We start from the raw sequence: 144,179 nt of genomic DNA, 5'->3' as shown, positions 1-144,179 counted from the left end.
TTCTTTCACCAATTCCAGAGCCAGCTTCAGGAACTGAAAGAATCCAAGGGGCAATGGTGCATCAGGCAATAAAAGTATTCCCCAACCAATCACAAATATTTCAACTTTAGACTCCTTCATACTTTGCAAGTCCCCAAGGAGCCTTTTGAATGCTTGCCCTTTCCTTACCACAGTGTTTCACTTGCTGTGTCCAAGGCAGGAGGTGAACTAACCTCTCTGAAGGATCTGGACAGCATGATGAATAATAGCTTGGCTCCAGCTTTATCGAAAGCTCCTTTCCGATGGCGAGGGTATGCATGAGTGCTTTGCCTGCAAGCTCCTGACGCAGGGATCAGGGCCTGCCTGAGCTGGTACACTTCCACATCTTCCTCCAGTGCAGGGGGAAGGCTCTGTGCAGCCTCTTACTGAAACAGCTTCTTCGCGATTTATCATTGTACGGGAATGGGGAAGTCTTAGGTACACTGCTGAACCTCCCAACTATTCATTATAGAAACACCACAGGAGAGACAGTCCCAACCTCAAAGACACACGGAAGACAAAAAATCCTGTTGTTTCTAGCACTGAGTGAAGTCTATTTAAAGTCTGGGGAACCTGGCAAGCAGTTCTGCGCGTAGACATTTCAGCAATGAGTCCCTAAAAGTTATGTGGGGAGCCAGCCACTGCCATTGCCCTGGCTCTTTCCTCAGCTCATCCTACCCCACAGGTGTGCCCTCTGTGCAAGGCCCAGACCCTCGGAAGGGAAGCCAGCAAAGTCCTACCGTCTCCGACTGAGACAAATTGTATTTTAGTGCTCTGGTAAATACAAACTGTGGGTGTACCTTCCTCAAGGAAGAGTTGAGCTCTCCAGTGCTCCTAATCTCTAAATTGTTTGGGTAATTTCATTTGACTTTACTGATAAATCAGGAATGCATTTTGTTGAATCATTTACTGATTGCCCATTTCATTCCTTTTGAAGTATTCCCAGAAAGGTGAGGGAAGGACAGGGACGTTTTCTTCTATATTGTCTTTCCCCCACCTGCAACCATTAAGATTATTTGATTTTAGGTCTTGTTCAAGTTCCCTCTCCCAGTGAGGGAGGGTAATTGCTCACTCTCAGTCTCCTGCTGCCCACCACCTCCTTTTCTACTCCTCCCAGCAGCTGCTTAAGGAGGGCATGCAGGAGCAGCTGCCGTAAGAGCATTTGGGGGAGCAGTGGCCCTGGCAGGTATCTCACACCAGAGGCACACAAAACACCTCTCACACCATCACCCTTTCAAAACTCCCGCCACAACACAGCTCTGAGCTTCTCTGGTCACCTGCACAAATTACTTCCCGAGTTTTTACCAGTTCTGGGAGGTGCCTCACCAGGCCCACCTACATTTAAAACAAAAGAAAACAAACAAACAAAAAAAGCTATACAGGATCCTGCCAAGGTCTCAGATGTACATTACTGCCCAGACAGCAACACGTTCAGGTGGGGAGCTCCTATCGTAACCCTAGCCAGTGGGATTCAACAGCATGTCCTGCCTGCCCATCAGGTGCTAGAGCCCTCCTAGCAGAAGAGAACCAGGAGCACATAGCTGAGCACAACGTGGGCGTGCAGGGAGAGCAGAGCCCTGGGCACGGCTCAGCAGCTGGCAGCACCTGAAACCAGGTGAAGCAGGTGGGGGTGGGATCCTGCAATTCCACCACCAGCACCAAGCTGCACTCAGCCCTTCTGCACGCTGCAGGGCCTGGGCAAGTCTGGCAGTCCACTGGAAGCACCTGGCAGCCCATGGGCAAGCGGCCTGGCTGGAGAAGTGCAAGGATTTACAGCAGCCCTGGGGCTGGCCAGGCCCCACACTCATCAGAGAGCACCAGCTGGCGGAGAGAGACCGCAGCACTGCCTGAGCTTAAATCAAACATCCCACTTGAGCCCAGCTCAGGTTTTTACTTCTTCCCAGGCTCTCGGCGTGCCCAGCCTGGCTGCAGCACTGGGGCAGGAACAGGGGAACTCCAACACACGTGCAGCCTGGCCCTGTGGTGAGCATCACAGGGCCCGGCTCAGGAGGACATCCCCAGGTCCTGTGCATGTGTTTAAAATTGCCAAGTACCAATGGACTGTATTAGTAGTGCCCCCAAAGGATGTGTTAAACATGCATCCCTGAACTGGCCCTAGACAATCTCAGCTTTGTAGCAAAGGAAATTTGAGTAAATCAAATTTTTAAAAATTACAAAATCTTTTAAATAGACATGAAATGAAATTCTGCTGTTGAACCTTTTGATACATACTAAAAGCAACACTTTTTTTTTTTTTTTTTTTTTTTTTTTTTTTTTTTAAGACAATTTTGCTAGTTTAATTTAAACCAGCCAGGAAAACAAAGGATTTAGCTGGAGTGCAGTTAATGATTCCAATAAAAAGAACTAGCTGTTTACATGATTGACACTCAGACTTTTCCTGGCCCCTTTCAGCTGTCCCTACAACACATTGTTAAGTTAACACTTAATAACACCAGATTAATATATAACAGAGAGATGTGTACAGCAGCCTCATTTGCTCTATTTAGCAAGTTTATTAAATTCTGTTTTTCTCCCTTAGAGAACTGTAAATAAGCCAATGTTCACCTTTGAGAATGAAAGTCTAAAGTGCAACTTAATATGAGCAAATCACCTGGCAAGTCATTTGTGACCCACAATTTTAAGTCACATTAAAAGTACCTGTTCTGCTAAATGGGGGGTCTGAGGCCCAGCGCAGCATGAAGCTGAGGGGCATGGTTGTTGCCCACTCCCCCCACCTCTCCGGGTCTGTGAACCTGACCAGGAGCAGGGCTGGTCCCTCACAAAGTGTCCATGAACTGAAGAAAACAGTACCTGCAAGCCTTGGCTTCCCAATAAATTTGGCTGTGTGAGCTGGCACTTGGGGCAACCTCTCTACAGGCAGCTTGTGGTGATGTCTGGTGGACACAACATGCCACGGAGCACTTGGATGTAGTGAAATGGCTATGACTTGCTAAGTGCTACAGTACAGGCATCCCAATGGATGCATACATCCCCATGGACAATGGGCAACTATAAACTATGATAATGCTAATTAGACTAATAATAAGACTAATAAAATAACAACCTCCTCTTTCTCTGCAGAGGATGTGGGTAGCAGAAAATTCTAAAAGAGTCTGAAGCAGGGATTTTGTAAAAGATTCCTAAAGGAGACCACAGCTCAGTCTTCACAGAATTGAAGGGGTTGGAAGGGACCTCAAACATCATCAGGTCCAGCCCCCTGCCAAAGCAGGTTCCTTAGAGCAGGCTGCCCAGGTAGGCGTCCAGGCGGGCCTTGAATATCTCCAGAGAAGGAGACTCCACAACCTCCCTGGGCAGCCTCTCCCAGTGCTCCATCACCCTCACCATGAAGAAATTCTTTCCCATGTTGGTGTGGAACTGCCTGGGCTCTATCTTGTGGCCATTGCCCCTTGTCCTGTCCTTGCAAACCACTGAAAAGAGGTTGGCCAAATTCCTCTGTCTCCCACACCTCAGGTATTTATACACATTGATGAGATCCCCGCTCAGTCTTCTTTTCTCCAGCCTGAACAGCCCCAGGTCTCTCAGCCTTTCCTCATAGGGAAGATGCTCCAGGCCCCGTATCATCTTTGTGGCTCTCTGCTGGACTCTTTCCAGGAGATCCCCGTCTTTTTTGTACCGGGGAGCCCACAACTGGACACAGGACTCCAGGTGAGACCTGAGCAGGGCAGAGCAGAGGGAGAGGATCACCTCCCCTGACCTGCTGGCCACGCTCCTTTTAATGCATGCCAGGATCCCACTGGCCCTCTTGGCCACCAGGGCACACTGCTGGCTCACGGCCAATCTGTCGTCCACCAGGACCCCCAGGTCCTTCTCCTCAGAGCTCCTCTCCAGCAGGTCATCCCCCCGCCTGTACTGATACATGCGGTTGTTCCTTCCCAGGGGCAGGACTCTACACTTGCTCTTGTTAAACCTCACTTGGTTTCTTCCTGCCCATCTCTCCAGCCTGTCCAGGTCTCACTGAATGGCAGCACAGCCTTCTGGCGTGTCAGCCACTCCTCCCAGCTTTGTGTCATCAGCGTACTTGCTGAAGGCAGACACTATTCCCTCATCAAGGTCATCAATGAAGATGTTGAACAAGACCGGACCCAGCACCAACCCCTGGGGAACACTGCTAGTCACAGGTCTCCAGCCAGACTCTGCACCGCCAATCACCACCCTCTGAGCTTGGCCAGTCAGCCAGTTCTCAACCCACCTTACTGTCCACTCCTCTATCCCACACTTTCTCAGCTTTGCTAGCAGGATGTCATGGGAGACAGCATCAAAAGCCTTGCTAAAGTCAAGGTAGATGACATTCACTGCTCTCCCCCATCTACCCAGCTGGTGATGCCTTCTAGGGATGCACTAGGACCCTTGACACAGGAAGGAGGACTTGCCTTCATAACTGGAACATCTTAGCTCACCAGCAGGGCCCACATAGGCAGCCAGCACCCAGCAGGAGGATTCACAGCACAACCCTGGAGTCCTTGTGCTGGAGGGAGCACTGGGGTAGATCTGTCATCCAGGGCTAGACCGTATCAGCATGCCAGACAGAGTTGTAGATGAGACCTCACCAAACGCCCTTCTGTTTGTTACTAGACTTTCATCCATCTCCTCAAGCTGTGCTGACTTCCCACATGTTCTCCCCAAAGCAGGCAGGCTGCAGGAGTTGGGTGCTGCTGCACCTGAGCTGCAGATGTGGCCCCCAGCCAACGTGCCTGCCTGTTAAACATGCTGCAGCCAATGGGGAGCATCCTGCTCTGAGGAAGGGCAGCTGCTTCCCTTGCTCAGTGGAAGCTTTTTGTTAAACTAACTAGGGAACAGCTATGACTTTAGATTCACAGCTTAATATGGGTCTTCAGGGGTAAAAGTAAGATTACAGTTTAGTACAATCTGCACATTAGTTTTTCTCCTGGTAAGTTTCCCATGTGCTCTGTCCCTAAGATTTAAGCCTATGTTAAAAGAACAGGAAAAAATCAAATCCCCAAACAAGCATAGAAGGAGGGAATTCATTCTGGCTAGTACTTCAGCAGAGATACAGTTCTTTTATTAACAGCAGGTGAAATACCTTTGAATGTATGAAAGAACTATGAACAAAGCTACAAAAAGTCTAGGTGTGAGTAGCAGTGAGAAAGCAGAACTCCTGCCAGCACACTTCTGACAGTGTTGACTTACAAGTGCTGGGATGAATGTCTCAGCTCCTCTGCTTGGGTCCAAATTCTTTGAAAGGAGCTTTTGATTCCAAAGCATTTAAATGCCAAAAGCAGAGCTCAGATTTGTACCTTGACTCCTGCAGAACACAGGCACCTTCAGACATGAAGTTTAGTCCAGGTCCAGCTGTACTAAGCACGCACTTGAACCAGTAGTTCAAAGTATAATGTAACAAATTACAGCAATTCAACAGCAATTGAGCATGTATTTTTTACACAATTTTCTAATAAACACAAATGAAGATATAATTTCTAGACACATCTTTTCTTTCTACATCAGTAACATATTTGCACTACATTCTAAATTAGGTGAATTGATACAGCTGCAACATTACTGGAGCTCTCCTGTCTTGTCCTGAGGTTTGGCCAGAAGAACCTGAAACTTTCCTGTGGAAGGAAGGGCACAGAAAGCTGCCGTGCATTTTACTTACAGGTGACTGTCTTACAAATGGCAAGTGCAGCTGAGCACCCCCTGACATGCAACTACCCACATCACAGGAATACAGAACACTTCTAGGCCTGATTCTCCACCGCCAAGTTGCAGTTGGCAAAGACAGGGAATGTCTACAACAGGCAATTCAGCTTAGGGCGGATACCCAGGGTCACTGGGGATCTGAAGCAGCACTGCCACACCAGCAGGGCTCTCTGCCCAGGCTAATTAGTTGGTCTACACAGAACTAAGACAGCTCAGCTGTTCCCAGGGCTAGTGCCTGCTTGCAGCTAGCTCCAGCTAGCTGCCCTGGGCTTCTGTTCAAATGCCAGGCTCCCAGCTTGGCCACAGGTCACTTGTACTGCACCTAGCATGCAGGAAGAAAAAGCATAGAGAAGCCAAGCTTTTCACAACCGTGTACTCTCCCATCAGAGAGCTCCACCAGCACAACAGGTCAGCAAACAGGCTGCTGTGCCAAAGCTGAGCACTGGTACCAACAGAAAGCACCAGTCACTCCAGGAAACTCACCTCTGCTGTATCCATCTTCCCAGGGGATGCCAGTGCCAGCTTGCAGGAGCAGGGGGCTCTGCAGTCCCCCAACTCCCAGATGCCAAGGGGGCCCAGGTGGTCCCACTCTGCCAAGCCCCAGCAGCTTGGCTGCCAGCAGGGCATGCAAGAGTGGCAGTGGAGGGCACAGCAGTGACCCCAGGGCTGATGGTATGGTGAGGGGCTGTGCCAGAGGGACAGGGAGGCAGCCACAGCAAAGCTCATCTGTGAAAAGGAGGAGCTGCCTCTGCAGGCTTACAGCATGCACCTCAGTGGGGAGCTCAGAGAGGAAGATGAGTCTGAATGGCATTAAAAGAGCATTGTTAAAGATAAATAGGTAATCACAGTGCTGTTTCCAAAGCAGGCTTTTTTAAACTTATTATTAATTCCCTTGAAAGACATTGGTATGTAGCTACGGTATCTATGGATAAATCTGACAGAGCCTCATCACCTATTCAAGAATTCGTGCATGTAAACTAAACAATCTCAATTAGACTGTGGAAATCATTGCCACAGGATATTGCAAAACCAAAGAGTCTTTAAAAGTACTGAAGCAAACTTATGAATATTAGTTCCCTTTGTAGGCACTAGACACAACACTCTTCATATAAACTTCGGTTCACGTCCTTCAAGGTCTGGACACACCAGGGAAAGGACTTCAGCAGCAACAGACTAGTTAGATTTACAGCTTATGTACCCTGTACTCCTCTATGCCAAATTTTGTCTCAGTGTCATCACTGACACAGTCTCATTGTGGTCATGGTTTCTCCTCTTAGGAATTTTTAATAGGATTTTGTTTTTCCAATTTCTTCAATATGACTTTTTTTTTTTTTTGCCATTTACAAAAGGGAAATGTTTAAGGTTTGTTGGGAAAAAACAAACAAACAAACAAAAACAAACAAAAAACACCAAGGGGAGAGGAAGTTTAACAGTTTTGAAAGTTTTTAAAATGACTATTTTGGAAGACATAAAGCACCAACTTCTATAATAAAGGAAAAATCCCAAACATACATTTCTTTTTTTTTTATTACCGAAGAATTTTAATTTTATATCTCAAATAATCTTTAATAGAATAAGATGTACATATACTTCAAATACCAAACAATTATGCCACCTGTAACACTTACAAAAGCCTGCCTGGCACGTGGGCTTTGCAGCACATGAGGGGCAGCACCTGGCTCTGGGTGCACACTTGCCTCATCTAGCACAGCCCCCATCTTACAGCACCCACAATGTCCCTGCCTACTCACCCCTCCTCGGTATAGGCCTGCTGTAGCTGAGCTGTCCCAGGTGGAGCATCTCAAGGGGCCTGGCAGCCCCCAGAAGCATCCCCAGAGGGGGTTCGGTTTAGCCATTCCTTCCCTTTGCTGGGGCTAACACTGAAAGTTGCCTCCGCTTCTCTACACACAGCACTTACATTGAGATTCAGCTCTCTAGAAACCATTACACACAGCACATAATTTAACAGGGATGCTGTAGATTTAATAAGACACTGATTATATACAATTTCAAAAGACATCCAACTACAACACTGATATGGGGTGGATCACAGGGCTGCAAAGTTGCAGAGACATTCATTCCCTAATCAATTGGCATTTAGCATTACAGCTCGCTGGCCTACAGGATCTCCGTCAAGTGCATAATTGGTAGCTTTAATTAAAGGGCTACCCACAGCTTCATAAAGAGCTAGAGACCAAGGGCCTGCAGCAACTGAGAAGAGATGAGGTTGGTCACGTTCTTATTACCCTGCGATCTACCACCAGCGGCGGTCACATGCTAATTACAGAGCTCTTGCAACAGCACACCGGGCAGTTTTCCAGACTGATATCTCCACTGCAATCAGAGCCAAACTGCAGTTTATCAGGCTCTGACTATTAACTTTGTCCTTGCTGGAGAGGTTTCTACACCTCACCCCCAGCTCTCAGAAATGGTATTTTATTGTATTTCAGGGACTTAATACGTCCAATATTGATGAAGTTGTTGCTCCTCCTAGATCCCCACATTAAGGAACAACATCGAGGGCAATTATCATCATGTCCAGGCAAGATGAGCGAGGACACCCATCCTGGCAGTATTAGCACACCACAGATAGTCATGATGTCCACAGCACCTGAATTCAGGGTGTTGGAGCTGAGACCAAAAAAGAAAATAGTGAAAATTATATATAACAGCTGCTGATACACAAATATAGATGAATATCTAGGTCTGAAGTTTCTCCCCATTCTTGGTTTTCAGCTCTGATCCACACAACTGTAGGTACTTGTGAGCTGCTTCTAAAAGGAACCACTAAGGATCCTCTCAGGAAAGGAAAACATGCCAAATTTCAGTTGGGAGCCACAGCTCTGCAGAAAGAGGATAAAAGCCACTACTCTGTATTAATAATGAAGGGAGCTGAGTCTGGATAATCAGGGGTCACATCGAACATTACTATTTCTAAAACTAGTGCTTTTATGGCAGATGTACTAAGAGCCTGTAGTTCTGAGCACTGTACATTTGGAGACATATGGGTTTAGATTTTAAGCAGTTGTTGAACAAAGTTAATCTCATTCTGGACCTAAGAAATGAATATAAGCAAGACTCTTTCATATCAGAAATCCTTCACATGTTTGTTATTACACGAGTCCTCCAAAATATTTTCTAGCAGAAATACTTGGCACAGCAAGAAAAGTTCTAATGCAGTTGTTCAGTTAAAAGAAAAATCGAGTTAAGGCCAAAGGGCTAGTGATGCAGTCATATCCCAGAATATAACCCGAGACTCAGACAAACAAGTAGTGGGAGGACCATTTATACTTAGCGACTAGGTTGTCAGCGTGAAAACCTCAAGTGGGTTGTAAGTGTAGGGTTGTCTGTCTTTGTTTTTTTATATTTGCTGATTCAGCTATGACAATCAAGGGATGGTGTTGTTCAATTTAACTAAGCAGACTAAATCGTATTTATTCTTCAGTTGTTTTGCTTTATCTCAATCCATTTGGCTGATAACTAGGCCTTGTAAGAAGCACTGGCGTTTTCTTTAACAATCATTGTCTCCGAATATGATCTTGTTCATCTTCAACACCCTTGAAACCAGAAGTGCCTAACCAAAAGAGAATCCAACTATGACCATTAAAGCTACAAATCCACTGCATGCCATGCAAAGCCAGCACTAGAGGCATTTGCTCTGCAGGACGGGCTGGAATGCTAGTGTCAGTTGGCAAATGCATTTCCAAACAGTTCAGTAATTATTTTCTCTTCCTTTATTTATTTTAAAGTGTCCATTAAAGGACAAAACACTTTGCACCATGTTTTCCTTCCAACCCTGCTGCAGGTTACATGTTGACCTTGCCCACAGTTATTGGTCACTCCTTATCAGAAGCAGCTCCTCTTCCTTCTTCCCCTTCCTTCAGAAAACCTCGCCCTCAAGTGGTTTTGGTGCCATTTTCAGAGGGCTAGTTCAAGAAAGTAAGAGGTAGATTCATTTATTTAAAAAGAGGTCTAATGCTATTTTGAAGGTTCAAAGAATATCCCAAGTTGGAAGGGACCCACAAGGATCCCTGAGTCCAACTCCCAGGTCCCCAAAGTTCATACGGAGTCAGAAGCAACATCGTTTTTCTAACATATGCTCCTAACCATTAGTGGTGGGAATTTCAAAGCACACTTAGCCTTGGATTTTCTTCTTTTCCCACTGATTCAGCAGTGAGAATTCCCTTGACTTTAATGGGAATTGAGTTTGGTAAGTCCCGTGAAAGCCTCACTCAAAGTAGAGCAATTAAGGAGTTAAAGGGAACCCAAGTAGTCTCCTGGATCTCAAGATTAAAAGCAGTATGTGTCTCTTCATCTTGCTCTTCCCCCTGTTTGCCCGGTTTATGACCAGCACTGCCTAGGCATCTCAGACAGAGTTGGCTTCTCCACAGCACACAGACACAGTTAGGGCCGACAGAAGTCGGTTTCTCTGCCTCAGCCCTCCTGCTCTCCAAAAGTCTCTCTCACCTTCCTACACAGTATGAAGAAATAATAATAACAAGGCTCTGTTTTGATAGAGACAAAATGGTTGTTCAAATAGTTCTGCTCATTTCACAAAGATGCGTGATAATGTTTCACATATGGCTCCGTGCCTTTTAATAACAGAAATTGAACACACATTTCGAGACACAAGTTTTGTTGATAGGGTGCTGATAGTCCAGAGTAACTGTTTGCCTTTTGGTTTTAATTATTCTAAAGACAGCCCAGGGATTATTTACCCAGAGCTAATGGGTTTATGGGCTCTTTAAGGAGCAAGATAAGCCTACAGATGTGACAGTGAATGACATGGGGGTCAGAGCTACCACAGGGGCCTGTGCTCTGGAGGATGAGAAGGTGGTAGGGAAGGGCTTGTGCTGCAGCCTCAGGCCTCTGAACAATTAGCACATTGCCGTTAAGATAGTCTTGCTCTGTGTAAACATCCCTGTTTTCCCTGGAGGGGACTCTGATCTCCAGAGCACAGTCCATAGCCCCACAGCTTGGTCCAGGCTTCCCAGAAACATACATGAGGATGGGGCTGGACCACTCGCACTAGAAAGCTCACCTGAGGATCCAACTAACTGCTTCTGCATGGAAGGGCATCCCTCAGGGCCTGGTGTTTGTGCACTGCCCACCTGTGCTGGCCAGGTCTGCCACACAGCCATCAGCATCCCACAGCTGTCCTGCTGTCCCCATTGCAGCACCGGCCCTGCCTCACGCCAGCCCCGGGCCTGGTTGGGCTGGGATGGATGCAGAGCAGCCAGAACAGGACAGGCTGTGACTGCTTGCACCAGCCATAATGACAACACCTGGGCTGTGAAGCAAGGTTTGGGTTGTCCAGACCAAGATGGTGCCAATGCTGTGGCACCAACTGCAGTAGGAGCCATGGAGAGGAGGGCCTGTAGTACAGGGGAACATGGCTGGGCCTCCCCACAGCATGGGGACCATCCATCCCTTGGGATGGCTGGGACCATCCCAACCTTCCCAGTTGTAGTGTTCTTGCTCTTTTACCTGGATAACAAATTTGGAGTACTTTAAGCTATTTTAGGATGTTTCAGGTCCAACTCTCACTGCACACTGGTGTAGCACAAAGTCACTGAAGTTATTCCTGGATAACACCACTAAAAGGTGGGTAGGAATCTGTCCCCTTTAATACAGGCTGTGTTATACAGTGTCAAGTATTATCTGTTTTAGAACACTACCTGCTACTTATTCTAGCCAATGACTCATATTTTAGGGATTAAACATAACCAAGTTACTGTATAAACTCTGGAAACATCTTGAAGGCAAAGATAATTTTATCCAGAACATCAAAAGTACAGGGGAAAAAACAAACAAACAAACAAACAAAAAAAAAAAAAAAAAAAAAACAATGGAAGCTCTAAGAGGTAGAAGCCGAGATTATCTTAGATTTCAGAGTTAATTGCAGATTTGAAGTGCCTAAAAATGCAACAGGTTGATCCTTCCTGCACTTGGAGAAAGCAGGAGACCAGTAGCTTCATAGACCAACACAAGCACCCCTCCCATCAGGGGCAGAAGGAGCTGCAAAGAAATCCTTTCAGCTCATATGGACCTTGAGGAAGAATGAGTCAGGCCTGCCACATCAGAAGTTTCTCCTTCCTTCAAGAGACTCTATCAATTTTGCAGAGGTTTTCAGCCCATTATCACATTACAGGTAGACAGTTGTCATAAAGCATTAGATCTAAGCGAGGCTGACAGCATAACTGCAGGCTAGCTCCAGGCTTGGCAGTCTGCACAGCACCTGCAGGCGCAGAACCAGAGTGTGCTCCATCAAGAGACAGGCTGGTGTAATCTGCTGTGAATCACTTTGAATTGCTGCCCTTAATTGACAGTGCACTCAAGACCCGGTCTGTTATACAGACAAAAACCTCCAAGTACATGCATGTACACACACACTCTTGCCAGGAACCTGCTTGCCCTCAGATGAGCAATTGTTTGAGACCTAGTGGCCTTTTTTTAATTATTATTATTTTATTTTTAAAAAAGTTACACATTTTGCTCTGCTCCTTCATTACTGCAGGCTCACCATCCTCACAGGAATAAGCAAGAGCAATGTTTCTCCTGAGAACTGTTCAGGTTTCAGGTCTGGGGGCAACCAATGTTCTGCTACCCTGGGGAAAGGGAGGGGGCACACACACTTCAGATAGGATGACAAAAGCCAAAACCGTGGAGAATTACTATGGGACAGCAACCAACTCCCATGGGACTTACAGGGCTAAGTGGTGGACCCTTTCCCTCACCAGGTATACCAGCATCCTGATATGTCATGCAGATTTCAGAGCACCTCTTCTTAAATAGTACCTGAGAGAAAACGCATCTAGATGACACAGACAACAGAAGTCATGACTGACAACTTCACGCTCTACCATGAGCCTAATCCTGCTCCCTCCAAGCCAGTTAGCATTTACTAGGGATGCAAATAGGCAGGTGTCCGAACCTCCTTTGTCAGGTGATGAGGATCCCTCCTTTACTACTGCTGCCTCAGATCACCTCCTAAGCAAGCTCCCATCTCTCTATACCCCAAACTAAGCTTCAAGCTTTCCTTTGGCTTCAAGGTTTGTTGTTCTGATTGATGACCAAATTTTAAAGAACGTTTAGGCCCAAGTTCTTATTTATGTTGTGCAGAAACGAAGCATTGAGAAACTGAAACTGAAAGTGCTTAAATGCCTAGCCCCTGTGCTGACAGCAGAGGCTGTAGAGAAGCCAGAAAACAAAGGAAATTCAGAAAATTCAGAAAACAAAGGAAATGGCATTCTCAGGTTTTTAATTCAAGTTTCAAAAAAAGTTTGCTGACAAGATTAAGGGTCAACATTGAGAGCATGCTTGGGGAGTATTCTGGCTGTTGAGACAAGTCCCTTCCCTGCCACAGATGCAGTTGTTTGCTTCCTGGTGAGAGGAAAAGCCAGAAAGAGATCACGGGGCCGAAGAAGTGGTTTCCATGACCAGACAAACCCTTCTCTTTATTCTATTAAAGTCTGCAGGGCCCAGACTACAGTACCTGACCAGACTGACAGCAGCCAGCTCAGAGTCACGGGATCCACCCAGGGCTGGATGCTGCACTCCAATTGGCTCTGCCTTTCTAAGCAGCCCCTGGGACCAGCCCAACCTCTTTGGCATTTGTCTAGCCCCACAGGATCATTTCAAGGGCTGATTTGTAAGGGGGACCACCAGCAACAAACGTCAAATCTGGTTTAGGACTTGGTTTAAAAGCATTTAGATAGAAGAATAATTGCACAGGGATGTGGTTTACTCTGGAGAAATAAAGGCTATGTTTAAATGTTTGAAATTCCTGGTGACTAATAATTGCAATCTCTGCCTCAATAAAATGCACAAATAATGTTATTGAAACATTTCCAATCAAAAGGTATTATTTTTGGTTTAAAACAGATGCAGTAGTCAGTATTTAAAAGGAAGACGTCTGGGCAGGCTTACCTCTATTTCAAGGGAAGAGAAAACTACTGGAACTTTGGTTTAGTCCCTTTTTCTCTGTTTTTACAGCCTTTGTACTACAACATTACAACCTTCATGCAGTTCCTCTGTTGCTTTTTGTAACCAAGTGGAGAGTAGCTCTGTGATCATGCACTGAAGAAGTTTCATTGCATGAAAGTGTGTTTAAAAGCCTGGCCCGGTAAGCCATCACATCCCTGGAGAAGCACTACTGCTGCAGGAGCTGAGCCTCCTCAGCACCACACTGAGTCATCCCAACTGGCACCAGCATTGCTCCAAGCATGGTTACTGCACCAGTCTAGCAGGCACCAAACAGATTTACAAACCTAAGAGTCCCCTGCCAATTTTGACTTAGAGGTTCGCAGGGCTATGTGAAATGGACCACAGGCTTGTAGCTTAGCTGCTGTATTTTCAGTGGCATCTTGATACTTAAAGATGCATTCAGGCACCTACTAGTAACTGTGGAAAGATATGAAGCTGCAGGTGGGCACTTTACTAGCTTAAGTGCTTAAATACCAAGCGCTTAGTACTATCACTTCTGAAAACAGAACTCAGGATCCCCAGCACTATCTGAATTTTGCCTTTTGCTCTCTGCTGACCTGCATTGCTCACATGAGTAAAGTCAGATGTACCTCACAGAAGCTGGCAGAAATTGGGCCAGTGATTCATGATTCATGTGCCTATAGGATTAATTATAATTTGTGTCTTCAAGTAAGACAATAACTTTATCATGCTATCACACTCCATGGATGCAATATCAGCACATATGGAAAACATTTATTACTATAAATATTCGGGCACTTGATAGTTATCCAAAAATATAAAATCAGGTTAATCATTCTATCCTACAATCCCTGGCAAGAGATTTGAACTCAGGTTTTTCTGGCTCAGCTTAAGGTTTTACATATATGATCATTTCCGCCAGCTGGCACCACTAAAATCTTAGGCTGAAGTAGTTTTCCAGCAGCCAAATCTATCTGCACAGTAACGTTACAGAGCTTAGCTTTTTGCAAGCCATACATTACCTAAAGATATCCTCCTATTGCACAGGGCTATGAATGTTTACGTAGTACAGGTAGAAGAATTACTTTTCTTTTCAGAGTTAATCATTAACATCTCTCAGAGAAATAAACAACTGAAGCTATTGTGTTATTTCCAAAGGTTGCCCAGGGCAAATGAAATACTAATTTCATTAGCTGTCATACATAATTCAAGGGCGGTTATACTGTCCCTGCATGCATGTAAAATGGTTTCCAAAACTAAGCTGAAAGAGGAAATCTCTAAAGAATGCATAGCTACCCATCACAGTGAAGGCATGGGAGAACAAGCTAACAAACTTTTCTTAAAAAAAAAAAAACACTCAGGAACATCAGCACTAGTGCTTGCTCAACTTCCAGTAACATGGGACTCCATCCTGGGACTCATCAGCTCTCCTATAATTCAATGGAACACTAGTGTCTGGCCACATAGCTATCTCCTGCTAGGTGTCACAGAAGTGAAAAGGTTTAAACCTCCAGTTTTGTCTCTTTTTACCAGGAGCTTTTTGCAGACACAAGACCCTGACTGGTGAAGTTACAGCAAACACAGGCCTGCCCTGCCCTCCTGTCAGCCCACCCACATCACCATCCACGTGCATAGAATGAGGACACTGCTGCCAAACACCCAGAGGCTGGCCAGACCAGCCAGGCTGGGGCTCCAAAGCCTTGTCCCAGCTCTTTGTAATGCACAGGTCTGGGGACAGGACAGATACTTGCCAAGAAACAGAGTCAGAGCCAAAAAAGCACTGATGGACCAGCACCAGTGCAGAAGCAGCTCAGGCACCCCTGCAGCAAGCTCCTGGAATTGGGAGGCTGATGTGGGTCAGTCCATGGCTGCTGCCCTGCGTGCAGCTAAAACCTCCAGCGGGAGGCTCTCTGCAGAGGTTCTGCAACACATCTGTGCCCCAGCCTTCAGCACATCCCACAGTGGATGTACTTCCCAGGGTACTGTATCACCCATTAGCTTATGGCCAACTGCCTAGAAGCAGAAAAGCTAGGGGGATCTTGTTATAAAAGGGGATTACAAAGAAGGGCAGCAACTATAAGTGAACACTCATTGCAGGTGTTTCTCTGGGATGGGAATCACCCCAATCACATAGAACTGCTCAAGTGTTTGGCGCTAAAACAAAGTGAATTTTTTTTTTTTGGAGTGTTTTTGACCCAACATCCCTGGATGCCCCATCTCTGAGTCACGTGCAAGGCTCAAGTAGGTGGAGCACATGCAAGGTTTCTACAACATCTGATGTAGGGCCTTACATTATCACCTTTCCTGAGAAGCCTCAGTAACTCAGATAACCTGTGCAAGGAGGTTCAGGTTCTCCCCTCCCAGCCTTCACCTCCTTCACAGCTTACACTCTCATCATCATCATTATTATTATTACCACCACCACCACCTCCCACACTTGACCAGGAAGCACCCAGGCTCCTCCTCCTACATCTGGATGTTTTCAGGACGAACCCACTGACCTGCTCCTCTCCTGTAGCTGTTATCCTCCACCAGGCCATCAGAAGGCTTTGCACAGCCCATCTCCCTGGCAGGTTTCACTAGGCCAGCACGTGTTCAAAAGCTGTGCAACTCCTGGCCTGGGAGGCCACTGGAACACAGCTCTTTCTCTTGTCTTGCAGAGAACATACTCCTTGTCTCCAAAGCGCTTCATTACCTGTTAATTAACAGAGAGCCTTCTTAATCCCTGGCAGCACAGCAGTGTGACAGCCTCAGATGGGCTGGCTCGTCCTGACCCATCACATCACCCCCTCCCCAAGACACCTTGGGACATTTAAGCAAGCGATCCCATCCTGCACACCCACCTGGGTCAGGCTGCACAGCTGAGTGAACCCCTCTCAGGGCTGCTGGCAGCTGCCCCAGCCCTCCTGCTAGGTTCTGCTTCCACAAAACACTTCCACCCCATGGTTCAAGCAACTTGCCTTTCCCTGGGCATCTTATGGCTGTGCTTTGAGCAACAGGGACAAAATCACCATAGCGGTGTATTGCGAGTTCCTTGGCTCAGGTGGGAAGGCTGGAGCACCAACAGGATGTTGCAGTGGTTGATACATTCATTTACATGGCCACATGCAGCATATACTGCATTTCACTCCATGCATCTATTTGCAAGACAATATGCTCTACTTATCCACAGAACCTTAACAAACATTGCATCGGGGGGGAAAAATAAAAAAATAAAAAAATAAAAAAACAATTTGCAGAGGGTGAGTGCCTGTTAATCATAAGCTAAAGGGGAAAGGAAAAATTTTAAGTGAGATATAAAGGGAGGAAGTGACTCAGTGGGTGGGAGGGAGGGGACAAGCGTTCCAGACAGATGGGACATGAATAACTTTTCCATCTCCCCCTCTCTTCTCTCCCAAGTCTTGAAGAAACTGCTGTGTTGAAATAGTCAGTCATTAACTATTTGATGAGGTTTTAAAATCTGAACTGAATTCTCTGGATGTAACCAACTATTATTACAGGGTCTGCATCACAGCAATGCAAGTGTTGGAGCCCTTTGGCAAGCCATAGCGGTGAAGGCAGGACCAAGCATTTGGCAGGAAAAGCCACTAAATGGCGTCAGCTGCTCCGCTCCACTCAGCCCTGGTAATGCTGAAGGTATCAGAGCCATAGCACTGGGAGAGCCTGCAGGCTGCCCACGACCAGCACCAGGCGTCCATCAGTGCTGCCAGAACAGCCAGGCAGCTCAGCCCGTCGTGTGCTCAGCCCACGGAGACACAGGCCCCCAGTGAAGATCACTCAGGAGGAAACGTCTGTTGTCCTCCAAAACCCCTCTCATTCTGACTGTCTTCCTGTGGTCCAGGTCCTGGGGCAGATTCTTCCGCCAAACAGCATCCACCTCTTCAGAGGGCAGGGGCACGGGCAAAAATGCCCTCTGGTGCCAGGGCAAGGGCAGGGGGAGGCTGAGAGCACTCCTCAGTTCCTGCACTGCCAAGCCCACCTTATGCTACAGAAACAGGCTCTGAGAAAACCTGAATGAAGCATTTCCTTTCCTGAATGCCAAAGGCTAATTGACCAGCATGAGACCTGCTGAACTTGGTGGAACCAGGGCAGATATAATCACTCAGGAGAGCCAAAAACCAATTAACTGAATGGCTTCATCTGCTTTGATGTCTGCTTCTTTATTCAAAAGCAAAACTAAGATCAATTTCTTAATATGCTCTGTAATATCTGCTATTCCTTCCCTCTCATTATTATTATTAGCATTGCATCAGTGTTTTGTGCATGTAATGAAAGAGTACAACAAGGGCTGGCGTGGCCTGTCTGGTAGAGATAGTGGGCAAAGTCTCAAGCCAAACAGTGAGCTATATGTATAGGTATATAAAACAGGAAGGCTGGACAAACCCTCCTTAGCACAGACCTGAGGGGATTCTTAATGCAAGGTAAGAGCCCACCCCTGCTGATCACTTTTACCTCTTGCTTGCACAAGAAAAAGACAAAAAAAAATCCTGCTTTACACTCACCCGGCATGGCTGTGGCAAGGCTTGGCCTGCCCAGCACAACCACAAGGGCCTCCCACAGGCTCCCCCCAGCCCTGAGAGCTCTGATGGTTGCTGCTGGCAGGCAGAGGCCAGTGGGCACCTCAAATCCCATTGAATTGCCCAGCAGTTCCCCAGTGTGTTTTGCTTTTGAAATTGCAGGTTCCTTCTCCCTCTGCAGCTACATCACTAACTGAAACAATGTTCCCTTTGTCAGAAAGACATCAGCACTCTCTGCAGTCTTCTCTCCTACAGCCTAGCAAGAAATAGTACAGCATCGTACAAATCCTTCCCCTCCTCCCAATTCCTCCTTTTCTCCTCCCCTGAAATTAGGGCCACTTGGAGATACTGATCTCACCCGTGAAGATACAAACAGCAGCATCTACATTTTTCAGCATCTCCCACGTATACCATCACGTGTTAACAGACAGCCTTCTGGTGAATGTGCAGGCTTCCCTTTTGGATGCGTGACTCTGTACGGCCCTGAGAAAGACTCCTCCAAAACAGCAGCAGCAAGACCACGTTCATTTCTCTCATTATGCATTTTAGCTGAGAGTGTTTTACCAGACTACAAAATAAGCAAATCATTGCAGAATAGGTCCTTGAAGAAGAAACTGAGAACTACAAGGACAGGGATGATGCTGGAAGCCTTTTTTTTTAAGGAGCTGTAGATGGGTAATTGTCCAAGACAGACTGGCTTGTTGACTTTCTCACAGCAAAAGGCAGAGGGATGTTTAATTGATTTTAGCCTGTAACTAAACATATACTTCTTTCAATATAATGAACAGCAATGATACAATACTGCTCTCCTAATGTAAATTGATCCATTACAGATGACTGTTTAGATCAATGTGTGATGTCTTCATTGGAAATAAAACTGTTTGCTCAAGATCGCTATAAAGACAATGGGCACTGATAGATGATATTTATATGACAAGGAATGGTGCTTAAAAAGGATATTGCCAAGACCGTGTCCATCAATTATGAAGCCAACATCCACCCAACAGCCATGCACACATTTTTAGAGGCAACATGACAGCAAGAAAGATCCCAATGCCTTTGAGATTAAACACAAAAGGAACTAGAACAGCCAAGGGTCTCTTCAAAGCCAAAGACATGTCTGTAACTGTACACAGTGACAGAAGTCAGCCAAAGAAACAAAAACACCCACTAAAATTTCACATGCCAAATCCCCGTGAGTCTTGCAAGGTTATGAGAGCAGGTACTCCCCAAGTGCTTTTTTTGAGCACTCCCAAGCGGCCCAGGTGCATCAAGGTGGGTAAGGGATGATTAAAGGGACAACATTTAAGGCACGAGGCCTATTTATTGTCCTTCCCTCTGTGGCATGACACTTTGGTGGCAAATGTCCCCAAGCCAGGGCAAAACTGAGGGCTGTGCAGGTTGTCACAGGTGTGCTTATTGCTGCCAGTGCTGTAATCCTGCTCGTTTTCCAGCATGGAAACTGCTGGAAAAGAAACTACTTCCAGCCTCAGACAGAGAGGTGTGAGCAGCCACAGTCCCTGGCCAGGGTAAGCAGCGCCAATGCTCAGGTAGGGCTGAACGATGTCATTTGCCCAGCCACACTATACTACAGATACACACAGCCTGCGTTTTGTCATCTCCGTGCGTTGAGGGAGAAGTTACTCCCACTACCTTCCACATCAGTTGTGATTAACACAATTCCCCTGCTAGTAGATATTATCATGGCCTTTCATTACTTCACTCACACAGGGCATTTTGTTTTCTCCCTCGTGTGCAAAAGAGGTTTTCTAAGAGCCAGAGACAGGCTTGCCTTCCTGCTGGATCTCGTCCCAGCCATTCACTACTGGGGCAGCTGCAAGCACTTCTAGGGATGGGCTCTGCCTTTGAAGCATGCTGCCAGGGCCCATCGGAGCGCTCGGTAGGACAGGGCCAGGGTACGCCATCGCCCTGCCCAGGGGCAGCATAGGGCACCATGACGACCTAAAATGGCCACCAGGGGTGACAAAATGGCTGCCACAGCGCCTACCTCCCCCCCCCCCCAACTCCCGTGGCTCCTCGATGGAGAGTGCAGCAGCAGGGCAGGGTGGCGTGAGGGGCCAAAGGCGCTGCCAAGGCACCGGCTGTGCCTGGCCTTGCCTTGGCTGTGAGCGATCCCGACATGAGTGACAGCTCTGCAGCTGGGTGACTCTCCAGGAGTGCTGGGCGAAGGTGCCAACTGGCTGGGCACAGCCGTAGCGCGGCAGGGCTCGCAGGAGTTGCGGCTGCTGTCTATGAATGTGATGGGTGGCCAGAGGTCAGGAGGGGACACTGGGTGTGGAAAAGTAAATGAAAGGACAATGTTGACACAGAACAAATAATGCTAAATAACTTGTGAAAATAGCGCCATTAAGGGAGTGATATTCCGCAACAGCCTTTAAATACAAATAGAGGAGAAAAATAGCCTTTAAATACAAACAGAGGAGACTCCTTCAGCTTGTGAAACTGATGGCTGAAGCCAGTGGCAGAGGACTGTGTTTGCTGGCCCCATTCTACTCCCCTTTACTTGCAAGAGTTCCCTTCGTGTCAGTGAGACCAATCGGCTCCATCTTGTTCTTCCCTGGAGGGGAAGCACATGCTGGACACTTCTGGGCATCCCTGGTGAGAAGTAGCTGAGATGGTGATAAGCATTGCATGTACTTTCACCTCATGGTAAAGAAATCCTAACCCACTCTCATATCTCATTTGGTGAGAATTTGCTACTGAGTGCAACAAATGTTGATTAAAGGTTGGTCACAAAAGTAAAGTTCCTTTCTGAGAACTTTTCATCAGAGTTCTTGACCCCATCATGTTGTCTCTCAGACTTACTGAGATGAAATGCTACACATATGTAGCATACTTGCAGAGTGAAACTAAGTGAAACTATAACGAACAGTGATAGGTGATGTCTCAGTAGCAGCAAGTAGCCTTTTCATCAAAAGAACCCCCTCCTCCTGTTAAAAGGAATAGAAGGGTGAACTCTGTCATTAGCAGAAGCAGATTTTTCCTTGAAATAGTCACAGCTAGCTTCAGTTGAGCACTAAGGCCTCAAGTCAGAAAAAAAAAAAAACACCCTTCAATACCTGGGACTTTTACACAGAAGATAAAAGCCTAACCAAAAAAAATAAAGACTGGAAGGGAAAGCCAGACAAATTCCCATTAGAATATGGTACAGATTTAGCAGGGAGGAAAACCACCATTCAAACTGACTACTGAGGGCAGCAGTAGATTTTCTAGCTCTTGAGGTCTTCAAATCAAGACCAGACCCCCTACTGAAGAGTAAGTTATGCCACTCCTCTTAGGAGGAAGTAAATGTAGTGCCTGAGCAACCAACATGGGACAGAGGAGATGTGCTGTGCCTTGCCTTGCGGACAGGGCTGGGGACCAGTACCCAACAGAGGTAAGCTGCTCAGCAGTGGAGCAGCCTTCCACACTCTGGCATAGCAGTGAGTCTTTATCCTTTCCCCACTGCCTTATTTCTTCTGGCTCCAGTGAACCACACCTACTAGTCAAGCAAGTCCAGCATTTGGCCATCAGTAATCACCGTTTTTGGGAGGGGGGGAAGTCAGCACAAATCTGTTTGAACTGCTGCTGTCACTACCTCACCCAGATCATCTTTTTGACTGAGGTAGGGCTGACTCACCCACAGCACACTCTCTGGTTGGCAAGCTCCCCGCTGTCTGCACTGCAGCCAAGGCATGAGCATGCAGGTTTCCTGCTATTGCAGTGAGATGGGGCTTTCACACTTCTGAGCTGTCTGTATATGAGCAAAAAGATGGACATGTGACAGGGGCACCAGAGCCACCCTTTCCAGCCTTCTTTGAACTTGATCAAAGGTTTCAAGGGTGGCCTGCATTTGCTGCTCCCTGTTGGCTTTGTCACATTGCCTGCTCTCCAACTCTCAGGCTGCCAGCATCTCTCCCCTGGATGACTTGGCTTGTGTTATTTTGTGTTAAAACTGGTATGTTTTTTTAATGGCTATAAATAAGTTAAAACTGCATCTTTAATTAATCACTGCATTTCATAGTGTAAGTGGAGTTTTTTTGTAATGACTCGTTTATGATTTTAAGATGCCATTTGCTCACTGTCAAATATATCTAGCTTTTATCCCTGCATGTTTAACAGGTTGGGGATAGAAACAAAATTTCATCAATGGAGGATTCTAATCCGTTTAATCTAGTGCAAATAATTGGTTACTAAGTGGGAAGAGATTGAATAGCTACTTTTATCTAAGCAACAATGAACTTCAGGCAATAGACAGCATGTTCATAATCTTAAAAACATTTTAAACTAATCTTAAAATGTTTATTTTTCACTCACACAGGTTTGAAATTGGAAATACATATGTCCGGATGACTAAAACATGAAAAACAGATAGGAGCAGCAGCATGTAAAGTATAGAGAAGTAGAAGCATTAATAGAAATATTTCTGCTATAGTAGCTATTAAATGATTTTTTTTACGGTTTCGAAGAAGAACCCATATGTTTAAAGGATTTTTCCCCCCAATTAAAATAATATTTAGAGAAAGACACACACACACACAGAGTGCATGAATAAAATTGTCTATCAGCAAAGTGAGAGTTGCTAATCCTTTTGTTTCTTGCCCCACTGGAAAGCAGAAAAGGGCACCTAATCCAACACCATTGACATCTTCACAGTGCCTGCCTGGGGCACGGGCATTTTCAAAGGCTGGTTCATTCTCTCTGCCACCTCCCACACCCACTGAGGCCTGTGGAAACCCACCCTAACCTTCCTGCCTCACACACTGGGACTTTGCCAGCAGTTCAGAACAAAAAGTAGCTCACCAGTGCCAGGCTCCTGGTGTTCTGCAGTATGGACATTAGCTGGTACAAACAGGCCGCATCTCTGGCAAGGAGATGTTTTGTTAAATCTGCCTTTTCCTGCTTAGTAGACCCTTTCAGATGTAGGGAGAACAGCTGTGCATTCCAGCACGCTGCACGTGGCCAAATGCAGTTGTGCACAGCTTCTGAGTGCTGAGCCATTCCCTGAGCAGACAGACATTTGATTTTATTTGGTCTCAAATTTAATTCAAGTGATGAGCAGGTGGCTAGATACCAAAAGATGTGGTTATTAACACCTTCCTCCCCCCATTATTTTTTTCTCAATGGAGCAAATAGATACTTCATATAGGATGTAAATGTGCCTTAAGAAGAACTGCATATCAACTATAGCAAAATATATAATACTTTTTAAAATTGCTTTACCTCAATTCCTAGACAACTCAACTCTGATGTGCAGTGTATGCTCTGCTAGGATTGAATCCATGCAGTCACCACTTTGTTAGCTTAAGAATTTTGAGCAGTTTTTTCCGTTTATCTGTATTCTTCCCAAAATCATTTCACACATTTCTCAGATACATCAATCCTTCCGGCATTCCTCTAGACACTCAGTAGGATGCCTTGCTATAAATATAATAAAGCCTTTTATTATGTCCATTAACCATGGACATGTGTGCTCCAAGAGTTTCCTGACACGCAGTCATTTGTGGCTTTTTAATTATAAACAGAAAATTTCTACCAGCAAGAGACAGCAGACTGGAAGTGGATCTTTATGGGTGTTTTTTGAGCGTGTTCTTCAACAGGCTGACAGCACCCACACCCTCTTTGAGATCCCATAGGAGACTCTCTGCGTGTGTATATACATGTACATAAGAATCAAGTAACACGGCTGGTTGACCTTGCGTGATAGGAATTTGTCAACTGTGCTGACCCACGTGGGCTCATGGAGGTCTTTCAAATGCCAATAATAGCACTTTTTCCAATATGCAAATGTTTCTTCCCTCCCATTTTGCAGACCTCATTCCTCTTGAACTCAGGAAAAAAAAAAAAAAAAAGCCCCGTAAATTACTTGACAAATTAAGTCATTTATTGAATGCGTTTTATTTCAACAACCAAAAAATTCTAACAGCCTAACAATGCACATAAGTTAAAAATTAATTATCACTTAGTGATAACAAAGATAAAGTTGATTTACATGGAAAAAAAGAACATTTACAATATGTTAATCCTTATTCACATTGTTGATACCGCAATAAAACACAATCCATTTTTTTTTTATTTCACAAAAAAAAAGGCGGAAAATTGTGCTTTGTTAAGAGGCACTACAAGAAAAGTTTCTTTCTCCAAATAGATATTATATGATGGATATTGAATAAATAGACATATATGCATTGTAATTCGCAAAGTTCTGGCAAGACCACAGGCTAAAATGCCCACAGATTCACTTAGAACCACTGCAAAATTGGCAGTGAAATTTAAAATAAAAAGGCAAGACTCAGCATTGAAAAAATACCTAATAAAATTTTTGGTTGAAGTGTAAAAGATACTAAATGTTGATGCCATCATCAGATGAACAACCTAACAAAGCTTGGCAAAATTCAGTTTCCTTTCAAATGTATGGAGTGATTTCAGCTACAGGATAAGAAGACAGTTTTGAAAGAGTAGCTCTGAGAGAAACATAAAGCAGCAACCATTGAAACGCTGATTAAAGCTGCAGCATACTACAGAAATAAAGGATGAAGACCAAAAGGGGTGTTAAGTAAGCAACCCACCATCATCTTCCAAAGGTGTATGAAATTTATGCAGAGATACTCTTATGTTTCAAACATTAGTTTTGAAAAAAACCCTTAAAAATTCCAGAGGTTACTGAGCAGCTAGAATTAGCTTGTATTGCAACGCCTTCTCCCTGTATATTGTCTGTTCTGAGTAAATATCTACACATAGAGGTTTGTTTTTAATTTTTAACTCCTACCTTTTATACCTTTCAAATATATAAATAGTATTAACAGTTATATTACATTGCCTGGTGTAGTAAACAGAAAATAACTTTCAAAGTGATATTGCATGAGGTCTTTGTCAAGGTTACATGAAAACCCCTGTGAAGGAAAAAAAAATCAACCTAGAAACCTTGTTGGTACAGTTATGATTGCAATTTGAACAGGCATCTGAAATCAATCCAGCTGCAACAGTAGCAAAGGTGAGGTCTCTTCTTAGAAATCCTTGCACAGAAGTGAAAAGTAAATACTACTTGGTGTCTCTGGCGACAAGATGCTTCAAAACAGGTGGAAACTATAGTAGATTGCAGCTTTAGTGCTCACACCATTGAAGAGTCAGTCAGTATTAGTTCTGCTTTATGTAACGTAGTTGCTAGTTATGTAGCTGCAAAACCCTTTGACAAGTGGGTAACTGGTTGTGAAGGGCCTCGTGCCCCCGCAGCAGGGAGGCTGGAAAGCACTCATGCCTCGGGTGCTCTGTGCTGGAGGTGGGCTGCAGCTTGGGAGACCCGTGGCTGAAAACACTTCATTTCACTGGCACAAATGCGCGACACAGAGGAAGCCCAGCTAAAACAGAAACACAGGGGAAGCTGGAGAAGAGGGTGAATGGGAAATCACCAATGCAAACCCTTTATCTCTCAGCAATTTACCTGGACAGGATTGTTGGGATTGTAGTATTCCATGTCCCAATGTAACTTTACACTTGTGTGTGTGTGTTTCACCTTAGTAAAAACAAAAAGCAACGAGAAGGAAGCTTATAAATTTTAAGATCTGAAACAGAGAACAGGTAAATAAAATCCACAGTAAAATGTGGTTCATAGTATGAATTCCATACATCAAATCTCAACACATTATTTTTCTTCTCTTTCTATAAAGACCTCATTAGCGGACAAGTCTTCTATGCACTGAATTACAGTTTTAGTCATTCTTACTCCCATGAAAATTCATCTGTTCACTACAGAAAGGACTGTGGAGAGTGGAACATGCTGTATCCTTTTAAGTGTGCATTTTGTTTAAAGTACTTTAACTTACTAGTTTTCTTTTTAAGGTGCCCTGATTTGTTTTTTCCATTTTCTTTCATTTTTCCTCTTTTTTTGGCAGTGTTGATTTACGTCTTTAAATACATACCTCAAAAATTATCCATCAAGTTGCCAGATAGGAAGCCATATAATAATAATAATAAAAAAAATAATCAGGGATAAACATAGAAAATAAATAGAAATTCAAAAATAGTCACCACACCCTGAGAGCAGGCGGCAGTTTATCAAAAAGCCAAAGCAACTCATTGTGAAGTGGTTTTAATACATAAACAAGTCTCATATTTAAAGAACTCATTTCACAGTCTATACTTTCAGGCTGTAAAGTTCCGTCCCATGCAATTTTAATATATATATATTTTATGTAAATATATATATACACACACAAAGTTGTAAATTTTCCTTCATTGATTTCATAGGACTTTTTCTTCCCATTTACTTGCTAGATGTCCCTTTCATAAGTGCAAGATTAATGAAGGCATAATCCTATGTGATTACAATGATTACTTCAGTCACATGTAGGAAGTGTAACACTCAAGTAAGTGTCTGTGTCAAGGCGGTCTGATTGGGCAATGCTGAATTCATTCAGTTTGCACATGGATCATGCGCAACAGAAACAAACAAAAAGTAAAAAGAAAAAAATAAATCCTTGGATCAATGTATTGCTTTCTGTTTTCCTATCTCACATTATCTCTGGTCGATGTCCACTGGAGCTGCCTTGTTTTTGTCGGGGTTCTCTTCCTCAGGCTCCACTTTGTACATTTCCTCAGAACCCTCCTCGCTGTCATTCTCCTCCGACTCTGTCAGCAGCTCCTCATCCTTGTACTCTGCCACGTCAACCACTGTTCCCAAATGTTCTTTTAGCTTCCCGTGGTGCTTTACATGGTAACGTTGGTTCTGGAAGAATTTGATGATGGTGTGTTTGGGGAGATCCAGCTGAGCAGACAGGGTATGAATGGCTTCCTGATCAGGGTAGAGACCTACATCGTGGATAAAGCTTTGAAGGATACCTAGAGCTTCCAAGGATATCTTGGTACGGGATCTTGGCTTTTTGGCACAACTGTCCTCAGCGGGTGGAGGAGGAGCCTCTTCTCTAGGTGGGGAATTCTCCTTTGCAGGCTGGGACTGCTGTCTGTGCAGCACCTATAAGATTAAATAGACAAATATTTCATGTACACAGTGACCCCCTTGGTGCTTGAGATACTACATGGGGTCTAACTTGTATTTATGAAGAAAAGTACTAATCATTTCCCACTAGCTTTTTTACCGTTAACACAGCTGTACCAGTAACTACAGGCTGAAAGGAGAAAGCAATATAAAAGACAATGTAGCCAAAAATAGACATACAAAGTAAGTAATAAACACAAAATGTAGGTAATAAAAAAATATATAGCCAAAACCAAAATTAAGTCAAAAGGTGTTGTAATCTCTTTGTCACAACTGGCCAGTTGTCCCATCTCTGACAAGTTATTGTTCCTCTTTGCTCCTCTTTTGCCCTTTCATTGTTTCCTCTTGTCTTTTTAGGCTAGAGACACCATTTCTACAATATGACAAGTACCATACAGACCTAATCAAATGCGAGACTGTGAGGTGCAACTTTATTGTGAATAATGATTTGTCATTAAAAATCCATCACCGCTCTTTTATGGAAAAAATAATAATAATATATATATTAATAGAAGTCCAGAGATTTTATAAGTTTTCCTTCTATCAAGAGTGACATCACAGACAGTTCAGTGTTTGTTGTTGTTGTTGTTTTTAATCAAATCTGGTTTAAATGCACCTCTTGTGAAGATTTCTCTGTTTTACATCAGTATTAATTTCACTAGTTGAAGAGTTCAAATAATTATATCCCTCCACTCTGAGAAAGCCTCTGGGCAAACATTTTCCAGTCTTGTAACAGATTTTCACCAGCAGTATCTCCTTTTCGGAAAGTTTAAAGAAAGCATATGTAGCTCTTAATCTTCCTAACAGCCACTTAAAATGGCTAAGAAAGGGCCTTGTGCAGCCCTTTTTTCAGGAAAACAAAACAAAACAAAACAAAACAAAAACACTTGCTCTAAACTGCTAGAAATACAGAGGAACTACATATGCTTTCTTTAAAACCAAATCTATACAAGAGAGATTACCAGCAAAAGTCCCCTACAGGATTGAAGACTCTATTTGCCCAGAGGTTTCATCAGATGCAGGGAAATAATTATTAGAACTCAACACTACAGAGCTAACAAAATCAATATGGATAAATATTTTCTTCCACAAATAAGAGTGAATTCTGGCTCTTCACCCAAAGAAGAAAACGTTTTTGCTGCAAACCATAACATTAAGAAAATCAACCCTACATTAAAGCTCTCTAAAGGGGAGAGAAAAAAAAATAATGGAAATTTTCTGAGACCTAGCACTGAATTTTACACACATACTGAACCCCTAGTAAAATTGTACTCTATCAGAGTTATTCATGCAAGAGGAAGTTCACTGTGGAATACGTGCAAATAAATAAAATGTCTCTGTGCTAAAGAGCCTTTTATTCATTTTCTTCACCAAATGCTGCTGTCATAATACTTTACAATACTAGCAATCTCCACATCACAGTTTTTGAAGAGAATATAAAAGTCCCCAACAGCTGCCCACTGCCTAAGTTTGGCCGCAGAGCCGGACCTGGAGGAGATGCTGCGAAAACAACATGACTCACAGCCCAGAAGAGGGATTATGTTCCTCCTGCCTGTGCCTTGTGGCAGCAGGAGGCACTTGGCAGGCAAAAAATGTCTCCAGCTGATGCTCAACACCAGCACGAGAGACATGGTGTTTCCATGAACAGCAGGTACAGGCGAGAGCGCACGTGTGTGGAGACAACTGCATGTCCTGATGACTGCAGCACAAGCCACTGCTGCAGCCACGGAGCAGTGCTCATCCAAGTGGCAGAACACATCCAAACGAGGAGGCAGCTCCCAGCAGCTACACACAGTCACATAAAAGCAGGTGCTGCCAGCAGTGCCAGGCAGGTCTGAACAACTATGAAGATACGCTGCTGAGCAGAACTGCAGCTGTGTTCCAGTGTCCATGGATTCACGTTCCTCCCAAGCACATAACCACTCCAGGTGTAAAGAAATGGAGCTAAGCAAGCTGCACTGGGGGAGAGGAGAAACTCAAATGGAAATGCCGGGTATTCTGTTTTATGTTTTACTACATCTCATGTAATAAAAGAGCATAATGTTCCAATGAACTGAATAGCTCAGTTGCTCTTTGAGCATTTCTTTTTTGTCCATGGATTGTTTTCAAAGAAAAAGAGTGACGATTTCAACTAGAGGCATTACAGATGAGGGTGAGATCTGTACCAGCATCAGCAGGGAGCATTGAATGCAGCAGAGCTGGGCTCGCTGACACTAGCTGAGGACCCAGCCCCATAAATTTGTACCACAGCTGCTACCTACATTATCTCCAATGTTGTGCCCTCTGGTCCTATCTCCTGACACCATAAGGCCGAGAGCAGCCAAAAAGAAAAGGATTTAACACCGTGAACTGCCAGTGAATTTACAGCCAGTGTCATATGAAAAACCTCATGTAGCATTGCTGATCAGGAGCTGAATTCAAGTAGCAGCTAACACAGATAGAAACACATCCAGAAAGAGTGTGAATTACTCAGTTCATTCTTGTTGGAGTTGAAAGTCATTTTTTTTTCCCTTTTCAGTTGACAAATAGCATGAGAAATGATCCAGCCTGAAAAATGTTACAAGACTTCCAATCAAATATAATGATGAAAAAAAAATCCAAAAATCAGCAGCAGTAAAATGTTTAATTTGAAGGAGATGAAGAGATGCCTACAGCATCTATAAAGCAATCAACCAAAGAGGGCCGAGAGCAGGAGGGAAAGAATAATTTTACTTAACCCTTCCTTCTCTGGAGTGACCTCTCTAGCCTTTTCCAAAGAGAAAAATACATAATGCAGAGGATATCAATGTAAAAAAAAAAAATAGAAAAAGAAAAAAAATAGTAAAAGAAAAAAAAGGTGGCTTATTTGCCTTACTGTTTTCTTAAATAACACGGAACTCTGAAGCTACTCTTGCACCACATAAATCTCATGTTTTCACTGACTTCTATGGGCTTGCTCCAGATTTCTAATGGCACTAACAATGGATTTCAATGATAAGACATTATCCATATACACACACACAGATGTATAAACGCACAGACCTTCCTTCAGATTTAGGCTGTGACTAGTTTTGTACTTCTTTTCAATAATATGGGCCATTTAGTACAAAAGTGCATACTTTTCTATGCAAAATAGATCAACGGTTGAGGCACATGATACAATATGAAATCCAAATTACCTTTATGTTAAATATTTGCTTTCAACTGCATTTGTAAAATGCACTGATTTAGTCAATTTGCTTCTTTCATGTCTGGCTCTGCATGCCACATCCCCATGAAGGAAACTGACCATTTTTGGTGGTTTCAGATTTTCAGATTTTGGGGCCGTTATTACATTCTTAAATCCACAAGTAAAATTTCCACTGACTTCACACACTGTTGTACACACCCTGCCATACACTCTGTATTTTGGGCCAGTGCTGTTCTGGTGCTCTACTGCAAAAAAAAGGAAACCCCGCTGATTCTTTTGTGCTTAGAGTACAGGCTGTAGCACATTTACCAGTGCAGCTAAAGCCTCCCAAATTATGGTCTGAACCTACCACTAAGCACCCTGCATATAGTGGGGCTTCAAAGAGAAGGTACAAAAATGATGGCCAGATGCAGCTTGCCTTTTCCCAAGGACAGCTGGCACTGGGCTCACAAGGGGCACACATAGGCGTAGGCTCCCCCTGTCCCCTTTCCCACTCACCTCTCCCACCTCTGTGCCTTCCCCAGCGCAGCCCCAGGGCTGCCTTCTCCTCATCCCACTCTGCTGCCAAGTTCAGCTCACCCATCTGTTCTGCTCACTGAAAAATCCTTCGTGGGCTCCTGCCATCCCACCTCTGCTTTCTGTCCACCCGTGCCCTTCCCCACTGCTCCCTGGCCACAGGGGGGGCAGCCTCCTGCTCCCCAGCCACCACCATCCGGAGCTGACTTCCCCCGCCCTTCCCTCCCCCCCCCTCCCTCCTCACCATCTCCCCATCTACTTTTGAATCAAATGTGAAGATATAGATTTCCTTCCATGCCCACAGGACTTATTTTTTCCATCCCTTCCAGAGATTTCATTTTTAAACTCTACAGGCATCACTGCGTTCTCAGCGTTTCAGAACAGAGCGGGTATGAAAGATGTTGCTATATGAAGTTTCATTCAGGTAGATTTTAACCTCATAGACAAACTCATTTTTTCAAACAAATTAACCAGCCCTGGCAGAAAACTTGCAAGAAAACTAATATGATGGAAGTTGACTTTAAAAGATAAAATGACTGGTCTTAAATCACACTGTACTGAAATATGATTTGAAGGCCACAATGAAAACCAGCTGGAAGCCATGTGTAAAATATAATAGTACATGCCTACAGGGAAGGAAGTGAGATATTGAATGATTAAGTTTAGGAGAGTATATAATGTAGTGTATCATTATGGCAGTGATCAGGATTACTTGTAATAAGCTAAGGGTTTGTGGTCTTTCTAGAATCCGAAGCCAAGTATTATTGGGGGGAAGGGATCACCGCACTGCTTCGCATGTATCCACTCCCCATGTCTGCAAGAGAAACCTGACTTCAGCAGCCTGAGACAGCCATGTTCTGCAGAAAAGAGGTGAGTGAACCCAAACTGAACAAACACCACGTCATCGAAGTCTCTTTTCTGCACTGTATTTAATTCTGGCTGGATTCACTATCCCACTGGTGTTCACTTACATCTTCACCCACTTTCTAGCTCAACCCAGACGTGAACAAGGTGAGACACTAAAGGGGGCCAAGCAGGATGCTGGAGCAGGGCACACACACACCCTCATGCACCCTCAGCCAGCAAGGCACCAGCTAATGACACTCCATGAAATGCCACGTTTTGTTGCCTGTGCAGCCGTTGCAGCAGATTAGAAACAGGAACTGCATTTCTACATGGTAACCCCAAATTCTTTTGTTTCATGCTGTGTTTCTCTTGTTCCTTTTGCAGACAGGATTAGCCATGTGAGCTCCTTTCCAACAGGTTTTGCTGAGATGATGAGGTGTCCCTTAGTATTAAAAACATCAAAAATGTAAAATTCTTGGAAGATGAGATTGTGCTTTAGCAACAGACACTGCGCTTCAGGCTACCTTTTCATCTTCCCTCCACACGTACATCACTCTCACAGCCAACCATGACACTGTTATATCACACCAAAAGACTTTCATGCCAAAGAGAGTACAGTTTTAGCAAGCTTAAGGAGCCCGAAATAAGGGCCAGAAAGAATGCCCACACCGCAAAACATGGGTTCAGTACATCTTTTTGGTACATCTAGCACCAGCCACCCTCTACATCCCTTACAAGCATACACAACTAGTCAGCAGGATTTGCCACCAATTGGACTCAGTGCAAAAACGGCTTCACTACGTATTTGGCCGTGCAAGCAAGCCCTTTGGAAAAGCTCCTTCCCAATGACTTGCTAAAGTCAAAGAGAGTGTAGGGGACAAGCCAAAACAAGGTGTCCAGCTACACTTTGCTGAGACCTGCAGATGGAATTTGCAACACTTTACCTTTGCAAGCCGAGAGCTCCAAGGCAGCTCTGTGAGTGCCTGGCTATCATGCTAAGAGTTTACTTAAGAGACAACCTCCATCACCTTTCAAAGAAACCTTATACTAGAAGGATGTACTGTCTGTCCCTCATAGCAGATTTTACAGAAATAATCTGTGGGAGATTATCTATTCAAACAAACAACCTTACACCCATTACCCCCAGTCTTTGGCAGCTTATCTTCCTATACGAAAATGTGCAAGAACAGAACAGAACAAACTGCTGCAATAAACAAGGTTACACCCTGACAGCCTCCCAGGCCAGGGGTCACTCTGGCAAGAGCATTAATTAGATACAATCACTGTGCCAAGACACTTTAGAGGTTTACTAGGAATGTCTGTACAAGAAACTGTAGCAGAAGTTACAACTTGCACCTGTGTTCATTTCTTTCCTTTAAAAAATGTGGTTGTTAGACTACTTTTTTTTTTTTTTTCCTTGCAAAAATATATTAATTTAGGTAAACGTTGCAACACTAGTCTGAGCCCCAAATGAAGTATTTTCGTTGGGCTCGTTCTCACAGTGGTGATTTCACACCTTGACATCATAAAGCTGTGTTAAAGACTGTGGTTTAGTTTCCTTGCTTTTCTTGGATTATACAGTATCCTAAGGTCAAAACTCAGGAAAATCCAAAACTGTTATTAAAAAAGAAAAAGTATCTATGAAGTGATGACAAATTGCAGACTACAGGTGTTAGATTACATTTTGACTTCAGGCAGGTTTAATATACTTTAGTTTCCTTTTACAATTGCCCGTAGCAGGTACTGTTATCAGTAAGGGATTTAAAAATATATATATGGTACTCAATAAAAGAAGACCGTGTCAAAAGAAATCAATATGAGCGTGCAAACTGGTAGGAAGTCTGACATGGATAAATATGTTCCCTTTCATCTAACTTCAGTCCGAGCTTCTTTTAATTTTGTAACTCAAATACTAACAGCACATCCTGTGCATTTTCCAATGCAGTTTAGTAATTGCTTCACAAGGGTAAACACCATTATTACAGATAATTATAATACATGCTTGTGATATGATGTGTCCCATCTCATGCAAGCCAGACCAAATCTTTACGAGCTGTTGGCTAGAACAGCTTGTAACCCAGGTGCCCTGGGTCCTATTTAGCTGTAGAAACAAAGCATTCACACAGTAATTAAAAAAAAATATCCCTGAATATTCAGGTCTTTCCTGTCACTGTTCATCTGCTACTGACCACCACCGGAGTCAGAATATTGGATCAGACAAACCCTATGTCCTAAATCTCCCAGCTCTGAGGTACAATTCTTTCTCTGAGACACGCAAAAAGGGGAATAAGGAGGAAATCTGAAGAAAGAAATGAGTGCCACAGGGAATTCAAACTCAAAGGCAAGTTTGTTTTCCAGACTGGAATGTGAGCTGGTTGAAGCGATTCATTTCAACATCTTTGGAGCACACTCTCCACATGCTTCTCTTTGCTTTACGGCGGTCGTGTTGCTTAAGGGCAGGAAGTACAGTGATCTGAAAACATGGCAAGCACTGAACAAATACCCTGTCTCTGAAATAGTGCAATCCTGCAATTCTCCTCCGGGATCAAACTATAAAAAATGGTCAAAAAGAGTCAAAAGAGATAACAAAGAAATGAAAATTTGAAAAAATAGCTAAACTTTCAGTTGTGCATTGCATTTGCCACCACACAAAAATGACAGCATAAGCATTTGCACAATGCAATTAATCTTGACTTACAGGCGGGAGGGAAGGTGTCTGCTCCCTGCACCCCCCCCCCCCCCCCCCACACACACACACTGCTCCCTTTAATGCTACCAGGAGCTTAGCATGCATCAAAGAGCAAATACACCACAAAACATTTTTAAGAGCTATCATCACTGGAGATAAAACATAAATTACAGCCTGATTACAATGCGCTGCTAAGAGGCTGAATGTGCAGCATAGCTCACAGTGATGACCAGATAACTTTTGGACAGGTCTTAAGGTTACTGTAAAACATCTGTGCGTAGGAATCTGTTCTCATCTTTGCTTTTCTTTCCCGGAGCTGTGGAGCTGCTGTCTGCACAGTTGTTTGAAGAATGTTTACAAATCAGCTTGACAAAGAGAAAAAAAAATTCTGCCATCACTTGACCGCAATCATGATCTTATTCTTCAGTAATGCGTGGTTTATTTCCCTTTCCTGATCTCTGCTAATAGACAGCACGTGCCTACACAATAGCCACTATTTTGTCTGTATAATGTTAAAAAAATAAATCACAAAACTCTGACAATGCAGAGCAATGTCCCGGTGTTTCCTGGGGTAACTGTTCTCTCTCGAACGCTAACACAACTCTTCCCACAAAAACACAGGCACAACTTTAATTGCTGTGCAAGTGCCTGAGAACTGGCTGATTTTATGGGCTAGCATAAATGAGCTCATGCTGATGAACGTTAGTGGATTAGCTCTGCATTTCCCATCTTTGGCTGGTTTAAGCCAGATTCTTAGCTTTACTGCATAGTAACTGTGCAGTAGTGAATATCCATCCCTTTCTCAAGTATCTAGCTGCAGCCCGGAAGTGTTGTGAACAAATACTATTTAGCCCACAGGTGGAGCCAGCACATACCTACTGTATAAATACGCAACCGAACGGCTTCAGTCCGGCTTCTGCTGGCACAAGCCAGGGTGCTGGTGACAGAGAGGCCAATGTGTCCAGGAAGCATTGCACAACGCCTCTGCAGACTCTCTCCTGAAGGCATCAGTGATGGATGGCTCCATTGTCTGGGAATGGGGCATGGCCAGCACAGCTGGCACAGGGGCTGGCTTGCTGCATCCCCCAGCAGGCAGGCAGGACTCTGCCGGCCTTAAATAAGCCAGCAGAACTTCTCTTGCAGTAGCAAGGCCTCATCACCCCACAAGAGAAAATGCAACAGCCCCATAAAGGTTTACAATGCTCTTCTACATGGTGACCCTAACTGGTGTCCCACCCAAGAGGGACTTTGAACGCAAGTGTATGTGCACTGAGGGCCCCAGACCCTTCCAGCTAACACTTACCTTCTTCAGAACACAACTGCGAGCTTTGTGGGCCTCTGACTTGGCACTTCCCTCCCTGCTTTCTCTTGCAGCCCAAGCAAGGCTCACTGGGGTGCTACTGCATGCAGAGCCCAGCTTGGTAGCCTCCAAATGGAGCCTAAGCTTGGTGCAGCAGAAGGAAGGGTCTGCCAAAAATTTCAGATTGATCTTGAATTTCCCTGTCCCAACCCTGCTAATCCTAATGAGGAGCTGGCACAATGCCACAGGAACTAAGGAAGTAACAAAAGGCTTTTTGGTTTGCTTTACTTCAGACAAAATACTTCTGGTATCCTCTGCATTTTCTTTTTGAATTAACACTACACATGTTCTCCTTTTCATCTGAAAAATCAGAGGAGCATTTGCAGGTAGTCTGAACGAGATCTTCTCTAAAAAGTCCCAATTTACAGCAATCCTTAGGGTCAATCTCTAAACCCCTAACTGTGGTGGCATGAATGGCGCCACTATAATCATGCTGTTTCCAGTTACTCAGATCGGGAGTAGGCACTGAATTATTTCAGGAAGGATATGTTTGGATTAGACACTGGATTCTGGAGGGACAGTTAATTATTTGTCCCATCAAACTGTTTTAGGTCCTCACAGATGGCTATTTGGGGTTCCAGGAATACCCAACTGTACTGTTAATTTTTACAATGGGGGCAGTTACAAGTCAGGAGAACCTGACTGTTATGGTTAGTGAAAATAATAGATTTGTGCTGATAAAACACTACTCAGCATGTTTTTTGCTTTCTAGACTTAACCACCAATGTACTTAATAACAGGACTTGAGCAAACTATACTGTGTGAATCAAACACATAAAAGTCTAAATATTCCTTTTTTTAGAAAGTAAGTCTTAAAAAGTGCATTATAATCAACTACCATGGTAAAAGGCAAAATACCCAGCATTACCACACATGCAACGGGCGTAATGTGCTTTATTATACCCTTAGCTTGAAACTGGGTAAATAAAAATCAAATGACCAAAGTACACTCTGCCCCGTAGATTAGGGCACTGAGGACAGGAGGCCTTGGAGAATTAGATCTGAAATTCTTTGTCTTCCTGATAACACTCTGCTAAAGGTGGGTATGTCTAGGAGAGTGAGGAAGCTGTGCTGGCATAACTGCTTCTGACAGCTCGCTACTCTGACCTGTGCCGATATTTTGCGGGTTATGGATGCTGGAAGAAAAAGGTTTTATGGAAAGTCTCCTACCAGCAGCACCTGCAGTTTATCTTCACAGTACTAGAAAATATATGCAGTTGGAAAATAAAAGGTACTTGTTCATTTTTAACAAAATAGTTTACTATATAGCCAGCAAGGTTGTAATAGGACAAAACAGAAAAACACATTGTGTTGTAGCCATCTCTGGCCATTGCCTGCTGGGGAGAGCTCTGCTGACAGCCCAGCCCTTGCTTGGCTACACACACCTAATTGTGGCAGAAAGATCAAACTTAACACAAGCCTGCATCTTGTATAGGTCTGTGTGTAAGGAGCCCCAGCCTTTTGCTAGAAATGCAAAACGCCATTCTTCTCTTCATTAAGATTAGAATTATGTAGCATTTTTCAGTCAAAAATCTTTGTTTCAAACTTTTTGACTGAGTGACATCAAAGTATTGCTTAAATAAAGTCTACTTTTCTGAGACATTTGCCTGGGGAAGGGGGAAATATTCTGACAAAGTTCAAGCAGTCATTTCGGCATTTTTCATGAAAGAGCAAAATCTGGCAGCTTTTATTCAGAGTAACTTTTGCCCTTCAAATTCTTCCTTTCTATTTTCCTTTAAAGTGTTATGTTGCTCTAAACTGCTACAAACCTTTTTTTTTTTTTTTTTTTTTTTTTCCCTCTTCCTTCCTATTTTAAAATTTTAAAAGCACCAACATATTTTTTTCTTTCAATATTTCAAAAATGTCAGCAACCTCTTAAACTTAGCTCAAGCACTTACGTAGTTCTGGGCTGTACCACCCAAGTAACAGAGGCTCACAGCCATCTTCCTACCTATGAACTTTGCGGTCACAATTACAAAGGGCAGTACTGATGGGAAGGAATGGAATGTAACACAGTTTATAAAGGGAACTGGATGTGAATCTTTCATATCTCAAAATCCAATACAGCTTACAGTTTTTATTGCATGTGGGAGTAATTTCATCTATGGAATTAGCAGCTTGGTCAGTAAGTCTGATAAAAGCCTTAAAGTACCTTTGAATATACTCTGGCTGGAGTCTTCTCAGCACAAAGAGTGCATGTTACAGCTGATGGCCAAAGGAACACACATTTATGTGGGAACTCATCCTTATTTTTTGTCCATCTCACCATATTTTGTTCCATTCTCTCCAGAAGGAACAGATCAAAGCCTTTCTCATCATTCAAACACCCCAGGAAAAGGTGTCAGCAAGACTATTTCCCCTCACTTTTCCGACACTCTTGAATCCAAGAAATTTACAATCTACCTCAGTCTGGGAACCAGACTGGACTCAAATGAATCCCAAATAGAGCAATATGGCATTCTGAAGCCTGATCTCATCTAAACCAGGGGATAACAGCAGTAATATTACTCCAAGTCAGCAATGCTTCCCCAGTGCTAATCAGACCATTAAAAGCCATAAGCAGTTTGTTCTATGCCGATGGACAAAGATAACCACAGAAATGAATGAAACCCAGGGCAAAATTAGAGATTAAAAGTAATAATACTCCTTTCAGCAAACCACAGTCTGAATGCATGGTAAGTGGCTAAAAGGCAAAATCACTGGAAGATCTAGAGACAATAAAAAAGTCTCCTGACTGAATGAAATGTAAATTAAACCAGGTCTGGTAAAAAAGCATTTCCTTCATGGGGCTGTACTTGCTGCCACTGGCAAACCCAAACCCCTTTGCTGCCAACAAGGGCTGCTGCAGTTGACCCTCCCTCATCTCACTTCAGGAAAACACACACACTTGAAGTCAACAGTTGGAGGGAAATGAAGAAAAACCCAAACACAGCATACTTGCTAGGAAAGATTATCATGTAGGCTCTCTCCCCAAATAAGCAGATGGTTTCCAGCTAGCCAGGGTCAGGGACTGCCCATGAAGTTTCCTGCCTGCTTGCCTTTGTAGCTTATCTAGATCTCATCAAGATATGTAGTCCGAAAAAATAAGAATGGCTAAGTGCAGAAATTAGGGTAACCAACTACAAATGAGCCTTGTTTTGCACTTGCACGGAGAACCTGGGGAATGTGAGCCCGTGGCTCACCTGCAGTGGCGCCAGCCCTCTCCTGGGGCTGTGGCACAGCTCACCTGCACAGGTCAGGTCAGGTCTCCTAACACCGCCGTGCACACCCAGCCACCAAGCTGTGCCGAGCTCTACCCAAAACACTGGGAAACAGCTCAGCTGCTTTGAAAATGCCTCTGCCATCAGTTTACCAACCTCCCTGCCTTAACTGTTATGTTCGTGTCTGCTGGCAGTCCAGCTCCATGCTGGGTACAGCCAGGGCTGAGAGGGCAGCCAACCTGGCTCCACTGGCCCCAGCCCCAGGCCGTGGGGTGCCACCTGCGTGCCACCAGCCTCACTGGGCAGCAGGGAGCTCCTACCAGAGCCTGGCATGGCCCCTGCACACTCCTGTGGGGATGTGGTGAGCCAGGCACTGGGACTGCGACGGCCCTGGCACCACTCCTGCCTCCCACCATGCTCTCAGCCCTCAGAGGGGTTGCACACATGCAACGTGCAGCCACGTGTACTGTGCAGCCCCACACAGACGCTGGCTCTTGCGATGCCGTGCATGGGAGCAAAGCAAAACTCCAACCAGGAACGTATGTATAAGCTACCATATGGAAAGGGCATTCTCAAATTAAACCCTGAAAACCAGATGAGATCTGAGCAAAGGACAGTTTCACTTAAAGGAAATCTCTGAGGTCAACCAGCAATTAACTGAAAGGTTCTGATTGAATACACTATTGACTGCTCTCACATCAGACAGCTTCCTGTTTATTATACCTTATGGGCTGTCTAGGTGCCAAGACATTAAACTGTCAATAATCTATTAATACTAAACAGCTCCTCCTTCCTTACTCCTCCATGCACATACTCTTAGGTTACAAAAGTGCACCAAAAAAAAAAAAAAAAAAAAAAGATGCAAATTTTTGAAGTGAGATGGGAATGAGGCTTTTTAGGATATTTCTTTGCTTGGTTCCAGCTTCAATGTACAGCAACGTTCATAAACAATATAACGTGCAGCCTATAGCTACATGGAAAAAATTGTGTTAAAAAAGATCAGACATGATTGAGACCATATACTGAAATCTGGCTTTCTTTTCCAAGCCATCTTTAAACAGTCTAAGTTAAATTTAATTAACAATTTACAACAAGGAGAGAGAAGTTATTTGAAGAGAGGCCTACAGGTCCTTAACATTCAGTGTCTGGGAAACAGTTGTATATAAAGAAAAAAAAAAAGTTTTAATGAATTTAATAGAGAAAAGCACTTTAATTAAATGCTGTCAAAGAGGATTGTATTAATGACTGCACACAAAGGAATTTAAAGCAAGCCAAGTATATTTAGCAAATAGGAAGTAGGCTTTCAGAGGCTGCAACTATTTATGTTTCTGCCATTGCAATGCATCTAGATCACATTGCCAATTGAAAGCAGTTATGCTATTAGATATGATTTTATTTATTATGGATTATTAAAATTTCAAACACTGCAGGGAATACATTTATCTCACTCCTATAATGAAATAACAAAGATATTTCCTGCTTGTTGAGTACAAGAAAAAAATAGACGAGGAAATAAATAATAAATAATAATAATAACTTAGCACTTAACTAGTGAAGTGTTGTCCAGACAGATCTTTTTATGAGGCCTGTTGAGTCCTGGAATTTTAGTGTGTCTCTTTCTTTCTGCTACAACTGGATGGATTTGCAGTTGCCACCACAATCCTTCTCAGCACAGCACAGAATAGGAGTGAGCTATTCCTCCTCGCAGGCACAAACCTATTGTATCCAGTGGTAGTATACTTCTGCAATCTCTTGCATGTTTCAAGTCTAAAAATTACTAAAACCCCAAAAAGTAAAAAGAAAACTGGGTTGCCAAGCTTTTTGCAAGCAAGATTGAGGAGACCAGGGTTTTCCAAACCTAACCAAGAGATTTAGCCACATCATTCTGCTAAAAACCTGTACAAACTATAAATCTGCATTAAGCTTTTTTTGCAGAATGTGCTTTCTTTCCTCAACACCCATGTGATGGGATTTGTCCTCTTTGTCCATGTGCCTTGGATCATATGGGCATGGTCTAATTAAAGAATAACCCAAACCATAAATTTGAGAAAAAGCAACCAGGAATTTCAAGGATGTCAACATTATTTTGCTCCATGACAGTACAAATAGCATAAAACTAAAATTGGTCCGAACTGGAAACCGAGGAATGTTTTTTGACATGAAGTTAATGAGATGGCTGGGTCTATACTAGCCAGCGTAAGTTCTGTGATTTACCACATCCTTTTCGCCATATGTACTGATAGGAGATTTATGAATTTACATGTTTCAAACTTCCGAATGCTCCATGAGAGGCACCATATATGTGTTTGTACTCACTGGTTTCTGGACACCGAGACCTTTTGAAATTAGGTACTGCAATTTGAGTTGGTCCTAAATTACTGGCCAGTGGCTTTAAAATGTATTTATTTGTATTTAAGCACACATTTTTTTTATGTTCTAATTCAAAACATGAAGAAGTGAGCAGAACTGGAGAAAAAGACGCTGGAAAGGAGGCATAAGGGGACACCTACTTCCTTTCATGTGAGTAGCATCATAAATAGAGAAATTAAATTTTCTAAATACATTATCTGATTTTTGTTTAAGACTTTTATTAAAGTCATGTGTGATGTGTGTTCAGAATGTAGCCTTTGTTGTTCCACAGCTAGGGATCTTGCAAACAGCTTCGCTTTGTCTGTGCCAAGATATTTTGGAATATTCTTTGAAACACTGTAAGCATAGATGACTGTGAGAAAAAATATGTGCTACTGTACTTCTGGATACTTGATGTGTGAGAATAGTGCATACACACAGAAACATTTCCTGTTTCAATCTGTAATTCCTATAAAAGTCCATACAAACATGCAACAACATGCATACACAGCGGAGAGGAGAGGAGAGGAGAGGAGAGGAGAGGAGAGGAGAGGAGAGGAGAGGAGAGGAGAGGAGAGGAGAGGAGAGGAGAGGAGAGGAGAGGAGAGGAGAGGAGAGGAGAGGAGAGGAGAGGAGAGGAGAGGAGAGGAGAGGAGAGGAGAGGAGAGGAGAGGAGAGGAGAGGAGAGGAGAGGAGAGGAGAGGAGAGGAGAGGAGAGGAGAGGAGAGGAGAGGAGAGGAGAGGAGAGGAGAGGAGAGGAGAGGAGAGGAGAGGAGAGGAGAGGAGAGGAGAGGAGAGGAGAGGAGAGGAGAGGAGAGGAGAGGAGAGGAGAGGAGAGGAGAGGAGAGGAGAGGAGAGGAGAGATCTGCACCAACAAACTTCTGAAAAGACTGGCCCAGGGCAGGGAGACCAAGCATCTATTTCCTTCTCTGTCATAGCCTAACTCCCAGCACTGCCCAGAAGCTGCACAGTTTCCTAGGGGGATGCTGTGCAACATGGGAGGAAAAGCAGCTTGCTTGCTCTCTGAGATCTTTGGGGGACAAACAGTGCCATGTACTGTTACAGCACAATACAATATTATTTCCCTCCCCATGTAATTTTTATAATTGCCTATCTGTACACAAGGGCCAGCTGCAATGATCTGGGGCTCTAACTTTATTCTAAGACTTCTGTATGGAGCATGAGAATAAAACGCTGCCTACAACCAATAGCCTATAAACACTTACACAGCTCTAAAGCCTGACATTACCATTTATATACAAATGCAAGGAACAGAGAACATTCGGGGAACACTAAAATGAAACAAAAAAGAGCAATGTTTTTAACTGCAAAATTTTCCAACATAAGTGGAATGGAGGCTCATCCAGCCTCAAGATTTGCCTGCTGCCAGCCAGCACAAGCTTCAAAGGTTACGTGAATTTAAAGAGCTTTATTTAGTAATCTTGCTCTGGATGTTTGCTCATCCTCAACCTACCATGACTCTTTACAACACTGGCAGCTTAGCATTTATAACAAGGCCAGCACTGGAAGAAACAAGGGCTAAATCTGATCAAATTGTGTGTGAAAGGCAAAAGGGTGAGACGGCAGGGGCCAGAGCAACAGTGATGTAATTTGCTAAAAAGACGACCTGTCAGAGCAACATCAATGTAAAACCACCACCCTGCTGATTCCTGCCAAGTCTCCACAGTACTAAATCCACACATTCAGATTTGAAACGGATTTCTGCCTTGAGCAACCCTCTGTAGGAGCTAGGGGAGCAGGAGCAGAACTACTCCGGGGCAGCCCTGCACAAATGCCAGCCAGGCAGACAGCTCCCTCCTTCCTGAGTCCCACCTCACTCCTGTCCCTGCTCTCAGTTGATCCTGCACCAAATGAAAGCTGTCTGGGAGCAGGTGGCACAGAGGTGGCCTCACAGCTCCAGGAGTCTGAACAAATACCAAAAGCTGCACAGTCTTTTAATATACTGATGACTGCTATGCAGAAGACAACTCTGGCAGAATAAAAATTGCCACCTCAGAAAAAAACAACAACAACAACAAAAAACACTATGTAGTTGGTCTCCCATTTCTAGGATTAAATAGAATAATAAACTAAATTAATTTCAGAGCAGAAGCAGTATTGCTTTAATTTGAATGCAGTCCTCACTATCATTATAAGGGGAATCACAGGCTTAAAGTTAATCAGCAGCACTTTTCAGCCACATTAGATATCCACACTAAACAGAAACAGCTGAAAATGCGCAGTAGGTAGTTTTGGCTATAGCAGTCAAAGCTTGGTGGCTTTCCACTGCAATTGGAATAACTATCAATCATAAGAAACTCTATTGAATACCTCAGAGTCTAATATAAGGGGTTCATTGTCATACACAGGCTCCTGTTGCCTTTGTCAACACTTGTGCAAGGCTCCTGAGCTACCACAGCCTGTCAAGAAAATGGTGGGCTCCAGAAGGTGCAACTAGCAGGTGTGCATTGGGATGGAAAAGCAGAGCATGAAGCCCCAGCTTTTGCTACCAAACACTGCATGTCTGACTCCCGGACATGGGTACTGGAGCCATACAAGAGAGCAGTCCAGAGACAGCAGACATTGGAAAGGTTTACACATACTGCTTTCTGCTGGGATGTGGCCACATCTTCTAAATGGCCCAATGCATCTACTCAGCTTAGACAGTAAGCACCAAGTCAAACAGAGAGCTAAGCATGGTTTGGGAAATCAGTTTTTGCCTGAGTTTCACAGACAACCCAGTCATGTCTTCCAGTATATGAAATCTACTGCTGTAGTACACACAACCATGGTGAAAACTCACTGCATATATCATCCTATAGATTATTAAACCCACTATGTTCCTCTGTGGAATAACACAGCTTTGTTTCACTCATCATCTGTGACTGCCCAAGTATTATTAATTAATATTATTTTTTAAGAAAATAAATTTTAAGCCTCAGTGTTTTCCCCATCTGCATGCTATGTATTCTACGACCCATGAACTCTAAGATGTTGTTTGAATAAGATATTTCATTAGGAAGCACCACTGTGGTGTTCATTCCCTTCTTTATTACTTCTAGAAAGAGAATATGAAATTAGTTTCATTGGATTGCCATCGCCACTTGCCTTGACCCATTTTTACTAAGGATCTGTGTTCTACTGTTTTGTATTTCATTGTCATTTCTAAAATATTTGTTCCCTTCCATCCCTCACAAAATGACAAAATTAGTCTTTCATTTACTTCTGCGGTGTGTTATTTTCCGCATATTTAAAGAAAGACCACAATGTTTGCAGTGAACACACAATACAAAAGACCTATCCTGCAGCTTTCTGCTATGCCTTCTTTTATTTACTAATGTTCCCTCATGATTTATGATCTGAACTATTATGAATTGCCGGATTTGTCTAAATCAAAGCTCCTGAGGGAAAAAAAAAAAAAAGGTGGAGGGATGTCATTTTTAAAGAGTTTCAAAAGTAACAGAGTATCAGAAAGTATGGAAAAACCATTCCTGTTTCTTTAAAGTCAACATTTGATTCCTTTTAAACCAATACATACCTACGAGCTTCTATCTGATGGTTTATGCAGCAAATGAAATGCAAGGTTTCCCTGCTTTCTGAATAGTAGGTACTTTAAGACATGGGGTCTCATTACTCCGGAAAACTGGCTTATCCACCTTAACACTCCAGAGACAACATCTTGATTCATCATTTTCCAAGCTGAGTCAGGTTTTTCTGTCCCAGCAATTAACAATGAATTAGCACTATATTAAAGTGCCAGGCAAGATGGTTATTATCTGGGGTGGTCACCTTGGACACAGCAGACGAGTACTGGGAGAAGGGAGGGAAATTAGATTTACTGTGTCCCAGCATGTCTGTAACAAACACCAAAATCCCTTGGCTAGCAGCAGGAAGGGGTCTGTAGGCACCTCGCAGTGCGAACACACCAGAAAGGTTCAATGCCAGCAAATAGCCTGGAAACAGTGGGATTTAGCAAGGGATGGAAAGTACAACAGGGTAACTAACCCTTGCCTTTGCAGGAAACTAAACACAGAAATGTGAGGACTGCTTGCTGCAAAGGAACTGCTTTACACGCAGTCTGTCTGGCAGAGCTGCATATGAAGAGCCAGGCCAGATAGAAGTTTCAGCCAGGATCCCACATGTGATGGTGGGAACAGGACGAAAAATATAAAAATGCTTTCCAGAATACCCTCCCATCCTCTAGAAACCCACAACTTGAGCATTCTGTAAATCAAAGGTGGACTCCTCGTGGTATTGAGCTAGGCACAAGCTTGCAGGTCTCCTTAGTCCCATAGCAGCACTTGGTGATTACAACACACGGAACAGAACAGGAAAGAGAAACAGCTATTTAGTGCACACCTGAATGTCCTTAAAAGCCAAGTGCATGGCTGTGGAGAGCTACGCCTGTGTGCACAGCAACATGTAGGTGTAGGCTGGATGCTTTGCAACCGGCATGCGAAGGAAAATCCGTGCCCCAGCACATCCACATGGTCACACCCGATGCTGCCAGCAAATACAGCCATGTCACAGAGCTCCACAGGGCTCAGCTTTTATGACTCTTCAGCACAATAACAAATAAATCAAGTGTGCAGGGAAGAATTCCTTGTGCACTGAGCTTCCACTATAGATATTTTTCATTTCAGAAACAGGAAAATATTTAATTAAATGGCTTAATATATGGCTGACAGGAAAAATCTAATGGAAGACAAAAAAATATATATATGTTTCTTTGTAAAGCACCAAGCCTAAAACTAAACAGGGCAAGCGATACAGAGCAGAGGGAAAGAACCTGCCACAACAGAAACAACAATCCTTTAAACACCAAGATCCACGTTCAGTCCAGCTGATCTTCTGCAGCAGTACAATAACTGCCCTGCTGCACACACCTTGCCTCTACAGTACAGAAACCATTCCCGGCTTTGGGGTGATTCCCTCACTGAAGGTATACCCAAGCCCAAAATCAACACATGAACTACACAAAGTTCATCACAATGAAATATTTGCCATTTCCAAGAGCCTGTATCTGGAAAAGTCTGGAGTTGATCTACTTGATATCTTTAGCCTGGCTATGCCTCTTTTGATGATAGCTGGGAGTTTCTTCCAAGCCCTTCAGCCTGCAAGAGGGATGTTCCCAGCTTAGAGAGGGCTCAGTTGGGGTGGCAGGGAGCTCTGGCAGCAGCATGAGGCAGCCTGATTTCAGGCTCTCCCAGTCTCACAGTTTGAGGAGCACAAGATTCAAGCATCAGGTTCAAATTACGGCACACATGCCAAAACCTTCAGAACAGAGAGAAAGAAGAGGGTGGGCAGAGAGAGAAAGCAGAGGTAAGAGACTCCTGCCTGCTTCAGAAGTACAGCACTACACCTGCTCTTATTTACGGTGCTGCTACTCAGGGCTTCTTCAAAGGATTGTCATCTTGACATCAAGGCTGCAGGTAAGGGCTTCATTTACAGTGCATTTTTCACTAGCAAAGTCTGCAAAGCGAAGTAGGTCAGTGACTGCAGCTCTTGGATGTTTCCATCCCCTGCTAAAATGCAGCCAGGCACCACAGCAGACGTTCTGCACCCGCCACTGCTTTGAGAAGGAAATTAGAGTTGCTTTCCCACTTGACACTACAGAGGGAATTTTAGACAGGCAGAATGTAATTACTCAGCCTGGAGTTTGGCCAGGAGTTGAGCCCAAGACCCCCTACTCTTATGCAAAGTGTCACAAAATCTCCAGTGACTCTAAGTGTGAGGACCTCAGTTTTACGTCTCTTGCTGCTGTCATTGATTCTTCATGGCTAATTACCTAATAGTGACCCTTGCACCAAAGCCAAAAAACAAACCTTGCTGCCCGAAACAATTCAAGTCCCAGAGACTGAAAACTACACAAAAGTTGCTTGGTGCGGGGTTATCATTTGACAGTAGGGAGCAGGTGGAGAGCAAGCCTCCTGTGTCTTGCACTGGTAGCATGCCTTGCAGAAGCCTACTGGGGTTTTTGGATGGGCAAACATAGCTCTAAAATGCAGCACCCCCCAAAACACAAGCCTACTGTATCAACTGTATATCAGGGTCTCTAGAGTTTTGCTGTATGTAGTTGCCAGCTGGTTCCATTTATTTTTCTTCATTTTTCATATTTTGACTGTAATAAATAATTAATCCATGGCTTTGTAACTTGCTGACAAATACAAATGCATCACATTCCAACGCAGTGTAATGTGTCACTCAGAAGAGCCGACCTGCACTGCACAGAAAAGTGATGTGCAGAAGACTTTGGAAAGTAGGCTAATCATCAAGGTCACCAACAAGAGCTCAAGGAAACTTTTTCTTCAAACTGTCCCTTAGAGGATAATCCTACTTGGTGTGGGCACCAGAACTGGGTTAATTTGTTCAAAATCTACACAAATCTAGTCATCTTCCCACATGTTAGCTCAACCCTTTACCCTTTTGTAGCTCCTTGCCTCCAAGATCTCACAAACTTTTGGGAACATAGAAGCCAAAACTTGCAACATTAATTACTTAACAACACTTCGTCTATTTTACCACTCTGATGATCTGAACCCCAAGAACCACATTTTTTTTCTTCCAGGCAAAGACAGAATGGAGAGCAAGGAGGAAGTCAGCAGCAGAAGAGACAAAGGAGACTGAACGAGGCAATAATTAATCTGGGTGAGAAAAAAGTGTTTCAGAAGGGGCACGGCTACAAGACAGAACCCCCCCACCACCACCACCTTTGGAAAAAGGTGATTAGACTGTTGGCAGCAGTACTAGCAGCAGCAGAACAAGAGCAGAGACAAAGAATAGAGGCTGAATGCCAAGGTTCACAGCAAGAGTAACAAAGCAGTGCAAGCTGTGATCAAACAACAATGTGGAGAGTGAAGGTGGGAGAAGGAACTGTGAGATTATCGGAGAGAAACACAGTATGGATGACTGAGAATGGCCATGCAATGGGATCAGGCAAGTGGCACTGAGGCACAGTGACAATTCAAGAGGATGTTGTGCCACAGAAGGTGTCGCCTCAGATTTGTGGATTGAACAAACATATCCCCTCTCAGTTGTCCAACCTCTGCCCCTGGAGTTCTCTTGAGCTTCATGAACTGTCACACATTCATCCTCCCTCCATCCATCCTCCCTCCTCACTGTTGTCATTTATCAACCTTTTGTCCTCCTTCCACAGTAGCTGTTTGTATGTAATGACAAATCTGTGCTCTTCCGTAACACTACCTTACTTTCTGCCCCATTCTCTGAAGTACCACCAAAGAATACTGGTAACCTAAATAATAGCTACATAAAACAAGCAGAAGAATAAAAAGCTTCTTCATAACTTGTAGCCACCATGCTGCTCCCAGAGCCAGCCCAAACAACCATCAACCTCTCTAGAAGGTTCCTCCCACTACTGGCCTGGTCCCTTCCTCTACTGTGTGCTGGTCTCACTTACTGCATGACACTTGCCATCAGCTGGAAGACCTTTGAGGTAGAATAGCACTGTTCATTTTAGTTAATTTTTAAAACAACGCCTAACAGAGAGACTTCAGATTAAGAGCTACTCCAGTGTTTGGTGCCATGACCAAAGTACAAGTAACACTTCACAATCTCTCTTCCCACCATGAAACCAGTAAACGTTTTAAATTACGGGATCACAAAAAATGCAGAGTGAAGAAAGGATCTCTTAAGTTTCCAAGACCAGCTCTCACTTCAGACCAGTCCTGAGCCTCTCTTGACCACCATGACATGTTCAGTTTTGTGATATCCCTCAGTAGTTATTAGGGATGTGCATACAGCTGATACAGAAACTAGAGGAAATATGGCTGCTGTTGCCTGTTGGTCACAGTCAGAAAGCGGGCATTGGGGTGCTCATGTTCTGTGAGAAGGAACAGTTGATGAAACCCCACTCCTATTCTCCCTAACCGCACACTTCTCATGGTATTGCTGAGGCACATATTTGTACTCCTCCAAATGTTGGCAGCTTTAGGCAACTAAATTGTTTCAACCACAACACAACTACTGACACTAAGAGAGCTCCAAAATATCGCTACCACTGACCTTAATGTTGTTGCTGGCATAGACTGTCACATGTCCTTTCTTGAGCCACCAACATGACCATGCACACACTCTCAACACACATGCTGCAATGTACACACAGTGAGCTCAGGACGTGAGAACTGTGGCTTGCATGCAGTCCTACAGACAGATGAAAATCAGCATGTCCTAACTCGCACATCAGAGGGAAGCTGGAAAGAGTTGCTTCTCTCTACTCCTGACAGCTGTTACCCACAAAAACTCCTTGAGAGGATGTTAGCACTCTGACCTGCACAGGCTCAGGAGTGAGCTGGACAACATGCTGCATACGCTCGCTGTGGTGATGTCTGGACTCCTCCTCATAGATCACATCCCTCTCATGCTGAGGAAGGTTCAAGAAGCGGCGAATGGTGCAGAGGTTCTCCCAGAGGGTGCGGTTTTCTGGACTTGGGTTTTCTTTCCAGCGAAGTAGCTCACAGAGCCAGCCCTGCAACAGGAGGGTCAGCAGAGTTAATTCACTGAGGAACCAGATGTGAGTGAAACCTCAGCTAGCCTTAAAGCTCTGTGCTACAAGTTTTACTGTTCATCTCACACAGAAACCTCCCCTATCCTCAGCTGCCCTTTGGTCTTAACAAATGCAGGATATATTAAACTTTCTACAATGTAAAGAAACATTCAAAGAAACAACCAGCAGAGTTTAACAGGAACTGGGAAGCACAGTATCTTGCCTGCTGTTGTAATATCACCTCACATACAGAATGCTCGAATATCTTTTTTTTTTTTTTTTTTTCCCTATAAAACCCAGAGTTGAAATAAAGGTGCATCTCTACTTCTTCCATTTCAGAGTCCCTTTATGTCATCATCTGAGCATGAGCATGGGAGATGTAACCTCTAACACTTGGCTAACAATCCTCATGCAAAGGTTTGCAGCTGCAGGACCAGGAATTCAACCACCACTGAAAGTGTTTGAAAGAAGACATTATCAAGTAAAGCCCTTTGATCCACTGTTGCTATATGTGACTCCCCCACCTCTGAGCCCCACTAAAACTTGACAGCTTTAAATAATCAAATAATGGCCACTAAATATAGAAGATTCAGCCTCACAGGAAGGGAATCCTCTAGTATTAACAGGAAAGAAGCAAACAGGGCTCTCCAGAAGTTACTATATAAATCCAGAGAGACATTATGTGGAGGTAATTCTAAAGCCAGCTACCAATCCTAATAACTGAGCTTAATCCTGCTACATTACTTTATAGTTAACTTGAAATGCCATCAAAAAGTTAACACTGTACTCTCCAGAGGGGCTGAGAGCTCAGATCACTGCAGGAGGAAGCACCAGCACTTCAGGAAAAGGAAACCATCCTAAAAACAAAGCCAGGCAGAGAGCAAAATGGCAGCAGAAATAAGATGAGAACAGCCCACATGTGTGTGGAGGTGACCTGGGCTCCCCAGCAGTTACCCAGGAACAGGGGCTGTTGCTGCACCTGCGAGGGGTTCGCAGCCAGCCCATCCTGCCTGCCAGCAGCCAGTGCTGCTTGGAGCTGGGGACAGCAATCCCTCTCCTGTGCCTGTGTGCAAGGAGACGCAATGCAAATGACAGAAAACGAGAAGATAATGCCGAGGATGCTGTCAACGCGCCTTACTGACTCCTGTCAAAATATTTTACCTAGTAGCTCTATAACCTATCATTTTCGAGCTGCAACTCAGCATTTTGACACCATTTTGACAGGCACCTTACAATACCTAAAAGATAACTTGATCAATGTTAAAATTGTACAGTACAAGAAGTAGCCAAAACTGTGTTTTTCCAAACACTGATGAGAGCAAGCTGAACAGACAGGTTCGTTACAGGCTCATGCGGTGTTTTTTCGGTACTGCTTTTTTGTATCACAACTTGTAAGCCATTGACAACTTCTAACATGCACTATAAGCCCCATATATAATATCATAAGCCGTTGTTTGTCTCACTCTCCACTGTGTCTTCTGACCACCCCCCCAAAAAAGGCAAGATTTGATTATCTCCGCTGCATCAGCCAAGACAGCAACACCAGCTGTTCTCATTGTGCAGCCTCTTCCTCGCGGCCTACATGTTAATAACCTGATCATTCCATTTTCTCCTTCAACTGCCGGCTGCAACACAGCGAAGAGACAAAAACCCAGGCCCATCTGCAGCAGCTGTAGGCACTGAACTGTGAAGCCACTAGGGATTTATAAACTAATCTGTAACACAACACTGCCTTGTTTTTACAAGTGAGAGGCCACATTTGTGCAGACCTGATCTTTTCTTGCAATAAACTAGGAGGGCTGGGGGGATGGGGGGACAAGGATGAAAACAAGATATCTAATCATTTACTTAGGGAAAAAAATCTATATTTTTCAAAGTATTTTGACTGGTATTTGGGTAATCTCTCAGCCAGGTGATGTCCGCAATTTAATTTGGTTTGACCATATCCCTTGCCCTCAGTTCTCCTCAATCCCCTTTCTCCACTCAGAAATTCCCCAAAACTTTCTTTTAGAGAAGACAGGAAAAACCTCCCAGCTCCACTGTATGTTCTCAGGGGGTTCTCCATACAAAGGAAAAAAAATTTGAGATGGAAAATAAAACATTTGTGGAAAAAACAAGCTCCTGTTTCTCCCTGCTTTTCAGTGATCTGAGGAAGTCTCCAACCAAACCCTTTCAGACGTTTCAAGCAGGTATGTTTAACATCTCCCAAGGGATGCCACAGCATGGAGACCAATCATTTAACAGCAAATAGAAACAACACCCCGCATCTGGTGGAGCTGAGCCCAGTGCAGGGCAGGCCTGTGGGAGGACAGCTCCGGGTCTCTCCCGAGGGCTAAGGGGCACCTGGCTCTGGCAGAGCCCGGGGACAGTTCAGCCAGGCCACCTCTGCTTCCCAAAGCTGGCCCAGCTAGCCCAACAGCGACGGCTGCATTTTGATTTATCTGTCCCGTTATAATCAGCGCTCATTACAATCACTTAGAGAAACACTACAGGCCTCATTATGGACTACGCACTCGCTGCCATTAGTCTTTAAGAAGGGTAGTGCTCAATTTGCCTGGCAACATGCGAGGTCCTGACCTTGGAGCTATTAGGGAAAAGATTAGACTGTAGTGTGACCATGTGTGCAGACATGAGCAAACCAAATTAATTTCTGGCAAAGGGAGGCACCAGGCAAAGACCCTGTCATCCTGAGGACACCTGAGAACTTCTCAATTCCCCAAAGGAGATAGGCTAATGGCACGTTTAAAGGAGCCTGGTTCTGAAGGTGAAGCACATCCACGGTATTTAGAGAGATATTAATCCAGTTTCCCTACAAAGTATTTGCTTGGCTGATCAGATTAAGGGATCTAGCCTTCAACAGCACACCCCCACCACAGCAGGCCCCAAGAAATCTGTGATACTTCACAGCCTCAGACATATTGCACCATGTGTACCCAGCTGCTACAATAATTAGCTTATGAATGTATCAGCTGGTTCTGTGATTTTTATAAATAATAACTAACCTACAGAGCAGAAAGATTTTCATGAGCCTAATATTAGCAAGAAATTGCAAGGTGCGCCTAACTCTGAATTGTCATTGTGCTAAATGCCCTGTCTCCTCTCACATTTTGTGTGACTGGATCTCCCCCAATACCATTTATAAATATTTATTTTTGAATCAGCAATGGCAATGTATTTGTGGCAGCTTTCTTCACAACAGCTATCATTCACTCACCCCCACACATACACACGCGTGCCCACTGTGTGCATGTGTACACTTATCTGCATCAAATCTGACCTTTCACTGCTCTTTTCCTACCCTTCCCTTTATTTATTCGAGCACCCATTCTCTCACCCATCCATTTGAGACCCTATCTACCCATGTACAGGGGTACTTACTAGGGAATAGCTAGGGCTAGTGTGCGAGAAAATACAGCACTGCAGCTTACTCACACATTCTTTATGACTGCAAGTAACTGTCTTCCCCATGTACAGATGAAAAGTCTGCATTGGATTTTTTAAATTATTTATTTAAATAATCTTAGCATGCCATCCAAGAAAGTTTTACAGTACCAGGCAAAAAAAAAAAAAAAAAAAGTGTAAATGTCAAATAAAACAGTGACAGATGACAGTATTCTCTATTGAATAGCACCGTTTCTTCGTGCATGTTCAATGAGAACTCATGAATTATTAATACGCAAATCTCCTTTTTCTGTTAAAAAAATCAACTTAGGGTTTTTTGGTTGCATTTTTTTTTCTTTTATTTATTTCTTTGGGTCTGTGTATGTTACACAGAGCTTTCCAGGAGAATTATTTCGTTTAAGAAATGCTAACATACAGAAATTCTTGGAGCTACAGCCATTCACAGTGCATTTTCACCTATAGCTGCATTTATTGGCACAAAGAAGGAAAAGTGAAGAACGACACAGTATTTCGCCACCTTTTCCCTCACTCATCCACAACATCTGAGCTAATTTCATTACAAGTAAATCCAACTTCTGTGAACATATTCTAAAAATCTAACAACATACCCTTCCCCGGAGCCGTGATACCCTGTTTCTGATCCTGCCTCCCCTGCACATCGCAAGTCTCACTCCACAGCACAACCAGCCCCCTCGAATGCCACAGAGTTACCAGGAGAGTTTCAGATGTCAGCCTGAATATGGGTGGCAGAATCTGGCCCTTAATGTCGGCTTCTAAGGTTCTTAAATGGGAATGTCTTCTATTAGAAATAAGAAGAGGAAAAACAGTACAATTAAAGGACGCTTTTGGCTCTACAGCCAGGCACACCCAGTGCTTGTGGTTACAAGGAATTCTGCTCAGAACTTCCTTCATTTCACCCCAAAACTTGTGGAGGCATCAAGAATCTAGCCCAATTTAGATCGTTAAAGAGAACTGCAGAGAAGTGCTGGCCTCTATTTTTGTTGTTCTCATGAGACAACATAAACATTTTCTAAGCATTTTATTTGATAAAACAAATAATATCATATTAATGTCCTATTTTTAACCTCTCTCTCTGTCTCCTAATCAAATACATTTCCACATATCTAGGCAAACAACAACAAAAATCTGCAGGAAGCCAGCCATTCCCATTGTGCTTTTATGCTGTTAAAGAAACAGTGTGCTTACTACACCAAGGCATTATCCTTGGCACACTCAAACCCCCTCGAGGGACAGTTAGCTGGTGCAGCAATCACAGACATATTCTCTGTCACTTATTCCTGAGCCCTTTTTAGCAGCTTGACCCTTTCACTTTTGCTCAGCTTACCCTAGAGCAGGGGAGGCTGCTCCAGCAGCCAGAGTTACCAGGCTGCATCAAGCTCAGGTTTTCCAGTCTCAAAAAAGGTCGGCACAAATATCTTAACTTCCCTAGCTGCTTCCTTGATTCGACTCAGAATCAACCAAGGGCCAAATTTCTGATCAAAGGACAAGAAAGCATGTAGGAAATGTTTGGGCTAAGTTATACTGGGGCTACAGGCCAGTACTCAGGCTTCTAGCAGCATCTCTACCAAAAGACACTGCAGAAAGAAGCAGCTGGGTATCTGTGGTGGCTTACCCACAAGCAGCTCATCTCCTTGAGCTGGACTGCGAGACACTTCCAGCCTGGTTAAAACTGTAACTGAAATGACCTTGTGCCTCCCTATATTCACATTGAAATTAATAATAATAATAATAATAATAATAATAATAATAATAATAATAATAATAATAATAATAATAATAATAATAATAATAATAATACAGTTAGTTTTCTGTCCTGACATTTTCTAGGGTCTCCAGTGAAAGCATGAGTAGGCAAACGAGTTTTTAGTAAGAGTGATTCAGGAATAAATCTCAAAAATAAATGTAAAAGGCCATTTCCTCACCCACATAATCAGTGCAGAAAATGTCAACATATGTGACAAAAGGAAAAAAAGCAGCAATGATTGATGCAAGTCTTGGAAGACCAGGAAAGAAATGATGTGCTATCCAGAGAAAGCTCCCCTTCTACATGGGATCACAGGGAGTCCTCTGGTCAAACTTTCTTGGCCTCTCTTCCTTCTGATCAGTTTGGGACTCTGCAGTGCGAAATGAGCCAGATAATATTCAGCTCTTGTTCCTTAGTCGCCAAACTCTCTTTCCATGAATCCAATAAGTGTCTATTAAAATAAATAAACCCCATAATGATTCAAGATAACCTAATCAAGAAAGCTGAAATGGATAAAAGACTAACTGTAATGGAGAGTTCTGTCATGGCTTCAATGAATTCTTGATGAGGGCCAGGGGAGGGGGACTAAACCTGAGAAGCTTTACTGAGAGCATTTTGGTACAGTTCAAGGTTAATCGCTTGATAGCCTGAGTTTTCTGAAACAGTCAGTACTTTTCCTCCTCCAAAAATTTAAAGCAAAATGCAAAAGCACTGGAAAAAGCCCCAATTCCATTACAGCTAGTTTCTCACTAGCCCTATAAAACAAAAAATAATACAAAAAATGAATGAAGTACATGAACCCTGGCACATCTTAGATGGAAACACCAAGTCTGCTTACATCTCTTAGCCTCATAAGGAAGGATGCTGTGCACTGAGAATATTTCCTGCATGCCAAATTCAAACAAGCTCCTCTCCGTGCTGGAGAGGCAGTGCAGGCTCGTGGTTCAGGCAAGCAGCCTGCCACCAACACCCAAGTCTGCCAAAGACTTCCTGAGCAAAACCCCAGCTCCACAGCTGCCCCTGCTTCGCTCATTTGCTGAGAGAGGTGCTGCTGCAGATGCAGGTCAGCTAATGTCAAAGGTACTTAAGAGAAATTTTAAGCTTAGTTAAAGAGATAAATGTCTTTCTATATTTCCTGCATATGTAAAAAGAACATCAAAATGTCAGTACAACAGATAACCTCCAGCTATAGAGATTCACAAGCATCATAAAGGCACTGAGATGCTACAGCAGGAAGAAAGGCCATATATACATACATTATATGCACTATGCACCTTCACAACCAGCTGTGTTTTCTAGCTGTTGTTCATTGTCACTGGAATCTAATTAGTTCAAGGGCACAGAAAATACCTATTCTAAGCTAAAAGGGGGAGAGAAGGCATCCCATCATAAGAAATAAGGGAACATAAATTGTGAAGGAAAGACAGTGAAGGACAAAACCTGCCTGAGGGTGACTGCTCATCCCTCTCACAGTACCCCTGGTTTCTTCTTGGAGCAGGGGCAATGTGACAATGGCCACAGTGCTGACAACCATGTAGAGTGGGCTCCCACTGCGGGGCTAACACCTGTCCTTGGCCAGAGACAATCTTTGTGGTGTGGCAGGGATCTCAAAATGAAAAGTCAGGGGAATTGACACAATGATTTCTATCCACAGCCCTGCATTTCTCTGACCATGAAGGGGCTCAACTGAAGGGCTTTCCTGCCCTAACCCTCACCCCCAGTCAAGTTTCTTCATTTGTTCATTTTTAAATGACACAAAGACATGACCCAGAGACTGAGCTTTGCCAGCTTAACGTTCTTTCAAATGTTGTTCAGAGAGAGTTCTCTCTTGCTTTACTGTGTTGTAACTGGAAAAAAATCCAGTCCCTTGAGGAAGAATTTGAGTTTCAAGGGTTTGCTTTTTGTTTTCACTGGACTGGTGATGCTGGAGGTCAAACAGTTCCATCTACCCTAGCCTGGGGCAGATGCCCAGCAGCCTGTACCTCTCTTCTTCAGGCTGCTCCAGCCTGATTAAGGAAAATCACTTGCCTGAGTGAACTGTAGGAAGTTTGGTCTCCTATGTTCATACAATTTTTGCCTTCCCTCAGACTGTCAGCAAGGGGTCCAGTTACCTATGCCCACTATATGTTTTGATAGTGACTGTTTATTATGAACAGAACTATATTCCTGAACTTGTTTTACATAGCCTAGGAAAAAAACATCTGCTGAACACAACACAGCCACTTGCTAGGACTCCCACTAGCAGAGGTCAGAGGGATGACACTGCTGCACAGTGTTACAGAAGCGCTGGCACAAGGTCTTGGGGGAAAAAGGTTTCCCCAAAGTTGACCTGTAGAGAAGCTGCAGAACTGGACGTGGAAACCAGCTTTCCTGACAGTTCAAACCTGCAGCATTGCTAGGTCAAAGTCTCTACCTGTCCCACTGCTCCGTTCTGGAGACATGCAGGCCATCCAAACCTCTGTGAAAAGGCATGCTGGAAACTCCCAATGAATTAAATATAACCAGGAGATTCTGAAGTGCAGATTGGAGGCTAAATCCTGGTATTCCCACCACATTCAGAACCACTCCCATTGTGATAAAACAAGTCTCAGGTTTATTCATTTAAAGGACAAAGGGCACTAGCAGGCAGCATCCCGAGAGAAATACGCTATCCAGGGGGTACATCACTTACAGCTGGCAACTAAAATAGGATAACACTTTTGGAGGCTGAGTTTGGAGGGCACTAAACACCTCAGCTCCTACTGCCTTCAGAAGGACAAAGGAATGCACAGCGCTTCACAAACAAGACAAAAAATATCTATATACGTTGCAAGGACTAAAATGTGTATTAATGGAAATGTGACAAGTCAATGTCTAAAATGAATGGCTTGAGATCTTTATGAATCCATACCACCACAGTACTTCTGTGAGGTCCTGTTCCTTACATTTATGTTGCCTTGTGAGCTCCACAATTTGTATTCTCAGATTCTACCAGCTGCCCTTCCCTTTACTTGCTGAACTGATAATCTGCCATGATTTAAGACTAAAGATGGCTACTTTTTAAATTAGAGGTCAATTAACTCCACTAGTAGATGATGCTGCTTGTAATAACTGTTCTCAGTGGGTACCACTCTTCCTGTACAAAGACAGAAGATGAAATGAGGCCTCCATTGGCTCTGGTTGCTCTCTCGGGTACATGACATACAGCCCTGCATATAAAATGTCAAAACAGCCCTGTCGGAGATTCACTGGCTGCTAAAACTGTGAAGATCGCACAGCACCGTGGATTGCTGTTGACAGAAGAGCAGTGCCCAACATAACACATGCCTTGTTAGCAAACTGGAAGCCTCTCAGTAGTCTGGGGTGAGGGAATAATAGAAGAAGCCAAAGCAATGCAAGCCAGGCCTGCGGAGAACAGCAAGTGAACGAACCTTGGCGGAAAGTCCAAGCAAACCCTCAGAGTAGCTCTTTTTTCCCCCTCTTTCAAACTCTCTTTCGTCTGTAAATATGGGTAGTTTTCAATGAGCACTTCCCACCGCATAACTCAGCTGCTGAAATCAGCAGCATTGTTACCAGAATAGCCTGTAACTGGCACAACAGGCCTGTACGAAGCAATGGGAAAGCCCCACCACTAAATTTTAGGCAAGCTAGACGTAAGGTGACACTGACCACCCCACTGTGCCACCACACACCCCTCTGCGATCAGCTGTGTCTTTACTTTTTGCATTCCCCCTGGCCACAGGGCACTCCAGCCAGCTGTGGGACACCACAGGCACACCCAACTAGGCTGGGGGTGGGCGCGCAGGTGGGCTTTGGGCAAGGGGGGACAGTGTATTGCTATGGTTGGTGACTACAGCTTCTTTGTCCCTGCCTTCCAGTGCCCTCACAAACCACTTTCATGCTCCAACAGAGAGCTATGACATCTCAGCATGGCAAATGCTGGGTCATCCCAGGGAGCCAGTATTGCTTTGGCAGGGCTGTGAAACAAAGGAAACATTAGCCTGAGAAACGCTTCTTTATTCGCCTCTGCTGAAGAAACAGAACCTTTATGGGCAGTGACTTTGCTTTAAACAATAACATTTGTGGATCCTGTTCTTAACCTTCTGCATCTGGCTTTCAAAATCTGCCCTGCTCTTTTTCCATGTGAAAGACTATGGAGCTTATTTTTGTTTTGGTGCTGATGTGCAACGCTGCCAGAGAAGCTCACTCAAGCTGGCACAGACTGAAGCTGGTGAGCCACCCAAATTATTGTTGGGTGGTTCAGTCCCTCTCTATTTCAAGAAGCCTCTGGGTATAATGACAGGAAGCTTGCAGGCAATTTTAAGCCAAACCTCAGAGAAGCTGGCATTCTGTCTGTGTTACACACTCCTTATTAAAAGCTGTCCAGTCCGGATTCTGGGTGGAACTTTGATATCTGCATGGAGTAAAGAATAAGGGGCACGTTTGCAAAATCAATTGTGCAGTTTTTATATTTACTGCACGTTTACCACATATGTCATTTATTACACAGTGGAAAACCGTTAAATGCACAGTAGTTGTGCCAAGTGGCATTATGCTTTTAACAGCTTTATTCGTTTAACAGCTCCAGTTCTCATTATATTTTGCCATGTGGTACATGAGATTTTTATGCATTTAACAGTTTAAGAGGGTTCCATGGTATTTTCCTTTTATGTATTTAATACTGTGCCTGGGATTTTGTTGGGGGGCAAAGGGATTGTGAACTGTAACCCCTGTGCCCTGACAAGAGAAAGCAAGAGGAGAAAACAACAACAAAAAAAAAGATTAAATGAGAAAGGAAAAATGGATTAGACCTCCATGTGCCAGGGTGCAAATACCTGTAACAAGGACAAGGCTCTTCCCTGTGCTTTGGTAGCCTTTGATGCTTTGCTTATATGCCTTTCAACTTCTTATTTTACATCAACTTTAATCACTACAATATTGTTTTCCTGCACAGAGGGAAATTGGATATTTCTCGATATTTCTATCCTCTCACAGACACATTTGTGCACTTTTGTGTCCATATTGATGCCCTCTCCTAGCACAACAGAGTAATTTTATCCAGGATCAGAAACAGCTCTTTTCACACAGAGTAAACAATTCCTTCCAGTGGTCTCCAATCCATTTGCTGCCCTTCCTACAGGAGAAGTCTGTCCTCCTTTCTACATAATCCATTATTGTATATTATATTTTTTTAAACAGTTGGATGAAATTTTTAAATTACTGGATTCTCTTCAACAATTTCACCCCGAAGTAGGTTCACCCACATGTATTTTTTACACCCAAGGTGAAACTTAATCTAGGAGAATACACTGCAGTGCCCTCTCATCCCTTTTTGTAAAAATGATTGGATCTGATGTGAATTATTCACATGGCAATACCATATGCAGCACATACAAGAGGGAAAAAAAAAGAAAAAAGGAAACACCTGCCTAATATGCAGTTTCCCATTGCCTTCCTTCAGTTAATTACTTAAGAAAACAGTTTCTTTACCTGTCAAATGACAATGATACCGTTATTTTGGAAGGTCCTTGTCCCACCAATAGAAGTGTAAGTTATATACCACAAGAGGGAAAAGACATACGCATTTCTACAAAAGGAGGGAAAAAGCCTGGCTGTGAGCTGGTCCTTTCCCTTTGCTTTAAAAACAAAATCCCCAAAAGCCCCGCAACAACAAAATTCCCTCTACCACTCACCTGACTTTTATTGGCAGCCACTTTGGCAAACAGAGCTTGAGATACCTTGGCCCTTTTCATCTCCTGTTGGATCTCGTCATAAATGGCAGCTGTGATGTTGACGTTGGCGCCGTCCGCCTTAATGGGGAGGTCTGTTGTTGGTGTCGAGGTTTTGGCCTACCAAGAGACCATGAAAATAATAATTTAAAAAGTGCTGCTTTCAGCCCAGCCATCTGTGCAGAAATTATCAAAGGATTTCAGTCAGCTGATGCCAAACTGCATTAGCTACAGAGGGACACTTCCTGTCCATTATTCTAATCAGGTTAATTGTGATTGGAAATAATTGCAGTGCATTCCTATAGGACATGCAAGGCCCTGTCAACTCTCCCCCTCTCCCTCTCCCAGCATGTTTATTGAACAGCTCAACAACACGATAGGTAGCTGGGGCGCTTGGCTGCAGGCAGTTGCTGAAGTTTTTGCTCTGCCAGCTAGCTGCTACAGCACAGACACCAGCCTCTACCTTCTTCCCCCCTCTCTAAAAGTGGCCTACACCTTGGAGGAAGAGCCAATTCTCCCAGAAAAAATGAGTAAATGGGTAGAGGTCTCTAAATAATAAATTATTACTCGATTTAATGCACTCCCTCAAGTCTCCCTCATCCTTTATTAAAACTATATGTATGTCATTTGAGTATGTATGGTTTCCCAGCCTTATCATCATTATGCTGGCCAGAAAGTCACCTAATTTCACCTAGGAAATCAGTGGAAATGAAAAAAAAAAAATCATTTCATAAAGCTGGGCTTTGGCATGCCTTTGATGTGCTGCCCTCATTCTCCTAAACTCATATTGAGATTTTGTGTATTCCACTGCACTCCTTTTAATTGAATGATTTCCCATCAGCTTCTGTGACAAATGAAGGACAATAAAGGATGCTGCCAGTACTTTCCCCAGGCTGGACTACCCCTACAAGGCTGCTATCAGTACAATTCTGCAGGCTCCTACAAGATTTTTATTTTAAAGCCCCTTCACCACGGCCATCCTCAGATGATGGAGGCTGGCACGGGAGTGATGGCAGCACGATGCTTGCTGAACACTCGCACCAGCAGCCCCTTGGAGTGACAGATCTCATTTGCTTTCCTGAGGTCAAAGAGAAGGGATGCTGGGGCTGTTCCCTGAACTCTTACATCTTTTAGGGGAAATATATAGGTTACTGACATAAAATCCCTGTTTTCTCCTGAGACATAAAGGTCTTAGGAAACAAACCAAGCTAAGTTGCAAAGCTCATACATCCAGACATATCCAAATCTCCCATAAACTTCGATGATGTTCAGCTAATTGGCCCAATTATAGATCTTTTCAGCTGGCTTCTGTTTTTGCACCAGATTTGAAGGCTGCTAGAGTACATCTAACATTAATTTTTAACTAGGCAGACATGCCCAAATGCCTATTTGTTAATGAGAAGGTTAACTAGGCAAAACCAAGCCTTCTGAACTTCTTTTATTTTGCTCTCCTCCAAATCTTCCTATCCCTAACATCTTTTCTGCACCAAGGCCCATGTTAATAATGGAGACAAAATCCAATCAAGACAACAATATAGACCAATCACTCTTCCTACTGCTTCCAGATCAAGCTTCCATCAACCTACATCTCCTCTCTTGCTGAAGCCAGTCTGAAGGGGGTCAGGAGCAGCCAGCATCGGATGCAGCAGCTCACTGAGCACAACCACATAGTGCTATGTTGCGCAGTGCCCAACTGAACATGTGCCCCTGGCTCTGCAAGTGCCCCCCTTCTGCCTTAAGCCTGCCCTGGCTCATTCCCTGCTTGTTTTGAGACAGCAGTGCTGGCAGCACAGGACCCATGTAGAAAGGGACCAAGACTGGTTCTGCCTCTGCTAGGGACAGCTGGGGCAGGCCGGAGCCTCCTGCACCCCTGGCACCACAGGAGGCCAGGGCCCGACTTGGCTACAGGCCCTGAGCAGGTACAGCCTGATGGATGGACCAACTGGGATCATCACAGATAGATAAGAGAGAGGGCAATTGTGGGAAACATAGGAAAACAACAAATAGATCATGGGAAGGAAGAATACTGTCCAAATCTGTCAGGATTCATTTACTGGAGCTTAATTTTACAGAAGGCATTGCAGGGCTTTGAACAGTATAAAAAAAGCCTTCCCAGTTGATGGAGCCTTTGGCTAGCTCAGCAGCTGAGGTCACCACAGCCCCAAAGGTCGTTACGGAGGTCTGAGATTCTGAGAAGAACAAAATTAGCATGTAAAAGAAAGTTTCAAAATACAGCTTCATCCTGCATGGGTCCCCTATGCTGCTAGCTCTGCAGCCAGAAGTCAGAAACCAGCCTGCCCTACACGCCCTGAAAGCCGGGCCATTTCTTATTTAATCACCAAAACAGGTAGGAAAGTATCACAGCTACCACAATAGAGTGCTTGATGCTAGAGGCCTAGACTCAAAACTGGTCTTGATATTAACTAGACGTTTGCCATTATTGAAATGTCTCATTGGAAATGGTGAAAGAAAAGGAAAAAAAAAAAAAGGTTTTGTAATCACAATGCCAGAGTGCTGAAATCTCAGCAGTAACTGTTCATCTTCCACAGTGAGGAGAGAGCTGGCTACATGTATGCATTAACCTTTAAAAGCTCAGAACCCCTTCCCCAAAGTACTTGCATCACTTGCTGCATCAATCTGCTGCTCTCACCTCCACGCTTGTCCTGGACAGCATCTGCCTGTGCCTGGGGAGAACCCGTGAGGGGGCTTCAGGGCTGACTCTGAGTAGCAGAGAGTTGAGCTGAGTTATGCCACGTGCTTATGCACCTACCTCTACAGCTGCCCTAGCACTTACTGATATGCTACCCAGCACACTGAAAAATCATTCCCAGAAGTATTGCCTCAAGAGATTGGTATCTATGGAAACCATACTTCCAAATGCCATTAAATCAACTTCTCCAGCACTGTAACATAACTCTTGAAAGGCCAGTACAGTTCCTCTTTACCAATAATCACCACTACCTCCAAAGCACTGTTCTCTGGGGTATATAACATACTCTCCTTGGATGGTGATTCTTCAGGGAATTGCTGCGCTGTGCATGAACAGGGTATTTGTCTCATCAGGATTAATACCGGGCATATGGGGAAGCACAGTATCCATGCTGCTTGCCCAGGAGCTGGGAAGCAGCCTCATTTGCAGAGGTGTCCAAGTTGTCAAAACAGCACCTGTGCTGACTAGTGCTGGCCCTCAGAGGACTGGGGAAATTTTATCCAGTGGGCACAAGAGAAGTACTGGGTACACAAAGGTTTCTGTGTCGCTTTTCGTGATTAAAAATCTCACAATATTCCACCAGATTCTCCAATAAAATAAGGCAAGGACGGGCTGCTTTATACTTTTACAGTATGGTTTTCTAACAATGCTTAGCTCTTAAAAATGAAAGTAAATTTTCCTTTATTTTAAAGCTGTGGTGAACATGGGAAAAAAATGTTATTTTGACAAAGAAAAGAGCTGGAGTGACTGATTTGACAGAGATTGGATTTTTATTTTCACCGGACTGCACCTAAGCTGTCCATTTCTTTCTGTTTTGTTGTTTGTTTTGTTGTTTTTTGTTGTAGCAGGAATAAGCTAATCTTTTCTTGTAAATATAAATGCATAAAGAGGATACACTACTTAGATGCTAAAATAGTTCTCCTTTTTTTTTTTTTTTTTCCACAGTGTTGTGGTTTAACCCGGCCGGCAGCTAAATACCACACAGCCATTCGCTCACCCTCCCTTCTCCCTCTCTGGGATGGGGGAGAAAAACGGGAAAGTGAAGCCTGTGAGTTGAGATAAAGACAGTTTATTAAGACAGGAAAATAACAATAATAATAACAATAATTATGATAATAGTACTACTACTAATGTGTACAAAACAAGCAATGCAAAATGCAACTGATCACCATCAGTGATGGATCACCATGCAAGTGATCACCATCAGTAGGCTGGACCGATCCCCAAGCAGCCGCCCCCTCCCGCCCCCCCAGCCAGCCACCCCTATCTATTGTTCAGTAGGACCCCAGATGGGATGGAATACCCCTTTGGCCAGCTTGGGTCAGCTGTCCTAGGTCTGTCCCCTCCCAGCTCCTGCTGCACCCCCAGCCTGCCTATTGGCAGGACAGAGCAAGAAGCTGAAACGTCCTTGGCTTGGTGTAAGCACTGCTCTGCAACAACCAAAACATCAGCATGTTATCAGCACTCTTCTCATCCTAATCCGAAACATAGCATCCTACCAGCTACTAGGAGGAAAATTAACTCTGTCCTAACTGAAACCAGTACAGACAGAAAGGTAACCAAAAACCAAACCAAAACAAAACAAAACAAAAAACAGTTATACAACAATGAATTTTGCATACAAAAATTCGTCATCAAATTCAGATTCAACCCCCCACTCCAACATGCTTACTTCTTTTTAGCAGCTGTGGCTCCAGAATTCAGTATGCAAAATGCTCAGTAATACTATTACAAGAATGGTCAAAACACACACAGCCTGAGCGAGCACTCAGAGGCTTTGCAGACTACCTGACTGTGGAAGCACCAAAGCAGGAGGGTTTTTCAGGCCTGTTTATGAAAGATCAAGTGCTAGAGCTGAGCTGTCATGTTTGCACAACTAGAAATTTCAAACTCAAGTCAGACAAATATCATGACAAGAGCTGATCATTGTCCCTGTGCAAGCACCCTCTCTTTTTCAGAGTATACCTCTGGGACTGCAAGCAGCCAGGTAGAAGGGTAGATACCCCATAACAGTGTATTATGTGGAGATTTTTTCTTAGTGCAAAGGCACAACCTATTCAGGGAAGTGGGTGGCGACAGCACATTAATAAACACACATAGTTAAATCAGTGAGGTGACTTAACTGGTTTGAAACTGTAAAGCATCATCTCTTGTCCCAGCGCCCTGCTCATCTCTACTTTCAGTACTTCAAATAATTACTAGTGTAAACCTGTAACTCTAGGACCATCATTTCCTATGCATAATACAGAATGCACTGATTTCTAGCAAAGGCTATCTAACCCACTATCAACTCCTGTTCACTACACACATTTTATTGCAACATATATGAAACTCTTCATAAGCCCCAAAATTTCCTGTGTTCTGCAGAACCTAACAGACAAACCTAAGACTAAAAATTATGTAAGTAGTCTTTCCATAATGCAGTCTGCAGCAGGCATTTAGTGAACATATACGAACAGCCTATATGTAAAGCCCATATGCACCCTTGCAAGTATTAATGTCACATACATTCTTCTTTGTGTTTATGGCATTGATCAAAGCTAGAATCATTACTACGCCTTGCTGAAATCCAACAAACATCTCTTAAGAGCCGCTACAAAACCTTACCAAAGGATTTCCACAACTCACCTGGCTGAAGGGAACAACAGACAGAGGAAGGGCAGAGAGGAATACCTTCCCTGAACTAATCAAAAGGACCACACAACAAACAGGTAACGAGGAATCACATCTTACCTGGGGGGTTCTGGAGGAGCTTGGGCTGCTGGCTGCTGAAGACACCATGCTCACGTTGGGGTTCATACTCCTTTCTCTCTCATCCTGATAGATACGATCACGCTCTGAGTCAGGCAAGTTGAGGAAATTCTGCATCGCTCTCAAGTTTACCAGCAGGGACTGGGAAGCAGTCCTAGGGTCTTCTTCCTTACGCAGGATCTCAGACAACAAGCCCTGGTTAAAAAAAAAAAAAAAAAAAAGTCCAGTCGTGTTGTTGTTGGTTTTTTTAAATTTGTTTAGCGTAACCAGCTGGGTAGCAATATTGGGAACCTACATCAGAATCTCATGGTCTCTCCCAGAGGGGATATTTTGTGTTTGTCTTCTAGGGGCTGGCGTTTATTCTGGGACAGTCCTATTCTGGCACTGTAATAAGCATGTGAGCATGGAGATGCTAGATATGAAAGCAGGTACACCAAGTAGAAGAAATTACAGTTACCACCAGGTGCTTGCTGCAAATATTTTAGGAGCTGTTATATGTCTCTGTCTCTCTCTCCCTCTCTCTCTGCTTTTACTTGATGCTGGGAACACTTGGCAGTTTTGTTCATCTTTGACAAATCTGCCAAGCTTGGTAAATTTAGTTCCGACATTTAAGCTGTGCAGGAGGTTTATAAAGAAAAATGTTTGGCTGGGGTTAGATGTTACAGTCCGTTCATTTTGGTTTGGACAGTTGTTTCTGAGAGGAGAAAAATGGAACAAATAATAAAGCCTCAGATTCTAGCTTTAGTGATTTAACCCATTCTTTCACGTCTCATTTTAAAATACCCCAGGTTTCAAGTTGCAACAATTAATGAACACCATATTCTCATAGTTTTAACAAAAAGCATTATGCCAGGAGGTAACAAGTACAGTACTTCCAAAAAATAAAAAATTAAAAAAAAAAAAAAAAAAGAGTTGGAAAGATTAGACTACTATTAGAAGAGGCTTAAATCTAATGACAGGATTAAAATTATGCATAACTGTAAGCATTCAGTAGTTCCACAGCTTATCTAGAAGTTAAGGCACAATATACAAGCCTAGATCAGGGCTAATGGAAACCACCAGAGTGGAGTGCATTCAACCAGCTTCTCTGAGGCACCCCGCTACATTCCCCACTTTACAAAGGGCTATTTCACTCCAAGAAGCGGTAACAGTCACTTCCTGAACTCTGTGTGTTTACATGTGCTGGTGTACAACGAAGCAGAGAGGGATAATTTCTCCTGCCTGCCACAAGCCTGAGTGCTTCAGAACAGCAGCCACAGTGTCCAACTCCATGCGGCCGCCCAGTAATGACCAAATGCCAGCGTTTTTACTATTTATTGATCTTATTGACTACAATTCCTGACAAAACAGACGAGCAAATGTGTGTCTGTATCTGCTTTATCTGTTATCTGCTTTTAAACATCTACATTGGAACACGTATGTGCAAGCTCTATTTCAGCAAAGTTTACGCCAGAAGTGCTCAAAACAAGCTCCACAGACAACCAGCAGGTAGGTTGCACACAGCTTCATTTTTTCAGTTCCTAATCTACAAAATAAAGAGATGGATTCCTGCTTCTATTTTCCTGTTGTTATCAGAACAGTTACTAGATGGACTGAAGTGGGAACTGAGCCACAGTGGGACCCTCTGACCAGAAATTGGAGGAGAAGGCTGGCGAGAAGCCAGCTAGTGAAACAGGCCCATGCCAGGAAAAAGCTTAAAGAAGGTGTGGTGCTGGGCAGGCCCTGGCCTTGCTTCTGTGACTGTCTGCAGCCGTGGCATAGCCGCATGCTCATACCCAGCTTCTTCCTCAGAGTTTACCACCCTACAGAGAAGCTGGGGACACTGTAAAAAAATTCCAAATTTACCAGGCTCCCACACTGAGGGAAATTAACAAAAACAGGATATCTCAGAAGCCTGAACCCGTGACTTGAAGCATTCCAAGATCAATACAGAATGTCCCTATTAGAATTTCACAGAATCACAGAATTTCTAGGTTGGAAGAGACCTTAGGCTCATCGAGTCCAACCTCTGACCTAACACTAACAATCCCCACTAAACCATATGCCTAAGCTCTACATCTAAACGTCTTTTAAAGACTTCCAGGGATGGTGACTCCACCACTTCCCTGGGCAGCCTGTTCCAATGCCTCACAACCCTTTCAGTAAAGAAGTTCTTCCTAACACCTAACCTAAAACTCCCCTGGCTCAACTTTAGCCCATTCCCCCTTGTCCTGTCACCAGGCACGTGGGAGAACAGGCCAACCCCCACCTCACTACAGCCTCCCTTGAGGTACCTGTAGAGAGCTATAAGGTCAGCCCTGAGCCTCCTCTTCTCCAGGCTGAACAAGCCCAGCTCCCTCAGCCGCTCCTCGTAGGACTTGTTCTCCAGGCCCCTCACCAGCTTCATCGCCCTTCTCTGGACTCGTTCGAGCACCTCGATGTCCTTCTTGTAGTGAGGGGCCCAAAACTGAACACAGTACTCGAAGTGCGGCCTCACCAGAGCTGAGTACAGGGGGACGATCACCTCCCTAGCCCTGCTGGCCACACTGTTTCTTATACAAGCCAGGATGCCATTGGCCTTCTTGGCCACCTGAGCACACTGCTGGCTCATATTCAGCTGACTATCCACCATCACTCCCAGGTCCTTCTCTGCCTGGCAGCTTTCCAACCACTCATCTCCCAGCCTGTAGCTCTGCTTGGAGTTATTGCGCCCCAGGTGCAGGACCCGGCACTTGGCCTTGTTGAACTTCATGCAGTTGACCTCAGCCCATCGGTCCAGCCTATCCAGATCCTCCTGCAGAGCTTTCCTACCCTCAAGCAGATCGACACACGCACCTAACTTGGTGTCATCTGCGAACTTACTGAGGGTGCGTTCTGCAGCGGAGCGGGGGATCGGGCCAGGCAGGGCTAATTTTTTTCCGGCATCGAGCCTACTTGAGGGAGCCGCCAGGACCCGGCAGCCCTCGTGAGGGAGGCTGACGAGGCGAAGGCGGAGCCAGCAGCGCCCCCTCCCCAGCCATTCAAAAGCAGCCCTTAGGGAGCGCGAGCGACCAGGAGCGCGGCGAACAGGGCGTGGCGCGTCAGTTCGCGCAGGCAGGGCAGAGCGCTCCCCCTACACACAAACAACACCTCGTTAACAACAGCCGTAACTAGGCGATAATGGTCGCCACCAGGCACGGCGCGCTCTCCAGAAAGTCGGTACACACGCAGACCGACTGCCCGTTAAAAAATGCCGCAGTTCAGGTCACCGGATGCATGGAATGTCTGAGCCTGTTGCTGCCATCGGCGGGAGGCAGAGAAACTGCGTGCGTGAGGTGCGAGCAGGTGGATGACGTGGTCCGCATGGTGGCGGAGCTCAAGGAGGAGGTGGAGAGGTTGAGGGATATCAGGGAGTGTGAGCGGGAGATAGACTTCTGGAGTAACTCCCTGCAGGGCCTCAAGGGGAGGTGCCGAGGTGAGACTCCTCAAATGGGGGCGGACCCCCTGCCCTGTAGCCGTGGGGCAGAGGGAGGGGATCTGGGAGCTGAGGAGGAATGGAAACAGGTCCCTGCTCGACATCGCAGGCGATGCTCTCCCCTTCCGGCCCCACCTTCCCAGGTGCCCTTACGCAACAGGTTTGAGGCCCTAGAGATTGAGAGGCCGGTGTGTGAGGAAGAGGTAGCAAATGTTCCCAGGAGGATGCCTGGGGCGAGGAGGTTGACTCCGCGCCTCAGGACTGCCTCCACCAAGAAAGACAGGAGGGTTATTGTTGTTGGTGACTCGATTCTTAGGGGAACAGAGGGCCCTATTTGTCGGCCTGACCCTACCCGTAGGGAAGTCTGCTGTCTCCCTGGGGCCAGGGTCAGGGACGTTGCCAGGAAGCTTCCTAACCTGGTACGCCCCTCTGACTATTACCCCCTTTTGATAGTCCAGGCGGGCAGTGATAACATCGAAGAGAGGAGCCTCAAGGCTATCAAAAGGGACTTTAGGGGAATGGGTCGGTTAGTGGATGGAGCGGGAGTGCAGGTGGTGTTTTCGTCCATCCCTATGGTGGCAGGGAGGGGTTCAGAGAAGACACGGAAAGCCCACCTGTTAAACACGTGGCTCCGGGGCTGGTGCCAACGCAGAAATTTTGGGTTTTTTGATCATGGGGCACTTTACTCAGCACCTGGCCTGATGGCCGCAGACGGGTCCCTATCTTTTAGGGGAAAAAGGATCCTGGGCCAGGAACTGGCAGGGCTCATTGAGAGGGCTTTAAACTAGGTAGGAAGGGGGATGGGGCTGAGGCTAGGATTGTTGGGGCTGTGCCAGGGGGAACAATGGCAAGGCCGGAGGATAAGGCAATGGCCCAGCTGAAGTGCATCTACACCAATGCACGCAGCATGGGTAACAAACAGGAGGAGCTGGAAGCCATCGTGCGGCAGGCAGGCTACGACTTGGTTGCCATCACGGAGACGTGGTGGGACCAGTCTCATGACTGGAGTGCTGCAATGCCTGGCTATAAGCTCTATAGAAGGGACAGGCAGCATAGAAGGGGTGGTGGTGTGGCTCTCTATATTAGAGAGTCTTTCGAGGTTGTAGAACTCGAGGTTGGGAATGACATGGTCGAGTCCCTTTGGGTTAGGATCGGCAGGGACAACAAGGCTAGTGTCCTGGTCGGGGTCTGCTATAGACCGCCGAACCAGGATGAGGAGACGGATGAGGAATTCTACAGGCAGCTGACAGAGGTTGCAAAATCATCAGCTCTTGTACTCGTGGGGGACTTCAACTTCCCTGACATATCCTGGAAGCACAACACAGCCCTGAGAAAGCAGTCTAGGAGGTTTCTGGAGAGCGTGGAAGATAGCTTCCTGACGCAGCTGGTTAGTGAGCCTACCAGGGGAGGTGCCCCGCTAGACCTTCTCTTCACAAACAGAGAAGGACTGGTGGAGGACGTGATCGTCGGGAGCTGTCTCGGGCAGAGTGACCACGCAATGGTGGAGTTCACTATTCTTGGCGAGGCCAGGAAGGGGACCAGTAAAACCGCTGTATTGGACTTTCGGAGGGCTGACTTTGAGCTGCTCAGGACACTGGTTGGTGGAGTCCCTTGGGAGGCGGTTCTGAAGGGCAGAGGGGTCCAGGAAGGCTGGGCGCTCTTCAAGAGGGAAGTCTTAATGGCGCAGGAACGGTCTGTCCCCACGTGCCCAAAGACGAGCTGGCGGGGAAGAAGACCGGCCTGGCTCAACAGAGAATTGTGGCTTGATCTTAGGAGGAAAAAGAGGGTTTATAAGCTTTGGAAAAGTGGGCAGGCCACTAAGGAGGACTTTAAAGAAGTAGCGAGGCTGTGCAGGGACAAAATTAGGAAGGCCAAAGCTCATCTGGAGCTCAATCTGGCTACTGCCGTTAAAGATAACAAAAAACGTTTCTATAAATACATCAACACAAAAAGGAGGACTAAGGAGAATCTCCATCCTTTACTGGATGCGGGGGGAAACTTAGTTACAAGAGATGAGGAAAAGGCAGAGGTGCTCAATGCCTTCTTTGCCTCAGTCTTTAGCGGCAATACCGGATGTTCTCTGGATACTCAGTACCCTGAGCTGGTGGAAGGGGATGGGGAGCAGGATGTGGCCCTCATTATCCATGAAGAACTGGTTGGTGACCTGCTACGGCACTTAGATGTGCACAAGTCGATGGGGCCGGATGGGATCCACCCAAGGGTACTGAGGGAACTGGCAGAGGAGCTGGCCAAGCCACTGTCCATCATTTATCAACAATCCTGGCTATCGGGGGAGGTCCCAATCGACTGGCGGCTAGCAAACGTGACGCCCATCTACAAGAAGGGCCGGAGGGCAGACCCGGGAAACTACAGGCCTGTCAGTTTGACCTCAGTGCCAGGAAAGCTCATGGAGCAGATCCTCCTGAGAGTCATCATGCAGCACTTGAAGGGGAAGCAGGCGATCAGGCCCAGTCAGCATGGCTTTATGAAAGGCAGGTCATGCCTGACGAACCTGATCTCCTTCTGTGACAGAGTGACGCGCTGGGTGGATGAGGGAAAGGCTGTGGATGTGGTCTACCTTGACTTCAGCAAGGCTTTTGACACCGTCTCCCACAGCATTCTCCTCAAGAAACTGGCTGCTCTTGGCTTGGACTGGCGCACGCTTCGTTGGGTTAGAAACTGGCTGGATAGCCAGGCCCAAAGAGTCGTGGTGAATGGAGCCAAGTCCAGTTGGAGGCCAGTCACTAGTGGCGTCCCCCAGGGCTCAGTGCTGGGGCCGGTCCTCTTTAATATCTTCATCGATGATCTGGACGAGGGCACTGAGTGCACCCTCAGTAAGTTCGCAGATGACACCAAGTTAGGTGCGTGTGTCGATCTGCTTGAGGGTAGGAAAGCTCTGCAGGAGGACCTGGATAGGCTGCACCGATGGGCTGAGGTCAACTGCATGAAGTTTAACAAAGCCAAGTGCCGGGTCCTGCACCTGGGGCGCAATAACCCCAAGCAGAGCTACAGGCTGGGAGAGGAATGGTTGGAAAGCTGCCAGGCAGAGAAGGACCTGGGAGTGATGGTGGATAGTCGGCTGAATATGAGCCAGCAGTGTGCTCAGGTGGCCAAGAAGGCCAACGGCATCCTGGCTTGTATAAGAAACAGTGTGACCAGCAGGGCTAGGGAGGTGATCGTCCCCCTGTACTCAGCTCTGGTGAGGCCGCACCTCGAGTACTGTGTTCAGTTTTGGGCCCCTCGCTACAAGAAGGACATCGAGGTGCTTGAGCGGGTGCAGAGAAGGGCGATGAAGCTGGTGAGGGGTCTGGAGAACAAGTCCTACGAGGAGCGGCTGAGGGAGCTGGGCTTGTTCAGCCTGGAGAAAAGGAGGCTCAGGGGTGACCTTATCGCTCTTTTTAGGTACCTCAAGGGAGGCTGTAGCGAGGTGGGGGTTGGCCTGTTCTCCCACGTGCCTGGTGACAGGACGAGGGGGAATGGGCTTAAGTTGAGCCAGGGGAGTTTTAGGTTAGATGTTAGGAAGAACTTCTTCACTGAAAGGGTTGTGAGGCACTGGAACAGGCTGCCCAGGGAAGTGGTGGAGTCACCATCCCTGGAAGTCTTCAAAAGACGTTTAGATGTAGAGCTTAGGGATATGGTTTAGTGGAGGGCTGTTAGCGTTAGGTTGGAGGTTGGACTCGATGACCTTGAGGTCTCTTCCAACCTAGAAAATTCTGTGATTCTGTGATTCTGTGCACTCAATGCCCTCGTCCAGATCATCGATAAAGATATTAAAGAGGACCGGCCCCAGCACCGAGCCCTGGGGAATGCCACTAGTGACTGGCCTCCAGCTGGACTTGGCTCCATTCACCACGACTCTTTGGGCCTGGCTATCCAGCCAGTTTCTAACCCAACGAAGCGTGCACCAGTCCAAGCCAAGAGCAGCCAGTTTCTTGAGGAGAATGCTGTGGGAGACGGTGTCAAAAGCCTTGCTGAAGTCCTCTTAAAGTCAATGGAAAATTCTCCAAAGGCAGTAAATAAATATCACTTCCACAGGCTCTCTAAATTCTTAAATTTCTGTGTCTTTTAAAGGATACTTAACATATTTATTTATTTATTTATTTTTAACAAGAGATATGCATCCAAAAATGAATGGATTTAGTTTGAAAGACGGGTACCTGAAAACTACTGGAGTTGACTCTAAGGCAGCTTTTTCTGCCCCCACCTTAGGCTGCTTAAACCTATAGTTCAATTTCAAAAATGGAGAGCAAAAACGTATGTGAAACCATGCCAGCAATTACTTTTCAGTGTAGTCATTCCCTCCCTATGTAAATCAGGGACGTACAGGTACAAGTGGGTTGGTAATGGCACTAAGAGGTATGTATGTGGCTGCCTGAAATACCAACTCTGGGGCTTGGAAGCTCTGCCTCATCACCCGAAGCGGTATATCATGGGAGAGATTTGGGGCTTTGGAGCCCTAGCTTGTGCCTCTTACTTCTAAAAGGATCTCACCCCTGTTTTAGGGGTGTAGCAGTATTTCACACTGCTGCTCAATCAATCACCAGGCATGCTGATGTATTACCATAAACCACCCTGGGTAAATGGGCTTGGTAATAAGCAGCAGTGATGGGACAACTGCCTCACAAATACCTGGAAAGAGGAAAAAGCCATGCAGAAGGGGAATTGGCAAAGAGTACTGACACCTCAGGTGACCAGTCCTGCACAGGAGCCAGGGAGCCTCACCTGCTAAGCAGGCACCCAGCCCAGCAGAGCAGCCAGCTCCTTCCCCCAAACTGCCACGCTTGTGCTGCACCAGAGGCAGCTGCTCACAGAGGGGCCGAGCCCTGCACCCTGATGCCCGTTCCAGGCCCCCAAGTGGGAGGTCTGGCTGCACAGAGCTGGTCTGCAGCTCAGCTGTAGTAGGCCGAGTGCTTTGGCAGCTCTGGAGCCATGCAAACAGCAGGACAGATAATAAGAAAACTGACTCAGAGGGAAAAATTGCATGTCCTCCTGCAACTAAAGATAACGCTGGTAAACAACAGTGGTTAGATAAATGAGCGATGGGGTAGAACAATAAAATAAAGTATCCTGAGAGCAATAACGTTTACAATAATATAATTCTGAGCTACTGAAGTATACACAAACTAACCAGTGAGCAACATTATAAAATAGATATTAAATAATCTGTTCAGCCTTTTTGTCACCTGCAACAAATTAGGCTTTCAATATGCAAAACATCTTCCTTCCAGAAAAACAAATGATCATGATTTCATTTAATTGTAATTTAATGAGGCATAATTTATTTTTTAAAGTGATATACACCAGGTGTGTGGTGAGGAAACTGGCCCAGCCAGACAAGCCCTACTGTTTCTATTTTTGAGAAAACCCTAAAGCCAGCCAGAGACTGTTTTCATTTCTGCAAATTATGTTTCTGCTTGAGGGAGTGAGGGAGGGAAACCCACAGCATTCGTACATTTGTTATAAAATTCCATTGGCTCATTCCGACTTACTTACATCTCACATATTTAAATAAATAAATAAGTAAATAAATAAATAAATAAAATAGTAATTTGCAGAGCAACCAACTCTGTAAACCTGAAAGAAGATCCTCAGGGACTAGAAAGTCTCAAACTGATTTTAAATGACCAAACAGATCTCTTCTACTCAACACTGCTTTCAGGAAACACTTTTGGATAGGTAGCTTAATAATAATCTTTCCTTTTCCATTCTTGGACATGATTTTTAAGCCAGTTACTGAAGAGGCAATGTACAAGTTTAATGCATGCACCCCCAGACAAGGACCCTGCTCAGGCACAGCTTGGTTTATACTTGGAACTTGCACCATTTTTAAAATTGCACACTGGATCCATAATTAACTTTAAAAAAATAATAACCAGAGGTGGAGAAAGCAGCCAAATTCCAATCAAAATAAAAAAGTATTTGGAGCTATTTAAGGTAGGAGCAATTTTGACAGTGTTTTTTTCCAACTAGCTGAAATCTAGTCTTTCAAAAACAAGCCAGCAAAGTCACTGTCTTGAGGGTTTGCTTTGCACTCATTCTATGAAACCCCATTTGTGAACATATTTATTTTATTTTTACTACCTACAGAATTTCCAGGACAAACAACCCAAACTTCTTGGGCATGGAATCTTTTCTAAGCAGCTTCTAAAAGATAATGCACTACAATGTAGAGCAAACGTTATTCAGACTGACTCCCAGATCCAAAGGACTGACTAAACAGCCTTTGAGGCCAACACAAAGGCTTGACCAAAGGCAAGTGAAGTTTTTCTGCCATCTTCCCAAAGGGCTTTGGTTCAGGCTTGTAAAGGCGTAAATGAGATCTCAGTGGGACAGCAGACTGCACTACCAGTGAGCGAATGAAGGACAGTTTTGCAACAAGGCTTTTCAAAAGTAGTCTGGATTGGGGTGAAGAGGTTATGCTGGAGTGTCGCCCAGACCCTGATGTCCTGGGGACAGAAGAGGATAAGGGCCATCAGGCAGCAGGAGACTCACAAGCGCTGGCCAGGACCTCACGCCTGTCAGGTCTGGTGACTCAGACAGGAGCTGCACTTCCCCTCATCCAGACCTCAGCGATGTGTCCGTGAGAGCAGATACAACTTTAAAAAGGTTCAAAACAGGCTTTGGGCAATTGAAACGCTGGCCAAGGCAAAAACTTGAATAAACACAACTCACATGCTAAACCTCAGTTTGTATGTTCTGTGTAAGGAGATTATATATATATATATGAAAGACTAAAAAAGCATAAACACTTTTTTCATACTTTCGGTTTATTTGTGCCTCTCCATACTTCAGCTACTGCCAAGAGCAACAGAGAAAATGCTGAAATACTAGAAAAATATTGCTCTTGCAGTACTTAAAGCCCAAGCAGTACTTGTAACTGGCCATCTCAATAAAAAAGCTGTTCTGCTTCCCCTCAAGTTTAGATGAGACTCTGATCGGGACCAGAAAACATAGGTATTTATTCAAATTCAAAATCTGAGTCTTAAAGATCAGTGATACAAGCCTATCCCCTCTCAGTATCCCTGTTCAGCATGAAAGGCCTGTTTCTAGCATGGGAAGGCAGCACTTGGGGAACCATTGGTTAGCTGCTCATTCCTAGTGAACTACACTGAATTCTTACCTTCAGCATACAAACCCAAATTGATTTTGCCAGACTGAAATGACTGCTTATATTTAAAATTGCCTGCAGAAAGCTTGAGGAGGCAGGTCAGCCTGCAGAGCTCTGCAGCAAACGCACTAACTTCTCATCACCCTTCAAGGAAACAAAACGACTGCACCTGCTGCATTTTTCTCATGTCAGGTTAGGGTTTTACGCCATGACATCTCTGCCTCTTGGCATTAACTACATGTTCAAACTTCAAGACCTCCAATGTTGTCTTATGGGCTGAATAAGATACACTGACCAATTTTTAAAAACTTTGATCAATTGTTAAAAAACTTCTCTTCGTCTCTAAGTATACAGCACTGAGGAATAAACTCTATATGAAGGCTTCTTACGACTCCAGCTCATTTTCACCTACTGCTTTACTTCCACTCCCTTGCATCTCTTCCTAATTTCAGCTAGGACATGAAGCAGAAGTGCTAGAAGTCTCTTAGAAATGCTTATTCTGGCAATGTGTCCACTCCAATTTTGTTCAGCAAAATTAGTTTAGATAGTCATTGGAAATTTTTGAGTGGTTAGCCAAACCAAGCACCTTCATATCCATCCTGTCACAGTTTCCATTTAAGCAGAACTCTGCACCCTGTTCCCTGACCAACTCCTTCTGTCTCAAGAGGCAATGGTCTTGTCCGTTTATGCGAGCTTCAGATCTCAAAGGACTTTGACAGGTTTTCCATCAGTATAAACAGGAGACCAGCTGTCTTCTAATGCCCTTCAGTGCAGCTGAATACATCACATCAGTCCCTCTTTAAAAAAAATTAAAAAAAAAATCTCTTGATCTCTAGATTCACTGCTTATAGACACAGCATGAGCCTCATTCTTAAACTCATTTAACTAATGCTAAAATACGTACATCTCAGGAGAGAGCTGCTTAGGCAGACAGCATTTAGAGGCTGATTTGAATAAAACTTATACAGGGTCCAACAATGACAATTTGATTTTTATTATTAAAAATGAAGCGTTTAAATCCTCAAAGAAAATGCCTTTATTGCATTAGTTTAATAAAGCCTCTTTTTATTATAGTATCTCTTTTTATTAAGGAAGACAGGATGTGCCTGTAGAGCTGAATGTGGATGCATGGGGAAAACCAGGCAGAGGAAGACCAACCACCTGCAGCCACAAAGTGCCACCATTTATATGACATGCATGTCAAACCTTTGTACTGAAATATGCTGGAAAATGAGCAAGACGCAGAGCTCGTGCACACTGTATAACTGTGCGTTTGCTTCCAAGGCTCAGGACTCCTGTGCATCAGCTGAGCAGGCAGCAGCCGCCTCCTACAAGCACACATTCTGAAAGCCTGACTCACATGCTACTTAAGATCTTTTCATTCAGCCTATTGAATACAATTAAGTTAATTGAAACTGAAATTTGGGGCAGTGCAAAACCCACTGTTGGAACAAATATCCCATGTACAAAAAATCTGCAATTTATTAAATTAAGCACTTCCCTTACAGACTGCCTTCTTTCCTGTGAGTACAACAGAACGCTGCTTGTGCCACATTACACATAAGAATAAAACAGGCAGGCAGCATGAAACGTTTTCATGCAGTGAGAGAGAGTTTTCTATGGGGGAAAAATATGACAAAAAAATCCCCCTAAAAAACAAAAACAGAACACTCGATAATTGAAAGTCTGCGCACAATGGGACAGGCACCATGGCAATGAATGCAGCATGAATGTCTCACTCGATACCAGGCAGAGCATTAAAGCTGCTCATCTTTCTCTCACTTAAGTCAAAGGAAAATTACTTGCTAAAGGAATTCTACCCAGGATTTGGCTCACAAGCAAGCAGAGATGGAAGAGTTAGCTATTTCAACAAAGCATATTTATAATCTTAAAAATCTTCTTAAGGGATCCAATTCTGTTCCCACTCCAGTTTAGGGGAATTTTGCCAAAGAAAGCAGAACAAGACACAAATGAAGAGCCATCAGCCACTTCCCTCCCTGCCTGCCTCCAAAGACTGCCTTTCAAGCTTCCTCACTGGCCACGCGATCTTAGCCCCCAGAGCCTCCAGCCCCCCCATACCTGACCGGCAGCATCTTTGCATGAAGGGTAGCACTATTTTCCCTTCCTGTGGCAGAAGCCTGGACTTGCCCCCTGTCACACCACAAGCTAGGACAGCATCCAAAACTGGGCCTGCATTTCCCTATGCCACAGCCCACCCCTGCAGCCAAGGTATGGCAGAATCCCTCAAAGAAGGTGGATCAGTTTATTTTATTTCATTATGAGTTTCACTACATCTGACGTTGGTAAGGCAGAGCTTCCCACTCCCTGCATTGTTACCTGCTTTTACCCCAAAAGGCCCCAGCAAAGCACCAGCTAAGCAGGCAGGAGCCAACCTGGGTAAGTGCTGCCTTCCTACATGCAAACTGGAAAGCCAGCTTCCCCACTACTAGCTAGTAAAAGAGGGAAGGAGCAGTGCTCTTTGGGAAAAGAGTTACATGCAGCCCAAACATGCTTGTTCCCCCAGCTCTCTTTGTATCTGGCACCACAACTTTTTCATTCAAAAAACCTCAGGTTCATGGATATTCCCAGTTTCTAAGACTGTTCGGTAAAACAAGCACTGGCTATTCGCCCAAACATTTTACTAGTTTTGGCTACTATGTCAAAACATTGGCAAAAAAAAAAAAAAAAAAAAAAAGATGCTTTAAAAAATGATATAAACAGAAAACACTCATTCAGTCTATAGGCTTTTCAGTCCACTGGGCACTCCCAATGAGGAGAAAAGCAGTTCCCTGGTCCAGTGATTTAGACTGTCTGGACTCCTACAGCCTGACCATTCATTCAGACTGCAACTCCATGTCCCTGTCTGAGCCTGCAGCAATGAGGAATGCCCAGTAAGCAAGGAGAAGAAGAGAGCAAGTTCATTTTCTTTGTGCAAAGCAGGATTCAATTTAGCTGCTTTAAAGCTAAGGATTTTGCAGATCACAGATCACTTCAGTAACTCCATACTAGCTAAAAACAAAACAAAACAAAGAAAAAAAAAAGGGCAAACAACAACTAGAAAAACAAACAAAAACAACACAACTTTTCAGAGAAGGCCAAAGTACACTCAAGAGAGCATTTTCATGCACTTCTTTAAACCAGTCCTCTCTTTCCTCTGTAACCATCAGCACCTGCCCACTCCTTGGCATGTTACAACCTGTGATACAGCGAGTTTGGTGATAACCTTTTGGTTGTAACTTGAATGCTGCACTAGGAGACAAGGCAGCACAAGAGGGAGGCAGTACATGGAATATGCCCTGAGGTCTCCCCAAATTCCTGAATGTATTCTTCTCCAGGAGGAAGTCTGTAACCTTAAGTAGCAGCTGTGGTCAGCAACCCCCTTGTCCCACCTTGGGAAGTTACCCTGATTTACACAAGATGCACGCTAAAGCCAGGTAGGATTTTTTGGAGAATTCCAGCCATCTCTGACAACACCTTGGTGGTCCACAACTAACAAGGGGCAGCTGTTCGCCCTGCACATTAAATCCTGTGCACCCTCTGCAGCCTGTATCTTGCAGGCATGTCCTTCACTCCATTCTTTTCAAAATTTTGGCTACTTTTAGAAATGCACACAGGACATTTCCAAGCATGAGATGCATCTGCTCTACCCCTAACAGTTTCACTCCTCTAGCTGCTCAGCCCAGAGCTCTATTTCAACTGTCATCACTGGGAAGTGAAATAACTGTGCATTTGCAGCATCAATCAGACTTCCCTTCCCCCCCCCCCCCCCCCCCCCCCCCAAGATCGAGTGGTTTTACACAGTCAAAAAGTACTGAATTCTTATTGAAAGCAAAGCTTTTGATAATGCCCCTTCTAATAGTAACTTCAGCTTACAGGTTGGCTGCATGTAAGCACTGTTTATGAAGATGCCTTCCATTTTAAGATAAAGATAGCAGGTATGACCACATAACTGTCAAGTGTTTGATGGGCCTCATCCAGCTTTCTGCCTTCCATTCAAATGAACCCACACCCTTGCATCCAGTTTTTCAGACCTGAAGCCAGCCAAGGAAGCCTAGCCTTCCACTAGTGGGTTACTAGTTTTTAGCAGTCCAAATGTAGAGAACAAACTATGTCTACAACCAACATGTTCAAATTGGTGAGCCTGCAAACTTCCAACTTACGGGTTGCAGGCCAGCAGAGCTGCAACTACAGCCAAGGATTTCAGCCATGGAAAACTCAGGTACAGCCAAGTGACATTATTATATGAACAAAAAACTGAACCTCTTTGCCCCAGCCATGCTGCTAACCACCTTCACCACGGCCAGCTTTCTCCACTGCCTCAATTGACCCCTTCCTCTTTGCGTGTATGGGCCAGAGGCCTCCCCAGTTGCTTTGGAAGGAGGGAAATGGCCAACTAAGCACAGGGCCAGGAATTCAAGCATCCCTTCTCTTTTGTCCTCTTTGCCTGCCTCTTACACGTCTCAGCAGGGCCTCTGGTCTGCAGCAGAACAGCCCCAGTCCCACTTCTTGGGCTACGCAACCAAACTGATCAATTTGAATAGTGCCTCACTGCAGACCCCAAAAGAGGACCTTACCTGTAGTACAGAGCTGCAGTGCTGCTGGCATACACTAGTATGCCTAAAGCCTAAGAGGGTGTCTTACAACAAACACTATTCTTATCATTGCTAAGCAGATTGTAGATAAAACAAACATGCTAGTGGGCACAACAATTTAAAACGTTTTGAAGGTACCTGTCATCTCTCTGGGGGGTCTATGAACTCTCTCTCTTCTAACTGTCCCATCAGTTGAATAAATAAACATTTAGATTCTGTAGTAGGGTGAATTAAAATTGTGACAGTGATTCTCTAATGATAATGTAAAAAGAAGGCACATAGGTTAGGTAGCCCATAGGTTAGTTAGCCCAAAGTATTTACTAAAAATCAGCTGTATGCACTTTGAGGGGTTTTTATACTCAGTTTCAAATAAATCTTAAAATGTTCATTTTGGATCCTTGTGTTTGAAAGAAACACTCCTTGTGGCTAGTTCCTAGCCAAACACTCTGTGCAGCTCTCCTGTGCACAGAGCATGCACTACGCTGCCAGGTGTTCAGTCCCCATCTCAGACTGGGACTGCAGTGGGAGCACAGTATTTATGACAAAGACTGAAGCACTTTATTTTCATGTGTGCACACAACAAGATGGCCACAGGCAGAAGGAAATACTGTTGTCTTAAGCTATGATTTTCCAACTTTTTGAAGAAGGTTTGGCTGTCTCACAACCATGCAACTCCACCTCTCTATCTTCCAGCCCTCCTTCCACCCTTCCCATACACACATGCACACATACATGTGTCAGCCATTTGTTCCGATGGATTTAGCCTAGTTTGGACCAAAGCTTCCTCTACTTCATTTAACAGATTTGCTCAGATGGAAGGTCTCGGGGGAGAAATAATGTTAGTAAGGGGCGGGGGGGGAATGGGTTCAGCATTGAGTATGTAGGTCATTGGACTTTAAAATAAATTAGAGACTAGTTTATCTATTAAACAAGCCTCACAGTACATATTTCATGAAGCTATACTTAATTATAGGCTAATGTGCACTCCAGGGCTACTGTGAAGAAGGATTAAGCAGTGGCCCATAATGCAGCGATTAATACAATTATTAGCTGGCTGGAACATGGCATCTATTCTTTGATGCTATCACGAGAAACGATAGATCTCTGTTAAGGTTGGAACTTGAAGTGAAAGGCAACAAACCCAAACATTTCCAGAGAGAAATGCACACATCTCTGCACCTCCTGAGCATAGGACCCAGCAAGAGGAATGGAAGGAGGTGAGAGCAGACCTGAACTCCACTTCAAGTGCTTTGTACAGAATTTGCTTCTCCATCATGGGTGTTTAGGAACATCCCACAACTTCTGCTATGCAGTGCACTGTCTGAGCTGTCTGAGTGCACTGACTGTCTGAGCACCTCTTCATACTACTTGGGGCGACAGCCTCTGACCTGAGGGGAGATTGATTTGAGTTGGAATTAGAAGCTGAGAACAATAAGGTGTAAATATGTACCTACACTCTTCTGCTACAGTGATGTTTCATTGGGCAAGCGCTATACATAAGATCCATCGCTCTTTTATATTAAGGCCCTGTAGACTAATGAAGCATATCCCTGAAATGAATAACTCTTTTTGTATGTTTAAGAATTGCCTGTTCTGGAATCGCTGCCATGGACTGTATAGTACATCTTACTATTTATAAGAAAAGACTAAGAAGTAAGTAATTTATTTCCTTTTATATAAAATTAGGTGTGTCTGATAAATTACAGTGAAGTGATCAATTTTTATTTTTTAAGAAAAGCTTCATCGGCTACTGCAACCTAAGGCAAATGTCAGTGAAAGGATAGGGGGACTGACACAACCACTGACACTTGCACCTTGAATTACAGACTCTACTTTATATACCGACCTCAAGTGTAAACTGGTTGGAGAACAGAGCATCAACATCCTATTTCCTGTTGCAGTTCTGTCCAGGAATGGTGCTTTGGCACCTTCTCAAAGGACATTACCTTGGGATGACTACTCAGTGCTGCTCAGGTCTCTTTTCCCAGTGACTGAGCTCAGTCTGAACAGCTACACACCTGGCGAAGTACAGTACTGTGAAGAGACATTGGCTCAGATCCCAGCAGCAGCACAGCACTCTCCACAGCAGTGCACAGGACAATGGCCTGGAGTTCCTGCACTATAGGTCAGCACTATCTTGCAGTTTTCTGTATTGTCCTGTACTGTGTGGTGTAGACATGTCCCAGATCAAAATTTCAGCCTGAAACTGAAGGCGGCTGAACAGAGGTCTACTCTCAAAAGGCAAGGTGATATTTGAAACTTATACCAAGAACATATCTACTCTGCTATCAGGTTAGGTACACGAGGAATGTCCCATAACAGTTCATTGCAGAAATTATCTTCCATGCTAGTCTATCAACCCATCTCCTTAATGTTGATTTTCAAGTGTTTGTACATTCAATATTAAAAAGGTTCAGGCATAGGTTTCCATAACTAAAGCAAAATCATAGCAGTATTTGCCCTCTTTCTCCTATATAACTGGAACGCAGATATGATCAGACAGAAGATGTGGGACTCGGCTGAAAGAGGAATGCATATGGGTGGAGAGAGAGCTTAGTCAAGAGCTCAGTTATAGTGCACATTACTCTTTGAAGAAACTGAAATTCAGTGAAACTTGGTGTTCTTTGAAAATGCCATTAGGTTTGCCTGACCCACAGACATGCTGCCAGTAGCCACTGAAGTTGGGAACAAAGTACATTTCTCCCAAAGTCCTGTTTAATCTGAAAAAAACACTGGATACAGGGGTACTGCAGTAAAGTAAGAACAAACAAAACATACTGCATCTGCTTTAGACCAGATTTCAGATTGTCTGAGTGTGGCACAATCTCAATCACTGCTGCTATTGAACACCATAGGCAGATGAAATGCTGTACCACTGCTAGGAAAAGATCAGTGGTCTCTTATAAATACCCATCTTTTCACTTACTATCTTGGGAAGTCAAATGCAATGTTCAGTCAGGGATATGCAAGGGTTGGGGTTTCCTAGACAAACAGAATCAAAACCTTGCCTCATTTTAAATACTATAGCAGAACTGCTGATTTAACACGCAAGTTGTATGACAGCTTTCTCATTTGGGGATGAACTTTTGGTTTAATGGCAGACTTGGGTATTACCAATCCAGCTGTCCCCATCTGGCTAAAGCAGAGCTTCATGTTCAATGACAGTGGCAAAACCCACCCCAGCTGTTACTACTGACCTCTCACTCAAGTTCAGAATGTGACATTGTGTCAATACCATCTACCTTGATTATGCTGGGCTTTATATACAACGGGTTATGATCCCAGAGGGATGAAAAGCTTTTTCAAATTAAAAGCAGCATTTTAAAGAGGAAATACTCATACATTCCTATGTAGTTTTCATTTGATATCCTCAAGGCTAACCCCAGAACTCAAAGTCATGTTGATTGAACATGAATGTTTTTTCTGAGTGCAGCCATCTTAGGAATTTAATGGAAAAAGGGAAGTAATAAAAACGTGTTCCATACTTTAATTAGTTCCCTCATAACATGGGATTTCCAAAATGGCAGTGCCAAAGAAAATCATTAATCCAGAAGAACATACAAAGGCATTGTACGGGGCAAGAGACAGACTCCAGGAAACATACACATGTGGCCTGTCTTGTCTTGCTGGTGAAGCTTATCTCAAAAGATCACTTCTGATTGCACAAAAGAAAATTGGATCAATATTTAAATATGAAGCCACTTTCCATTTCTTTAGCCTTATAGTGTTTCACAAATTAGAGACCATTCTTCGTGTGCTTTGAATGGTATCTGGCAGTAGGTTAAATGTAAACAGCCTGTCTTTCTGTACTTGCATTCACCCAAGGTACTCCAGGTGCTAGGCTTAAGCTGATGCTGTCATGTGATTATTTCAACATCTGAATTCCACTATTTGAGTGAGAAAACCTGTGTCAGATGGGTCTGCTGCAAATGGCAGACATCTTTTCCAGCAGTCAGTTTTCTCTTACACAGCCAGCCAGCACCAAGACTGTCTATAGGCCTATGCACACTTGTCTTAGTCATAGCCTCTAGTACTAGTTGTGTCATCAGTAGTGGTTACCACAGAAAGGAACTGAGAAAGTGACATCAGCTGCAAGTCACTGCTGACATCCACAGTCCCTTGGAGCAGATGTGGAAGTTCATAACCAAGGACAGGAACTCAGGGAAGAACTCACACCAGCAGAATTATGGCTAGAGAGCAAAGCTCAGGTAGCAGTACTGTGGTAAACAAATGCAAACAAACAACTGTTCCAGGAAGAAACAGTCTTGCTCAGTCATGACAATGAGACTGGGGGAAAAATGGCAGGTGGTTGGACTTGTTTCTGTGGTACACCTGCTGCCTTGATCTGCAGCAACCATGCAGCCCCACAAGAGTCACAACTTTGCCCCCTCAGAACTTCTTGATTATAAAATAGAAATGGATACCTGTGTGCGGTTGAATGCTACTCTTGCAAAGACAGCTTGAGACACACTGGCTCTCTTCAGCTCATCTCTGACTTGCTGGTAAATATCTGGAGAGACTTCCACCGATGAATTTGATGGTTCTGGTTTGACAGCTCTAGGAATGGGTGGATGGTTCAAGAACTGCTGGTTGATAGCTTGGGGGTGCTGGTGAGCCAATAGCCGGCTGACGGCAATCTGTTGGTTTATCAGATGGGCCATTGCTATCTGCTGCCTCACCAGTTGTGGACTGAGCTGAGGAGACAGGAGCCCAGGGTTTATCATTGTCTGCATCGTTGGCACTTGGTTTCGGATTGGAGTACTGTGGTGAATTTGGCCATGAGGAGACTGTTCATTAGTTTTTCCCAAGGTTGCCAGCTGGTTGATATTTGGTAAGTGCATGGGACGTTGACCAAGAACACAATAGTCTGAAAGGTTTTCTCTTTCCACTCTTTCCACTGTTAAAAGAGAAAAATTAGTTTGCTGTCATTTCAGTTGGCACTTACAAGATGACCATTTGGGTAAGGTTTACTGCAGGCACATGACAGCACCTGCTTTAGTTTGCAAATCTGTACTTGCATAAAAGATTCACAAAAACATAAGCAAAAGCAGTACAAAGTAAGAGCAACAATAAGATTCTTTTGTACTTCTCAGGTTTCACCCACTGCTTTGGAAGCCTCATTACCAAACTGGTAGCAGGTTCTTCCAGCCTCCTTTCCTAAAAAAAAGAACTTACACATTTGCACTCACGCTGTCACTAGCTTTTGAATCTTTCATTAAATTGAATAACTATTAAAAGGGGTGAGTGTTTCAGAATCACTGTCATCTAGGTGAAGGAAAGAAACCTAAATTAGTATCCACCCACACCAATCCAATGGAAACCAGAGCATTCCCTGCATAGCTCATGGCACTACTTTTCATTGCAAACTCAGCAGCTATATCTTTTCCAACATAATCTCTACCTTGCGTCAAGTGTGGATAAAGTTATCAGGTATCATCAATTCACCTGGATGCACTACAGCAGAATTGAGTTGCTCGTGTGAAAGCATTCTACAAAACCATGCATGTCTTTGATTCAGACATGAGAAGATTTTAGAGCAATTGTTCTTGTATCCAGAGTCTCACCACTCTAAGCCTGTCTGGAAAGCTTGAAGGAACTGTGCATGAATGCCCATGTTACAGAAAACAGATTCTGATGGCAACCTTTTTGCTGGTTTATAGTGCTATTTTATAGTTTCACAGTCTTCAAATAACATTGTTTAGTCCAACAAAGATCCACTAATCTTAAATGCCACCATACTACAAAGAAAGAACAAAACACTACAAACCAAATGCATGTACTGCAATTATATATGCAGGTATGTCCCTTTTAAATACCTGACATCAGCAATACTGCAATATTTTTTCATGTAACTGCAAAATTAAGCGCACATATTACAAAACTAAATTTCCTCTAAAAACAAAACAACAAAAAAATTGAAATAGGAAGTAAGTTTTAAAAGTATGTAAGTAAAACTATTAGTTAGATAACTTTAAGTAATCAGAAGCCATTTTACAGTAGGTTGCAGATTCCATGAGCTTCACTACATGGAATTGGGTAGGTGTTTATCTATCCATCTGATATAAATGTGTCCTGGGCCCCAGTGTCACACAACTAGCAAACTACTACCTCATTTGTATGTTGCCCTCACCAAAAAACAAGACAGAATTTATTTCATAAATGCCATAATGCTGTTACATCTTGTATAATGATTAACAACTGTATAAGTCTTTGAACTCTTTTTTAAAAAACTTAATCTATATAAAGCTTTAAATATTTACACAGTTAATACTCAGGTTAACAGTTTACTGATGATTTTATCTGTTTCCTTCTAAATAGAAAGACAGCTCTTTTCACCTTCCAGAGTTAATCTCAGACCAAGAGGGCTGAATTCTCACTAGGGAGGGAGTCATGCCCAGAACACACACAAACACTCACCACTTCTATCTTTAGAGATGTTCCAGAACATCACAAGTATTGAATTTTAAAACTAAGTGAATTAGTACCAAAGATTTTTGTTTTATGTTAGGAAATTTTAACTCCCTCTGTCTATTATTTTAAAGAAAAAATACACAAAACCTTTAACCTTTAATTAAATATTTGCTTAAAAAACAAACCCTTTAAAATACATTTCTAATAAAATTCTTAATTCCATCTTTTCACAAAAGCCAGTGTTTCAACCCAAGTGATTTTTCAAGTGCTTATTTGTGCAGGATATTACAACTATGAAAAGCAATGAATACTTGCAATATACAAGCACTATTGTAAATAACTGGCCATTTTGATACATTACACACAGCCTGCTAGAGACATAATACAGTATTTCAATTTGCTGAAAATACTGAAAATCCCTGTTCAAATGCTGCTCCCCATTATGCCAGCACTTCTCCCTGACAGCCAGTTTCACAAGGCTCTAGACTGCTATTCTCTGACTTTAGGAACAGACAAGAGATCAACATGAGCAGTAGTAACATCAGGGACGGAGCCCTGATACAGAGATGGCACATGCAGGCAGGCATGTGGGGAAGAGGGGCTGCTTTGTCACAGCTCAAGACCATGTTCTGTGTCATGGCCCATTCAGAGCGCATGTGGCTATATGATCGCCCGAGCCTCTCTGCGGTGAGCCTGTACCTGAGTAATACCATTAAATACACACAGTTGCCAGCAAAACCAAACATAATTACTCCAAAGGTGCAGTAGCTACTTCAGAATCAGGAATTAATCTCATGTAAATACAATAAAGATGTTGCTCAGTGCACATGAAATAATTGGAGCACTTTTCTAAAAGGAAATACAACAAGAACTACTTTCAGTCTCCATTTACACCCTTGGAGATCTAGAGTCCTTCCATGAGAAGCTTCAGGAGAGCTGAAACAATTTTTCAACTATTTTGCAGTTTAAGAAATATACCAAGAATAAGTCACTGAAACCAACAAATTACTACTTGTTAGAACACAAAAACAGTAACCAAGTGTTTTTGAAAACTTGGTGAGAAATAAATATAAATAACATTCACTTTCTGGGCTGAACCACATTTGCCAAGTTTCCACCCACTCCTGACATCAGTGCCAAGTTATAAACCCCTATAAAAATAAAGTTTAAGATGAAAAGGCTGCCAGGCTGTTAATTTGTGCAGTGCTACTTGCAATTACATTACACAGAGACATCACCTGACTTGCTTCCATAGGTGTATTTTTCCCTTATTATCAGTTCCCTTTTTCGATCACATTAGGCTATAGAACCACACATATATTACCAATAAACAAACCGGATTCTAGTCACTTCAACCACTTCAATAATAAAAGGTTACCATTAACAGTTACGCTGGATGGAAAAAATGTGCATTACTCAACTCCTCAAGCCTCCTTCCTTCTCCAGCCCACTTGCAATATTAGATTCCCTGTTGTTCGCTGGTAACTACAGACTGATGGGGGCTCTGCGAGGCCTGGACAGGGGCAAGCCTGAGACAATGCTGAGATGGAGGCTGGCACAGTCCTGAGAAGCAGGTCAGCTTGCCGGCAATGATCTAAGAAAAAAAGGCATACAGGAGCCACAAAGCTGTTGTGACACTGATGTTCTGCCTCAGATCCTCCTGAACTGGGTTTTTTCCTTTTGCGTCCTCCATTTTCAATATCCCTACCCCATTACAGTCTCTCTCTTTTCCTTCTTGTGTCTCCTACTGCTCCACTGTAACGGGGTACATTTACAGCCCACATAATCCTTTACGAACTTGAATACATTGATGTACAAAACAGTGAAGACAGAGGAGCAAGTCTTTAAACTGTGAAGGATGGGGCACTATGGACATGTGAAGTCTACGTTCAAGTATTGCTAAGAAAGCTCCCCTGCTAGCAATGCCTGTGCTAGTTCCACAAAAGCTAGTCAAGGAGGCTGTTACCTACCTCCCATCTGTGGTGTGACCAAAGCAAAAGACTTTGCATTTTCTCCCTGCATCGTGCTGCCTGGTATACAATTCTTCAGCATTTTCCCCTGAGAGCTCTTTTAAGCCAAGTACAACCGTACCTTTGTATTTCAGAGCCCACTCTCCTGAAGCCATACCCCAGGTAGGCAGATACAAGGTGTCTGGATAACAGGTACCATGCCTGAGCTCAGCAAGCAGCTCACAGAGTGCTCCATGATGGTGTCTGCCCTTCCTTTTGCCACAACATGTCACTGCCCCTGCAACAGCTGGAGACCGACATAATCCCCAGAATGGGAGCAGCAAGTTGTCATGTTTTAATGTTCCTTTCTCTTCTCATAATGATTACCACGTGCGTCAATGTATTTTGACTTCATACTGAGTTAGAAACTTCCTGGATACAGCACAAAAGCAACCCAATGCAGCCTTCCCCTGTGTGATGCTCTTAACCTCTACCCAAATCTTCCTTACACAAACAACTGATGCAGTCCCCAGCACAATAGCTTGGGGTGGTCCACATGCAACTTTCCATTTGAAATGAAACTAGCTCAAGAGATTTAAAATAAGATTTATTTCTCCACCTTCCCTTCCCCTCACCCTTTATTTTCACCAAGCTGTTAATAGGAACATTCTGACAAAGAGCCTGTGGGGTATTTAGGGCTTAGGAACGGCACTGAACTGACGGACGACACTGGAAACTAAATTCCTTAGCACACACAATAATGGATGCAGCTGGGAGAGCAAGAGCTTAACATGTCTCCCAGCACTGCACTCCAGTGGTGTCATAGAGGACCCTCTAGCACCCATCACCCAGCGAGTCCCAGACTTTTCAGTACTATGGGCACACAGGCACTTTGCCCCAAACAGAACAGGAAGAGGCTGGTAAAGAAACATTTTGCAATATGTTACTAGCCGGCAGAACTGCCATGCTTCAATTGTGAGAGGATGTCACCACCCCAGGGTTGTTCTCCAGTGCAATGGCTTCAGAGCTTGCTTCTTTGTTTTACTATTTAAAACCTGGTGATCATAAAAGCCATTACCAGCAGCGGTAATGGCCAAACCAAGCTGGCCTGGGCCAGCACAGCTCTGTTTGTGAGTTTCACTATGCCCAGCACCAAACTTTAGATAGAAAGGTTCCCACAACTTCTCATGGCTTAGCACCACCCTACTCACCAGGGCAAGATCTGAACCTGGGGGATAAAGCACTCTCCAACACCACACCACCCTCCGACTCGGAGAGACGGGGCGGCTTCACTACTCCAACAAGGTGCCCTCTTGCTTATGGTACGCAATTATGAACTACTACTTGGTAAATAACAGAGCCACTCAGGAGCACAGGAGGTGCTTTTAAAGTGGTAATTCTGTATCTTTTCATCTATAATTAGGATAACTACTTATTTCTTTTAATCACAGCCCACTTAACCACTTCAGTGTAGAGGGCTGGTCTGGGGAGTCTCATTTTCATTCGACATCCAATCTTCATATTTACCCAAAGTCATTCACTGGCTTCCTTTACTGTCTGACCTCTGGCTGAGTGTTTGTTCTTGCAGTCAAGACTGGATAAAATGTAGGTTGACTGGAGAGGTACGCTTGATAGGAAATTGTAACTTTTAAAACCCTTCCCTTCCTCTACTCCTGCAGGACAGCAAATAACCTCAAAATAGCTACAGAGCACATACAGAAATTGTTTGGCCGCTGGCTGTGGGTAGCAAAGGCCTTTATCCAAGCCAAATGGAAAACAGACAGGAAAGGCCATTGTCTGTTCTCTGTTGTGTTGCAAATCACCCAGTTCCCACCAAAGCAAAAGTCACTATTTTTGTATTTTGGAAGAATCATCATAAAAGTAGGCCTTTGATTAGCATCAGTGTTGGGGAAACTGAGCAGAGTGAAGTAATATTGTTGCCTATCTCTGTGCAGCTGACTTTCTCTTGTCCTTGAGACGAGATCCACACCATCCCTTCCGACCCACAGATGCTAACATGCTTTCTGTCAATTCTGCTTAAACATAGGAAGTCATATTCTTCTGACGGGCTGTTCCTGGATTGCATTGCTTCCAAAGCCGCTTCTCAGAAAGGAAGAATATAATCCATTAATTAATTTTAGATTATTTCTGGGTTACTGTATAGGCTAAGGAGGGCATAAAGCAGTATGAACTCCATTCTTCATGTGGCAGAGAAAAGCATTACACTGAAGACGCTTTGGAGACCACAAAGTCTAATGTATAAATATTGGTCGTGTAAAATGGAAAAGGAGAATTAGGGGAAACATTACTCAGAACTGACAGAAATGACATGGCATACTGGTTTAGATGGACTAATTGTCTCATCTGATATAAAATTATCTTGCTCCCTGTCACAGTACTGTGATGGAAGTCTGTCCCACTATTTAAGTACTAACCTTTCATGGACACCTCAAGAAGGAGGTGCAAATTGCCTAGAAAACCCAGACAACTGTGCAGTCCCTCTGGGAGATACGTACACATCCCTTCCTGACTCATAATATCAGAGATGATGAAAGGAATGAGACAGAACACAAACATCATTAAGACAGACACATAAACCCTTCAGATACTAGGAATGAACAGAATTCAACTCTGTTGTAGTGACAGAATAGATTATGTATACTATGAAAGCCACATGATGAGAGACAGTCACATCGCAGCTTTCACACCAGGAAAGCTTATGACTGTGTCTAAGCTTCAGGTCTTCCTCCCTTTCCAATCTAATCTCTACTAGTTCTTACTTTCAACAAAATTTTATTTTGAAATAACATGTTGTTTGTTCAAAATATTTTTTACATATCAAGGAAAAATTATTTTGAAATTCTAGAGATTTTTAAAAAAGTATTTGCTTTTAAAAATGAAGAAGACCGTTCTATATTCACTAAGAAAACAAAAGTGGCTGGACAGAAGTCGCAGCCTCAGTGCACAACCGGTCCTCACTGAGAATAACACTGTGCTTGGAACAGGAGACATTTTAAAACCATTAAGTTGAGAGAATGAGGTTACCTGAGCAGTGTCAGTTGGTATCCCTGAATTAAAAAGAAAAAAAAAAAAAGGAATAAAATCAAGTAGTCATAAGAAACTTCTGCATGGCAGGGACAAAATAGAGGGGACGAATGGCTGGGCAGTTTTTCTACAGAAATGCTTCCAACCTCTGTTGTACTGACATATGTTCCCTGCAGCAGCAATATCTGCAGCTCCAGCCACATGCATGCACATGAGATGGCATTCAGATAATTGACATATCCTCCTGCCGTGACACATCTACTATTAAGAGTGAGAGCCACTGATCCAAAAAAGCCACAAGAAATTAAAGACATTTTGCAAAGCTGAAATTTATACATGCATTTAATTTAGAGAAAAGTTAAGCTTAAGAAGAAGAAGAAAAAAAAAAAAAGGCATCTCTTTTAATTCTCTTTATACAGAGGAATAGCCAAGAGAGCCACAATTCATAGAGCTCCTGGAACACACTGCAGTGGGTAAATTGTTTTTTAACAATATGCACACACAAATCCCCCAAACTGGTACTTAACATCAGGGACAAGACTGGAATACAAAATTCTAATGCGGGTGGAGAAACTGGTAGTCAACTCTAACTCCTGCTGAAATGTGCCAAGTTTAAGCTTTTATTTAGAGAGAGATTCTACTTTTTCCTCATGTCTAGTACAAATCAAGGAACTTTTCTCCCTATAAAACAGCACAGCAGTCTACAGACTGTAAGAATGTACTCGAGTCAGAAACAATCTTTAGGTCCTTTTTGTGATCGAGATGCTGAAATGCTTGCCTGTGAATTATTCTATTTTCTTACCATTTTCTGTAAGAAAGTGAGGAAAGTGCTATTTTTAGTGAAATAAAAACAGTCAGGAGTATAAAAGCAAGCAAAGCAAAAATTACAGTAATGTCAAGAGCCACACAGCTGACCTAAATGACCCTATCTGGTTTAGTGCCAGAGCTGCAACTAATATCCAAATAGCACATGAAATTATCTCCTCTTAAAAAAATTAACATTTCTGCCTCAACTGGTAACTGGTTAGTTAAAAAGGTTAAAGGTCAAGATCTCTCTGTATATGTATATACATACATATATATACACATACACACATAACTAAAAACACCTATTAACATACACATATGCATGTATCAATAAATAGGTTATTTTTAAAGGTTAAACACATTGCATGATAATAATCTGGTGTGTCTTTTCATGGGGCTTCTGCAACATCTGCTTCAGAGGAACAATTCAAAACTATTCATCAAAGCACATAATGAATATTTTCACCAGACTCACACTGGCATTATCACCACGCTGCAATCCTAGGCTCCTTCAGCCTAGAAACAACAAAGCTGGGAACCCGTCTGAACCCTATTTCTAACCTCTGTTAACCTAGAATGGCGTCTAGAACACAGTAAAAGAAAAGCACATTGCTCTGTCTATCCCTTATGGGAAGTAAGCAAACATACTTTCAAGAATGAAACAGCACACAACAACAATCAGTAATACTGGAAAAAACAAAGAGCAGCCAAAGCAGATTCTCTATTTAAGGAAGCTATAAAAGCTTATTCTTATGGAAGCTGGTTCCAGATCTATTGAAATAGAAATAACTGAGCCCTCCTCCTTTAAACAGAAGAGACTCATCATTCCACAAAAACTTTGAGACAGCCACAGTCTCAAAACTCACATCCACTGAAAGCTATATTTTGACAGCCACTGATGGCAGGAGCAAAAAAATGAACTGTTCTTAATACGCAGACAAAGAAAATATGTCTTTTTATTTTTAAGTTCACAGTATTTTTATTTCTGCCCTCTGCCTTCCTAACTTCCTCCCACCAAGCTAAGCTGTGTCATCAGGCAAAAAGAAAAGATTCACACAAGTTAAGAGTTTCAGTTGTGAAAGAATTCTGATACAGTGATAGTCCTTCTGATAAAAATAGAATGCATGACACTTGGGAAGTGAAATATCTATTGAGAAATAGAGCTAAAAAATATTTGAAATGCTATGAACCCAAAATACTGGGTAATGAGTAGGTAACTGGTACAAGTTTTATCTCTTGACAGTGACCTGAGTTGCATGGCAAAGTTCTGGCATAGTTCTCTCCATATAGAACTGTGTGTATACAGTTACTTACAAGGTCTTATTTTTATTTGCATATCTATTTGTTAATCTAATGAAGAACTAATGCAAGCCTTTTAAACATCATATAACCACGCACAAAAGGTTTGGTGGCACTCTGGCTCTGACAATGGTTTTCCGACTGTCCGTGGTCATGTCATTACGCTCCTTTCTGCCCCAATTTCTCCACCTGTAAAATGGAGGTAATGATAGTGAAAAGCATTTTTTTTTTTTTTTTTTGACAGACACTGAACCACCACTGGGTGTAAAGCTTACATTTTATTATTGTTTTCCTTCTAAGAAAGATTAAGCCAGTTATTCAAATCCTGAATTTCAACAATGTCAAATACCTTCTCCCAGCTTTAGGAAGTTCGGCATCTTGAGAAACCAAAGACATGGTTTTCAGATTGAGAGGACCATCCCTGTGGGACTGGGCAGCAGGAAGACAGCTTGAGAATCAGTGGACTAAGCCACTGCTGTACACTTATCATTACAGTAATAGTATGTAGCCTTTATTAAAAAAGGTGAAGTGTGATTCTTCATTCAAGTAGGTTTAAACATACCTAAGCCCTGTCATGTACACAACTGTGTACCAAAAGGTCATGCATCCCTCAAAAAGATGAAAAAAAAAAAAAAGAAAAAAGAAAAGAAAGTTTTTTTTTTTTTAAAAAAAAAGGCTTTGCACAGTAATATTACATTTATTCATGGTGTATATTCTGAACAATGCAAACTAGATAGCTTAATTACTGCCCCAAATGATTACACAGGTCCACAGGGGGAAGAGAAAGTTCACGGAAGAACTGTAAGCTTCTTGTTTCCCAACTTCTATATATTTTCCATTAGAACTGTGTAAATGTAATCTCTTTTTCAAATACACGTGTATTCCAAGCAGACTGAAAAGAGTGGACATGCTGTTAGAAATTCACTCATGTCCTTGCACGTATACCCAGTGGTAGGCTCTGAGCCAGGAGGAGACAAAAAAGTCTCCATCCTCACACCAGCAAATTGCAGGATCTGTCTGTATACTAACTCTCGTGCCACTGAGTAAACTGTGAACGTCTTAAAACCTTAAGGGGCTGGGGTGGGAGAAAAAATTCAAGCAGAATTTTATTCCAGCATGGTCTTGTCACAAGACAAAATTACCATGCTGAGCTGAACTAACTGAAAACTTTTTTTTAAATTACAAGCATAAATAGTTTAGCTGTCTTTTCGGTGAGTTCAACAGAATGCACACTGAGAATGTTTACTTGAGATTTCATACAATTCCATTTGTATATAGTTTTTACATCTGTTGCTAATGATATCAAATTATTGATTGTTCACTTTCTTATATTTATTTAAACATTAACTATGTACTCCGCAACCTGATGCTTTGCTTTTCTTTTTTCCAGAGAACTTTTTATTTTTGCATGGCTTCAGTTGTAATTACTTTGATCTTCCAGAGTGTATAATTATTTTAGTGTTTATTTATTTCTATGAGAAAGGAAAAAAGTTTGACCTAGGAGATCTATATGTGGCAATTTGTAACAGAATCACATAGCTTATGTTTAGGAAATCATGGTTTTGATTAAGAAGCAACCATTTAGTTCCCACTGTTTTATTAAAACTGACATTAGCAGATAATAGGAAACACATTTAACACTGTAGGCTGCATTTAGTTTGTAACGTCAATAAAGTTATTTTGAAGCGCCTTCCTATTTTGCACTTACCACAGCTCATGTGAATTGTTTTTTGCTTTTACTTTCTAATAAACCAGCTCTAGACTTACACATGGATATGGATGCTGGTCTCAGTGACTCTAAATTAGTTTTATCTAATCTATCCAGATTATCCAAAAGTGAATTGTTGCATCATCTATGCACCATTACAGAAAAATTAAGGTTTTGTTTTGTTTTGTTTTTATTAAAGGAATATGTGATAACTGAAGCATGTAAGTCACTGATTTTGCATACTAACTGAACTGTCCTGTAGAAATATCTGGCTACGGAGAAGAAACAAAACATCTTGAAAAGAGAGATGATGAGAAATTGAAACTGCCCAAAGAAGTGCAGAAGCCTTCCTGTTGCCAGGGGGTCTAGATTACTGCCGTGAAGATCCATGGCTGTTTTTTCTTCATGCACCAATCTACCTGCTATAGATTCTTTGTTTTCTCTTCCACTCATATGGCTGATGAATCAACACGACTTGAACTGCTTTATAGCAGCTTGTGTTTACTTCACACATACCTTAACCTTCCTTTTCCTCCTCCTACTAACACACACACACACACACACACACACACACACACACACACACACACTTCCAAACAGCAACGACTGGCTGTCTCTTTGCAGAGACTCTGCACATATGCAGAGTTATCTGGTAAACTCTTCAGGTTTGGATCCTTGACCTATTGATTGAGGTCTCATTCTGCTTTTACAGCACTTAACAATTTAACTGTGCACTTACTAAGTAAAAAAATAAAATAAAATAAAATAAAATAAAATAAAATAAAATAAAATAAAATAAAATAAAATAAAATAAAATAAAATAAAATAAAATAAAATAAAATAAAATAAAATAAAATAAAATAAAATGTAAAAGCGTAAAGAATTCAATGCCCTAAGAATAGAAGAAAGTGTAAGCCAGCAGTGTGCACTCAGAAGCTGTAGTGGCATCTCTACAGTGAAGAACACTACAGTTAAGAGCTTCCAGTGCCTCTGCAACTGGCATTACACCCTTGCCCAGTTTGGAAAAAAAGAAAAAAAGGAAAAAAAAGGAAAGAAAGAAAAAAGCCCATCTCTCTTCTCCTAGAATGGCAAGTAAAAGCGAACGGTGATGACCTTGAAGCTGTTTGATTCCTTTGATTGTTTTTTAACCAAGAGGATATGTTAGAGCACTTCAAATAAAATTCTTTTATTAATAGATGCCATTTAGAGAAAAGAAACACTTCTGCATAACACAACCGCAATTTAGAGAGAGAAGAAACTATCCAGTTTATCTGGCACCAGGGTAACCATGAACTAAAATTTCCAATCAACATTTTTACTTCTAGCCTAAACCATTTTAACAGGTGAAAAGCAACACCTCCATTTCCTCATCTTCGTTGTTATCCCACTTCTGCCTGAACAATATTCCTTCCATCCCCAGGTAATTTTACTATAAAACATTCCTTTTATTTTTTGCCTAGTGAAAATCTATCACTACACAACCAAAGCCTGGGAATCCTACAGGTATGTGTCACATGAGCCAGATGGATATCAGAGGAAAGACAGATGCCTCAGAACTTATTCTGATATTTTACGCAATTATGTTTCATGTGTTCCTAATTTGAGAAGCAGACTCTTTATGGTATTGTTATGCTGATTTCTGCTCTATCCTATGGAAACTAAAGCTAACTTTCCTATCTCATGTATGACAGCTTTTTATGAGAAAAAGATTGTAGACTATTTTTGAAAGATGCTGATCTTCACGTAACTAAAAATATAATAGCTTCTCAAGAAGAACAGGACGTTACTGTATTTCTGCATAAGGCCTGTGAATCGTGTTATTATTTTCCTGGCCACTGAAAGGATCACAGACAAAAACAACAAAAATAGACGTTACCTTCAGACAATGAACCCTCCCCTTCAGTGGTGTAACAAAGAGAAAAACTTAAAAAACAAAGGAACAAAAAAACTAACATAGGGTAACGCTAATCTCCAGGGGTGACAGTCATTTGTAAAATGAGGAGGCAATTAGTACTGTAGAAAAGCTTTTGACTATTGCTAAACTTGTGCTAAAATGACATACGTTTTAAAACAAACAACAACAAAAAAGTCCAGTACACACACACACACAAGTCCCTTCCCAAAGGAAAGGATGAATAAAAGAACAAACTACACATGATTTATGCACGTCACATCACTTTGGGTACTACTGGAAGGTGATCACACATTTCAATGGTGAGAGCAGTATGAACATAGGTAGAATAATTTTTACCACCTCAGGCATTTTACTGCCAACAAACTAATACAATTTCGTTGTAGAAATAATTTAAACAATGGACTATTTTCATCTTAACTTCAGTGGGTGCAGCAGCATACATTATTTAGTAATGTCTCCTAACAATTGTGTACTAAATGCTCCACTGTTATCCAGATTCTACATGACAAAATATGTCAGGAATGCCAGAATGCTTAGCAGTATTTAAAACAGAGAGCAAGGACACATGAAAGACAAGGTTTTAAGGTTTCATGAATATAATGCAACTAAGGTAATTTACACAGCAATCTAACTTTTTAATTCTGAGCTACTAGAACACTTCTTTTTTTCAAAACATTTTAGTTTAATTCAAAACACAGTTGATCTTTCAGCACAACTAAATGGGATATTAGAAGCATGTATTAAGAGGCCTATGTCTTCACGCTAGCCTTGTTTGTAAAGTATCAGATTAAATTTCAAATGTGCTCTGACTGTGTCCTATTTGTAGACAAATTCACTAATATTATTAAAGCTTATTATCACTTTTACTTAAAGCAAATAATCACAAACTGTCAGCAGAAGGTAAAGAACTTAGAAAGTTAGAAAAAAATCAATTTACCTTTAATCTTCTTGTACTTTTTGTACCATCTCCCAAACTCCTGGCACTTGGTTGCTGAAACATTGGCATAGTATGTACTATTTACAATGGATGAAATCATACTCTGGAAATACAGAAAAAAAGACAAAAGTGATTTTAAAATATCTTGCATAATTAGAATTTTTTCCAGGGTAAGTGAATGACATGCAAGTGCATTGCATGTCATCCATTTTTGCCTTTAAAACCAAAAAGCAGTGTCTGATGAGTACACAAAATTGGTTTTATTCTCCATTGTAAATACCCAAACATAATTACTCTGGTTCACTTATAAAGCAAAAAAGATGCAGTACCAACCTCGACTGAAACCTGCAGCACCAGCCGGAGGTGGGGACAGTTCTACTTTAATTTGTCCTTGTGATTTTACAATATCTAAACTTTGGCTGCATAGCAAAAGTTGGTGCCATGCTGGTGAACACATGCTCACTGCACCCGGGTGAGAACAAATATGATTTAGGCACCAGATCCTAAAGGTAAGATTAGATGCTTCAGCATGCATAATCCAAATAACGCTTTTCAGATGTCTCTGTTCTGCTTCCAAATGCAGCGAGACCACACAGCCAAGAATGAGGGAACATCCGTGCTACTCACTACAGAACAATAGTTAGGCAAATAAGTTAAATTAATGTAATTTATAGAAACATGTGATTAGCCCTTGTGTGAAAAATCACCCATAAGAGAAATTAACAGTGCTATTCAGGGTGAAAGTAACTATGCATACTATAATAGAGAACAGCCAGAAACCACAACAAAGATGAACAAAACTGAAGTATCACTTGCTTAACCACTGCCACTCTCTCCGCTCTTTGTGAATTCCCTTTAAGTGACTCTCATTGCAAGCCAACTGGAAGCAGAGAGGAACAGAGCTGTTCTGTAGCACCTGATACCCGTAAAATGGATACTTTATATGTGGGATGTTTCTGCCCATAGGGTGAGAAAGACTCTGGTTACTGGCAGTTCTTCTTTTTTTTTTTTTTCCTTCCTTCTTCCATTCTGAAAAGGAGGCATCTTTTTAGAAACAACATTTTGCTTTTCCCTCCTTAACTCTTCCAGGGTCAAATCACTCCCAGCTTGTATATGAGCTCAAGCAAGGAAATGCAATCTAACACCACTAACACACAGGAGCCAAAGCACCTTCTCCAGAAATCAGTTTTCTTCTGTCTTCCTTCTTCACTTAATAACAAAGCTAAGAAAAAAACACTGGCACATTGCACGACCTTTGTGCACAGAGATGAAATAACTAGCATGACCTCATGACTAAAACAAGCTATTTACCGTAGGTTCAAGCTCTGGCCCACAGGCTCCTGCAGGGTCTTGAGCAAAATGGGATCTACGCCATCTCTGTAAAGCTATGAAGCTTACATGTTGGCTTCCTCAATTTTAACAATGTTTTAAAAACAAAAACATCCCCTCTTCCCTCCCAGATTTATCTATCCTTATAACAATTCACTGCAGTGTCATGCAACTCCAGTTGCTCCTCAGTCCTGAGCCTGGGGGACTTAAAACACAATGTGAGCAAAACTGAGAGACTTAAGTTTACTGATTGGTGCAGGCTGGTATGATTCTTCAACACGTAATTTCACTTTTAGTAAAGAGGATCTTGTGCCTTTGCACTTTAACTTTTCCACTTAAAAGCTGCTCTGGTGCAGTGCAGTAGATCTGGAAAGCTATAAAGTCAGAGCCTTTTTAAGTGGCAACTTCAATTTCTAAAACCGAGATTCAATTTTCTAATTAAAATCAATATTTTGAGACATAAACCTAGCATTGTGGTAGTCAGCAACAATTCGTTCCCCATAAATCCTCCCTTGTTCTGAATCACTTTAATAAGCAGTAGTATTCTGAAAGCACGGTACAGTGCTAGCCTCTGCTAAGGAAGGATTTTGAACAAAGTTGAGCTAACTTCCTTTTTTTTTAATGTCACTTTAGTTACATTTCCAGTCACTTAGGGAAGGTGGGAAAATTGTTTAGGTCTATCTACATAACAACCTGGCTTTGCTGGTTTTCTTCCCCAAATCCTCTAGCTCTACAATAAATTGACATTACTGAAAATGTAGGGCTATTAAGTATCATGGAATATATTAACCCATTAACCTTTATTTGAGAAAGCAAAGCTTAAGCTAAATAGTAAATTTAAGCAGTAAATCAACCACTGGCAAAAAATCTCAGGACAGATTCTGTTCAGCGGTTTGACAATACAGCAGAGGAAAGAACCGTAACAACTTTTAGACTACTAAAAAAAAACCAACAAACAACCCTCATTATTAAATTAAAAGGAATCCTAGGGGTATTTTTGTCAGTAATCTTGATGAGTATGCAAAAAGGGAATACATATCCAGAAGAGAGTGGCAAAAACAAACAAACACCACTCACTAATTGCAAATTTCAAAATAGTGCATATCTTTCCCGTAAAAATCCTTAATAAAGGAATAGATTATATGAAGCAGCGGATATGTTTGGTGTCGTCAAGACTGCCATCTCAAAGGAAAACTTCTGGGACTTGAACCTGAGAAATATCCACATAAAGAAAATTTGGTGCAGTAAGTTCAAGGAGAAAAATATGCTCACATCCCAAAAAATCTTGCTCCAGCAAGGAGACAAAATACATGGTCAGCATTGAAATGAGTTATATAGTATACAGGAAAGACAGAGGTCTCTATGCAAAGATGGAAATGCTGAAGTAATTGGATTTCCTTCTGCCACACACACTCCCCCAACCTACCCTCTGTCCTCTCAGCTTGGTTAACTGGGATTTATTTGTTTGAACAGCAGCCTTATGCTAAGGGTAGCTAAGCTGCAGCCACATAATACACCTAGCAGAGAAAAAAAAAAAAAAAATTTAAATCAAAGTGAATGATTACATTTCCCATTAGCGGCAATCAGCCCATCTGGGCTGCATGGAGAGCTCATGCACTGAGAAGCAGAGGCGGAGCACCATTGTGGGTGGAAGCGAAAGCTCCCCATGCTGCCCCTTTCCACTTCTGTACTTGAGGCACTGTGAACACATTAATAAGCAGCAGCATTTACTCTGCAGTTCGACTCCTAAGAGACCACTCTGCAATTTGCTGCTGTCAATAATATATTAACCACAAGGGGGTTGTAATGACATTTCACATTTGGCACGATATTTTTCTAAAACTGATTTGGGAGAAGGAATTGTATTAGAGGCATATTCAGATGATGGTAATAGACAGTTCCTATACAACCTTCCATTGTATCTTTTGCATTTTTTGAGCCAAAACAAAAAGAGACTAAAACTTTTTATAGCAATAATAATAATAAATGCTGAATTCTTGCAGTCCTGGTTCAGGGGTTAGTCACTGCTCAAGGTGACCTACAGCTGTGCTTAGAACTCAGCAAGTTTAATTTTCTATCTCTATTTAGCTTTGACCACTAAATAACTACTAGGGCAAGGATTCTTGCTGCTACAGTCCTGCCACCAGTAATCTTGTTAATATCTGTCATACTGATGTTATGGGAAGAACAAACCAACTACAGCATTTCTACCTGGTAGGCTTTGAAACTCAAGTGGGAGGAACAAGACTTAGACAACAAATGAATTTTGCATATGAAATGATGCATAGTTTAGTTATACTGCATATTGAAGAAGACTGGGCAGAGACAACCATACACTGCAATCATCATTAGCTGACCAGATTCCACAGATAATTCTATTTAAAGAAATTACACTTAAACTGTGTGAAAAGAAAAATACTTCCGTATTCAACACACTTATGCTCTGTGCATATCTCGAGTCGCTGCTACTGCTTTAGTAAGTAAGGCAACTTACACAGCTTTTCCTTAACCAGCCTTTCCATTTGTTTTAGATTTGCAGACCTAACATGACTAAGGAAGGTGAGGAACATTTTCTGCTGGAAAGCAATTCCTACCTATTGCAGAGACCTAAATTCTGCTCTGTAACTCACCTCTGTACCCCCATGCTTTCCCTGGAGTTGTAGTCATAAGACAGTGAGGCAAATTTGTGTTGGTTACAGATAGAAAGAATTCTTTTGGTTCACAGAGGCTTTGGATCATGAACTGCAGGATGAGCGTACAGTGTAACACAAGACAGGCAGTTGGATGCAATGGATTTTTAGCAAGCAGGACTTACTGATGTTTTGACTTTTAAAAGATACAACAAACAGATTAACGTAAGATTCTAATTAAGTTTTTAGAAGGTAATATACTTTTTGGTCCTAGCAAAGTTGCTTGGTCTGAGTGATGAAATGTTTTTCTGTTTTTGTGCGAAGCAAGGAGGCTTCAGTCATTAAAACTTTTTGAACCTCTGGTTATGACAATCTGAAGTACAAATAGAGCTCATGATATCTGTAGGAACCTGTCTGTCTTAGACATGACATTACTGTCATATATAAAGCAGTCATGGAGAACGAGACTATGAGTTTTTGTTCCTTTTTAAAAATAATTACATCTATGTTTTTATTGCTGTTCTTTAGAAATTGAGGCACAACTATTAAAAAGGCATACTTTTATATAAGTTGGAAGCTGATGAAAGCTACCTGTGGATCAGTAGGGGAGGCAGGTCCTAGTGGGAAGAAGCTACTCTGAGCTCACCCTTGACAATTGTCAGTCCTATTGAAAAAGCTTCAGAAAAATATCTAGATGAAAACCCTCAGAATAGTTGAATATAAATCAACTAATTCTTAGTTTCCACCTGACAACCCACTAATAAGACCTGGTATACAAATAATATTTTTCATATTAATTAGAATTTTTTCTTTCTAAGGAAAACAAGAAAATGATTCAATATTCATGGAATTGTTTCCCCCTTTACCAAGCCCTTTACTGAACAAATACAAACGTTGGATCTTGGAAATCTGTCTTTCCCTAAACCTGCTAAAAACACTGACCTGTGAGAGAGGGCATTCTTTGGCTAATGTGCTCTGATTCATCTCTTTGAGCAGTTCCTTTAAGGCATTGCGAACTGTGGCGTGGTTCCACTGCTCTGCTGGCAAGTCTTCCAACTTTGAACAACTGTCAAAACAGAAAGCAGAAAGTAGATAGAAACATCATCTTCACAGATGCTTACTCTTTGTGTACAAGAGCCATAGACCTCTAAGCAGTGAGCACAACTTTATTGTTTCCTACTTAGCCAGCTCATCAAGGTATTTCTCTCCTCTTTCCCCTCCCCTCCAAGCCCAGCTCCCAGATGTGAAGTTCAACCAAAAGAATGATAGTACATGGCAGGAATAGCAGTTAATCCTACTATGATACTGTGTGGCATAACCATTTCCTCTGGGAAGGACCTCATAGAGAGCAAAGAAACTCTGTAAAGCAAGCCACAGAACTGGCTGGATAAAGCCATCCTCTCCAAACAAAGATACTCCTGCTGGGATAGAAAAATAAACATATATGCAGCACTGCCACTAACAAAATCACTGCAAAATAAGGGTCCTCACTGTGTGGAGCAGTAGGTCTGAAAAATGAATTTCATTGTATACAGGTTTTTATACTGCCCTCATCACTAAAGTATCTGAGAGCCCTTCAGAAATGCATTAAGCCATATGCCCAACATCTGTCACATGCAGTTCATTCTCACTTTCATTTTACAAGAATTGCACATGTAGTAAACCTTATGTCTTTGTGTGATTTGTGCCTCTTCTAGTTTAACAAGCTCATGGTCTCTGTCTACATACAGGGGGACAGACCAAAAAACATCAAACATCAACATCAAAAAGTTGGGGGAAGCTTGTCATTGCCATTGATGCCTGAGAGACTTAATGCATGCTCTCCAGTCAACTGAGGTGGTCCTGCTTTGTGCCTATAAAGACAGGCTTTACCCTCAGAGCTGAAAAGTTCAGCTGTGCTTGAGAAGTTCAAGTAGTCAATGACTATCTTTATCTCAAAGTCATGGGCTACCTTTTATTTACTCTGCATCTTCAAGCATTTGGAAGATAAAGAATGAGACCTTCATCTTGGGTTGACAACCTCTGTCCTCCAACAGGACAGTAGACTAGGTGGGCTCCTGGTAGCTCATACTTCTGAGGAGATGAGTTATTGCACTCCAGTTTTACAGCAGGTACAGACGTCTAGATGCTTTCACAACTATGCTGCAGAGATGCAGCCTAGGTGAGAGACAGTAACAGCATATAAAACCAAGGAAAGGTCTATAAATGAGAACTGGAAACCCCAAACCCCATCAGAGATAACAGGAAAAAAATCTTGTTAATTGTGAGCTTGTCATTAGTCAGTGAGGAAGCAGCTAGTTTCAAATTCCAAACCGAACTGAACAGTTGGTAGATATGTACCTGCCACCAAAGGATGCTGACAAAATTCACAATGGAACCTTATTTTGTTCTGGTTGAGCTTCCAGGAGCTGTATGCAAATTATTCCAGACTGTCTGTTATTTTCACTTTTCCCCTGAAATCTCCTGGCCAGAAAGCTACAACTGACCATGCAATGTAGGCTTATAAGCACTCCTAGGGAGTGCCATGCACTCCCAGGGACCTGCAACATCTCCTTGCACAGGCATCAGTTGCTATTTGAGAACTCTTCTGAAGAGCAACAGAGGGGTGGGGTGGGCAGGAGTTTTGGAAGGGAGAGCAAGTAAGTATAAGAACATCAGGAGGTTTTGCTTTGCTAGTCAGAACTAGCATTTGGGGAAGGAAAATATTTTCCAAAGGCCAAACAGATCTGCAGTAACAGATCCCTTCTTCATCTTTTTGCTCTTCCACTGGGAAGACCACTGGAGAACAAAGGAAAGTCAAGAAGCTCCTCCCCTCCCCCATCTCAGCTACTGGCAGGAGAAGACCTTGCTTCTCACAATGTAACCCCTGGAAAAAGGCAAGGTGTTTATTTTCTGTATAAAATAAGGCCTCAATAACCCCTTAAATCAGGGATTGTAGCAAACTCTGCCTTTAAAGCCCCGTACCTCTACTTGACTTTCTGTTTCTCTCTCTGCTACCATATTGCTGCTTCAGAAAACACAAAATATCAGTTGGAACATGCACCGATTAGCTGTCAGCTGACCTACCCTTCTCTTCATTTTTCTTTCCCTTTCATCAAAAGACCAGAAATTAATGAAGACAGGATGTGCTAATCTCTATAGTAATACTGTAATCGACAGAGCAGCTCAGAGAATAGACAAGGACAGATGTTCAGAAACACCCACCTTTGTAATTGGATTTTCAATGTCACAACATGATAGACATCTTGTAGCATGTCAGCTACTGTCGCATCTGGTGCATCAGTCACATAACTGAGAGGGAGGGGATTCCACCTCCCAAGCTTGATTATTCCTGAAAAGAAAACAAAACATTCATACTTTACATTTTGCTGTCTGTTTACTAACCCCTTTGATATGCTTGTTTGTTCAGGAGATTCAAGATCTGCCTTGAGGTTTATTCCAATCTTGCTCAAAAAGATGTTTTGTACTGAATCCTGAAGCAAACTATGGGAAACAGTAAGAATAGACTTTAAATTCTTAGCAGAGACTGCTGACATGTTCCTGGCTCTTAAATTACTTCAAGGAAGCACAGGATGCTTCCTCCCGTCACATCTTTCATCATCCTACTAAAGTCTGCTTTTCTAAGTTAGAAGAAGCTTTAAATACTCTGTGGTCCTCTGCAGTCTCCAAAACCCTTCTGTAAATAAATGAATTGGTTTTGACTTGAACAGGAAAATTCCTATGTGTGGGCTTTCAGCACAGTTACAATCTAATCATGGTATGATTGCCAGTGGATAACACTGGAAAGCTATGAAGTAGGAAGAGTTCACTCCCAGCTGCAAGTTGCACTATGCAGACAGTTGCTTTTCTTTGCAACAAGCAACTGCAGGCTGCGGACCACAGATCCAAAATAGCAGGGGGGAGGAGGGATGTTTTAAATCCTGTTTCTACTTCTGCTCATTCTTCAATAGGGATCTTCTTCTAGGGTTTGTCACAAAGGCTATAAACTGGGGTGGTAAACCATTTGGGGGCAGAGGTATTATTTCTGTTTAGACAATTGCAGAGGGCCCACCCCCACCAAAAACAATGACTAATACCCGGGAATGACTTCCAGGAAGACACCAAACAAAAAAAAGCCACAGTGCTACCTTACATGAAAACATAGCAGCTCAGCCCTGCTCTTCAGTACATTACACGTTACAACTATCACTTTTATTTCCTCTTTCACCATGTTGCCATTGCCCCACTGCTCTGCTCACATAACTTTTCTTAGCACAGCCCTACAAGGCACATATTACCTTATCTCACATTTAAACCAACGACTTTTGAGGTCTGCTTATATATTCTCTGATCTTTCCAAAGAGTATCTGCAAGCCCTATTATAAGAAATACATTAATACATGAGAAAAACACTTCCTCTGTGATAACAGCAGCTCCAAGACACCTTTTTGGTTATCTGGAAGGATCCTATGATGCTAAGAAATGTCAGCTCTCTCCTCCTCACATTCTACTCTCAGCTCTGGAACTAATCCAGAGCTTGAAATAAATGGCAAAGGCCTTTTATCCTTATCTTTAAAGTACAATTGTAAAATAAATAACACGTCTGAAACAGTAAAACAAAGCTTCTTGCACAGATACAACAGGACACAATATGATAAGCACATGAAATACTTGCTGTGGACTATTTTTTGTCTCATTCCTACACAGGTTGAAGAGGAAATAATTATAGCACAACTCCTTTTCAGTAGCACTTAAATGCTTGCATTTACCATGGACATACTGATTTGCAAGGTATTCTATCACCACATATTGAGAGAAGCTAGAAGAGACCTAATTCGTCTTCAGTGGTACAAAATTTCACTGCAACATGCTAGTACAGACGGGCTAATGTTTCAAGAGCAGATTAGAAAGCTTTTGGCAAGGGGAGATCTTGTCCAAATGAAATAAAAAGTTAGCTTGCTTGATATCCAATGCTTGAAAATGGGACATAAACAGAACAAAAACATTTAAATGATGCACTGTTTCACTATTAAGATTTAACAATCTGGTGCTGAATATGCTGCAGTATAAATAGTGCCTGGACTCAGATCCAGTAGAGTAACACACAGCACTCATTCACAGTACCGTATGTCTCCAATGCTGGCTCCTTGAGTCATACTTCACTTGCCAAGAAAAGCTGTTTTTCTTAAGGGGATAGTTTACTTAATGTTATCTCTGGTGACAACAAGAAATGCATATAGTACAGCATATATTAGTCATGAAATGAGCATCAAGGGTCCACTGAGTGAAATACATGCTGGGAAAACACAGTTTAGCTGCTGACTTTCTTCACCCCCTTCTGCTATATAATAATTTAGAGCAAAATCACCTAAAAAACCAAAAATCTATACCAGCTTCACAGAACACTTGGCTTCCTATGTTTAACCACGCCAAGTTTTCACGTAATTGAAAAAATAAGCATCATATGTGCCCCATAAGTCACATCTAAATTGGTAATATTTTACAAGAGGCTTTATTTTTCATTCAATTAAGGAAAGCGCTCATAGAGCATACCATCTGCAACTGCTCAGTCCTGGCAATGCTGGTGAGAGACAAAGAGACAGTAGGGGGGCACTGAAGTTACCAAAGGTGTCCCCAAACTAGAAAGTACAAAGAAAAAAAAAAATACAAAAAAATACTATGCAAATTGTTTCACAGGAAATGTCTGCTACTACTGGAAGTTAGGTAGGCTCCCTTTTTTTTTTCTTTTTTTTTTTTTTAATCCTCCTCTATAACTGGAGAGGAAATTGTTTTGGCTGGATTTAGACAAACACAGGTGTTACCATAATGCTCTGCGCCTCTGCATGTTAACACCTGCTGCAAGTCCTTTACTCTGTGTTACAGCACTGCTGATGTACGCTATTTTTTCAGCCGGTGTGATACGACATATAAATTTTTTTCCAGAACACATTAAGCTGGTCCAAACGATAGCCAGAAGCCATGGTTTCCATCCAGCTCCTCAGCACACTTCGCAGGTGGTTTGTTTCATGGCTCCAGCATTGTATTTAGGGCAACTCTTGGGCTGCATTTGGGAAGATGATGCCAGCTTGTAGAGCAAATCCATTCTCAGCACGCTACAAGGCATAGCTCTGAATGTAAAATCTGAGCAGAATAAAATATTCCCCCCAAGGAGGTCCCTTCCCATCCAGGACTGCTGGGTGTTGCTAATGCAACAGCATCGCCAAGATGGGAACAGCCTGGTAGCAAGGAGTCCCTTCCACATACAATTTTTTATGGCTCCACTCACTGACTCCAAGTGGCACAGTTCTGAGTTTTGATGAAATCACTTTAACTGGCTAGACCGAGCATTTATCCTACTGTGACCTGAGACTTAGAACTGAGGACAGAAATCAGCAAAACACCATATTTTAGTAATGAATACACTACTGCTCAAGGAGTATTACTCTTCTGACAGCTCCAGACCTTCAGATTAGGCTGCTCAGGAATTCTGAAAGCACACCTATCATGAATTCACAAAACTATCATGTTAATGAGTCTCATTGTCTTTCTTGTATCAATGACCTTTTGGGACTCCTCCTGGAACAGATTTTTTGGAAGGGAAGTTCAACAGATTTCAAAGCTTACATGGTCAAGAAATGGCTGTACACAACAACAGCTCTCAGAAACTCATAAAGGAATGGTTGAATGTAGCCCAGGCCAGCTAGTCAATTAAATACGATAAACAGACCAAGCAGTTTTCTCAAAAGAAATATTTTACAAGGCATTTTCTACCCATGCTGACTGTTGTTTCTTTAACAGCATGTCCTGCTACAGACAGGTCTTTTATTAAATTTAAGCATCAGCAATGTGTTCACTTGCCATTGAAGACATACTTGTTGCTGTTTGCTTTACTAAAATGCAGACAGGGAAAAAGGACAGCAGCCTAATTCTAAATTTGTGCAACTCCCTTTTTCCACAAGAATACCATAACAGACTAGAAGCAAAATTCTCAAGGGTCTCAAGCTCAAGCCTCAAATTCATACACAACAACTGCTGCAATTCACTGCTGCTCTTCCACTTTGGCCAATGATTTACCATTGTGCCAGAGTGCTTTCAATTTAATTTAAAATGCAGCTACTTTGGAGAAGAAAGTCATAACTGTGCATGTGAGAGCAATACAACACATTGAAGAAAAGGCTTGACCAGCTACATCACAACTGACTTCTATGCCTAGCAAAACTTGTCACAGGATCTTTATGACCTTTAAAGTTTCACCTAAAAGAGTGATGAATCCAAAGCACTTGGATTACTCCTAGGACTTCATGTTAATGAGATGTGAACGGAGTGGCTGCAAAGTTGGAGCTAAAGCACACTTCTAGAATAACAATGTTAGGAGCATTTAATAATCATAACATGGCATAAAAACACCAAAAGGCAAAAAGCTCCAGCTAAGTTGGCAAGCCCCTTTCATTATTATGTACCTTATATCATCCCAGAAAATTATTTACCTAATAGGGCTAGAAGCCTCATTTGTCTTTCCAAAAAAAGTCTGCCATACAGTAGAGCAGTTCACAGAATATCTGGGAGGTTAGAATACTGCATATTATAGCCTAACTATAACATTTCTTGGTGATAAAGAACATGAAGTCTGGGTCCTGAATCTCCCAGTCTCCTGTCCTGCCAACTTCATCTGGATAGTCCTACAGGAACTACTGAAGCATCTCACAAAAGTCTGGACACTTTTTAATAGAGTATATTGTAAAAGCAAACACAAAATAGGGCATTTTCCAAACTCCTTTCTGTAGCTAAACAGAATACACAGGAACACATCTCAGGTTTTTCATGTCTTCCTTCACAAACTATCCCATCCCCACCATAGTTAGATTCCTGATTTCACTTTTCCTAAACTGTGAGCATACCTGAATTACATCCTAAGTGGATACTTGCAGGTAAATGACACAGGAGTAATGCAGTTTATGTAAAATGTTAATCTGCTAGGGCTAAAATTAAGTCACTGGATCAAATTAAGGACATTTCAAAATTCATATTAGCATCACCACCCCCACCTCAACATTCTTCTGGAGACAGCAACAAAATTAATTGTCAACATTTGCCCAAATATGTATAGAGAGGGAAAGGGATGAAATTTTGTGCTCATTGGCTAAAGGGGAAAAGAGGGACTGCAGAGAATACCAATTCTTTGCCAAGCATTGGTAAAAAAGTACTTGTCAACACTAAGCTGACAAACCATTTGAATCCCTGATGCAGAATACCAAAACTTTTCTTTTACTACAACATAAGTATAAATGTAACCTGCCGAGACTCATATGGATGAAGTGTTAAAGCAGACAATTGCTCTCCTTGTGGATGGATGGGCACACTCAGGTTGTAAAACACAGAACTGCAAAGCTCATTTCTTAGACTCCAGCTCCATGTTCACTGACCCTGGGTCAGCACTCTTTGGTGGCAAAAGTTACATCCAGCCCTGGCAAGAACATGTGTCTGTGAAACCAGACACAGCAAACAACATGGTGTTTATGTGAGTTTAAGAATGGTTTAGGCAGTGCCCAATCCAGCATAAGATCTCCTGAGTTATATTTGCCACTTCAAAGTGCTCTGAGCAAATCTGAATCGGCAGAGTTATACCAGACCAATGCTGTGCCTTGTGTGGCTGCGGCCATTCCTGAGCCACACTAGGTGGCCAGGAGTTCAGTTTCCTGCATTACAGGATCACAGCCTGAACACATCTGACTGCAAACACAAGGCTGGGTGAAGAACACGACCATCTGCTGCCATTCCATGAGTTCAACCAAACTGCCTTGCTTAACCACCTTACTTTTTAACAGAGTTTTTATCAACACAACAGACACCCAGAAGAAACTACAGCTTGGCGTTAGTGCCCAAACACTTTTGATTCATTTTACAACTCCAAATGAAAGACCTCAATGAAACACTCAATAAAACCCCCACCTCAAGGATAATCAAGCTGTTTATCCATCAACCACTACTGACAGGATCCCCTTGCAAAATGGGTAAGCTCTTGCGACGCTGATTGCATTTGTTTATCCTCTTCAGATTCATCTTGTCCCTATATGATAGCATGTAATTTTCCTTTGTTCAGCTGTGCTTTGTTAGAGAAATTAAAAACTGCCTGTCCCATGTAATAAGTACACAGAATTATTTAACCATAAATCAGTTTGCAGGAAATCACTACCCTGCAATGCATAATAATTCAGCCTGTGTTTCTAACCTGTGCCCTGGCTGTAGTATATCATCAAACTGTAACAACATCAAGCCATAATTTGTAGTTATTATTGTTAATCCAGCAAAGGGAATGACTTTTCAAGCAGAAAGGAGAAAAAAGGAAACAGGAACAATAATAAAAAATAATAATTTTTGTATTACATGATTATATTATTAAGCTGCCTTTTCTAGACCATATTGCAAATTTTAAAATATTACAGCCAACATGCTTACCATCATAAGAGTGCCCATATTATTCTGTTGAATTTCAATCAGTGACTTATTGGGGTAATAGATGGGAAAAATAATCAGCATAATCCTCCTTTGCACTTCTAAAGCGCCTTTCACCAGAGGACCCCAAAGCACTTTAAAAAACATTTATTAATTAAGCCTCGTAACATCCTTGTGAGGTAGGTTGTATTATGCCAATTGACATATCAGTGATTTAGTGATTGAAGGCACACAATGAGCATAATCCTATGTTTATGCCAATACAAAAGAAACCCCCTCCTTCCTCATTTCAGACTGTAATAAATAATTCAGTGAGAGAACAGGAATAAACTATGTGATTACACTGTGATGTACACATCCACAAGTCAACGGGAACACCCACACTCCCTGAATGACTAATTCTCTATCCCAGCTGATCAGACTCATGCAACTTTAAGGCTCTGCAAAAAAGGGTGACCTTCACCCAAGGAAAAGGCAAGACTGAGCCACCTGAAGCTCTGGCAGTGCAAGGCTGCTTATACGGCTGTTGCTGGAGATGTTTTCTATTGCTGTTTTTGAAATGGCATCATACATGTAAACTACATGTATAAAAGTGAGTTTACAGAATTAATTTTTGTGGTACAACAACACATCTATTGGTTGGTCTGTCTAAATACTCTCACCTAGCCCTTCTGGCTTTCAGATCTGCATTAATATGCAGATGTTAATATAGGTTATACACTTATATGATTATATATTAAAATGTTTATAGAAACACGGATGTGAGTAACTGTCAACAGAAAGATTGCTAGTATGATGAGGTTTAATTGCTGAACTTTAGAATGTTTTCACAAATTAAAATTGCTTTGATATATGAAGCTTGGTTAGAGTTTTTAATTTTTTGAATGTTAGTGTTGTCCATTCCTTTCCTCCAGCATGACGATACTCAAGTATTAGACTTAACATATACCAAACAGCCTTGTAATTCTACATATCAAGTTTACATTTTACTGTATAAAGATTGTGCCTCATGTAATAGATGCTGTTTCACATTTGGGAAATGTTATGTTAGGACTCTGACTTTTATTAGATTAATTTAATATAGGTACTAACTTACTAGACTAAATTAATAAAGATCTTCTTAAAAAAAAGGGGGGGGTGGGAGAACAGCATGAACCCGCAAATTAAATAAAAATTTCTGAAGCTTGTTATTTTGGAAGTCTTTATTTAATTTTCCAACCCACTATTCTGTTTGAAAAACAGCCAATAACTGGTAAGGAAAAACAACATTAAAAAAAAAAAAAGTTGATGTTATTTACTTCAGGGGATTATTTTTTAAATTGTTATATAATAGATGATGAATACTTCAAATACACAGAAGGTTAAGGAACCAAAAGAGGTTAAAAAATATTACCAAAATTGTATTTATTTATTTTTTGTTACTCTGTATGTTTTTTAAAACTCTTATTTCCATTGAGGAAAAACATTTAGCCCTGCATAACACCTCTCTTTTGGCATTTTGAGAATAAGTCTGCACTTACCCTGGATAGCAAGATGTAATACATGAATAAAGAGAAGTAATACCTGAATAAAGAAAGAGAACTCCTCATTCTCCATCTTTCATCTGAGAAAGGGAACCAAACCTCTGTGTCACTTCCATAGTATAAAAAATAAGTCTTTTCAGTTATCAAAACTCATGAAAGAAAGGCTACTGTGTCTAGGATATTAAACAGCTCCTAATAGCTGCTTCATAACAAGTAACCCCACAGCTCAGCTTTACCCTCCACCATTACACTTCCTCAGCAGTATTATTCAGTAGCCCCAGTGCCTGTAGGGTTGCAGCACTCATTCCTTCACTGACATAATCTCCACATAATGCTCAATGGACAGCACTCGCTCCATTTTTGCATGTAATTATTGCCTTTGGGGCAACCTCTACTCTTACTTACACTAAGATCTTTTGCAGCTCAAACCTGGGAACACTTGAACTTGCTCAGCTCCACAGGAGCAAAGGCTACGCCTCCTGCCAGGGAGCAGTGGTTGCTGAATGCCAGCAAAACACCTACAGACCAGCAGTGTCATGACTCAGCCTGCTCCCTGGCCAAAGAGCTTTCTTTAGCTGCTCCCATGCATGGAGGGTTGCTTTGGCATCTAAAAACCACCACGGTTCCTTTGGCTTTGGAGCAGCTGCCTCTTGCTGAGTCTGTCCCAGCCTCCTTGGAAAAACACTGGCTGCTTCTCTGCCATCCTGCCTGGCACCGGGACCACAGCTCCTGTCTGTAATTCAGAGTGCCCCAGAGAGCCAATGCAGACAGATCTTGCTGGTGGGGACTTGTAATGTGCTTCCACCTCAGTCTTGCAGGATGAAAATTGGAGCTTTAGTGATTTTGCCTCAGTTACTAAGAAAAACATGAATGCAAGCATCCTTAACAGCTGGTGCTTTTCTCCATTGCACATTATGTTTCTTTAACAGCCACAAAGGGTACCTGGATCATCTAGTCCAAAATTCTGGACTCAGTGACTGTATAGCCACCTCATGACCTACAAGAGCCTTCATATGTGTAAAAGGACCAGAACTTTTACACAAGAGGTTTGCTTTTGAACCTTTTTCATCAGCCTCCTGCCAGCACAACACACTGACAAAATCTGCCTCACAGCACCCTGACCAAGGAGAACAAAGCACCTGGGCAGACAGCCTTTGAGGCTGTCCTTGGTCATCCCTCCAGAAGCCTTTCTTGGATCTTATATTCTGGTGTTTTCAAATGGAGAAGAGAGGGAGAGGCAGAAAAATGTTTTCCTTCTTTGAGGAAAAATCCTGTATCTGTTTTTAAAAAGATGCAAGAGGTCCCAGACTTCAATTCACCCAGCTTCAATGCTCCCCTATAATCTTCACATGGCAAGACAGCCCACTGAGCAGGAAAAAAAAGCACAATAACATGGCATTGCAACAGAATACATAAAACACATTTTAAAGGTTATAAAAGAGCATTGCTAATAGGACATTCTAGAGGCTAATAGGCTTAGAATTAAGCCTCCAGACATTGTTTGGCCTTGAATGAATCTGAATATCCTGCTTACTCACAGTAACACTGCTACAGAGAGCACAGAAATCTGGCTCAGACTGTAGACATACAGTAGCCAACCATCTCTGTGTTGAGTTAACTACAAGTAGATTTGAAAATCCATGGGTCTCAAGACCAAAGAAAAATAAGGACACACAGCATGCTATCCTGCATGAACAAACCCCTAAACCAAATGCAGATTCATATTTTGGCCTATACAGTTTAACAGCTTAATCTCTTTAGTTTAAGATTTGTGTCTTTGGGGTTTTCCTTACACTGCATACAAAACTACCAGAATGGTTTTTCACTAAATTACTACTTTTGTTTTGCCTTCTGTCTTTTCTTTCTGCCCCCACACATTCAGTCCTTGACTTCCACAAAAAAAAATACAACTTGAACAACTGAAGAACTGGTAGGACAACATCTAACTAGCAGGGTGGAAAAGCATGAATTGCTAAGGCAAGAAAGGGGTTGGAGATTTCACTGAAAACCCTAAAGAACAGTTGCTTCTGCTAATTACTTCAACACGAATACAATATGGAAAGATATGGTTGCTGTTACCTCTGCAATTTGACTCAATTCTTTTGCTCTCTGAAGTTGCATTATTGTAAAAGCATATCCAGACCCATACAAGACCTTACAATGTCTGTAGGCTTAATTCTAGTATCGCCAATGACATTCAGCTAGGAACTAGATCCACCATGAAGCAGTTAACAAATGAAGTGAGACTTGTATTCTAGTACTTGTTATATGCATTTAAAAAAAATATATATGTAAATGTGCATGCATACATATATTTAAAATATGCAATATACCAGAGACTGAAGGTTTGAGGATCTTTAGGCAAAGGACTTCATCATAGCTCACAAAGGGGTAAGAAGCAAATGATCGAATCTTACCCTTCTTTTATAAATAGATCTACTAGAGAGAGACAGAGAATAGTATCTTTTAAGTTGCAATATTTATTTTCAAAACACATTTGAACAATCCTAGTCCCTAGTTGGGGCAGCATTATAAGTTCAGGTCATGACATTAAATTCAATACAAATCCTTCCTTCGCTGACATCCACTTCACTCAGTAACCTGATTCTTGGCTTCCTCATCTCCCTGTTCTATTCCAAGGAAGAGCAGAACAATTCTGCATTTCTGACAAATCTAAATAAAGCTTAGCTGGTTACCAAACTATGCTATATTTCCTATCAACAGAAAACAAAAAACAAAACAAAACAAAAAAAAAGGCTGTAGTTTACCACTAGCGGAGATGACTCAGAACAAGCAGGAATCTTACCACACTCAAAAAAAATCAGTTTCCTCTTGTAGTGTTCATGAGCCCACACTATGCTGAGATGAACCCAGATTTGTTTTCTTAGCCCACATCTTCCTAGAACTGAGTCTATTTCCTTACAAAGCCACTGGGTCCTTTTTGGATCTTGCTTGCATTTCCATCCTCACATTAGTTTGTGAATAAAAGACCACTAGAATGAATTCATTATTTTAAATAATTTTTGTGCACATGAAAAAGATTGGAAAGAGTAATTCACCTTTCCAATCTGGAGGTTTGCAGCATGTGTAAATCATGCTTTGAAGCATTTCCAGAAGTCTACTGCTTCTTTATGTACCTGCTAAGATTCTTAGGTAATCACAGGATTTAAAAGATGTGGAGTTTAAGGGACACCACCAGATGCTGCAAGTCTCAATAAAGGTTAAAGTATTGGTGGCATTGCCAACATGCTCATGAGATAGCGAAGAGATGTAGGTATCTCCTGAGATACATCCACACACTTTATCACAAAATAATTAATTTGCAGAGTTCCTCTTGCAATAAGGGTACCAGTCAGTGTGACCAGGCACGATTGTGGTCTAGACATAAAAGGCCAGCACCATACCGTTAAAATTGTAATATAGGAGAATAGTAGTTTAAATATTAAATAAAATTGATAAGTAATGGATGAATCCGTAAGATTGTATGGGAAATGGCTTCCTTTAAATACACTTTTCAATACTAAACATGTTGCTTACATGAAATTTGAGAAGTTGTCCAATCAAATCATGCTGAAAATGAAGTTCTAACCCATCTTTACAAACATAAGTGATTTTATTGCTGGTGGCCCAAAACATTGGCCTCTGTGTTACCTTCTCTCCCTTTGCTGAGGTAACATTTTTTATTGCATGTTTAAAGAAAAGAACTGAAGATCTGGAAGACCATAATCTGGAAATGCATAAAGAACACTGTTAACTGACAGAAACTAAGGTAACAATTTGTAAAGGAAATACACTGCTTTCAGGCTGTGGCAGCATAAACTCTTAACAAACAGCCATGAAATGAAGGTGCCAAAGTCAAGACACCAAGGCCTCAAGCCAGCTTTTATACAGGTATATAGAATATGAAAGGCTTCATATTGCATTAACTGTATCTTGTACTTGTATACGCTGTATTTAAATAAGAGGAATGTCATATCTAAAGAATCTTTTGAGTAACTTTTATAATGAAGGAAAATATTAGCAAATGTCACAAAATGTCAGCACTCAAACCTTAGAAAGATCTTGTCAGAATCACAAAATCATTCTATTATCACGGCTGAGGGGTTTTCTGCCAATAGTAGAACAGGAATTTGCAGAGCCAAAATCTCGCAACAGGTAGATTTGACAGGCTGATAGGCAATGAGGATGCACACTGTTTCTAGGCCTCAGGGAGATAGCAAAAGCCTCCATTAATAACTGTCCCAGCTAGAAAATTGTGTCTTGACATTGTTGACAGCCCTTTAGGCCTCCTATACAAAGCAAATTACTTTCATTTTCAGATTACAAATATATTAATTGATTTTATTTCCTACTAAAACAGAGCTCAGATTAGTCACAATCCATAAGACTCCCTTGTGGCAAGCAGCTCTGCTGGTCAGTTCCTGCTCACCTGCCCACCCCAGGCCACATCACTGTTGCCTTCCTCCTCCCACCACGCCACGCTGCTACGTCTCAGAATGATGGCAGCCACCTTGGAGCTCTACAGGAAGACCAGACCGCAAACCTTTAATATCCCCTCCTCCTACCTGCAAGGCAACACTTGCCCTCAATTTAGCTTGAGTCATGACCTTTCTTCCCATCTTCTTCCCATGCAATTTACCCCAAAAAAACGGAGGAAGAAGAGATCATTAGAGACTGCCGTGGTTTTGGCCTACTGGGACAAGTGAGGGATGCCTTCTCCTCAAGGACCGTTTTTGCCATGACTGAGGGTACCTGCCTCAAGGCTCACTCAGCCTGTACAGGGAAGAGCAGCCCAGAAGGCACAACAGTGCGAGCCTCCAGGGCACAGGGCAGCTTCCCATGGAGATCAAAAAGAAGCGATGCGGGCAGGCATGATGACATCTGCCAGTCACATTTGCACCTCAGCGTTAGCTGTCCACACTGTGCACATACGGGCTATACATTTAACCAGTTGGGTGCACAGGCCCTTCTCTCCCTGCAGTCAAGAAGACTAAAAAAATGATTTTTCCACTAAAATTATCCACTTTACTGCCATAGCTTTTTTTTTTTTTTTTTTTTTCATACACTCTCTTCTGGATCAGTTTTATGTATACATTATTAAATACTTGATGGAATAACTATTTATGTAGAACATGTCTAATGCCTTTTAAGTGGCTGCAAGTATTATATACATGTACATAGCCACTCAATGGGAGAGAACAGAGCAGTAAGTTTAAATCACACTCCTCTTACTGATTTTCACAGCAGAAGTAGTAAAGTATTTGTAGGGAGCCAACACCATAAAACAGAAAGTAAATTTAAAGGGAAAAAAAGTGTTTACTTTAAGGGACTAATACTAACACTTTTCCCCTTTTCTGTGAATAAACATATGTATATTTCTATTAATTTTGGACACAACATAGTTGATACATTCAAATGTATATCCATTTAGATATGTGTACATAGCATGTTGGCATAACTAAGAAATGAAAAACAAACAACAAAAAAAAGTTTAAAAATTTGTAAATTAGATTTTTTTTTCTTTCTTTCTCTGAGTAATGCCAGAAAATGCCTTTACATTTTGTCTTGAGGTTTGAACATAAGTAGTCATTTTCTGACAATATTTGGAAGAGAAGTTTTCAACTATACCAAGCCGGTAAAGCCATTATTTCCATTGCAGAAAATTACCTCTAATCCTTCTGCTTCTCAAACCACCCCCAAAAGACAACATTTTTTTCTGAATATTCCCTGTGTAATATAGATCTGTAGATTGTGGAAGTAACAGATATTTTGTTACAGCGGACAATAATCTGGATAGAGGAAGGGAGTCAGTTCACGAAACTGCAACTTGCATAACTGTTTTTCCTTACATGAAAAACTGATCATTTCCTGACAGACAAAGCATTACATTCAAAGAGAATATAAGTATTTTATTCTTTTATTATTTAGCCCTATCCTTACTCCCTCCCTATTGCTCTATGCCTTTTTTATTTGAAAAACTCTTTTTAAAGAAGATACATTTTAAAGTAGGAATTCTGTCTCAAAGAGGAAAAAGCTGAAACAGGAAAAAATCAAGACCAGATCACCTTGAAATAACATATTTTTAAATCTCATGCTCTATGCCTCCCCTGCTGTTTAACTTTCTCTCCCAGCAAAAGCACTCAATGTATTTGATAAGACTATTAATAGCTTTGTTCAGTCCCCCAGCACCAGCCCTCCATGGATGGCTTTTAGGTGGATTTGTTACTTGTCAGAGCAGCAGCACTGCCCCGGTGGGTGAGTTCTCCAGGTGAGGCCTCAGCCCTCATGCATCCAAGTTCATCACTTGCCACATTGCTAATGAGACAAGTGCAGCCCAACATGAGGTTAATTGTCAGAAGCAATAATCTAAATTAAACTGGCCAACATTCAAGTAAAAGGTACCTTATAAAATATCCTTTCCAAATGAAAGCAATCTCAGGAGTTTGTATGCCTACTCAATGTAGAATTTCAAGCTTATAAAAAAAAAAAAAAAAAAAAGGCACAAAACCTTCCTCTTCCTCTCTAAGGAGCCAAAGTAATTATTTTTAATACAGGGACATATGTTAGACAAAAGTATTAAGGAGGGGGTTTCGTTCCACTCCAAGTCTCCACGGAATTTTCCCTTATGTGATCACACATCTGAGCTCAGATCTTAACCCAACCAATGAAGATTTTTTGAAATTAAGGTTATTAGCTGATGAGAAATCCTTTTAAAAATAAGCCCAAAACAGGGAAGGTCTGGTGTGGCGCTCCCACCATTGAGAATTGTCATTAAAACAATACAGGAAAAAAAGCAAATGTTCACAAAAACATTTGATAAAAGGCCCAAGCCAACTCAAAGCTCACTCCATTTTGGCTGGGACTCTGGGCTCACAACATCTTCAGCCTGCCAAAAGAAATACAACCACCCATTTCTTCCTGATGCTTTCACCCAGGGAGAGACCTGTTCCTTTGCTTTCCCCTGCCACGATAATCACATGCCTGCTATGATTTGATTTGGGTTCGTATCACAGCCTGCCTTTGAAACAATTATTATTTTGTTAATTGTCAGAAGAAAAGGACTTAAGTGGCACCTCAAACTGACATAGTAACCAATAGCTTCCAGATAATTGTTATGTGCTGTAATTAAAATAATGCACGTTGAGAAGAAAAATTTAAAAATACCTCAGGGTACAATAGTTTAGGATATAATACCACATAGGGAATCTGTATAATTTTGGTTGTAACCACACAGGAAAAATGTAGAATTTAAGTTAGAAATTATTCACTTACCATGCAGTTAGTACAAAAAAGTGTATACATCTAGTAAGAATGAATGTTATGGGTGTAGTTATAGTGTTTTATGCATGTGTTTACCCATAAGGAATGACTGCAACATGTACGGAAAAGTAGTTTTTAATTAACCTTTTTTATACTTTTAAGATTATTTGATTCTTTGTCGTTTTTATGAAGATGATAAATGCTGGTAAGTGGATACAAAGATACTTTTCAAAACACTCCGTCATCTATACCTAATCTCTGCACTAGTGACAGTCAGAATACCCAGGTATTCAAAATACATGAATTTTAGCCTCAAACATGAGATTATTTTAACATGGATAAATACAGTGAAAAACCTCTCAACTGAAAAACAATAAATGTAACAAGAAATAATAATTCTACCCAAAACACCATGAAAGCCAGTGGATTCAAGAAATGTTAAATGAGAAAAATCTTGGCTCAGCCTTTAATGAGATTCCACAAGAAATGCCTTTCTTTTTGTAACACAGGGTTGAACTCTTGAATCACTACAAATGCGTAGTCTAAGAGGTAGCTGGCAACTGCAGTGGCATGAAAAGCAACTTGAACTAGACTTTGCCAGTTCCAGATGAGGATGCTAACTTGAGCTACCTATAAACATTCTTAGGTTTCTCTCTCTCTCTTTTTTTTTTTTTAATCCCATTTGGGAATTTGCTGGTTCCCCCCTACCAAAATATCAGACTCAATCCAAAATGCAAAAGCTTTGTTACGTTACATTGCATTCCTTGGATGCATTGCACAGTCTACTCAGGAATGCCTACTCAGTCTACTCAGGACAGCCTACTCAGGAATGTAAGGAAAATGTGCAAAATGACACCCTTCGTGCACTAAAATGAACTCTGGAAGTTTGGCAGAAGCACATATTTAACTTTGCTCATAAGCACAACCAACTGAATCACGCTGTACTAGTAGCACCAGCCAAAGATGAATTCTCAAAGACAAACAAGCTGTGGCAAAACTGAGAAGATCCAAGAGTTCCTGAAGAGTTCCCTTCATGTAGGTATTAAGTCTGGGCTACTGCCATGCTCTTGCTGCCCAATTCTTAATGTGCACACAAAAGCAAACAGCAATATTGGCATAATGAGTCACTGACCTGTGCCCACATTCCGCCAGACAGATGTTGGCTATACCACTGCCCAGATCAACTGAGCAAAGACCAAAGACACTTGGAGAACACCAAGCATCTGCCCCACCTGAAATAAGGACTTCACTCACTAGATCAACTGAGTAAGGCTCAAGGTAACGTATTTACAAAGTCCATCTTACGTTTCTTTTTATATATAGTAGTTTGATCTCTTTGTCCTTTAAAATCTGAATTTCTCTTTTAGATTGGTGAAGCAGGCATTTTAGCCTTCATTTTTCCCCAGATTTATCGAAGGACCATAATATACTTCCACTCAAAATACAAAGAAATGCTCTAATGAATAGCTATTATATATGTAAAGATATAGAACTACCTATTTTCAGCATTAAAAGCAAAACATATTTCCAAGCAATTTGTTTAATCAGACTAAAAATATGCTAGACCACAACCAGTTTTTATTTTTTGTTTTTCTTCTTTCTTTATCCTTGTACTGGGCATTTGAAGGATGAAACTACAACCCTAAGGTCAGAAGTGTTAAGTGTCTAGTCAAGATGTAAGGAAAAAATCAGGCAAGCAATGTAAAAGTAGCTTTGGCCTGCTTTTTTCTTTTTCTTGCAAATGAAGAAATTTACCATAGAAGCCTATTACCTTCCTGATGCTTTGCACCTCCAGCAGCCAAATAAGAAAACACCCATTAGATGGCTGTAGGGTTGCTCTCTGGAAGAAGCCTAATATTTTCTGTCCCAATCCAAAAACATTAATCCCAGCTGGGCAAGCTACCAAGCAGCTACTTGGGCCAGCTTGATGAGGTTGTATTTATTTACTTCTGTCAGCTTAAGCCCAAATTGTAAGTGCTCATTCAGTCTTCCTACTGTTATAACTACTAAGCATGCAGGATGATGACCACTTTTGCAGTGCTGAGCTGCTGCTTACCAGTAGTTAGAACTAAATATAATCAGAAAAACACATTTGGAAAACCTAACACACTTTCAAAAATTACACTCTGCTTCAAGACCTAGCACAGTAATAGACTGTCAAAGGAACAGCTATTTCCCTGGCAAGATAGTGCAATAATGCAATTACTGCCATTTAATTAATTTATATTCTCAAAATCTGTCTCCTTACAATTTCTAAGTATTTCACTTGAGCATCAAGATAGGATTTTCTGCTCCTGTTTAACATGACAACCCCTGCAACAAATGGCAGTTGTCTGTAAAAAGAGGGGGCTCTCTGAGCACACATGCATGGTTTGGTTTGGTGTGGTTTGTTTTAAAGCAGATCAGAGTGCAAGGGACCTTTTCTACCATGTGGGACTAAACGCCAAGAAATCTCACTTCGAGGACTGCCACACTCCACTGTGAAATAAAATGACACTGCTGTTAAGTCTGGATGTAATTACAGATATGAAAGGATGCCTGCAAAACTATGCTTGTATCTTTCTTGCTCTTCATCCTATGCTATAGATGTATTTGCCATACAGCTGTTAACATCCTGAACAAGTAACATGCAGCAGACTTAACATTTCCTTTCACTTTAAGCACTAGCATGCAGCGGTGGCTGTTAAGGCACGCTTACCAGTAAAGAATGAGACCTTTGTCTGCCTCTAGTGCGGGCAGAGCTCTCCCCTGCCTGCCCCTGCAGCCCTGGGCAAGAGCTATGCCGGGAAGCCTTGACCTCCGGCCCGACAAGGACACTTAGTAGGGCTAAGGGTAATCCTGACTCCTCCTTGCTCATTCAATTTCTTGAGCTGTTTGAAGCAATCATTACCAACTCAGCTACATTTTGTGGTCATATTATAAAATGAATCATTGTTCAACAGTCCAAGATTGCTAAACTCATTTTATGTGTGGTTTAGAGTAGAGTCACTGGTTGCTCAGACCCCTCCAAGTTGTACTCCCTCCAGCCTAGTCGCAGCAGGGAAAGCACTCCTCTTTGGCACTGTTCCAAATTTAGGATGGTGTAACAGGGCAGAATTTGGCCTCTAGTACTTGTTCTCACAAGCTCCCCAAGAGCCAGCCAAGATTTTTTTCACTTCCTTCTGAAGGGATTTGACCTCAGAGAGGTTCTAGCTTTTGTGCAGTCTTAACACAGAGACTGCTGGGAATTCAAGTGTCTACCTGGGCCTGCGAGGTGCTCACATTACACCCTCCCAGGCGTAACTTCGCCCTACGTGTTCCTATACGCGCTATTTCTGTTTTAAGAGAGCCCATGGAATATTTTATGTTGGGATTTGGTAGGAGTGAATGAATGGTCCATTATTCATTCTGGTGGTACTGCAGTGGTGGCTCTCAAGTTTTACAATGCAACACATTGCTGTAATGACATCATATGACATCATAAATCTCCCATGATTTCTAAAGCCTCTGATGAATGGTCACACATAACCACTGTGTTAATAAATGGAAAAAAAAAAAAGAAAAAAAAAAGAAAAAAAAAGAAAAAAAAAAGAAAATAAAAAAAAAGAAAAAAAAAGGTGAATCAAAGAATAATCTTGTGCATTTCAAGTTAGAGGTCTACAGGCAAGTACTAAACCCCCTACGCTTTACAAAGAAAACACTTTACCTTCAGTCTTAAAGTAAAGAAGAAGGCACCATCTTATTTTACGGACACTGTTAGACAGGGTATCCAACTTTCACATTAAAATCTCATATAGACAGCTCCTCCACAAAAACGTATGAATCTTAATTTCAATATTTCTTAATTTCAATACTTCTAACAAGTTCTCTGAAGAAAAAAAAAAAAAAAAAAGGTATTGTATTTCCTTTATTACATCCAAGTGTTTATGATATTTCAACCACAAATAGTGCAAAAAATATAACAAGTATTTTCCCTTGCTTTTAAAACCACATACATATTAGTCAAGCTGAAGACCAACTTCTTAGTCCTTTTCAAAAAGGTGGATGTTTGCCATCCTCACCGTCAGTCAAACACACACAGCTCAAGCAAAACCGTAAGCCTGCTTGTAAGACTCCCAGCCTCAGGTTTCATGCGTCTCTCTACTTTATGCAGTTTCTTCTTCCTATGCTCTCAAGAAAGGTACTTGAAACAAGGTCAAATCTTATATTTACTGAAATAAACACATTTCCCCACTTTCAGCCTCAGCACTCCCACAATTCTGTCCTCTGAGGACACAGGTAATCTTTCTCTTTGCATCATTAGGAGGATTCCTATGAGTAATTTCTATTTTGTTGTCCCATCCTAAGTGTATTCACATCTATTTGGGTATTCATGTAAGCAAGCAAGAACCTAAACCCAAGCTTGTAGGATGTATTACAAAAAATAATCAAGATATTCTGAAGATCATTAGACAAAAATATCCTGCAGATTGATTGCTTTCATATAACAAAAAATGTTCTGCCAAAAAACAGCTTTGGCCTATCCCACAAGTAGCTAAGTAACCTGCCACAGAATAGTTGCATCAAGGTTTTTGTTTTGTTTTGTTTTGTTTTTTGTTTTCCTTACACAGCTGAAAAATTATGTGAACAGAACATCCCAAACAAGCTCTTTGCAAGGACTCAACAGTAGCTACTGTTTTTATAGATAAAAATATCTGAAGTTGTGTTACCTATGCTGTAATCAAACTGCCTCTTAACAGACTAGTTACTTCTTCACATAAAACAAGTTCTGAAATGTAGTTTGAGATATATCTAGAAATAAAAATCATGTTTCAACCTCTGCCCTCAGCTGCATCAGTGGGAATTGAAAACTCCACTGACTTCAGAAGCATTCAACTTTATTTACACTGCTGTAACTTAAAACACAGTTTATTTTCTGTAAAGAATCCTTTGTTGAAGTACAGCACAAAAAATTATTAACACTAGCAGAATTGTGTGCACTTCTCCCAAAGAAGCACAGCCCCAAATGAATTATCATCCTTGACTCCTCTCAGCTCAAAAAGATATGCTTATGGTGTGCACTTCAGCATCTTTCTACCTTTCCCATCTCCACATTGTCTAAATAGCCAATGGTTTATAGGAAATCTATTGAACAGCCCTGCTATTTTATAACCTTTGCTATGCTATAGTAGCTCCCTTAAGTCCCCTTCAGCCCCAGTTTCAAACCCTCTGATGTTATGCCAGAACATCAGTAACATGCAAAACTGTTCATGTAGTTTCAGGCAAATAGCTAATCTGCTATTTTTGCAAGCTCAAATTGCTGTGCTGCTGTTAATGGAAAAATAAGATGTTACTCAGTACTGAGATCCTCTTTTTTTTTCTGGGATGAACTAGAAAACATTTGAATTGTCCTATAATATTCAGCGGTTTGCTGAGCATGACTATGGTCCAGCCACATGCCATAGTGTATATATAGCCTTACAAGTTTATAACGTACTGAGGTTTCTGCTTAATTGAAATCTGCTACTGGGTTTTAATATCTAGCTTCTCTCATTTTCCCCATCTCCACACATCCCCCACCAGCACTCAGTTCCAAAGGCTTAAAAGTAATGAAAGGGTCACAGGAGGCCCCAGTCATGTTTGAAACTAACACACACCCATTTACGATCACACCATCACATGCCTGCACACCCATGAAGTAATGTGCTTCATATAGCATATCCTAAAGTCACCAAGCATTTTCTTGCTTCGTTCCCAGCAAATTAAAATACTTGCATTCTTTTCTATTCCGTGTTCTTATGCCAAAGATGGGATCATGCTAACAAGCGTCTGAAAGAATCCTCTAAGATTTTCTTACATTTACAAATTAAATTTTTAAAGAAAAGCTGAGGTTACCCTTATCAAGAACCCCAGAAGCATAGGGAAAAGAACGAAAATGTCAAGAACTAACAATACTAGGTATTATAATCCCACCCAGTGTTAATTTTGTTCCAGAATAGCATGTAGAAGTCTATCCCACCCATCAGATGAGTTACTATATTTCTACCAGCATTTTGGCACCTCCTTCTGTACAAACGTAACCCTTTTTCTATAAAGCATGTTATAGAAATGGCTTAAATCCAGCAAGTATAAAAATAATGGGGTATTTTGCTTCTAGATACAAACTCATCGCTCCTTAAATCAGACAGCATCTTTGTACCCCTAAATACTACATCACACAACTAGCTGTGTATAAAATGACATTCAGTAGGTGTGCGAGTTCAGGGAAACAATAACCAGCCTTAGGCAACAAGGAACTACAAGCAACAATTGCAACACAAGACATAACTCAACGGCCCAACGACCCAAGCCAAAATTAGAACCTGTTCCACCTTTTGTCCCGCAAAGATACAAACTGCATCTCCTAACAGCTACAGGAAAATAACTGCCTGTTCTGTACAAGACAAATGTTATGTAGACACACAAAGTTATTTTGTCATAAGCCAATTTAAATTTAAAAGTACACGGACTAGGGGCTGCCTATCTGCTGGAGTATACACATGCTACAGCTACATTGCTGCAAATGCTGATTTAGCTGCAAGTCTTGCCATATAGTCCATAGGGTGTTTTAATAGTTCTGACACAGTACAGTTACCAGCAGCTTGCATCCATACCCAGTTCCTGGATACATGGCCAGATAAAATCTAGACAAAAAGCTAAGTACTCAAAGGAAAACAAAGTACTGTCTATTAATTGCATGGGAGTTAGCACTGCCATCGTGTAATCCTTGCTGAAAACATGACTTTTTTTTTTCAAATTTATTGTGATCTGTTAAAAGTCATTCCATTTAAACAGCATTGCACAATTTCCAGACAACTGGATCTGTGAAAAAAGCCTTATGGCTTTGTGCCAGGTCTTTCCACATTATTATGGTGCAAAGGCTATATAAATTTATCTCCTTCTAATTCTGGATTTTTTCAAATATCAAGACAGTGGTTGTTTTTTTTGTCTGTGTTATTTTGTTTTGTTTTGTTTTTTTTCCCCCATCTTTAGCTAAGATTTCTCCATCTCCTGCACATTTACATGCAAAACCACAGTTTGTGCATAAGAGATGCACCTAAGAGAAGGATTCAGGAGAAGCTGTGAAGATGTCTGATGGCAATTTTGTTGTGCCTCTCCTTCAACAAAATCCACGCTGTGACCACTTTGGTACTACAGCTGTACCTGAACCTCTATCCCAACTTTGCTTCGATAAGGAGATGGAAAACTGTTGGACAGGGGAGTTGCTACACCTCAGTGAGATGGTGCAAGCACTTACCACAGTACCAAAAAATCAAGCAGCTGCCCCTCACAGAGCCCTGACATTGCGATTGCAAACAGCCTGGGAACACTTAATTTCTTGGCAGTCTCTCCTTTTTTTCTTTTTCCTTCCCCACCTTACTGCACAGACAGACAACATATTTATAAAGCGTAGAAATTCCTTAAAAAAAATTAATTTTACTACAGAGCTACAGAAAGGTGAGGAAAAAAAAATCATGATTTTATGATAATAAAAATATGCCTTAGCCTTGTTTTTCAAATCAACTTTGATTATGAGACAATTTTTTTTTTTAAAGTGTAATGCACAGATCACCATAAATGTTGCAGTTTTCCTCTCATATTATTCAAACTAGACCATAGAAGATCTCTAGTTAAAAAATATTGCATTTCTTTCCTACTTCCTTTTATAAAGTCAGACACTACCCTTTTGGCACCTCTCTAAAACAAAAAATCATAAACACACACATTGGGATTTTGATGATTTGGCACTGTCCTTTTAGAATATGGGAATGACAATCGGCTTAACAGAAGCAGCTTTCTATCAGTAAACTTCATGATAAAAGTACTCCTGGACAAAGAAATAAAGGAATGTCTCTCTTATACAGTATCAAACTTATCCTGGTGATAAATTTATTAATTCAACCCTTGAAAGGTCAGTAGAATATGATTTTTTTCTGTTATGAGCAAAATACTCCAAATCTAAAAAATTTAATAGGGTTTGATCCAACCTGGCTAAAGAGAAGTTTAGTAGCATTCTAACAGCCTTGGCACACACAGCAATAACGTTCAGTACAAAATGGTAAATTCACTATAAAACATTTTAAACTTCTAATGACAGAATAAAATTGCATTGAGAGTAGTTACAAAAGACAAATTTTAACAACTGCCAGTTTCTACTAAATTCTGCCATAAGGGTAATACTCAATTTGTAAAGCAATATGCCACTTTTTGCTGGCAAATAGCCAATTGTGTCGGAAGAATACATCCTGATCGTGTTTTATGGGACAGAGCAGCCAGTGGGATTCATTCAAGATTCCTACAAAGTTCTCAGGGGTGAAAGGAAACGTAACTCTGCAGCACCAAATCTCCTCGGGTTATGTGGCACCAATGGAACCATGGCAGGACCTGCGTTTCCTTTTTCATTGCAGAAGTGCCCACCTCCAGCACACCGTCCTTCACAGCAGTCACGCTTCCTGACAATAGATCAGACTGTTAATGATTCACCTCCATGCCCTAGACTGTGGTATCTTTTACTTAGCTGGAAATTACTGCTATTGATGCAGCAAATCATATTTTTCAGAGATAAAACATTCTTTTTAAATCAACAGGTCCTTCCTCAGAGATCAAAACAAAAGTTCTATATGTATCTTTGATCCAAGAAGCAGATTTCATTGTTTCTATGAATGTATATAAAACGTATTTCCTTTTGAACAGATTTGTCCCATTCAGCATGGGGTTTGATTTTATGGGTGGGGCTGGTTTTTGTTGATTTGGGTTTCTTTGTTTCATGGCAATTAGTTGTAAAACACCTTAAGATGCATTGCTAGAATGACTGCTCTACAAAGAGCACTTTGTATCTTATTGTAAAATATTCAGACATGCAACACAAACAAATGGTGTCTGTAATAAAAATAGTGCCATATATCTTCATTTGTACTAGAACAAATCAGTTTTATTTGTTCGTTCTGCATTTTAGTGTCATAGGTCTCTTAGAAAAGATAATTTACAACTCCTTCTGCAATTAGATATGAAATTAAGTCATCTTACTCTGCAGAAGAATTTATAATAAAGAGAACAGGTTCAACCAGTTCCACTGAAAATATTTTGATAGTGTCAAAAAAGACAGCATAAAAATCTTTAGTGTTTTAACAAATTAACACTTGCCTTTTGGGTAAAGTACTGTACATGCTGTTAATCTTTTAATTAGGTTCTCAATTTCACATACGCATTTATGATAGGGGTTTTTTTAGTGATCAAAAAATGCAAATGCATGGTGTTGCTATGCTCTTTTAGCAGACATCTCAGAAAAAAATAACTAGCATGTGTAGCCCTCTATTTAAAAGCTTGACGATAAAATATTAATAAATCTTTGAGAATATTACCAATGAAATGCCATTCCATGTTCTTTTAAGCAAATACAGCTTACAGATACAAAAAAAAAACAACACTCGTTCTCCACACTCAAGCCACAGAAAAAGAAAGTTTTATGTTCGTAATGCATGCAGTTTTTAGACCCATCATCAGCATTTAAAAATATGTAATAGATGCTATCTATATAAGTGGATATATAAACAGTGACGTTTGAAACATATTCTATGGAAGCATTTCTTAAAATGCCAATTTTCTCATACTGAGTGCTGTACAATTCTGCCTGAATATCTCCTTCCAGGATCTTGAAAAGATTTGGTATTATCTATAGCTCATTAGCTGATATGTTTCTTTCCTCAAGCATTTGGTCCGTCCTCAGTTTCAACACAAAATAAACACTTTTTCCCCCACAGACTATTTCATAGATTCTTTAGCTGGTGCTGAAAAAAAACTACTCAGAAAGGCAGACAAATTGCCATCAGTTAACAATCCCTATGCCAAGGGACATTTTTAGCATGGAGCTGTCACTGCAAAAGCAGGAACTATCTACTAGCTATCCCACATAATGATTTTTGTTAGAAAAAGGAAAAAGGCCAAAATGTGGCTAAGCAGCAAATATATTATAAAAACAAAATATGAAAGCAATTTAGCTAAGAATCCTGACTGGCACACATTCTCTTTTTAGCTTGCTTGTTTGAATTTAACTCTTTATTGTAACTGTGGAACCAGCCAGGTGAAGTTGAAGATGCTGCATGTACACAATTAAGGCGTGAAGACATTAAAATACAGACCCCAGACCCCAGGATTACTATTGCTTCATTCTTTAATTGACAGATATTTCATCCTAGAAAACTTATTTTCTATTGGAATGAAGTTGGAAGTAAATTTACCCACAGATATCCAGTGAAAAATATCTTAAGTTCATCTAATTCAATTTGACGCAATGCCTTTTTTTTAAATCACACCTGTATAAACTTTTTTGTTTTCTTTTCCCTGGATAAACCAAAAGTATTTATGGACTGAAAGACAGAGCATGAGTGATCCTTTCATAAGCCCTACATTAGCAGGGAAAGGGAGAGAGACCCACCCTGACCAGCCAAGTAGCTCAGTGGGCAGCAGGAGGGCATAAACACCAGCTTCTCTCATCCACAGCTTGCATTGGAGCCTTAATCAGTTACTTTCTGAATGGGTTTCTATGCTAACTGGCAAAAGGAGGTCACCAACAAAATTGTCTTTTGCTTATCCTTTTTCATTCTGTATATTTAGCTGGATCCCTTCTGCTATGCTCATATGTGGTGGTGAGCAACACTCAGAATTGACCCCCTGTTGTCCATGCCAGAAGGATCTTTCCTAAAGAGATGATCAGAAACACAGAGCAAGTTCATGCTTAGCTTGTGGATGTAGTTGAAGGGGACTGAAGTACTGCTTTGGTACACCATGAGCTTGAAAGGGACCCCACAGCCAGAAAATTTGCTCCCCACATGCTCAAACCAATTCTTCACATGTGCAGGGAGACCCAGACCAGAGCACTCTCATGACAAAGGGACCTGGGGCAGAACAGCCACCAGAAAGAGCTGTGCTTTATCCAGAGCAGCACACCCCTTATAAACACTGCACAGGGGAACCTCTGAAGTCCTAATAGTTGGGATGTACTTCCCAAAAAGCAGATATCAATGTGGTGGATGAGCCCTGCCTTTGCTAGGGTCAAGCACAGAAGCAGCTGGAGCTGGGCCCAGCTTTGTGCCTCATGGGCAGCCGTGGCAAAAAAGCATACTCTCATGCTATGGGGTTAAAATGCTGCTGCCTTTATCTAGAGCAAGGACTGGAAAACATCTCAGCAGACAAGAATATCTAAAAAGAAAAATCAAACTGAAAAAAAAAGCTACCCTAACTTGTGTGAAGCCTCACCAGGCTCTGCTCTCTTCATATGCTACTGAACATTTAAAATATATTTAGCTTGTTAGCTACCAGGCTGCTAAATGCCCTTCATTTTCCTTCTCTTGACAGGGGAAGACCAAGTCTAACCTAACTTACTCACATTTCTAAACATAACTCTGCTTATCAGATCCATGCAAGAAAGACAATTTTTTGTTGTTTTCAATTTAAAATTAATAAACACCATTTCCCAATTTTCCTCAAAAAATACCAGTGGTTCATGGGTTTGCAGGCTTAGCTGAGAGGTTGGGAAGGGGCCAAGAAAAATCAGAATTTTTGGTCTAAGTCTTAATCAAGCACATGCAGGCTTTTCAATGTGAGCTTGATTTTTATTTCAACCCAAATTATTATAAGGGTTTCTGTGACAGGAAAAAAATAAATAAATAAAAATAAAAAATAAAAAAAGGAAGCCTGTGGCTCAACATCCCCAGCATTTCTTCACTGGCCTATAAAACTACCAGAACACAGGAAAATATATCCTTGAAGAGCATGACGCTTGAAGAAACTCCTGTCCTGCCCGGTTACCTTTTTGCACACAGCCTGCACACGCCAAATGGGAAGCACTACAGGCTACAGCACTCATAAAACAGAAGCACAGATTTACTGTTACGGCCATAGCGGTATTTCTAAGAAACAAAGGGAAAGAGAGGAACAAAATGCGTAATGATATCTATCTGTAACACAGTCTGAGGCTTATCAGTTAGGAGCACGGAGCAACCAAATGACACGCACTCAGCTGCCACAAGCTCGTCAGAGCCCGAAGCCGTCACCAAGGCACATTGCATTTCAAAGCGCTGGGCCTAGCTCTCTCCTCCCAGGCATGAGAAGTCTTGGGCAGGCAGGAAGCAAACGAAGACAGGGTGTTTTCCTGTGACAGCCCAAGCCTGTTCTGTCCCCTCCACTCTCCTCTTTCCATCCCTGCCTCCTCCTGATTACAAGCCATGTTTTGCTCAGTCACAAACTGCAAATGAGACAGAAAGCAGCCGTCAGAAGTGCTGAGCTGTTCAGGGCTACATTTGGTTACTCTCCTTTAAGCTGTTCAAACACCAATAAATTACCCATTTACTTATACTACCCAGATGTTTGCCATCTAGAAAAATAGATTATTATTTGTAGAAGGTTTTGTTCCATCACAAGAATCCTGTAAATAATATATTGGGATCAGAAAGCCAATACCACCTGACAACATTTACACACATCAGCACTAAGCGGGTGGCAGGGAGGAAAAGGACAGAGACACACTTCTCTACCGCTACTTGAAAGTAAAGAACTTCCATCATGAGCTTATCAAAGAGTGAAGTATTCACTGTAATTCACACTGCTAGGATAATGAAGTAACTTATAATAGCATTATGGATGGGGAACGAGGGTGACAACCTGGAAGGTGAGCTATTACTGGATTTTGAACTTCTGTTTTCATATATATATATGTGTGTGTGTGTGTTATTTTACATATGTATATTGTATATGTATTCATATTGTAGATATAAATTACAAATATAATACCTATTTCATTTCTTTATATAAAAGTAAAACATGAAATGTACTCAGTTTATTATACATTTGAATATGACATCCTAACATTTCTTTGTAGGTCAACTTTTCCACAAAAAATTCGCCTTAGTTTTAGTAAACCTTAAATATATGCAGCCTCAACCTCTCTCTCTTCTTTAATATATTACTTAAGATTTCTTAAGAGTTCCAAGCAACATTTAGAAACAACTCTTGGGCTGTAACTGAAAAGGCAGAAGATGCTGAACCTTTAACAAGTGCCTTTCAAACCCTGTGTCCATTACGTACTCAAACACCTATCAAAAAACAAAGCAAGAAGAGGTTTTCAGCATTCTCATTAAATTCTGACTTTCTCTTCAGGTTCCTGTAATTGAGTTTCATTCATATTTGTCATCAAGTTTTGTAGGGTAGACAGAACAGTGATTTGCTGGTAAATATCTGTATACAGGGAGGGAAATAAATATTTGAGCAGTACTCAGCTCACTTTCTTTAAACATCAGGGAGAAAGACAAAGGATACAACTCTAGCAATGTACAATTCAAGGAGCTGCTTTTACAAGGAGTGCTTTGATATGTATGGCTGAATATCACTGTAAGAAATCCAGTCTGCTTAGCAATCCCAGACAAAGTTGTCATTAAATTTAATGTCTGAGTTTACTGCAAGATGTACATTAGAACTGTAGCCCCCATGCTTACTACTCTTAAATGATTTGATTTGGGCCCTTCATAATTTCACCACCAAAGCTGGAAAGGAGAAAGAAGAGTTTACCTGTAAGTGTCCCAAATAGAAGCAAGGTCAGCAACAGGGGATTACTAAATGTAAAGAGCTGTTAATTAAAAATGGAGTAAGACTGTTATGGTGAAAAGAGTTCTGAAGTGAGCTGGGTTGTTTTCATCAGTTTAGAAGGATGATCATATTCTGCAGCAAAAGTCTGAGTGGAGAGAAATACATCAAGTCTACATGACCGACAGCTGTTAGGTGAGACCAGTATGCTATCTCTACACAAATGAAAAACAAAAAGTTGTGTTAAAGTGATAGAGCTAGGAAATGACCCAACATTTGATTTGTTGATCATCACATTCCCTTGTTACTTAAGTCACCATGTCATCAATGTCTCTTCTACTAATTAAAGCCAGTATAATATTGACTAGAAGGTGTTTGGTCCCGTGGACAGGGAGCATTGGCTCAGACATACAAATGGCACTGGACACTTGGCTAAGGAGTCAGAAGACCCTGAATAATAGCATCCTTGTAATTTATTGCACATTATTTACAGGGAGAAACCTGACCCCATGTTTCCTCTCATTTCTCTCTCGCTGCAGCACACTGCAAGGAGTGCTCACGTTTATGTTCCAGAGCAGAGCATGCTGCAGAAGCAGCACCAAACTCTTCTAGCCAAGTCTGTTTTAAAACTTCCCATAGCTGCAAACAACAACAAAGCCTCAGAGGTGAGGCAGCAGGAGAATGTTAGTTGGTCCTAAGATACAACTCTGGGGCGCACAACATCAGGGCCAAGGCACCCCATCAGCTACTCTGGCCAGGCACTACCCAGCATCAACCAAATTCTACCCTTTCCTACTTGGCTGTGCAGGGCTGATAGGACTGATGCTGCCTGACCTCAGCTCGCCAAGTCATGACCCCCACATAGCATCACCCTTCTACGTGTTCAGCTACTGCCACTCTGCATAGCTCTGTACAGCCCCCAGGCTTCTCCCTCTTCAGGCAGTGTGCAGCACTAGAAGAAAGGGGGCATCATGAAGAAAGGCCTCCAAGGCATTAACACAAGGCATTGCCTCTTGCAGCAGCTCTGCTCGTGGTGATACATTGCTTAAGAAGCAAGGGTTGGCAACCTCTGCAATGACAGAGATGGGAAAGATCTAATATTTCTCTTGCTCTGTGTTAACTCCCCTTAGCTGTTTTCTCACCCGTCCTTTCTGCTCCACTTGGCATCCCAGCACCATTTCACTTTTTTGTACACCCCTCTCCTTGTGGTGGCCTCTCTTCCCAGCCCCTGCTCAGCCAGGTCCTTGTCAAAGTGTTTTGCTCCTGAGAAGTAGATCCCAGCCAGTAACATCACACAGCAGCAACATTCAAGATATGCATCCCAGGCAACTGTCTCACCAATGCCCAGCTAAAGCTACCCACAAAAACACAAGCCCGCAAACAGCAATCAGGGCAGGCACTCCACACTGCCCTGTCCAGCAAAAGCACCCTGGAGAAGGCTAAGCCTGTTTTGATGACCCATTCACCTTTGTGAGGCTTTGTAGAAAACATACACCACTTCTGTGTACACTTACAACAGCTAGCAAGGAACCAGTAAAAAATATACATATACATATATATATATATACACACATACATCCACAAGAAATCCCACTATTTTCTTTTTCATATGGATTCTAATAAATTGATAGAATTTGCCAAATGTGTCAAATTAGCACTGTTCTTCCTCCACCCCATAGCAGGGAGGGAGTCAGCTTTCAAAGCAGGTCCCAAAGCGGCAAGACTACACACAAAGTACTCCAGTTGCAGATACTTTCATATTACTTGGGTCACAGTACTTGGTCCCTACCATTTGTCCCCTCTTACACAGCCTATTTAGAGTACCCTGACCATAAAATAAAATAAAATAAAATAAAATAAAATAAAATAAAATAAAATAAAATAAAATAAAATAAAATAAAATAAAATAAAATAAATTATTAAATTACACATGAAACAGGTGCCAGGTGCCCTTTTAAAGCATGACTCTTTTCCTCTCTAGAAGTCACACGTCACTCATTCCCTAGTGTCAGATGTAGACTCAAGTGATGGAAGAAAAATACATAAATGTTTATTAAACCTTTGTTGCCATTCACACCACCAACTTTCACACCCCAATGCCAAGCTGTTAACAAATTCCCATTCTGTTCCAGAAGAATTTTCACAGCGCCTGTCAGAAAAGGGAAGTTTCACGAGGCTAGTGTTCGCTGGAAAAGTCTCTGCACTTGCCACCATCAACAAAAAATGTTTGCAACCAGCTTTTGGTGTATCAATTGTGTCCTGCCCAAATTGTATGGGAATAAAGAGCTTCTTCCACTGAGACATGAGGCCACCTTCACGTCCATCTCCCACTATAGATTTGTCTCAAGACTTCCCCAATTTACCTAATGACCAGAACAGACAATTAGACATGACAAGCCAAGTGACCGTGAGCCGGTAGGTGATCCAGGCCAGGTGCCAGCTGTGTGTGCAGGGTGCAGGTTGAATGCCCAGCCACAGCACCACCTCCCTGGGGAGCTCCACAGCTTTGGGCTGCTACACAGGCAGGCAGCCCCACAGCAGAACCCCTGGGGCACATACCCTCCCCCAACTCCCCCCATGCCACATTTTCTTTCTGGCCCCCAGACTCTGCTGTACAGCTGGTGGGTGTGAAATGGGACAAGTCACACACCGCTTGATTGAAACTCGGCAGGTCTATGCAAGTGCCATGGTGAACTGCAGCAAGGGTGATGTGAAATTGCACAGCAGTTTTCTCGCTGCTACAATTCTGTTTTCCCCCTACAAGTAGCTCTTATCTGACACTGGAGACCCTGTTCAGAAGGGAGCATGCAAACTCAAAAAGTTTCCCATGAGATGAAGCGAACACTGGTACTCCTCTCTGACAGTCAGCCAAAGCAAGAGAAAGGAAAAAATTACACATTTTTCTAACTCAAAAGGTGGCAACTATTACACACTACATTACTGCCTAAACAGCCTTTACAAAACAAAAAGGTTTGACATGCTCACATTTACTTTGTCCCTAGAGAAAACAAGGACACCTACTCATGCCAATACTCTGCAGAGTGTGCTGCTCAAAGCTTTACCGTTTTGAGAAATGCACCTGAAGATCTTCAGCTTCTCAGGCAGATCCTGTAATTCAGCTGATCATAAAGCATAGAGAAGAACTAAGTGGCTGTTTATCAATGTATATTGCCAAATGAAATCAATCCCAAGCACTAGAACAGAAGCAGACTCTTCCTGTAACCAGAATGAACAGAGCAAATAGCCCCTTTTTAATACCAAAAAATTGTGTTCCCAAATAAATCCTTTTATCAACGATTTGGCAGCATGCTTCAGTCAACACTGGTTGACAGATTATAGCCCAATATTTTATAAATTTTCACATGAGACTAAACAATCTCAGAGACCTATTAGCACTCTGTCTCTGCCTGGACCTCATCTCAGCCTGCTGACAGCTAGCACAGGAATAAGCTATTACAGAACATGCTGCACACTTCGGCTTCAGATGTTATAACCAGCATGCCCTACAGTATTTGCACAGGATGTATAATAGACTTTGGAGAACTAGTCCTTCAGTGTGAATGTAAATACGCTGACCAAGTAAGAGATTTGGTAGCTGACAGACCTCTGAGGTATTTTCTGTCCTTTCTAAATATTATATCATTTGATGTTTTCTAGTGGAAGGTAATTGCTTCCTTAAAGACAAAAATGGCATTGTCTTTTAGATTAATTGTTTCAATTAGAGGTTCAACTTTTATTTTCTAGATGAGTTATTTGAGCAACACACCAAGTGACAGATTAGTATCTGAGCCTGATGACTGTCAAAGCCTGTAGTTTAAAAACGCAGCGGCCGTTTCCTCCCTGCACAGTGACTAATTCCCTTTGTGAGTCAATCTGTCTCTACTCTTTGGTATTCTCACCACAGAGAGATGCTGCAAAAGCAAGGTTCCCCAAGTGAGATGCTCAGCCAGTGTGGATCACTGCACTGAGTGGCATGCCTTCCTGGAGCAGGTTTCTTCCAAAGCCCACTCCCCTTTGTAAATGCCAAGATACAAATCTTGGCCACCGAATGCAGCGTGTTCCACATGTTAGCCCACAACATGTTGAGCAACTGTGCTAACTGAGATGGATAGCGCTGTCAAACAGGAAACTGGCTCACCAGGATGAAAACAGTGGGAAACGCTGACCTTTTACATTCAAAAATAAAAAATGAAAAATAAAAAAATTATCCCTAAAATGACATGAAATGTTTCCTATTAAAAAATGAAACTACCTTCTCATATAGCGTTTAGTACTGTATTGTGCAAATTAGCACATTGGCGCTGTGCATGAGCTCTGCCTGTAAGCAGATCCTGAGCCTCTCTCACAGAACAGAAAGGCTGACAGAGGAAATGAATGATTATCACCCTGCTTGGAAAGAAGTTTGTACAAGGAGTGCTGTGCTATTAACTACTGCCTGGAACTCCTGGATTCAACACAACCACTGCTCACTCTGTTCGCACGTTCAAATTCCTAGCTATACAAAATGACTAAAATCAACAGTTAAAATCCTTATCCCCAGGCAAAGCTACTATTGAACTATTCTAAACACACACAGGTTCTATTGATGACATGAAGATGAAAGTTACAGGTTTCTCATCAAAAAGAAAAAGCAATTAAATAATCTGCTTAGGATAAGGAAGTCTCTAGAAATGCAAAGTTCTTTTTGGAAAGATTTCTCCTACCCCACCACCTCCTGCCTGTTTCCCTCAAGATTAGGGTTTTGGGTTTGTTTTCTGCATGCTGATAATTTGGGTATAAAGAGGAAAGCTTTGTTTATTTTAAGATTTCACCACTTCTGGAGAATCTTCTCTAAATGAAAGGGACTGTAGGGCTTTGCAAAGGACTTTGCAGCAGTATAGTAGGTAAGTAGAAACAGAGAAATGAGTCTGCACATTTAATACTACAGCTATTGGCCATAAATACACCACTATATACATGTATAACACCATTATATACATTATATCATTTTAAAAAATGAAACATTATAATACACTTTTTTAAGTGGCCCGGATACAAAGAGAAATACCAGATGCCACCTAGCCGTACACCTAGAGGGTCTACCCTGCTCTTCTGTGCTGACTTCCTTGAAGCAGCAACCTGGCTCGAGATACAGAACAAATGTGTCATAAATATGCTGACTGATCATTATCACCATATTTCACACTTCAGCAAGATCCAGCTAATGCTTTCTAGGCAGGCTAACAAGGTAGGGGTTGTTGTATACCTAGTTTAAGATTAAGCAATCAGTACAATTTAGTAAAACAATTTCAAGATTTGCCACCAAATTTCTTGTTTTCTCCTTGTATTGAACAACCTCTGGTGCTCTCTTCTGCCAGTACAAAGAAGGGGGAAAAGAACTTTATTGAATACCTTGTGCCTGAGCTGCAGAGCTGTGGGAATACCCCAGAGCCAGGAGCGCTGTCTCCACCAGCTGGCTAAAGAGCACATCTTTGCGAACCAGAACGAACTCAGCATGTTCTTCTCGATTATCATATTCAAGAGAGGTGTCTGACTGCTCCACCACACAAAAGACTGGAATCATCAAACCTAGATGGAAAAAAAATAAGTTATTAAGAGAGGAACAAGAAATGTGTCATACATCTCTGATTAAAGCTTTAAATTAAAACACCTCCTAGAAGGCTCATCTTAAGTGGATATCTGCCTTTCTTCCCCGTGGGATAGCTTTTGTTTTCTTTCCAAGGGAAATACTTAAGTCTCATCACTTGACTCATTTAAAAACCACACTAGAAGCTCCAGAGAATACAACTCAGGAACAGAATCACAGTTAGTATGAGGACAAACAAGATTTCCTAATAAGACCTTTTCAACATTGCAGAAGTTTTCTAGAGTTCCGTCAATATCTTATTCTTGCAAGTCAGAGTTTCTCCACACTCGGCCATATGAAAACCTGACACACAAATACTGCTCTCCTGCTTCTCCATGATGCAGTGAATGTCATGGAGATATCAACAGAGGTTAGTACCAGATGCACTTCTAGGATGGGTTAGTTTATTTGCACTTTTTCAGACCTTGGCCACCCATGTCATTGTGCAAAGAAAATAACCTTGCTTAGATTTTGCTGAAAAGGATCATGTTCTGGTGTTGGTAGCTGATGGCCTGGCAGACCCAAAGAGGCCAGTGGCTGTTTTCCCACTGCGTGCACTAAGAGACTGAGAACAGCTCTCTTAGAAAGAGGATCAAGGATGAGGAGGAACCACAGAAGTGGAAAACTCAAGGGATGGTCTGGATTCAATTTTGTTCTGTTTTATTGTAAACTTACTTTTGTGGTTACAGGATCAAGGCATCTATGGCAATAAATTGTGGGGCACGAATTTAAAGGGATCCAGTACTACAGACAGTACAGAAACAAGCCAATCTGCAGGAGATGGCCTTATAGTACTCTAAGTGCATTCATGGAGGGAAGACACAAGGAAGGAATGTGCAAAATGCCTACTGAGTTGGAACATCCGTTTCCATCACTCTCTATAGGGCAGGTAGGGTGTGGCATTACCTCCAGTAACAGAAATTCATTAATTTGATACAATCTGTTAGCCCCTACATAAATTACAAAATACTGGGGTAAAGATAAATCTCAGCTTAAAGCAGTTTCAAAACGTGCTATCTAGGGCTCACAGTACTGACAGAAAGTTTACCTCTTGCTCCTGTTCTTCATAAAGAACTAGAAACATTTCTAGTTCTAGTTCTATTAGCTACTAGAAACATTCCTAGTAGCTAATAACTATGAAAATAATTATTATGAAAGTATTTAAAAGGCTAGATACAAATCACTGTATTCCTGGACTGGGCACTTCTTTAAGGGAAAGTGAGGAGAAAGTCACGTTTCCTATCTCCTTCTGTACAGTCAGTTAAATATCTTCAAGATCTTCTACTATTAGCAGTTTAAGTATCTACAAACCAACAGTTAAATACTCCTTCAGAAGAGCTGCCCTGCCCTGAAATAGACAGTCATACCTGTAGCACCTGCTAAGGGACTTGAATCCTCCTGTCTTGAATTTGCAGAGACTTGATATCCTAAAAATGTATTTTAGATACATGTTGATCATTTGCTTGCTCTAGCTGCCATGGAGTAGCTCGCTGTCTGAGATTTGAACTGCACACCAGCAGCAGTAGCTACAAGCCTGGATATCCAGTTGATGGGTTTTAGTTCTGTGTTACATCCTTTAGTAACGGGTAGGTATATTACAGCATCATATTGATGCTGCTTCCTCTTTAGTGCTTGATTTTGGGCTATTCTGATGCATTTTGCAAATTCAAGCAGCCAAATATTAACATACTCACTCAAGAACATAAGGTAAAAAAAAAATCTCTGGGTGCTTTCCTGGAAAGAGTGCAAGGCTGATCCTGTTCTCACTGAAGTCAACAACAAAATTGTTATTCCTTTCAAAGGTTAAAAAATGAATTCTGTTTGTCCATAAATGATTTAACTATTTCAAATGAAACTTAACCTCTGCAAGCGACAAACTTGCCCTCCTGTCAAACATACAGTCTGTCACAGCACTTCTGATGAGGCTATTAATGTCTCAACAGAAAGAGTAAGGTAATTGGCCAAATGCTACGGCTGTGATATCAGTTGTGTAAATTGCATTTTGGCAAGACGGCATACATGGGTGAATGCAAACTAATGAGAGGGATGCCACTGGATCTTTTACGCTCTTGCTGCATGCTTTCCTTGTCACAGAACAGTCTTCCCACCTTTTCAACACGGAGGTTGTACCTATTCTCGGCACAAATTATGCCCATTGTTTACTGTCTCCATACAAACAGGACCTCAAATGCTGGAATTGACATTGTCCACAGTACCATAGGAGGGATGCCACGACAGACCCACAGGAGCCTTGCCCGTGATGATTTTCTAAATGGCCCCTTCCTGCTGCCCATGCTTGCAGGAACCCTGCTACAGAAACAGCTTTTTCAAAAACATCTCTGAGCTCAATGACCCAGTGTAACTGACAATAAGCTGTTATGATTACCTTAAAAACAGAGAGCAAAGGGCAGGTTACCACATCTGCCACTGCTAACACATTCTGATGCCTCTCACTCTAGCATATGCAGTCTTAATACCACTACTTTACTAAAAAATGATAGTAATCCAACTTCTTTCAAATAAATCTCAATCCAAAGTTCTCTCTGCTTTTCCCTCTGTTTTGTACTGAGAGAGTTAAGCTATAACATCTCTGATGTATTCATTACCTTCAACTTCTCTGTTTCCCGATGTCATCTGGATATAAATTACCATACTTCCAGTACATTACAATCAGAAGAAAAAACACCTGCAGCCAAAACCAACAATCTCTTTACACACCAACATGCATAATGTCTTGCTCCGAGATGCATCTATTGCACCTCCACAGGGCCCTTACAGACAAGGGACTCAAGTTAGTCAGTGCTCATCAGCATCCCAGCTGAACAATTTATAGCAATACCCTGAGAGCAGGATACTAAGCATCCAGAATGAAGTCTTGCATGCAGTAAGAAAAGGAAATTTACTCATAAATCCTGAAACCCCTCAGCTCTTTTCCCTGATGCCTGATCAGCCAGAACTAGTCATCCTCCCTCTCCCATGCATACAGACAAAAAAGGCGCAGAACTTCTGTGCATTTGCTCTCCCAGCTTTAGAGAGATGCTTCAGTGAATAATGCGGTATAATTCATGGTGGATGACATACGGCACTGATTTTCACACATGGAGAAAACAAGGGATAATCTGAGGGCTAAAAAGGAAACATTTTGTTTCCTTAAAGGAGGAACACCATGCCGAAATGAAAACAAAACATTAATAATGATCATAAATTATCCAAAAGACTTTTTCTCCTTGATGTTAATTCATTTAGCTGGCTTATAAACATTTTTTCAGTGCTTCTGACAGTGCTTTGACCACACATTGATAGCATCTATGTAAAAAGTTAAGGGAACATAAAACGAGATCCATGTAAAGGCTTTTATAAAAACATCTACACACTGCAAGAATTCCCTGTATTCCACTGATGAGAACAGGGACAAAGTATTCCCAGAAGAACTGAACGGTGAGTGGTGACTGGTACCTCTGTATAACACATATTTT

At 42.2% G+C, this 144,179-nt stretch overlaps 1 protein-coding gene across 1 annotated transcript; it reads right to left on the bottom strand.

Moving 5' to 3' along the window:
* Positions 1-26,041: 26,041 nt before the first annotated feature.
* On the bottom strand, positions 26,042-106,613 carry SATB2 (SATB homeobox 2). The gene is made up of 8 exons (XM_032190624.1): positions 106,492-106,613; positions 104,230-104,353; positions 99,329-99,431; positions 85,682-86,154; positions 66,107-66,319; positions 60,628-60,783; positions 49,573-49,770; positions 26,042-27,132 (listed from the first exon to the last, which is right to left on the bottom strand). The coding sequence occupies exons 1-8, from the start codon at positions 106,539-106,541 to the stop codon at positions 26,677-26,679; spliced, it is 1,773 nt and encodes a 590-aa protein (XP_032046515.1). The 5' UTR covers positions 106,542-106,613; the 3' UTR covers positions 26,042-26,676.
* Between the last annotated feature and the right edge of the window lie 37,566 nt (positions 106,614-144,179).

The sequence above is a fragment of the Aythya fuligula genome, chromosome 6 (assembly GCF_009819795.1).
Source record: "Aythya fuligula isolate bAytFul2 chromosome 6, bAytFul2.pri, whole genome shotgun sequence".
In the NCBI taxonomy this organism is placed as follows: Eukaryota; Metazoa; Chordata; class Aves; order Anseriformes; family Anatidae; genus Aythya; species Aythya fuligula.
The sequence above is the reverse complement of the archived record's forward strand: the minus strand, read 5'-3'. Positions and strand labels throughout refer to the sequence as shown.

What these genes read in the sequence shown, in the direction of transcription:
- SATB2 (XM_032190624.1), bottom strand. Translation starts at nt 106,541, where the DNA reads ATGCTACAAGATGTCTATCATGTTGTGACATTGAAAATCCAATTACAA. An exon ending in AAGAATGCCCTCTCTCACAG is followed by an intron (nt 99,432 to 104,229) that starts GTCAGTGTTTTT and finishes CTGTATTTCCAG; the next exon opens with AGTATGATTTCATCCATTGT. An exon ending in TGGCTGCCAATAAAAGTCAG is followed by an intron (nt 49,771 to 60,627) that starts GTGAGTGGTAGA and finishes CTCCTGTTGCAG; the next exon opens with GGCTGGCTCTGTGAGCTACT.